General features: G+C 41.6%; 2 protein-coding genes across 5 annotated transcripts; both read right to left on the reverse strand.

The window, feature by feature from the left end:
* Window positions 1-15,128: 15,128 nt before the first annotated feature.
* On the reverse strand, window positions 15,129-80,145 carry LOC105499308 (centromere protein I). Of its 4 annotated transcripts, none has more exons than XM_011771831.3 (23): window positions 80,075-80,145; window positions 79,784-79,879; window positions 78,270-78,524; window positions 77,050-77,285; window positions 75,932-76,069; window positions 68,730-68,848; window positions 68,323-68,430; window positions 56,570-56,618; window positions 56,235-56,281; window positions 50,204-50,293; window positions 49,780-49,908; window positions 49,385-49,552; window positions 48,228-48,348; window positions 46,993-47,084; window positions 44,403-44,520; window positions 44,252-44,316; window positions 35,462-35,556; window positions 29,648-29,783; window positions 28,567-28,691; window positions 26,774-26,822; window positions 26,424-26,642; window positions 17,194-17,235; window positions 15,129-15,958 (listed from the first exon to the last, which is right to left on the reverse strand). In XM_011771831.3, exons 4-23 carry the CDS (start codon window positions 77,270-77,272, stop codon window positions 15,824-15,826), a joined length of 2,268 nt encoding a protein of 755 aa, XP_011770133.2. In that variant the 5' UTR covers window positions 77,273-77,285; window positions 78,270-78,524; window positions 79,784-79,879; window positions 80,075-80,145; the 3' UTR covers window positions 15,129-15,823. The 4 variants fall into 4 exon arrangements, with proteins under 4 accessions (XP_011770133.2, XP_011770134.2, XP_011770132.2 ...); XM_011771832.3 differs by having other exon boundaries at window positions 17,194-17,230; window positions 78,205-78,524; XM_011771830.3 differs by having other exon boundaries at window positions 78,205-78,524.
* A 1,888-nt stretch (window positions 80,146-82,033) lies between these two features.
* On the reverse strand, window positions 82,034-98,140 carry LOC105499306 (transmembrane protein 35A). Its single transcript, XM_011771829.2, has 2 exons — window positions 97,889-98,140; window positions 82,034-83,780 (listed from the first exon to the last, which is right to left on the reverse strand). The coding sequence occupies exons 1-2, from the start codon at window positions 98,006-98,008 to the stop codon at window positions 83,397-83,399; spliced, it is 504 nt and encodes a 167-aa protein (XP_011770131.1). The 5' UTR covers window positions 98,009-98,140; the 3' UTR covers window positions 82,034-83,396.
* Between the last annotated feature and the right edge of the window lie 26,774 nt (window positions 98,141-124,914).

Below are 124,914 nucleotides of genomic sequence, written 5' to 3' on the forward strand. Positions count from 1 at the left end.
AAAAAAAAAAAAAAGAAGAAGAAGAAGAAGCAGCATAGATCCTAAGGGAGGGGCTTTGAGATAGCTGACTAGAGGCATCTGGTACTCACCTCCACAAAGAACCAAAGTAGCAAGTAGATAATCATATTTCAAACAGATCATTTAACAGAGAACACTGGAATTAGAGAAGTGACAGGAAACACCTAAAGAGAGGAAGGAGAGGGAAGCGAAGCAGCCTGCTACCTGGGATCAGCTGGGAACCTGGAGAGGCTCCAGGGGAGCCCCTATCCAGGGGAAAGGATATGTGAGTGGCCCCCAGTGTCCACATTTCCATTGCAGACTCCTTCCAGGCCACAGGAAAGCCCCTAGACCCTTTCAGGCCCTGAGAATAAGCTGCCTGAAGAATGCATAATGACATGGCTCCAGAGAGGGGGCTCACACTGGGTCCCACACATACTCCAAGCCCTAAGCAGCTACAGCAAGGCACCATATTGGTTGCTAAGACTCACCAGACTGCATCCTGCCTGGGGGCCCAAGAGCCCCTGCATCTCCATATCTTTGGAGCCCCATTGACATTTCACACCCACAGCCACCATTGCAGCTGACTGTGCCACCAGGGCTAAAGCGCAAGAGAAGGCATTGGCAAGGATCCTGCTGCCCCCAGCAGTGAAGCTGCAGCACACCTTCACATGGCCTGAGGACAAACTCCCTTACCTGCAGTAGCTACCACATCAGATTGCCTCCACCAGGCCCAAAGTGTGAGCACCCACTTGCATATAACTGCTACCAATGGAAAGCAACCCTGTCCTCTATAGTAGCAGGGCTGTTGCACAGTTGCTGCTGTCCCCACTCAAACATTCTGCCTTGAGCTTGAGGAGCGCCCTGCCTCTACCTAACACAGCCAATGCCTAAATGCACCACCTGGGGAACTGAGAACAGGTCCACCCAGCCTGGCTCAACCCTCGCTGTGACCTACCATGCCATCCAAGGGCCTAGAGGCTGCCCAGCAAAGACCACCACTGGTGGCACATGGGCATTCATCTTGAAGGCCTGAGGTTGGGCCCACCCAACCTGCCACTGCAGGTACCCACCTGCAGCTGGTACTCACCCGCACATGCCACTTGCAGGCCTCAGGACTATCTTGCATAACCCATTACAGCCATCAGAAATACCAGTATGGATAGCTTGGGAGCAAAAGGCTTGTACCACCACTGCAACTATCATTGCCCACACCATACCTGCATCCAGGTGCCCAAAAACCTACCCACCTTCCCAGCTTGCCACTGCCACTATTGGCACCCAAGCAAGCCACCTAGGAGCCCAAAAGACAGCCACCCCCCAGATCTAAAATAACACTGGTATCAACATACACCACACTGAGACCCAAGGACAGGTACATTCAGCCCGCCACTGGAATCAAGGGACCAAGGACAGGCCCATGTGGTGTCCCTGTCCCCAGGAAAACTTCACCACAGCCTCCACCAATAATAGCATCCTAAGCCACTGAGGAAATCACAAACATCACCATATACTAAATCAACTCAGCATGGTAACGACTGAAACATAAGACCTGAAATTATAAAACATTGGTCTATGCAAATCACTTATGGCTAAGACCTGGAAAGCACAGAAACAAAAACAGACAAATGGGACTATATAAAAACCTTTTGCACAGCAAAGGAAACAACCAACAGAGTAACATCATTGAACTGAAGAAAATACGTGCAAATGAATCATCCTACAAAGAACTAATATCCCCAATATACAAGGAACTCAAACAACTTAACAAGATAAAACAAACAAACCCATTAAAAAGTGGCCAAAGAACATGAATAGACAGTTCTTAAAAGAATACACACAATTTCCCAATAGGTATATGAATAAAAATGCAGAACATCACTAATCATCAGGGAATGCAAATCAAAACTATAGTAAGATATCATCTCACCCCAGTTAGAATGGCTATTAAAAAGAAAAAATAACATGCTGGCAAGGGTGTGAAGGGAATGCTTATACTCTGTTGGTAGGATTGTAAATTAGTATAGCCACCACGGAGAACAGTATGGGAGGTTCAAAAAACTAAAAATAGAACTACCATATGTTCCAGGAATCCCACTACTCTGTATTTATCCAAAGGAAAATAGATCAGTATATCAAAGGGACACCTGTGAGCTTACTGCAGCACTATTCACAATAGAAAGACGTGGAATAAACCTCAGTGCCTATCCATGGACTAATGGATTAAAAATGCACATACATACACACATATAATGAAATACTATAATCTATAAACGAATAAAATCTTGTCATTTGAAGCAACATGGATGGAACTGGAGGTCATTATGTTAAGTGAAATAAGCCAGGCACACAAAAACAAATATCACATATTCTCACTCATATGTGAGAGCTAATAAAGCTGACCTTATGGAGGTAGAGAATAGAATGATAGATACCAAAGGCTGGAAAGGGTGTGGGTTTGGTGGGGGTTGGGGGAGGATAAAGAGTGATTAGTTAATGAGTACATTCAGTTAGATAGAAGGAGTAAGCTCTAATGCTTGACAGCACAAGAGGGTAACTATAGTTAACAATGTATTGTATATTTCGATAGCTAGAATAGAGGACTTGAAATGTTTCCAACACAGAAATAATAAATACTCAAGGTGTTAGACATCCCAAGTACCCTGACTTGATCATTATACAGTCTATACATGTAATAATGTATCCCATGCACCCCATAAATTTGTACAAATATTACACATCAATTAAAAATAGAAGTATAGATACTAGAAAGGCTCAATTACTGTCTAACCTCTAGGAGCTAAGTTATAGTCCAAGAAGCCTTCAGCTCTTTCCTTCAGCTCAATTCATTTCCAAACACAAGGGGAATAGTATTTGAAGTTAGGACAAGAAACTACAATTTTATTCTAACTCCCCATTCAGCATAACATGCTCATTTTCTTATTTTCTTTCTTCCCATCCATGGAAGTAGTAGGATCATTTTCTTTAGCTTTCCCTGCAACTGTAGAGGCTAAGTTGCAGAGGTAGAATTCTTACTTCCTTATAGTGGGGTAAATATCCAGCTGGGTTAGGTGGTAGATCTATGTAAACTAAAAAGCTGTTGCACAGCAAAGGAAACAATCAACAGTAAAGCAATAACATGGGATTCTAAACATTGCTAAGATTTTTTCACACAGAGTATCTTAAAAATGGGGTAACAAACCTGCACGTTATGCACATGTACCCTAGAACTTAACGTATAATAATAAAAAAATGGGGTTATTGAAATAGCCTAATTGTTACAATCCTCACCTGAAATTAAATAGATGAATAAATTTTTTAAAATATTTCAACTTTTTTTTTTTTTTTTTTTTTTTTGAGACAGAGTTTTGCTCCTGTTGCCCAGGCTGGAGTGCAATGGCTGATCTTGGCTCACCGCAACCTCCACCTCCCGGGTTCAAGTGATTCGCCTGCCTGAGCCTCCCCAGTAGCTGGGATTACAGGCATGTGCCACCACGCCCGGCTAATTTTGTATTTTTAGTAGAGATGGGGTTTCTCCATGTTGGTCAGGCTGGTCTCAAACTCCTTACCTCAGGTGATCCGCCTGCCTTGGCCTCCCAAAGTGCTGGGATTACAGGCGCGAGCCACTGCACCCGGCCTAAAATTTCAACTTTTATTTTACATTCAGGTGGTACATGTGCAAGTTTGTTACCTGGGTATATTGTGTGATGCTGAGGTTTGGGGTATGATTGACCCCATCACCCAGGTACTGAGCATAGTAACCAATAGTTTTTCAACTCTTGCTCCCCTCCCTCCCTCCTCTAGTAGTCCCCAGTCGCCATCTTTATGTCCACGAGTACAGAATGTTTAGCTCCCACTTATAAGGGCGAACACGTGGTATTTGGTTTTCTGTTCCTGCATTAATTTGCTAAGAATAATGGTCTCCAGCTGTATCTATGTTGCTGCAAAGGATATAAAGTTGTCTTTTATGGCTATGTAGTATTCCATGGTATGTATGTGCCATATTTTCTTTATCCAATCCACCACTGATGGTCACCTAGGTTGATTTCATATTTTGCCATTGTGAATAGTGCTGCAATGAACACACGAGTGCATGTGTTTTTTTGGTAGAATAATTTATTTTCTTTTGGATATATACCCAGTCATGGGATTGCTAGGTCAAATGGTATCTCATGGGAGATAGAGATATGAATATAGATATAGATACACCCAGTCATGGGATTGATAGGTCAAATGAATTGCTAGGTCAAATGGTTTTAAGTTCCTTGAGAAATCTCTAAACTAATTTCCACAGTGGGTGAACTAATTTATATTCCCACCAACAGTGTATAAGCATTCCCTTTTCTCTGCAGTCTCAGTAACATCTAGTTTTTTGACTTTTTTATAATAGTCATTCCAACTGGTGTGACATGGTATCTCTTTGTAGTTTTGATCTGCACTTCTCTGATGACTAGTGATGTTGAGCATTTTTTCATATGTTTTCTGGCCACTTGTATGTCTTCATTTGAGAAGCATCTGTTCATATTTTTTTTGCCCATTTTTAATGGGGTTATTTGTTTTTTGCTTAAGTTCCTTATAGATTCTGGATATTAGACGTTTGTCTGATAGAATTTGGCTGTGAATCTATCTGGTCCAGGATTTTTTTTGGTTGGTAGATTTTTTATAACAGATTCAGTTTTGGAACTTGATATTGGTCTGTTCAGGGTTTTAATTTCTTTCTGGATTCAATCTTGGGAGGTTGTGTTTTCAGTAATTTATCCATTTCGTCTAGCTTTTCTTGTTTGTGTGCATAGAGGTGTTCGTAATGGTCCCTGAGGATCTTTTGTATTTCTATGGGATTCGTTGTAATGTCATCTTTGTCATTTCTGATTGTGCTTAGATTAATACATTTATCTACATAAATTACCATTTAAACACATGAGAAAGCTTCCCAATTCTATTTAAAACATCATCACTCTAGTTGCATCCTCATTCAGAACTGTGGAAATTCTGTATGCCTTTAGTCTCAGCTACTTGAGAGGCTGAGGTGGAAGTATCACTTGAGCCCAGGAGATAGAGGCTGCAGTGAGTTGAGATCACACCACTGCACTCCAGCCTGGGTGACAGAGTGAGACCCTGCCTTAAAAAAAAAAAAAAAAAAAAAAAAAAAGAGGCCAGGCGCGGTGGCTCATGCTGTAATCCCAGCACTTTGGGAGGCCTAGGTGGGCAGATCACAAGGTCAGGAGATCAAGACCATCCTGGCCAACATGGTGAAACCCCATCTCTACTAAAAATACAAAAATTAGCTGGGTGTGGTGGAGCATGCCTGTAGTCCCAGCTACTTGGGAGGCTAAGGCAGGAGAATCGCTTGAACCCGGGAGGTGGAGGTTGCAGTGAGCGGAGGTCACACCACTGCCAGGTCTAGCCTGGCAACAAAGCGAGACTCCATCCCCCCAAAAAAAAAAAAAAAATTCCTACAACTACTTAATAGGTGCACAATGATCATATACAATTGTCTTTGCATATTCCTAACTTCCTGGACTGGAAGTGGTCAGGGACAGCAGATAAGCAAATAATGATTTTATGAGTATAATTTTTCTAAATGTATTATTATACAATTAAGATGATCACTATGCAAATGTAAGATCTTTAAGATTACTCATCCATTTCCAAAGGACTTAAAATAGTCCTTATACATTTTTAAACATTGATATAATTTACATCACAATTTATCCATTTAAAATGTACAATTCAGTGGTTTTTATATTTACATAGTTTAAAACTTTTTTTTTTTTTTTGATACGGAGTCTCACTCTGTCGCCCAGGCTCTAGTGCAGTGGTGCGATCTTGGCTCACTGCAAGCTCTGCCTCCCAGGTTCACGCCATTTTCCTGCCTCAGCCTCCCGAGTAGCTGGGACTACAGGCGCCCGCCACCACGCCTGGCTAAGTTTTTGTATTTTTAGTAGAGACAGGGTTTCACCGTGTTAGATAGGATGGTCTCGATCTCCTGACCCTCGTGATCTGCCCGCCTCGGCCTCCCAAAGTGCTGGGATTAAAGGCGTGAGCCACCGCACCCGGCAAAACACTTTCATTACCTCAAAAAGAAACTTCTTATCCGTTAAGAGTCACTCCCCATTACCGGCCAACTATCCCAATCAGCCCTAGGCAACTACTTATGTCTTTATACATTTACATATTGTGGACATTTTCATATAAATAGAACCATAAAATATGTGTTTTGTGATTGGATTATTTCATATAGCATAGTGTCTTTGAGCTTTGTCCATGTCATAATATATGTTTTTTTTTTTCCTGCCAAATAGTATTCTGTTAAATGGGTATAGCATACTTTACTCATTCATCAGTTGGACATTTGCATTATTTCACCTTTTGGCTATTAAAAATAATGCTGCATGAACAATCTGTGTTCGAGCTTTTGTGGGGACATAGTTTCATTTCTCTTGGGGATACACCCAGTGGAACTGCAGGCTCATATGACTACTCTATGTTTGAAATTTTGAGTAACTACCAAACTCTATTCCAAACTGGCTGCAACATTTACATTCCAACCAGCAATGTATGACTATTTCAATTCCTCTGCATCCCCCCAACACTAGTTATTATCTGTCTTATTATGCCTGTGTATCCTACAGGGTATGACGGTGTAGACCATTGTGGTTTTGATTTGAATTTACCTAATGACTCATAATGTTCAGCATTGTTCCATGTTCTTATTATCCATTCGCATATCTTTCTGGGGAGAAATATTCAGATCTTTGGGCCATTTTTTAATTGGGTCATCATTATTTATTAATATATTCAGAATAAAAGTTTTATCAGGTATATGATTTGCAAATATTTCCTCTCATTTTGTTTCCATCTCACTTAATGGTGTCATTTGAAGCACGAATGTTTTTAGCTACGATCAAGTTCATTTTTTTCTGTTATGTATGCCTTTGCTGTCATAGCTATCACTGCCCAACCCCATGTCACCCCATGTCACAAAGATATACTCCTATGTTTTATCTAAAAGTTTTATAAGGCCAGGCATAGTGGCACACACCTGTAATCCCAGCACTTTGAGAAGCTGAGGTGGGAGGACTGTTTGAGCCCAGGAGTTTAAGACCAGTCTGAGCCACAGACTCGGTTTCTACAAAAACTCAAAAATTTAGCCAGGCATGGTGGTGCATGCCTGTGGTCCCAGCTGCTCAGGAGGCTGAAGCAGGATTGAGTGAGCCTGGAAGGTCAAGGCTGCAATGAGCCGTGTTTGCGCCACTGCCCTCCAGCCTGGGTGAGAGTGTCACCCTGTCTCCAAAAATAAAAAATAAAAAAGTTTTCTGGTTTGGGGCTTTATATTTAGGTTTTTAAATCCATTTTAATTTTTACATATGGTGTGACACAGAGGCCCAACTGGATTCTTCTGCATGGAGATACTCAGTTGTCACAGTACCATAATGAAATACTATAATCTTTTCAAGTATTGTATTGTTCCAGTACAATGGGGGACTATTCTTCCCATTGAACTGTGTTGGCTCCTTGTGGAAAATCACATTGGCCCTAAAATGTATGCGTTTATTCCTCAACTCTTAATTTCATCCCATTGACCTATGTCTACCCTTATGCCAGTATCACACTGTCTTGATTAATACACCGTTGTGGTCTTTGAAATCGAGAAATGTGAGTTTTCCAAGTTTTTTCAATATTGTTTTGATTATTGAAATAATATTGAAAAATATATTGTTCTGGGGTCGGTCCCTCAGTTCCATTTGAATTTTTGGTTCACCTTGTCAACTTCTGTAAAATGCCAGATGAGATATCAAGAGACTGCATTGGAGGCCAGGTGCAGTGGCTTACATCTGTAATCCCAGAACTTTGGGAGTCTGAGGCACGCAGACTGCTTGAGCCCAGGAGTTCAAGACCAGCCTGGGCAACACGGCAAAACCCTGTCTTTACAAAAAATACAAAAATAAGCTGGGCATGATGGCACATGCCTGTAGTCCCAGCTACTTGGGAGGCTGAGGTGGGAGGCTTGTTTGTGCCCAGGCTGAGGATACAGTGAGGCATGACTGCACCACTGCACTCCACCCTGGGCAACGGAGCAAGACCCTATCTCCAAAAAAAAAAAAAAAAGACCACATTGGAAATGTAGATCAGTTTGGGGTGTATTGCTATCTTAACAATATTGTCTTCTAATCTATGAACATAGGATATATTTGCATTTATTAGATTGTCTACTTTTTAAAAACAATGTTTTGATATGGTGTATGATATTAACTACCTTTTGGATGTTAAATCAACCTTGCATTCCTGGGATAAATCCCAGTTTGTCATGAAGTATAATCCTTTTTATGTAGTCCTGCATCTCTGAACAACAGTGCCATGTCCTGAGAAATGTGTTAAGTGATTTTATTGTATGAACATCATAGAGTATACTTACACAAGTCTATGGCATAGCCTATTACTCCTTGGCTACAAATCTGAACAGCATGTTACTGTACTGAATAGAATACTGTAGGCAACTGAATGTATTTGTGTATCTAAACACATCTAAACACAGAAAAAGTACAGTAAAAATACAATATAAAAGGTACAAAGCAGTACACCTCTATAGAGCACTTAACATGAATGAAATTTACAAGACTAGAAGTTGCTCTGGGTGAATCAGTGAGTGACTGAATGCCTAGCACATTACTGAACAATACTGTAGACCTTATGAACACTGTACACTTAGGCTAACTGTATAAAAAGCTTTTCTTCAATAAATTAGCCTTAGCTTACTGTAACTTTTTACTTTATATACTTAAAATTTTTAACTTTACTTTTTGTAATAACACTTAGAACACACATTGCACAGCTGTACAAAATATTTTCTTTATATCTTTATTTTATAAGCTTTTTTCTAATTTTTCACTTTTTTTGTTAAAAATTAAGTCACAGAAGCCCACATTAGGCTAGGCCAACACCAGGGCAGGATCATGAATATCACTGTCTTCCACCTCCACATCTCATTCTACTGGAAGGTCTTCAGGGGCACTAACAAGCATGGAGCTGTCATCTCTGATGATAACAATGCTTTCTTGTAGAATACCTCCTGAAGGACCTGCCTGAGGTTGTTTTACAGTTACCTTTTTAAAAGTAAGTATGAGTAGATGCTCCAAAATAATGATAAAAAGTACAGTAAATACATAAACCAGTGACACATTTATTCTCATCAAGTATTATCTACTGTACATAACTGTATATGCTGTTTTTATGTGAGTGGCAACACAGGTTTGTTTACACCAGCATCGCCACAAACATGTAACACGTTGCACTATGACATCACTAGGTGATGGGAACTTTTCAGCTGCACTATAATCTTATGGGACCACCATCATATATGTTGTCAATCATCGATCAAAATGTTATGTGGTGGTACATGACTGTATATTGCCGGATTTGATTTGCTTATATTTCCTTGGGCTTGTTGGATGTGTAGATTGTTTTTCATCAAGTTTGGGGCATTATTAGCCATTATTTGCTTAAATATTTTTTCTGTCCCCTTCTCTCCTCTTCTGGTATTCCCATTATGAGCGTATCTGTGTCCCACATTTCTCTAAGGCTCCATTTATTTTTCTTCACTTTTTTCCAAGTCCAGAATTTCCATTTCTGTGTATAGAAATGGTGTATGTGTGTATTCTATACTTTATTGATATAGTCATTGTCATCATATCTCCCTTTAATTATTTAAACACAGTTTCTTTAATTTCTTTGAAGCTACTTATAATAGCTGCTTTGAAGTCATTGTTCACTAAGTTCAATATCTGGTCCTCATCAAGGTAATTTCTAGTCTTTTTTCCTGTGTATGAATCACATGTTCTTATTTCTTTGCACGTCTCATTTTTATTGCACTGAACACTTTAGGTACTACATTGTTGTAGCTCTGGATAACGATACTCTCTACTTGAGGATTTGTCGCTGTTGTTTGTTCACTTATTTGGTGATGTGGCTAGACTAATCCTGTGAAGTCCATTCCCCCAGTGTATAGCCTCTAATTACCCCATTTAGATTTTTTGTTAATTTGTTTTTATCCTTAAATCTGGCTCCCTAAGGGTCATCCTTAGGTCAGTACAGTTTAGCAGTCAGTCACTGATAGATCAGAAGTTGTGCTTAAGCCCCTTGAGTCAATAAGATTTTTTTGTTATGTTTTGTTTCTGAGACAGTCTTGCTCTGTTGCCCAGGCTGGACTGCAGTGGGCAATCTTGGCTCACTGCAACTTCCACCTCCTGGGTTCAAGCAATTCTCCTGCCTCAGCCTCCCTAGTAGCTGGGATTACAGGCACACACCACCACGCTCAGCTAATTTTTGCATTTTTAGTAGAGACGGGGTTTCGCCATGTTAGCTAGGCTGGTCTCGAACTCCTGCCCTAAGGGATCCACCTGCCTCAGCCTCCCAAAGTGCTGGGATTACAGGCGTGAGCCACCATGCCCGGCCCCAATAAGGTTTCCATTCTTTACTGTTTGCTCTGTAGCTTGGAGACTGCTTTTACACTTCAGGGAGTTTATAATTTTGTCTCACATTTAGTCAGGAACTAATAGCAAAGCAATGCCTTCTTCAGTTGCTTCTGAGAGAATGCAGATTTATGTATGTGTACACTTTTCCATATCACCAAATATGACCATGATTTTAGCAAGGCCTCCTTTGCTCTTTTTCTGATCTCCCTTTTAAACTTCTGGCTTGTCTTCCTCTACAGGTATTGTACCATGCTGTTAGTCTCCACATATTGCTAACTGGTTATCCTATTCTTTTGGGCAATTCTTAGCCGTAAGTTGCTCCACAGGTCAAATAAAGTCAGGCCTCTCAGGAAGGGCCAGGGTCTTGCCAGTTTTTAAGGCTTGCACTGACCCCCTCCCTTGGCAGAGCCTCTGTATTATGGAGCAGTATCTGGAGGAGATGGGAGTTCTACCTTGGACCATGCCCACTGGAATACTTCTTGCATAACAATAGCTCTTCTGCAACATGAATTTGGGTGGGAAAATGAGTGCAGTCTCTAGTTCAGTTGTTATGACTTCCACTATTATTGAGTTCTGTTAATTTTGAATAAGTTGAGTTTCAATTTTGTGAATCTTCTGATCACTCTCCAGATACTTTGAATGATTGCCTTTGCTAATTTTAACCAATGAAACAGGTATTTCCCTGAGAAGAAGTTCCACTGAATTATTCGCAGTGCCACCCAGAGGTCCCTCACATTCCAATTTTCAATTGATTATGCAGAAAGTGGTAATCAAGTTTGGGAATTTAACTTAGTCCATGAAGCTGATTATAAATGCAAAAATGATTCATTTCTAATTTTTAAAAGCTGGAATTAATGGTTAATTTAAAAAAATTATATACTATGTTTAACCTTATTACCCCAGGTAACAGTAAGTTGCATACAAACGGATGCAAGGGCAACATACAACACAAAAAAATCAGTCCTGTTCAATTTCATAGGTGTCATTATATCCAAAGCTGGAGTACTCATAAATGGCCAGGATGTCAGTCTATTAAATACGTGCTCATTCATTCATACTTTTTGCATTTTGTCCAAAAAGGCTCAAGCAATCTGTTTGCCCATGAAGTTAAATTATAATAAATGCAAATTATCTCAGTAAGAATTACAGAGAATAACTTTTCTAGTAAACAATTCTACTATGCTAATAAAAGTTATGTGTGACACCATAGCCTTACTTTTCTTTCCAGATCAACCCCAAGATCAAAAGGAAGGAGGAAGTATAATAAAAAGGAAAAAACTGGGCTGGGTGCGGTGGCTCATGCCTGTAATCCCAGCACTTTGGGAGGCCATGGCGGGCGGATCACAAGGTCATGAGATTGAGACCATCCTGGCCAACATGGTGGAACCCCGTCTCTACTAAAAACACAAAAATTAGCTGGGTGTGGTGGCATGTGCCTGTAATCCCAGCTTTAGGAGGCTGAGGCAGGAGAATCACTTGAACCAGGATCAGAGGTTGCAGTTAGCCGAGATCGCGCCACTGCACTCCAGCCTGGTGACAGAGTAAGACTCCGTTTCAAAAAAAGGAAAAAAAAGGAAAAAAATGTTAGATCTCTAATAGCAACTTTAGTATTCTTTAATATTGAACATTAGGTCAATAATAATGTCACCAATTCTACACAAACACTGGGTAAAGAAAATACTTTTTTACAACTGCAATAATAAACCAAATTTTCCATTTCTTTTATCTTCTTGACATGTTTTGTACCAAAGCAAAATAGCTATTCTTTATTTAACTATTACGGTTTTTGCCATGAAGAATCTTCAAAAAATATTTTTTCAGATAACTATATATTTGGCTTATTTGCACTGCCATATAATCTTAAGTGAGTTAAAAAATTAAAAGAGGGCTGGGAGCGGTGGCTCATGCCTGTAATCCCAGCACTTCAGGAGGCCGAGACGGGCGGATCCCAAGGTCAAGAGATCAAGACCATCCTGGCCAACATGATGAAACCCCATCTCTACCAAAAATACAAAAATTAGCTGGGCATGGTGGCACGTGCCTGTAGTCCCAGCTACTCGGGAGGCTGAGGCAGGAGAATCGCTTGAACCCGGGAGGCAGAGGTTGCAGTAAGCTGAGATAGCACCGCTGCACTCCAGCCTGGTGACAGAGTGAGACTCCATCTCAACAACAACAAAAACAAACAAACAAACAAAAGTTAAAAGAGAAATATGCACAAAAAGAGGTATCCAGGGAATCATTATTGAACAAAAAGACAAACCTAAGGGAAAAATTATTTTTCATAAATTTAAGTTTATAAAAGTTTCTTTAATGATAAAATAATCAAATTCCTTCTCACAATGGAAAGTTCTACATGATTTTAAGGACCAAAATATCATGATTGAAAAGCAATATGGAAAGTTATTTGCAGTACAAGCTATCACATTTACTTAAAAAAGCAGCCAAAGTTGCTTTTTTCCAGGTATACAGGCAACATTCCACACCATTCAATACTACCTTCCTTTTGTGAAACATTTTCTTCTGGTGGCTTCCAGAATACCAGCCTCCTGATTTTTCTTCTAGGTCACTGGTGGGTCCTTCTCAGTCTTTTGCTGGTTCCTCTTCTTCTCTGCTTCTCAATGCTGGCATACCTTAGGTCTCTTGTCTTTTGCCACCTTCTCTTCTCTAGATGTACTAGGTGATCTCATCCAAAGTCATGGTTATTCCCTAATGACTCTCAAATTAATTTTCCAGTCCCAAATAGTACTCTGAAGTCCAGACTTGGATATCCAATTGCCTACACGGCATTTCCAACCTAACACAGCCAAAACAGAATTTGATTCCACATTCCTCTAAACCTGTCCCTTCTCCAGTACACTTCTCAGAATTTCAGAGTTCACCCAATTGACAGGTCAAAAATCTGAGTCATCCTTTACTCCTCTCCTTCTTCCTCCTCATATCCAAGCTATCAGCAGACATTATCTTCTCTATTTACAAAACAGAGTCTGAATCCAACCTCTAACCCCTCCCACCTCAACATTTATCACACTAGTCCAAAACTGTTACCTAGAACACTATAATAACCTAAACAGTCTCTGCTTTTCTCTTTAATCTTCTTCACTCTAACCTTAGCATTGTAGCTCCATATTTCATAAAGGTAAATCAAATTATGTCACTCCTCTTCTCAATCTAATTGCTTCCCATTTACATATCCACGCCAGGCTATAAGGACCTGGCTTTCTTCCTTATGTCACTTCTTACCATTCTTCTCTCTTAATCACTATGCTGTAACCTTACTGGCCTCTTTGTTGTTCCTCAAACATGCCAAGTAAGTTAACATTTTAGGGCCTTTCCACTTGTTTTTTACCTTTGTCCAGAATGCTCTTTCACCAAATATTTATATGGCTCATAAACTTCCTTCATTGGGGCCTCTGCATATGTCATCTCTTCAAACAGGCTTTCCCAAACCATCTTATCTAAAGTTTCAACCCTCTCCACATTCTGTCCCAATGGGATTCATCCCGGGATACAAAGATGATTCAATATACACAAATCAGTAAACATGATATATCATGTTAACAGAATGAAGGGCAAAAGCCATATGATAATCTCAAAAGATACAAAAAAAACATTTGACAAAATTCAACACATTCTATCCCTATTCCCTGCCCTTTCTTTATAGCATTTGATATATGTTATTGTCTGTCTTCTCCATTGGAATGTAAACTACATAAAAACAGGTACTTTGGGCTGGGTGCAATGGCTCACACCTCTAATCCCAACACTTTGGGAGGCCAAGGCCGGTGGATCACTTGAGATCAAGAGTTCGAGACCAGCCTGATCAACATGACGGAACCCTGTCTCTACTAAAAATACAAAACTTAGCTGGGCGTGGTGGCTGGCACCTGTAATCCCAGCTACTCGTGAGGCTGAGGCAGGAGAATCGCTTGAACCGGAAAGTAGAGGTTGCAGTGAGCCAAGATCATGCCACTGCACTCCAGACTGGGCAACAGAATGAGACTCCATCTCAAAAAACAAAAACAAAAAAAGCCCCAAGTACTTTGTATTGGTCACAACTGCGTAACCAGCACACAGAAGAGTACCTGGCACAGAGTAAGGAGCTCAATAAATATTTATTGAATCAATAAATGAGTCAATGGATGAATGGGATTTCTAGTCTGAACACCATCCAATAATATAGTTTAGGGTTTTTTTTTTTTTTTAATGGGGAAAAAAAGGAACCCAAGTATGCATCCTTAAAGACAAAAATTAATTCAGCTTGATTCTTCTCAAATTGAGGTAAATTTTTTTTTTTTTTTTTTGAGACAAGAGTCTCGCACTGTTGCCCAGGCCGGAGTGCAGTGGCACGATCTTGGCTCACTGCAACCTCCGCCTCCCAGGTTCAAGCAATTCTCCTGCCTCAGCCTCCTGAGTAGCTGGGGCTACGGGCACATGCCACCATGCCCGGCCAATTTTTTGTATTTTTAGTAGAGACGGGGTTTTACCATATTGGTCAGCCTCATCTCAAACTCCTGACCTCATGATCCACCCAACTTGGCCTCCCAAAGTGCTGGGATTATAGGCATAAGCCACCACGCCCAGCAGGCAAAATTTTATAGTACATTTTCAGCAAGATATTCTAGCTATTATTTTTTTTAAACTTCAGAATTCCTTCTAAAAGTAAAATTTCAGTTAGTTTATTTAGTCCTTAACACTTAAAAACTGAAGCTACAGACACACACATACACATATACATATACAATACACACAAACAAAATAGACCAGTTCCATGAAATCAGACATATACAGGAACGTCTTGATTACCCAACAAATCCTCTTCCCTTCCTTCCCTCATCAAATTGCTATGATTGAAGGCCCAGGAAGTTACCAACTACTTAGGGCTTTTAGAGTCATACATGTTGCATCCTGTTAACTTGGTGCTAGTGCTGTTGTTCACAGTAAGAGAAATGAAAATATCCCCAGAGGCAGCAAAGTATTTTGCATGTTTATGCCTGTGAATTAACTGTCACCACATATTGCCTGCTGTCTTCCATCAATGCAGCTCATAGTACCCCAAAATGTGAAAAAATCCTACCACAAAACAGATGTGTCTTTTCATGTATAATTTGGTAGAAGGCAGAGCCTGATGATGAAGGGGTCCATTTTTCACTGGTAGGCTAAAAAAAATCTAAATCTTTAAAAATCAGTTAGCCACACCAAGGCTCTCCTAAGCCATGAACAGAAGGCCAGTCTGAGTACTCCTTGAGGATGGCAATCTGTTAGTAAAATGAAAATGGGAACTCAAGGTGAGCCATTTTGCTCTAGCAATGAGGAGGGAGTTTTGTCCAGTATGCTCAGTTTATGTCGACATTCATTTAATATTGATTGTTGTAGTTTATGCCCTCTGCTCTGGGAACGGAAGAATGATGAACACTACTTCTTATAAAAAGTTTCAAGCCTTGTAACCCCTGTGAAAATAAATAGTCCAAATACCAGCTCCATTTCTTTCCCTGCAGGCACAGAAAAAGGAAAATTACTTATCAAATATTTTACTATGCTTTTTCTCTATTTCCTTCTCTTTCCCTAGGAAGAGTTTGCAGCATCCTGCATGCACATATCAAAATTAGTTCCGGGGGAAAATGAGCTCAGTCACTAAGTAACATTTAAACCAGAAAGTACCCAATTCCAAGGGCTAAACATCCATTTTATTATGTTGGCAAAAAAATTTAAGTACTACGCAATGGAAATGTGTCATCATTCTCACACTCTAGGAGATAACATAGGAGCCGATATTATTACATTACTGCCTATATTAAATATGTAAATAGCAGTTTTTGATAATGAGATAATTATATATGGTTTGTTTTTTTATTTTTTGAGATAGGATTTTGCTCTGTTTGTTGCCCAAGCTGGAATGCAGCAGTGATCACAGCTCGCTGTAGCCCCGACTTCCCAGCCTCAAGCAATCCTCCTGCCTCAGCCTCCCGAGTAGCTGGGACCACAGGCATAAGCCACTATGCCTGGCTAATTTTTTAAAATTTTAGTACAGGCATGGTCTTGCTACATTGCCCAGGATGATCTCAAATTCCAGGACTCCGGGTGCGGGGGCTCATGTCCATAATCCCAGCACTTTGGGAGGCCAAGGCGGGTAGATCACCTGAGGTCAGGAGTTCGAGACCAGCTGGCCAACAGGGAGAAACATCTTCTCTACTGAAAAAACAAAAATTAGCCAGGCATGGTGGTACACACCTGTAATCCCAGCTTCTCGGGAGGCTGAGGCAGGAGAATCACTTGAACCCGGGAGGCAGTGGTTGCAGTGAGCTGAGATTACACCACCGCACTCCAGCCTGGGGGACAGAGGAAGACTCCTTCTCAACAACAACAACAACAAAAAAATCCAGGCCTCAAGGGATCCTCCTGCCTCGACCTCCCCAAGTGCTGGGATTGCAGGCATGAGCCACAATGCCCGGCCTATGTACGGTTTTGTTACACCAGTCTCATTACAGTCACACTTTATATATATGCAACTGTAACTATCAAGAGTTATATCCTAGATAAGACTAGAAAGAATAAGTGCCAATAAATTCACATTAAAGTCATTGGAATGAATTTGGAAGGCAAACACTTCATTTTGACTTTGTGGAGGCAGCAGGCTTAAGGTTTGGAAAAAAGGAAAGGCATAAATTCTCTTGATGAAATTAAGCTGTATGAAATCCCTCAACATGATGAAAGTAAATTTATTTACCTGAATAGAGCTCACGTTTACTGTCCTTTCTTCTGGGCTTTCCTTAAAAACAAACAAACAAAAAACAAAACAAAACAAAAAAGAAGTGGGGAGATATGGGGATAGAAATACTTGGTTAGTACAAATCATCAGAAAATTAAGATGGCACTTCACTTGCTCATTTGCAAAGTTCTATTCCTACCATCACTTTTGGATTCCTTTCAAATATCCATCAGCTTTAAGAAATAACATTTTAAAAATTATTGCTAAGTTAAAACTCCTAAACTATGTATAACAGGCCGGGTACTAACCCAAACACCCATCAATCAATGAGTGGGTAAATCAACTGTGGCATATATATGATGAAATACTACTCAGCCATAAAAATGAATGAATTAATGGCATTTGCAGCAATCTAGATGGGATTGGAGACCATTATTCTAAGAGAAGTAACTCAGGAATGGAAAAAAAAACATCGTATGTTCTCACTCATAAGTGGGAGCTAAGCTCAGGATGCAAGGGCATAAGAATGACACAATGGACTCTGGGGACTTGGGGAAAGGGTGGGAAGGGAGTGAGGGATAAAAGACTACAAATTGGGTTCAGTGTATACTGCTCGGGTGATGTGTGCACCAAAATCTCACAAATCACCACTAAATAACTTACTCATGTAACCAAATACCATCTGTCCCCCAAAAACCTATGGAAATAAAACATTGAAAAATAATAAATAAATAAATAAACAAATAAATAATTGTTAATTATTTTTCCCTTTTAGCAATAAATCAATCTTCCTGAGGCTATTCCTTCCCCTTTCAGATGGGAATAATGGTGCCTAAACTTACAACCTTACAGGACTGCTTTGATAATCAAAGAGTCAATGTATATTGTGGTACTTAAAAAAAGAGGATAAGGCAGGAGCGGTGGCTCACACCTGTAATCCCAGCACTTAGGGAGGCCGAGGAGGGAGGACTACCTGAGGTCAAGAGTTCGAGACCAGCCTAACCAACATGGTGAAACCCATCTCTACTAAAAACACAAAAATTGGCTGGGTGTGGTGGCGGGTACCTATAATCCCAGCTACTCAGGAGGCTGAGACAGGAGAATTACTTGAACCCAGGAGGCAGAGGTTGCAGTAAGCCAAGATCGTGCCATTCCACTCCAGCCTGGGTGACAAGAGTGAAACTCTGTCTCAAAAAAAAAAAAAAAAAAGAGGGTAAGTTATTAAACAAAGGCAAGGCAAAACATTAGTACCATCATAATAATTATTATCATTACAATCATTTACGGCTGCACTTGACTCACTTGTCTTTATGAAGTTCAACATTACCTCATAAAAGTCTTACATGACAATCTAGCCTGAGCTATTTTCCAAACTAAACTGGTCACTTATATGCTTTAACATTTTTTATTCAATAGTCAAATCTGTTTGTTTCCAAGAATCTATAAGACTTGTAAAAAGAGTTTTTGGTCGCCCTTCCTGAATTTAGTAAGCCTGTGTGCTATAGAGGGTTACAAAAAAAAAAAGTACCCAGTAATGTGTAAAAGGGAATTGTTATCCATCACCAAACAGGATTTATTCTAAGAACGCAAGGTTGGTTAAACATCTGAACCTCAATTAATATAATATACCATATCAGTAGAATAGAGGACAAAAACCACAAAACCATGTTTATAGATGCAGAAAAATCGTTTCACAACATCTAACACCCATTCATAAAAAAAAAAACAAAAAAAAAAAAAACATTCGGCCAGGCGTGGTGGCTCACGTCTGTAATCCCAGCACTTTGGGAGGCCGAGGTGGGCAGATCACCTGAGGTCAGGAGTTCAAGACCAGCCTGGCCAACATGGTAAAACCCCATCTCTACTAAAAATACAAAAATTAGCCGGGCGTGGTGGCAGGTGCCTATAATCCCAGCTACTTGGGACACTGAGGCAAGAGAATTGCTTGAACCCAGGAGGTGGAGGTTGCAGTGAGCCAAGACTGCACCACTGCACTCCAGCCTGGGCAAGAAGAACGAGATTCCACCAAAAAACACCATTCAACAAACTAGAAATAGAAGGGCAGTTCCCCAACCTGACAAATGACAAAGTGAAATGTTTCTCCCTACGATTAAGTGGCCATTCTTGCCATTTTATTCGACATAGTACCTGAGGTTCTAGGCAGTACAATTAGGCAAGACAAAGAAAAGGCATTCAAATTTAAAAGGAAAAAACAAAACTATCTCTATTTGCAGAAGACATAATCTTGTATGTGGAAAATCCTAAGGAATATACCAAAAAGCTGTAAAAACTAATAAATGAGTTCAACAACATTATGAGATATAAGATCAATATATGGATGCAGATCAATTGCATTTCTATATAATAGCAATAAGCAATCCAAAACTGAAATCAAGAAAAATATTCCATTTATGATAACATCAAAAAACACAATACTTAGGAATAAATTTAACCAAAGAAGTATAAAATTTATAATCTGAAAACTGCAAAATATTGTTGAAAAAAACTGAAGACCTACATAAATGGAACAACATATGATGTTCATGCATTGGAAGAATATTATTAGGATGGCAATACTACCCAAATTTCTACAGATTACAAGCTATTATCTATCAGAATAGCAGCTGGATTCTTTTTTTTTTTTTTTTTTTTTTGAGACAGAGTTTTGCTCTTTCACCCAGGCTGGAGTGAAGTGGCGCAATCTCAGCTCACTGCAACCTCCGCTCCCCGGGTTCAAGCGATTCTCCCACCTCAGCCTCTCGAGTAGCTGGCAGCTGGGATTACAGGCATGTGCCACTACGCCTGGCTAATTTTTGTACTTTTAGTAGAGAAATGGCCAACATTTCACCATGTTGGCCAGTCTGGTCCCAAACTCTTGACCTCAGGTGGTCCACCCATCTCAGTCTCCCAAAGTGCTAGGATTACAGGTGTGAGCCACTGTGCCTGGCCTGGATTCTTTATAGAAATTAATAAGCTGGTTCTAAAATTCATATGGAATTTCAAGGAACCAAGAATAGCCAAAACAATCTTGAAAAAGAAGAACAAGTTGGGGAACTCATATTTCCTGATTTCAAATCTTACTACAAAGCTATACTAATCAAGACAGCATTTACTGGCATAAGGATAGACATATAGATCCATAAAATAGAATTAAGAGTCCATACATCTATGGTCCATTGATTTTAGACAAGGGTGCCAAGACATTTTAATGGGAAAGAGTAGCCTTTTCAACAAATGGTGTGGGTACATTTGTGTACTCACACACACAAAAATGAAGTTGTATACTTAAATCACAACATATACAAGAGATAAAACCGATTTTAAAAACCCAAATATAAGAGTTAAAACTATAAAATTCTCAGACAAAACAGAGGAGTAAATCTTTATAACCTTGGGTTAGGCAGTGATTTCCTAAGCTCTGACAACAAAAGCATAAGCAATAGGAAAAAAAAGTGAAATTTCATTTCATCAAAATTAAAAACTTTTGTAAATCAAAAGACATTAACAAAAAAGTAAAGACAACCCACAAAATTGGAGACAACTTTTGCAAATTACATATTTGATAAAGGATTTGTATCTAGAATGTAAAAGAACTATTATAACTTGATAATAAAATCACAAATAAACTCATTAAAAAATGAGCAAAGGGCCAGGTGTGGTGGCTCACACCTGTAATCCCAGCACTCTGGGAGGCCAACCCGGATGGACCATTTGAGCCCAGGAGTTCCAGACCAGCCTGGGCAATATGGTGAAACCCTGTCTACAAAAAATGAGTCAGGAGTGGTGGTGTGCACTTGTAGTCCCAGCTACTCAGGAGGCTGAAGTGGGAGGATCAATTGAGCTCTGGAGTTCAAGGCTGCAGTAAGTTGTGATTGTGCCACTACCCTCCATCCTGAGCTACCGAACGACCATCTCAAAAAAAAAAAAAAAAAAAGTAAGAAACTAAAAAACTTAAAAAAAAAAAAACTTAAACATTTCTATTCTGAATAGAATTTCTCCAAAGAAAATATATAAATGATCAATAAGCACATGAAAAGATGTTAAACATCAATAGCTACCATGGAAATGCAAATCAATACCACAATGAAATACCACTTCACACATCCAGGATGGCTAGAACCAAAAAAAAAAAAAAAAAAAAAAAAAGATAAAAAGTGTTAGGAAAGAGGTGGAGAAAATGGAACTCTCACATACTGCTGATGGGAATGTGAAATGGTGCTGCCACTTTGGAAAACAGTCTGGAAGTTCTTGCAGTGGTTAAACATAGAGTTACCATATGATCTAGTATTCCCACTCTTAAGTATATATACCCAAGGTATATACACCCAAGAGAAATGAAAACATATGTCCACACAAAACCTTTTACAAGAATACTTATTCACAATCACCAAAAAGTGAAAACAACAAAAATGTCCATCAATTGATAAATGAATACAATGTGTCATATCTATCAAAGGAATATTATTTATCAGTAAAAACAAAGTACTGATACATGCCATAAGACAGCTGAATGCTGAAAACATTATGCTAAGTGAAAGAAGCCAGGCAGGGCACTGTGGCTCATGCCTGTAATCCCAGCACTATGGGAGGCTGAGCAGATTACCTGAGGTCAGGAGTTAAGAGACCAGCCTGGCCAACATGGTGAAACCCTGTCTCTACTAAAAATACAAAAAATTAGTTGGGCATGGTGGCAAGTGCCTCAGGAGTCTAAGGCAGGAGAATCGCTTGAACCGAGGAGGCAGAGGTTGCAGTGAGCCGGAATGGTACAACTGCACTCCAGCCCAGGCGACAGAGCAAGACTCTGTCTCAAAAAAGAAAAAGAAAGAAGCCAGTCACAGAAGACCACATATTGTATGATTTCATTGATTTGAAACTTCTAGAGGCCAGGCCGGGTGGGTCACGCCTGTAATCCCAGCACTTTGGGAGGCCGAGGTGGGCGGATCACAAGGTCAGGAGTTCGAGACCAGCCTGACCAACATGGTGAAACCCCGTCTCTACTAAAAATACAAAAAAATTAGCCAGGCATGGTGGCACACGCCTGTCATCCCAGCTATTGGGGGGCTGAGGCAGGAGAATAGCTTGAACCCGGGAGGCAGAGGTTGCAGTGAGCCGAGATTGCGTCATTGCACTCCAGCCTGGGCAGCAGAGCGAGACTCCATCTCAAAAAAAAAAGGAACTTCTAGAACAGGCAAATACATAGATATATAAAGTAGATTAGTGTTTGCTTAAGACTGGGAGGTGGGAGGCCATGGGGAATGATAGCTAAGGGGTGTGATGTTTCTTTTGGGAATAATGAAAATGTTCTAAAATTGATGATAGTGATGGATGCACAGTTCTATGACTAAACTAAAAGCCATTGAACTGTGTATTTGTTTTTTGTTGTTCTTGTGTTTTGTTTTTTGTTTTTTTTGAGATGGAGTCTTGCTCTGTCACCTGGGCTGGAGTGCAGTGATGCCATCTCGGCTCACTGCAACCTCTGCCTCCTGGGTTCAAGTGATTCTCCTGTCTCAGCTTCCTGAGTAGCTGGGACTACAGGCACGTGCCACAACGCCTGGCTAATTTTTTGTACTTTTAGTAGAGATGGGGTTTTGCCATGTTGGCCAGGCTGGTCTCAAACTACTGACCTCAAGTGATCTGCCTGCCTTGGCCTCCCAAACTGCTACAATTACAGGCATGAGCCACCCCGTGCCTGGCCTCATCATGCTATTCTACCTTTGTTATGTTTGACACTTTTCCATAACAAAAGGTAGGTTTTTTTTTTTTAAGTAACAAGGTGCTAATGCTACGGTAAGGAGTTACAAGGCCAAAATATAGAGGATGATAACCCAAAGAAGTCAGTCTAATACTCAAAATCACTTTTGGCCTGAGGGAATTTGCCAATCCAGAGGAATTTGCTACCAAAGTGAACTGTACTTCCACGGCCTCAAAGAACTAAGGTAATTAAATTCAGAGCACAGGGTTTTCCAAAATTGGGAACTCTTTTTTTTTTTTTTTTTTTGAGACAGAGTCTGGCTCTGCCGCCCAGGCTGGAGTGCAGTGGCCGGATCTCAGCTCACTGCAAGCTCCGCCTCCCGGGTTCACGCCATTCTCCTGCCTCAGCCTCCCGAAAATTGGGAACTCTTATAAATCATGCCCCACTTTAAACTTGGAAACCCAATGGGCTATACTTTCAAGGTAAGACGTAACCAGAAGTAAATTAGTCCTCTTACAAGCTTGCAGTCTGACCTCCTATAGTTCAGGGAATCTCAGACACAGAACTTGGATTAGGGTAGTGCCAGACAAAGAGCACCACTGGGTACCAGTAAGAAGCAAAGGCAAGTCCTCTGTGCAGAAAGATATCATTTCAGTGTTCAAATTATTTCTACAAAATAATAGTCCAAGTATCCAGCACATGGTCAAAGATAACCGGGCACACAAAGAAACAAAGCAGTATGAGGAAGAAGCACAAAAGAGGTAAAAAAAAAAAAAAAAAAAAAAAAAAAAAAAAAAAAAAAAAGCGGGGAACAGAAACAGACATTCAAAAACTTCAGACGATGGAATTATCAAATACAGATTATAAAACAATGCTTACTAAGTTTAAAGAAAGGAAACACTGGATGGAAAAAACAAAAAGCAATAGAAATGGTTATCTCAAGGCAGAAGATGGTAAAAGATGGAAGAGGAAAGGATAGAAGAGAGATTTTCATAGTATAGAATTATGTACATTTTTACATATTTCAAAATAAAATCTAAAAACAAAAAGTAGCCAGGCACAGTGGTGCACACCTTTAATTCCAGCACTTTGGGAGACTGAGGCAGGCATCTCGCTTGAACTCAGGAGTTTGAGACCAGCCTGGGCAACATGGCGAAACTCCATCCCTACAAATATGAAAAAACTAGCCAGGAGCGTTGGCACACGCCTGTAGTCCCAGCTACTCAGGTGGCAGAGATGGGAGGATCACTTGAGCCCCCGAAGTCAAGGCTGTAGTGAGCCAAGATTGTGACAGTGCACTCCATCCTGGGGGACAGAGAGTGAGAATGACACCTTGTCTTAAAAAGAAAAATAAGGCAATCTGTAAAACACGAAAACAAACAGAAATAACAAATATACCTAACTGCATGTAAAATACAGTATGTGCACCTTACATTTGCAGAAGGATTTAGTCCAGCAGGAAAAAGACCTGCAAACATTTAAAATTTCATCTAGTAGCCTCATGTTAGTAGTAATATGAATATTATTAATTTGACACAGGTTTTTGTATATTGTATGATAAGTTATTATGAAGGCAAGAAAAGAGAAAAAGACAAGAAGAAATATCAGAAAATCACTATACTATAGTCTCTGAAATTCTTCTATGTAGTTAAAAAATATAATTCTTACTCAAATATTCAAATCAATCAATATGGTTTCAGAGGCTTATGTATTATTTTCCTCAGCATCTAGTCCTTGACTACATTTCAAAACCTCATCTCCTACCATGTTATAGTCTAGCCCAGTGGCTCTCAACTCTTGTTGTATATCAGAACTATTTAAAAGGTGGGTCCTGAATGTCACCCTAGAGTTATTAAATCAGAGTCTCAGCATGGGAGCAGCTAAGGATGTACACTTTGAAAAAGCACCACTGGCTGGGCGCGGTGGCTCATGCCTATAATCTCAGCACTTTGGGAGACCGAGGCAGGCAGATCACCTGAAGTCAGGAGTTCAAGACCACCCTGGCTAACATGGTGAAACCCTGTCTCTACTAAAAATATAAAAATTAGCCGGGCATGGTGGCGGGCACTTGTAATCCCAGCTATTCGGAAGGCTGAGGCAGGAGAATCGCTTGATCGTGGGAGGCAGAGGTTGCAGTGAGCCAAGATCGCACCACTGTACTCTAGCCTGGGCGAAAGAGCGAGACTCCATCTCAAAAAAAAAAAAGCAAAAAAAAAAAAAAAAAGCACCACTGACAACTCTGCTGCTCAGTCAGTGTAGAATCACCGCTCTAGCCCTATAATTCTACCTCATGTTCCTCAAACATGACAGGCTCTAACATAGGGGTCATCCAACCACAGTCCAAGACCAAAACTCTAGCTCAACACCTGGCTTTGTAAATAAATTTTTTACTGGAATACAACTATAACCATTTGTTTATGCTTTGTCTACAGTTGCTTTCATGCTACAATAATAAAGTTGAGTACTCTTGACACAGACCATGTGGCCTGTAAAATCTAAAATATTTACAATCTGGCCCTCTACAAGAAAAGTTTGCTGACTTCTGTTCTATATTTGCTCTGCATCTTTGCACTTTTCCTCAAACTCTGTTCCTATCTTGACAAGCTCATGTTCACACTTCAAAATTTCAATCAGCATCATTTCTGCAAATCCTGAACTTAGCACCCCTTTATATTTTTTCATCTCTGTACTTTCTCCTATTATATCACTCATTATTGTTTTTTCTAAGATGTCTGTTTAATGACTGCTTCCCTGACTAGATGTTAAGCTCTCTGACGACAACACTCAGAGGGTCTTACTCACTATAGTGCCTGGTTCATTGTATACGTATATTAAAATTTATTCAATGAATATCTCCCACACCCTGCACACTTTTTTTTCATTTTGTTAGATTTCTCAATGTTTCGGTCTGTTAAGGGAATCCTGAGTCCAACTTCTTTCAGGTTATTTGTAATTCCACCCTGTTGTCTCATCCATGCATTTCAGATACTACCATTTGAGTTCTTCTCCATGTCACACACACATAATGTTGAAAGTGACAGGGCTGAGAATTAAGTCCTAAAAGGACACACACAAACATAAACCCTCCTCCATTGATATCAATCCATTAAATCAGCAGTCTTTGACTAAGATTCTAACTCTAATTGTACTATTATCTAGCCTATATTTTCTATCTTGTCTAGAAGGATTTTATGAGAGCTTCCACATCTATGAAGCCTTTCCTTACATAGCACCACCTCTACCCAGGCAGGACTGGACTAATCACTCCCCCATCCTTCTTACAACTGAACCTTTTCTCATTTTGCCACACTGTATTAGAGTAATTTGTTTACAAGCCTATCTCTGCTACAAGCCCAAGCTCTCTTAGAGGACAGAAACTTACTTAAATTAACTGGAATCTCAGAGCCTAGCACAATGCCCAAAATTTAGTTGTTACTTAAAAAAAAATTACCAAACACGTGTCTTACAATTCAGACACATTAAATTTATGGCATTTCCTATATACGCCATCACAGTATTACAATACAAAATCTAAAAATTCTTTCAATACCCTTACCTGCAGCAAAAAGGAAACAGCATAACTCAAGAAAGAAGGATGATGGATTACATTTAAACTGTTTTTATATTCAGTCACTCCAGTTTTTTCTAGGATTTCAGGGTCAATATATATTCCTTTCCCAAAGGGTTTAGACGTCCACAGGCAACCAACCATTGATGTCAAATAGTGATTAAATTCTTGATAAGTCTTGCTGCTGAAATTGAACTCTGATTTTGTCTAACGGGAAAGAAATAAAAAATTGTCACTATCACCTATTTTCCCTTTCCTTCTTATTCCCATCAGGTCATAAATATCTAGACTTAATTTTTAAACAAAAGTGATTTAACACAGAGCTTTCTTATTCATACCTTTTGTACCAACTCATTTTTCTTTGCAGCAGTCAAATTTTTACGATACCTAACAGAAAAAACAAACAGAATGAAACATTTAACATGACTTTGAATATAATGCCTTTGAAATGGTAAAATTAAAAAAAAAATACATTTTAAATGTAAATATATGCAAATGTGCATATACACAAATATCCAGTGGTCTAGTTAAGGATTTTATCCTTTTGTGGTACATTCTCCTCAAGTGAAAATTAACAGAGGCTCAATAAATTGTATACTTAAGTTGTATACTTGACTAAATAAAAAATAAGCAATGAAAAATGCTTTCAATGTTTCACTATTAAAAATTTAATAGAATTCTCACTCATAAATGGGAGTTGAATGATGAGAACACATGGACACAGGGAGGAGAACATCACACACTGGGGCCTGCCAGGGGGTGGGGGGCAAGGGGAGGAAGAGCATTAAGACAAATACCTAATGCATGCAGGTCTTAAAACCTAGATGATGGGTTCATAGGTGCAGCAAACCACCATGGCACATGTATACCTACGTAACAAACCTGCACGTTCTGCACATGTATCCCAGAATTTAAAGTAAAATAATAAAAAAAAAAATTAATAGAGGCTCAAAAGCAGTCACTGATATAGAATATATTTTCCTAATGTAAAAAAAAAAAAGGTGCAGCGGAAAGGATAAAGGGGAAATTCTTGTCTGAGAACTATTAACAACTAATTAGTTTTTTTTTTTTTTTTTTTTTTGAGATGGAGTCTCGCTCTGTCGCCCAGGCTGGAGTGCGGTGGCCTGATCTCAGCTCACTGCAAGCTCCGCCTCCCGGGTTCACGCCATTCTCCTGCCTCAGCCTCCTGAGTAGCTGGGACTACAGGCGCCCGCCACCACGCCCGGCTAATTTTTTGTACTTTTAGTAGAGACGGGGTTTCACTGCGGTCTCGATCTCCTGACCTTGTGATCCGCCTGCCTCGGCCTCCCAAAGTTTTTAAACATTTTAACCTTGACACATTCCTACAAGTTATGCCAACAAGGTCTACACTAAGCTGAGCATGGTGGCTCATGCCTGTAACCCCAGCACTTTGGGAGGCCAAGGTGGGTGGATCACCTGAGGTCAGGAGTTCGAGACGAGCCTGGCCAACATGGTGAAACCCTGCTCTATGAAAAATACAAAAAATTAGCCAGGCGTGGTGGCAGTCGCCTGTAATCCTAGCTACTCAGGAGGCTGAGGGGGAGAATCGCTTGAACCCGGGAAGCAGAGGTTGCAGTGAGCCAAGATTATGTCACTGCACTCGAGTGATAAGAGCGAAACTCCGTCTCAAAAAAAAAAGTCTACACTTATGGACTGAAGAAACTAATTTCAGTCCACAAGTGAAAGAATTAGAGGAGACCAGAAATAATACTTACAGTTTCACATAATTGGCAATAGCTCCCCTTATCTCCCAGAAAATGTTATTTTTACCAGAGAAGCTACAAACACTCAAAGCAATTATCACCAAATGACTAATTTTTCCTGAAGACACAGCAACTAGAATGAACAACGCTGAGTGCAACAGTACCATTGCACAACAAGTCCTTAACTATGAATTTTTTTTTTATTCCGTAGCCACAGCAGTGGAGGAGTTAAAAACAACACGGCTACCATGGCCTCATATCGGAAGGTCATGTCCAAAAGCAAGCCACATTTCCGATTTCCAGAGGCCCTGGCAGAAGACGAGTAGGAATATTTATTGTATTATAGCTGAAAGAGGAAGAGAGAATTATAATACATTGTTTTGTAAAATGGTAAAAAGGCTTTGTACCTGTGCATAATAAAACACAGCTGGTTCAGGATGCTGGTATCCAGGCTGAGGAGTGCAGAATAGAAGATCCCAGGAGGAAACAACACCACTAACGGAAGGTTATAATTTATATATATGTCACACACCTTGGAGGAAGAATGATAACATCAGTATATAGAGTATTCCCCAGAACTCCTCAACTAAGTTCACCCAAAGAATCATCAGTATAAGATAAGCAATAATATAACATTAGCTTTGGACATGCCTAACTCCTAAATAAACAAGTAACTACAAGCTTGCTTAAAATATACTTCACCAAACATCAACCACGCTATAGAGGATTATTTCCAGAAGGCCATTACTCAAATCTTTCATTCTTTGGCGGGGAAAGGTCTTAAAGTTAGGGGACAGGGTAGATTAAGGAAGTATTTCTTTCTCCTTAAGTCCCATAATACTTACTTATCATATGAGTTAGCTGTCAACCTAGAAAACAAAGGAGCATGCTTCTAAGCAAATGCATAACACAAGACAACTAGGTATTAGTAAAGAGAGGAAGCTGGGAAAAGTGAGACTATAATGGATACTTCATGGATAATATTAAATTGGTGCAAAAGTAATTGTGGTTATTGCTATTGTTTTCAATGGCAAAAACTGCAATTACTTTTGCACCAACCTATAGTTCTGTCCAGGTCATATACTATAAAACAATAAAAGGGTACTAGGTAGCAAGAGAAGTAAGGCAGTTGAAAGGTAGAAATTGAGATCTGAAGAAACAACAAGATATTTTTGGTTTCTGCCAGGGTTGGGAACGGGATGAACAAAAAATAATGCTAACAATAGACTTCTCTCTAGGGCCAGTATTAACACAGGTCAATGTAGTGGTACCTGGCCCTAAATAAAGGCATTTGTTTTTCCACTTTGTTTATGAAAGTGAGTTATTCTGGGGAGAAAATAATCATGAACTTCAAAATGTGAGGTTATTTTAATGATGCTAATAAGATCATAGCCCACCTTAATGGTTGTATATAAAATTTAAACAATAAGCCAGTAAAGTGGACAGCCTTCACAAAAATCCAAATGGGGAAAATGTAATGTGTACTACCTTCTCATAGAAATCCAAAATAAAGTGCAGCAAGAAAGTACTGTTGCTCTCCAAGCGCATTGCAGTAGTGGATAACCACCCTACATAGTGGATCAGTTTAGACACAGAGTTCATGGATCCACCCAAAGTTGTCTCTCTGCAATAAGAAACCATAACATTCAGATACAGAGTAAGAATAGTGTTCACAATTTCCAAGCTAAAGCTAAATAATATAAAGCAAAAAGTTGGTGAAGATTTTAAAAACTATCAGTGCTCCAATGTATAATTCACTTTTTAAAAAAATCACAGTGATTACTCACAAAACTACACTTAGCCCTCCAGGGAACCATTAAGATGAATTCATAGAACATTCTAAGCAATCAGACTCTACTAGTAAATACCAGAGAAATAAAGTATTAAGCTCCAAGCAGATATGAAAATTCTCAAGTGAGATATATAAAAACCATTAGAAAAATAGGTATTCCATTAAAAGTTAAGTGGGGAAAAAAAGTTCACATAAAAGTGACATGAAAAATTCAGGGCCGGGCACAGTGGCTCACGCCTATAATTCCAGCACTTAGGGAGGCGAAGGTGGGGGGCTCTCTTGAATACAGGGGTTTGAGACCATCCTGGGCAACATAACAAAAACCCCGTCTTTACAAAAAATACAAAAATTAAGTGAGGTGGTGGCGCATGCCTCTAGTTCCAACTACTCAAGAGGCTGAGGTGGGAGGATCACTTGAGCCTGGGAAGCAAAGGTTGCAGTAAGCGAGATTGCACCACCGCACTCTAGCCTGAGCAACAGAGCAAGGCTCTGTTTAAAAAAAAAAAAAAAAAAATTCAAGCCAGGTGCAGTGGCTCACACCTGTAATCCCAGCACTTTGGGAAGCCAAGGCAGTTGGATCACTTGAGGTCAGGAGTTCGAGACCAGCCTAGCCAACATGGTGAAACCCTGTCTCTACTAAAAATACAAAAATTAGCCAGGTGTAATGGTGGGTGCCTATAATCCCAGTTACTCGGGAAGTTGGGCCAGGAGAATCGCTTCGGGAGGTGGAGGTTGCAGTAAGCCAAGATCATGCCACTGCACTCCAGCCTGAGCAACGGAGCAAGACTCTGTCTCAAAAAAAAAATTCAGGATAAAATGTGAAAATGAACAAAATGATACAATAAACTAGAAAAAATGAGAACTAATTTATCCCAACCAAATCAAAAGTGATTTAAAGGAATAAACATTAAAATGACTTTAGGAATCATTTCCTATACTGTCAGTAACACTGCAACACAGATCGAAGGAAAACTACAGTACACAAATAAAAACTCAGTTTTGCCTTAATTCCTGAGCTAAAATGCTATTAAACATATTTTCACTTGAATTTGGCTGGGGTCAGTGGCCCACGCCTGTAATCCCAGCACTTTGGGAGGCCGAGGCAGGCGGATCACCTGAGGTCGAGAGTTTAAGACCAGCCTGGCCAACATGGTGAAACGCCACCTCTACTAAAAATACAAAAATTAGCCAGGTATGGTGGTGCACACCTATAATCCCAGTTACTAGGGAGGCTGAGGCAGGAGAATCCCTTGAACCCAGGAGGTGGAGGTTGCAGTGAGCCAAGATCATGCCATTGCACTCCAGCCTGGCCTGGGCGACAGAGTGAGACTCCATCTCAAAAAAAAAAAAATACATTTTATATATATATATATTTTTTCACTTGAATTCAATTCAACCCTAAAAGGGAATTAGCAAAATTTCTGGCATCTTTTATTCTTCTAGTAAAAAAGCAGATCTGGCTATTTTATATTATCCCCGGATCAATGAATGGAGTCTCTTACAGTACATATGGGTATTACTTCAATCCATCCATCTACTCACCACTGTCCTTCAATCTTTGACAATGTTAAATGGATTAGGAAAAGACTTACAAATTTGAATTCATAGCTTTGCCCTCCTATCTAGGTAGTTAACAATGGTTATGCATAAGGAAAAGAACATGTATAATCTTAGAGTTTCAGAGATGATGATAACTCTACTACTGCCCACCACGATAATTCAGTGCCGAGGCAATCAAGGAAGGATCAGGAGACCATTCAAATAGGTGAGCAACTACACATAGCCAGCTGGCTATTTGCAAAACTATATCCTTCTTTTTTTTTTTTTTTTTGAGATGGAGTCTCACTCTGTCGCCCAGGCTGGAGTGCAGTGGCGCAATCTCAGCTCACTGCAACCTCCTTCTCCCAGGTTCAAGCAATTCTTGTGCCTCAGGCTGAGTAGCTGGGATTACAGGCATGCACCACCACACCCAGCTAACTTTTGTATTTTTACTAGAGACAAGGTTTCACCACATTGGCCAGGCTGGTCTGGAACTCCTGACCTCAAGTGATCCGCTGGCCTCAGTCTTTCAAAGTGCTAGGATTACAGGCATAACTGTATCTTAACTATGATTTTTGGTAGCACTTGGCAACTGTGTCTGAAATAATTTGAAACAATGACAATTGCTCAGCACAGCCTCTTTTGAAGTGTTTCTCCACAAGACACTATTGGCATTTTGGATGAAACAATTCACTGTTCAGGACTGCCTCCTACTTCCCACCCACTGGAGCACATTGAGCATCCCCATCTTCCACATACTAAATGATGGTTGCAACCTCTTCCCAGTCACTGTGACAACCAGAAATGGCCCCCTTTGAGAACCACTGTTGAGAAGTTTTCTACCCTTCTCTTTTTATGATATATAACTACAATTTACTCCCTTTTTGACAGTGATATGGCATATGGTTACATGACAAAAATAGGGCATTATACCTATATTTACTAAATAAAAATAATTATTGAAAACTTGAGCTATACTATATAATGCCAAATATTGATATGGCAAGCAAAATTATCCACATGTATCTCCATTTATATAAGAATTTTAGAAAACAGAATTCCTTTTTAAATTGTCTACCTTAACTTATGACACTAATAAAAGAGGAATCCTAAGATTTTTGAAAAGATAATACAGAAATTGTAAGGCAGCTATTTCAGGGGTACCAGAGACTTACATTGCAAGTCGGCCAAAGATTATAGATGCAAACATACTATTTTGTCAAATCTCTTGCCCATCTGGGGGAATAGAGAATGAATAAATATGGGTCCAGGCTCAGCAGCCCACAGAGGGGAATGCAGGTTAGGCAGAACCACAAGTAAAAGAGAGGAATTTCGGACTGGATGTGGTAGCTCACGCCTGTGATCCCAATACTTTGGGAGGCCAAGGCAGGAGGATAGCTTGAGCCTAGAAGTTCAAGACCAACCTGGACAACACAGTGAGACCTTGTCTCTACAAAAAAAAAAAAATTAGCCAGACGTGGTGGTGCATGCTTGTGGTCAGAGCTCAGGGGCTGAGGTGGGAGGATCGCTTGAGCCTGGGAGGTCGAGGCTGCAGTGAGCTAAGACTGCGTCACTGTACTCCTGGGAGACAGAGCAAAACCCTGTGTCAAAAAAAATAGTGGGGAGGGGGGAAGGTGGAGGCAATTTCAAACATACTATTCTTAATGTAATTTAGATAGAAGAGATTAAAAGTTTAAGTGGAATTTCTTTATAATAGTGGTTCTTGGCCAGGCACAGTGGCTCACACCTGTAATCCCAGCACTTTGGAAAGCTGAGGCAGGTAGATCACGAGGTCAAGAGATCGAGACCATCCTGGTCAGCATGGTGGAACCCCATCTCTGCTAAAAATGCAAAAATTAGCTAGGCGTGGTAGAGAGCACCTGTACTCCCAGCTACTCGGGAGGCCGGGGCAGAAGAGCTCGAACCCGGGAAGCGGAGGTTGCAGTGAGCCAAGATTGCGCCACTGCACTTCAGCCTGGAAACAGAGACCCCGCCACAAACATAAGATAAGATAAGATAAGATAAGATAAGATAAGATAAGATAGTGGTTCTCAAACTTCAGCTTGCACCAGAATTATGGTAGTGTTAAAACAGATTACTGGGCCCCAACTCCAGGATTTAATTCAGTAGATCTAGGGCAAGACCTGAGATTTGCATCTCTAACAAGTTTCCAGGTTATGCTGATGATCCAAGGACCATATTTTGAGAAGCACAGCTTTACAAGATGTTTACTACCCACTAATGCTCCATTTCCTTCTAAAAGTGATCAGGTGTATATGGAAACAATGTAATAATGAATATGAAGAATTAAAAACAATTTTCCAGGTCTTAAGAAGCTTCTATTCTCTATTCTCCTACCAAAATAGGAAACTACTATGGGGATAAGAACATACAGAAAAATTAGTCTGGGCTCATCTTTTAGCCAAGCTAACCACCAGCTATTTATAACTGAAGCTAAGGGGAATTTGAACATTGGTTAGATATTTAAAGATACTAAGAACTACTGGCCAGGCACAGTGACTCACGCCTGTAATCCCAGCACTTTGGGAGGCCAAGGTGGGTGGATCACTTGAGGTCACGAGTTCAAGACCAGCCTGGCCAACATGGTGAAACCCCATCTCTACTAAAAACACAAAAATTAGCCAGGCATGGTGGCATGGCATGCGCCTGCAGTCCCAGCTACTCGGGAGGCTAAAACAGGAGAATTGTTTGAACCCAGGAGGCGGAAGTTGCAGTGAACTATCATCACCCCACTGCACTCCAGCCTGGGCAACAGTGAGACTCTATCTTAAAGGGGGAAAAAAAAAGAACTGCTAATTTTTTAGGTGTCATACTAGTACCATTTTTTACAGTTGAAATGGGAGCTGAGTTTTGCTTAAAAATAATCGAAGAGAAAGGTGAAAGGTATTATAGATGAAAAAAGGTTAACCAAGAGTTGATAACTGTTGAAGATGGGTAATGGACACAGAAGGGTAACACTGCAGTGTTTTCTCTACTTCTGATTATATTTGCAATTTTCTATAATGTAGTTTGTCAAATGTCAAAAAATAATGTGACTGATAATAGAATTTAGAAGAAGCGGCCGGGCGCAGTGGCTCACACCTGTAATCCCAGCACTTTGGGAGGCCGAGGCAGGCGGATTACCTGAGGTCAGGAGTTCGAGACCAGCCTGGTCAACATGGCAAAACCCCATCTCTACTAAATATACAAAAAAAACGTAGCTGGATATGGTGGCACATGCCTGTAATCCCAGCTACTTGGGAGGCTGAGGCAGAAGAATCGTTTGAAGCTGGGAGGTGGAGGTTGAGGTGAGCCGATATTGCGCCTCTGCACTCCAGCCTGGGTGACAGAGCAAGACTCTATCTCAAAAAAAAAAAAAAAAAAAGAATATAAGAGAAGGCAAAGATTTTAAGTAGAAAGAGTCAAAACAACCTGATTATGCCGTTCCTTGAAATTTAGTCTTTTTTACTTTGAAGGTAAAGCACACATTTAACAAAAACTTAGGGCTCTTATTTTAAATGCCAAAGTTAAGATAAATTAACACACATAACCAAAATACAGCACAGAAACATAAAAACAAAGTTGTACGCAAAATTACGTTACAGATTTTTCTAGCTGTCATGTAAATTGGCTTTAAATGTAAGAATATATTTTATAAAATGAGTTAAACTGAATGAAAGTCAAAGTTGCAAATTCTAATCTCAGCTCTCTAGTGTTTTCTTGTATTAACTCTTGAAAGAAGTCACTTAGCAGATAAGGGGTTGCTTTCTGATTTATATAATAGGAACTTAGAGAAATAGTCTTCCTTTCAGGATTGTGGGGGAAGAAGAGTGAAAAGTCACAAAAAAAGTCTTCCAGAAAAGTACTACTAAGCATTTACATGAAAAAATTAGGTTTCATGCCACACTATTAAACATATGCAAACATTTGTATACAGATCGTCTCTTGTGGAAGACCGTTAGATAACTCACAGAGGACTGTTTGTAACAGGTTTCATGTGAATGTCCATAGAAAGCCACAACAGCCAATTCTGCAATAGCTCTTTCAGACTCTGAAGAACACTACACTGAGGGGGACAAAACGAAAAAAGATTCATGAAATCATTCAGACATAACAGTGTTCAGAACTAACAGAGGCTTAGAGATGAAAAGGACCATGGAGATGACCACATCCAATTTCGAACCCAACAGCTGCTTCTACAACATGATTAGTCTCCAGAAGACAGACGAATGCCACGTACAAGTTTATTTTGCTATTTTCTCTACAAGAAACATACCTCAACAGGACTGCCTAACTTATCAGCCTAGAACAGACTTTTCTCTAAATTACTTCCATTTATAACAACTATTACATCATCAAATAAAAACAGCATCTATATCATCCCCCCTCAGAGAACTTTTGAAGTTGCTACAGATATGAATTCCTCTCCCTTTTTACCTTGTGGTCTACACTTACAATTTGCCACCTTTTTGACGGTCATAAAAATTTATCATACCTTCTGTGACTTTGAAAAAAAAAGCAATTCTAGTCTTTCTTTTCTCAGGCCTTGCCTCGATTTCCCAAGCCTCAATCACATACAAAAACATACAATGATGACATAAATTTGTCCAGGGCATTTATGATGATAAACCATAATATCTATAAATTTGAAAGCAATCCATACCATCCCAAAATCTAATACAGCAAACCTTTCTTAAAAATTCTTACTAAATAATGGCCTACACTAATCATTTGAGTGTTTCCAGTAACAGAGTGCTCACTGCTACCTCAGAGTACAGTTCAACTAATATTCTTTTTGACAACTCACATTCAGGTTAGAAGTATGTTCTAGTTGAAAGTAACTCTGGAATCATCTAAGACAATAGTCTACTTCAGTGTCAACCAAGGAATTTTATCATTTGAAGATATTCAAAATTACAACGTATATGATCATTTTAAAAATATTTTATTTTTAATTTTTGTGGGTACACGGTAGGTATGTATATACAATGTTATATTTAGAAAACAAAAATCTTGACCGGGCGTGGTGGCTCACGCCTGTAATACCAGCACTTTGGGAGGCTGAGGCGGGCAGATTACCTGAGGTCAGGAGTTCGAGATCAGCCTGGCCAACATGGTGAAACCCCGTCTCTACTAAAAATACAAAAATTAGCTGGGCGTGGTGGCACATGCTTGTAATCCCAGCTACTCAGAATGTTGAGGCAGGAGAATTGCTTGAGCCTGGGAGGCAGAGTTTGCAGTGAGCTGAGACCATGGCACTGCATTACAGCTTGGCCGACACAGCGAGATGCTGTCTCAAAAAGAAAACAAAAATCTTGGCCGTGCACAGTGGCTCACGCCTGTAATCCTAGCACTTTGGGAGGCTGAGGTGGGCAGATCCCTTGAGTCAAGGAGTTCGAAATCAGCCTGGGCAACATGGTGAAACCCTGTCTCTACTAAAAATATAAAAATTAGCCAAGCATGGTGGCACGTGCCTGTAGTCCCAACTACTCAGGAGGCGGAGCCAGGAGGATCACTTGAGCTCAAGGAAGCAGAGGTTGCAGTGAGCCAAGATTGCACCACTGCACACCAGCCTGAGCAACAGAATGAGATCCCATCTCAGGAAAAGAAAAAAAAAATCTTGGCCGGGTGTGGTGGCTCACACCTGTAATCCCAGCACTTCGTGAGGCTGAGGCGGGCAGATCACAAGGTCAGGAGATCAAGACTATCCTGGCTAACATGGAGAAACCCCGTCTCTAATAAAAATACAAAAATTAGGTGGATGTGGTGGTATGTGCCTGTAATCCCAGCTACTCGGGAGGCTGAGGCTACTCACTTGAACCAGGGAGTCAAAGGTTGCAGTGAGCCGAGATCACGCCACTGCACTCCATCCTGGTGACAGAGTGTGACTCCATCTCAAAAAAAAAAAAAAAATCTTTAATTCCCCACCTACCCTACCCCTGTCACCACATTAAAGAAAGGCATGAGGGGCCAGTTGCAGTGGCCACACTTGTAATCCCAGAACTTTGGGAGGCCGAGGCGGGAGGATCACTTGAGGCCAGGAGTTCGAGACCAGCCTGGCCAACATGGCAAAATCCCATCTCTACTAAAAATACAAAAAGTAGCCAGGCATGGTGGCAGGCACCTGTAATCCCAGCTACTCGGGAGGCTGAGGCAGGAGAATTACTTGAACCTGGGAGGCAGAGGTTGCAGTGAGTGGAGATCCTGCCATTGCACTCCAGCCTGGGCAACAAGGGCAAAACTCCATCTTAATAAAAAAAAAAAAAAAAAAAGATATGAGGTTTTTATGTTCATGACGATAAGGGGACACAGGTTTTGTCTTTTTTTTTTGAGACAGGATCTCACTCCATCGCCCAAACTGGAGTACCGTGGCATGATCTCAGCTCACTGCAACCTCTGCCTCCCAGGCTCAAGCAATTCTCTGGCCTCACCCTCTTGAGTAGCTGGGATTACAGGCATGTGCCACCACACCCAGCTAATTTTTGTATTTTTAGTAGAGGCGGGGTTTCACCATGTTGGCCAGGCTGGTCTCGAATTCCTGACCTCAAATGATCCACCCGCCTCAATCTCCCAAAGTACTGGGATTACAGGCATGAGCCACCGCCCTACAGCCGGTTTTCTTTTTAAAAACAAGGTTGAGCCGGGCGCGGTGGCTCATGCTTATAATCCCAGCACTTCGGAAGGCCAAGGCGGGCTGATCATGTCAGGAGATTGAGACATGGGTTTCCTGGCTAACACGGTGAAACCCCGTCTCTACTAAAAATACCAAAAAAATTAGCTGGGCGTGGTGGCACGTGCCTGTACTCCCAGCTACTTGGGAGGCTGAGGCAGAATTGCTACAACCAGGGAGGCGGAGGTTGCAATTAGCCGAGATCGTGCCACTGCACTCCAGCCTGGCAACACAGCAAGACTCCATCTAAAAACACACACACACACATACACACAAACGAACAAACAAACAAGGTTGAGAAACACAGCTCTACCCTACATGTGAACCTTTTCTACATAAATATCCTGAATAGACAGCCATTAAACCTCTGCCTGACCTACTTCACTGTCAAGAAATATATCACCTCTGAAAGTCCTTTATTCCATCATAAGTCTGCTCTAACTGTTACAAGATACTGCCATATATCTACCTCTGTTTCTTGAAGCCACAGAGATCTCCTTTCATGTGACAATCCTTCAAATATTGTAAGGGAACCAGAAAATCTTAGCCTTTTCTCCTCCAGGCAAAATATCCCTAGTTCATTTACTATCTCAAGTTGGAAAGTTTCAAGTCATCGTGCATCCTTTACACTTTATCTTCAGTCACCATATTCTATCAATTTTTTTTTTTTTCAAAATGTCCTACTTGTTCATTTCCTTCCCAATCCCACTGTAACTGTGAAGACCAGGCCTTCACACCTTTGAGGTCACTTTATCCTCCCAGCTAGTCTACCTTATTCTAGTATCATCTCCCAAACCCCAATTCTTTCCCCATGGCTGCTAGACTCTTGTTATTTAAGCACTCCATTCACTGCATCCTCCTCCTTTTCAAGAACTTGCAGTGTACATCCCATTAGCTAAGGAACAGCACCTTATTTTTCATCCAGTAATCTCACTTCTATAAATGTATGCCAAGGGAAGAGTTTAAGAAAAAAACCTATATTATGAAGATGCTCAAGACTGTTATCTATTCTGACAAAAGAAACAAATTAGAAATAATAATAGAGGCCAGGTATGGTGGCTCACACCTGTAATCCCAACACTTTGGGAGGCTGAGATGAAAGGATCATTTGAAGCCAGAAGTTCGAGACCAGCCTGGGCAACATAGTGAGACCGTGTCTCTACAAAAACTTTAAAAATTAGCCAGGTTTGGTGGCACATGCCTGTAGTCTCAGCTACTTGGGAGGCTGAGGTGGGAGAATCCCTTGAGCCCAGGAGTTCAAGGTTACAGTGATACCACTGCCCTCCAGCCTGGGCAACAGAACAAGATCCTGTCTCTAAAAAGAGAGAAATAATAATAAATTACTAAATAAATTATGGTACTAAGGACTACAGTGCCACTATTAACAACATTATGACGACTATGTGGAAACATGAAAATTATTATGCAATGTTAATTATGTATTCCGATTTTTAAATTTATGTCCACTGTTTGCAACTCTATGGAAAATGATAAATCAATAAGGACAGATATTGAAAAATTAACACTCTAAACAAATATAACAACATTAGTGTGGATTTGTGGGGCCTTTCCCATGCAAAATTCTTCGGTGAAAATAAGTTATTTGCTGATAGGCATAACTGACTAGACCCAAACAAAACACACTGAAAATGTGAAAATATTTTAATAGGTTTTAAAAATACTATTCATTTATTAGACTAAGCTGGGTAATCAAGTTATACAATAACAAGGCAATAACTAGTTACTACAGGCCTCAGAAACTACTGTTTAGCTAATTCTACCATATTTCACATTCCTGTTACTCTTAGTCACCTCCCAATATGTAAGCCCCTTTAGTCACTTATTCTTCCTTGTCTCTATGCTTCTTGTCCTCTTTCATTGATCCCATCCTTTCCAAATCTCTCAACTGCAGTATCCAGAACCTCTGTTCTGTGGTAACCTAAACATACTCCTTCATATTCTACAAAGTATGCTTTTTCTGTCTTCTTACCTTAATCATATCCTAGCTCTCCTTCACCACCAAACCAGGACACTGTTTCCTCTGAATACATTTCCATATCTATCCCACTTTAACAACTAGAAGTAAGCAGTGCCCTATACTAAGCTTCCCAGTGCTAATGTGGAACAGAATATAAGCCCCCTCTTTGAGAAGGTAAATATAAAATCAGAAATAAATCCTACTTTAAGAAGGAAATTAGAAAAAGATAATATACAGGCTGGGCACGGTGGCTCACGCCTATAATCCCAGCACTCTGGGAGGCCAAGGCAGGTGGATCACTTGAGGTCAGGAGTTCGTGACCAGCCTGGCCAACATGGTGAAACCCCGTCTCTACTAAAAAATACAAAACAGGCCGGGCGTAGTGGCTCAAGCCTGTAATCCCAGCACCTTGGGAGGCCGAGATGGGCGGATCACGAGGTCAGGAGATCGAGACCATCCTGGCTAACACGGTGAAACTCCGTCTCTACTAAAAAATACAAAAAACTAGCCGGGCGAGGTGGCGGGCACCTGTAGTCCCAGCTACTCTGGAGGCTGAGGGAGGAGAATGGCGTAAATCCAGGAGGCGGAGCTTGCAATGAGCTGACATCCGGCCACTGCACTCCAGCCTGGGTGACAGAGCGAGACTCCGTCTTAAAAAAAAAAAAAAAATACAAAACATTAGCTGGGTGTGGTGGAGGGCACCTACAATCCCAGCTACTGGGGAGGCTGAGGCAAGAGAATCACTTGAACCCACTAGGCGGAGGTTGCAGTAAGCCAAGATCACGCCACTGCACTCCAGCCTGGGCAACAGAGTGAGACTCTATCTAAGAAATGGATCCATTTGATTTTTGTATATTATGGTTTTTTTTTTTCCATTGCCTTAAGATTGTTTACAAATAATTTGTGAGCTACAGAAAGAATCTTATTAGTCAAACTACTACTAAAAGCTGAATTTGTTAGGCTAAATATTTGATTGCATTTTGCTACAGTCAGTTTTTCTCATGAGTCTGCTATCCCTTGCTTTTCTGAACACAATACAAAAGGTTATCTTCAACCCTATTTCCAAACCATTATTCCTCCTTCCTTGTGTAAAAAACCCTTTCTCCTTTGTTCATATTATCCAGCTACACTACTCTCTATTTTTTTATCTTCTCATATCTCTGCTGTCTATCACTTGGAATCTTATCCAGATTCATTGAGGACCTTAGAACTCTGCATTGTGTCCTGCCATCAATACCTCAGTTACACCAGTGACCATGCAAATGATCCCCCTAACATTTCAGCTTCACAGTTCCTTGACTTTGAATCAAATAACCTTCACCTTCACTCCACCTTAGTTACCCACTCCCACAGCCACACACTAGATTCTGTCATAACCTGAACTGAACCACACCAAAATCTATTATTTTTTTCTTTGTTATAACTTCCTATTTCAGCTTTCTCACACACTCAACTCCAACTATAGCTACTCTTGTTTCTCAACATCAGAGATATTCAGCCCCTTAATTCCTTTTTTTTTTTTTTTGAGACGGAGTCTTGTTCTGTTGTCCAGACTGGAGTGCAGTGGTGCACTCTCAGCTCACTGCAACCTCCACCTCCCGGGTTCAAGCGATTCTCCTGCCTCAGCCTCCTGAGTAGTTGGGATTACAGACACGCACCACCACGCCCGGCTAATTTTTATATTTTTAGTAGAGATGGGTTTCACCACGTTGGCCAGGTTGGTCTCAAACTCCTGACCTCAAGTGATCCGCCCACCTCAGCCTCCCAAAGTGCTGGGATTACAGGCGCAAGCCACCGCACCCAGCCAATTCCTTAATTTTTAACCTCTTTTTTCAGGTTTATCAGCCTTCTCCTGGCCTTACTTTCTTATCTAGACCAGACCACACAGCTGATCACAACTCTCTTGTACTCCATTCAACCAGCAAAACCCAAACTGATTCAATCTCATAATTTGCTTTCTCTTCTCCAATATCTAAGTGGAAGAAAACACACAACTGCAAAGATTGGCGCCATTCCAAATTTATGATCACCAACTTCTGCTGGGCTCTTAATGACGCTCAATAATCCTTTTACTTGTCTTTAACCAGCTCTTTTTTCTTCCTGGCTGTCCTAAGCAGCTAACGCCCTCCTGGAGTGTCCTACTTAATTCTATTCTGTAAATTATGCTTCTTATTTTGAGAAATTTAACATTCTTAGCCACAAAGTACTTTAATTGTCTTGCCCTTTCTTCTAACTTTACAAATATATCTATATATACACCTATCCATGCATCCTCGCTCCCGTCTTAGAGGATAAATGGTGCCTCCCAATTCCTAACCACCCATTCAAGTAAATCTCACTACCTAGTTTTAACCCAATACCTTCATATTTCTTCTGGAACCTTGTACCATCAATTATCCCCAATCTTTTCTCCATTTTCAACCTCTCCCTCTTCTCCACTGGCTCCTTCGACTCCATCTATAAACACACTCACGTTTCTCTCATTTTAGAGGCAAAACAAACAAACGAACAAACAAACAACTTCCCCTGGTTCATAGTCCCCCTATTGCTCTCTCTACAACTTTTTTTTTGGTCAAACATTTTGAAATATATTCTATACTCATTGTCTTGACTTGACTTTTCACTCACTCCTCGACCCACACAATCTGACTTCTACCTCCTCTGAATACATTTCCATATCCCACCTTAACAACTAGAAGTTGTTCCATTGGAACTACTCACTAAGGAAGCCAAAACCTCTGTATTGTCAATTCTAAAAGAAACTTTTTTTGTCCGTATCCTTCTGAACCTTCCTGGGATACTTAGCAACATCATTCCTTCATTCTTTTTTGATATCCTATATTCCCTTTGTTTCCTTGGAACTATTATTCTCCTGGTTATTTTTATACCTCTGGCAATTTCTTAAGATTCCTTCAGACTGTCCTCCTTCTTGGCCTGAGAATTAAATACTGTGCATTCCCCTGAGTTCTGCTTTTAGCCTGCTGTCTGTTCCCTCCCTTCCTTCCTTCCTCTCCCCACTCCTCTCACTCTCAAATATATGTGTATGAATGTGTATATGCATATTAGGTTGAACCACAGCAAACTGCCAATCATTAACCACCTCTGACGTACAAGAAGTGGCAATTTCCTAAGGTCCAGCCTAATGTTTAAACAGTTCTTTAGCGTGGAAGAATAAGAGAAGAAACAAAGAATAACCCAATTAGAAGATTGAGAGAGAATTGCAAAAAAAAAAAAAAAAATTTCAAACTGAAGTCTCTGAAAATTTATTAGCTGGGAGAATTGGTGTGGATATCATGTGAATGATGATATTGGTCAGGATGTAAAAGTTACAATTAACATAAATAGACCTCAAATCCAACTTAATGTGATATGTAATTAAGCAAGTGCCATTCATTTATGACAAACACTAACCAGGACAACATGTTTCCTGTCAATGTGGCCAACAGTAAGTGATTTAAGGTAAAAAAAAAAAAAAAAAAAAAATTTTATAAAAGAAACATTACTTAATTGCCCCTCTTTTAGAATAGGAATAACTGTTCTATAAGAAAGTGGCTCTCAAACTCATTCAGGTAGAACTTCTGGAAGCCATACTGGTCTTCTTGGAGACCACCCCAAAATAGTAACATATTATATATAAGGTTGGAACAATTTTATTAGCAGAAAACGATGATTACTATAAATATAAAATATGAATGTCAAGGGGAGTTTTGTTTGCTTTGGTCACTACTATATTCCCAGTGTCAAGAAGGGTATATAGTAGGTGCTCAAAAAATATTTGTGAAATGAATAAATGTATCTACAAAAATATAAACTACAACAATCAAACTAAGTATTTCTCAGTTCATTTGTTTTTATTAATATGCGTCTGCCACTTGTTCGTTCACTATGTCATTTGCTACAAGTGGAAACAGGTCAGGAAAACTGTATGCAACACAGCCTTAAAAAAGGAACATTCTATGCATTAACTTTGAGTTGAGTGATGCAGCACCTCAAAGCCCAGGTCCAAGAAAATCCTATTATAAAACCATTGCTGTAATGTCAGTTTGGAATTGTGTACCACTAGCAATAGAATAATACATCCTATTGAATCTAAGCAAGGCAAGTTTTTGTTACCTTGAAATAAATGGTTGATGTAAAGAAGAGCTGTGCTAGATGGTCAAAAAGAAGTGGTTTCACCTCTAGGAATAAAAAAAAAAAGATTATTCAAAATCCTTTCAATCTTATTACATTGAATTAAATGAATCCAAATTTTCATAATACATACCAGAGAAGCTACTAAAAGGAATCCAGCTCACAAGCTGAAGGAACTGTGACCGACAACAAAGGCCATCCCAGAGAGGAAGGCTCTTATACAGGAATGCTTCACAGGAATAAAACCCCTCCTGTAACACAAGTGAATAGTAAATCCTTATATGGAACTCTTCAGTCATAAAATTACGCTCTAAACAACCAGTTTATTTTGTGCTATAGTTGCTTCACTCTTAGACTAATTTTTTTGTCATGAATATAATAAAAGCCTTAGGTTAGGTGCCAGACTTCCTCAGAAAAAGGATGAGATGATTAGTATTTGCATACATTACCATCTTTATCAATATAGTTATCAAATACCATAAAAGTTCATCAATTGGAAAGAAGGTTAAAAGTTATAGAATTTTTTTTAAAAAATAAAATATACTATCTTGGGATACATGCAGTAATTTGAACAGTCAATAAAATGTATACAATATTATGTAATAGGGCTAGAATTTCATTAGAGGCCATAGACCAAATCCTAACTCTGGGCAGCTCCATCTTTAGAGGCTCAAATGTCTAGGATGCTTATATTTCCACCAGAGTGAGGATCTGGGACTTCCCTTTTTCCCTTTGTCACCTAAGCTTTTCACAGTGACATGCACCAGGACTCTATCCTCAGACCTTCTTTTCATGACATGAATTCTCTGTACAATCTCATCCATATCATAGCTAAAGCCACTTTTAACATGAGGGTTCCTAAATCTGTATCTCTAGCCCAAATCTCATTCCTGAGCTCTAGACTCATCATTTTACTGCGTACTGGATATGACCGCTTTGATGTCCCATTAGGACTCTCTTAAGTGAAACATCTTTCCTTCCAAGCCTGCTCCTCCTATATTTCTTTTCTCAGTGAATGCCATCCATCTTCCCAAGTAGGAAACGTAAACATCAACCTAATGTTCCTCACTACCATCATCTGCACCCAGCTTCCAATTAAATGGTTTCACACCAAATCCCTAAAACTTGGGTTGGGTGTGATGGCTCACACCTATAATCTCAGCACTTTGGGACGCCAAGGCAGAAGAAACGCTTAAGCCCAGGAGTTTGAGACCAGCCTGGGCAACGTGGTAAATCCCCGTTTTTATAAAAAAAAAAAAAAAAAAAAAAAAAAAAATACAACAAACAAACAAAATATAGCCAGGAGTGGTGGTGCACACCTGTAGTCCTAACTACTAACTAGACTGAGCGGGGAGGATCAATTGAGCCCAGGAGGTCAAGGCTGCAGTAAGCCATGATTGTGCCAGTACACTCCAGCCTGGGCAACAGAACAAGACCCTGTCTCAAAAAAAAACAAAAAAACAAAGAATTATTCCACAAACATTTATCAATCAAGCTGAACATCTATACATGAAGAAAAGTTAGACATGGTTTCTGCCTGCTGGGAGCTCATAATGAGTGGAAAAAATGGATGCTAAAAGTGTCACGATAGAGGCAAGCACAGGGAGCCATGGGAGCACATAGAACGAGGAGCTAACCCACACTGGGCAATAAGTGAAGGTTTCTTGATGGTGCTGATACCTAAGCTGCAGCTTAAAATACAACTCAGGGTTACCCAGACCAAATAGTCCATTGGCTGGAACATATTTGGTGCTCAAAAAATGTTTGTTGATTATAAGGATATAAGTAGTGACCCTATGAAATTTACATTACTGGCTAATTCAATTAACTGAATACATTTAATTACATCTTCAGTTTGTTCTCTTAAATTACAGGCTTTCCCCTTTTATTTGCATAATACAACATATTCTTTCTTTAAATCTTTTTTTTTTTTTTTTTTTTTTTTTTTGAGACGGAGTCTCACTCTGTCACCCAGGCTGGAGTACAGTGGCCGGATCTCAGCTCACTGCAAGCTCTGTCTCCCAGGTTTATGCCATTCTCCTGCCTCAGCCTCCCGAGTAGCTGGGACTACAGGCGCCCGCCACCTCGCCCGGCTAGTTTTTTTGTATTTTGTAGTAGAGACGGGGTTTCACCGTGTTAGCCAGGATGGTCTCGATCTCCTGACCTCGTGATCCGCCCGTCTCGGCCTCCCAAAGTGCTGGGATTACAGGCTTGAGCCACCGCGCCCGGCCTCTTTCTTTAAATCTAACAGTGCAAAGATAAAAGTCCAACTCAGCTTTATCTATAATGAGCTTCAAACTGAACAAATATTATTTACAAAAGATGTCAGATACTAAAAAAAAAGGTTTTTTGTTGTTGTTTTTGAGACAGGATCTCACTCTGTGATCCAGGCTGCAGTGCAGTGGCACAATTATGGCTCACTGCAGCCTTGACCTCCTGAGCTCAAGTGATCCTCCTACCTAATCCTCCTGAGTAGCTGGGACTACAGAAGCATGCCACCATGCCTGGCTAATTTTTGTATTCTTTGTAGAGATGGGGTTTTGCTGTGTTGCCCAAGCTGGTCTTGAACTCTTGGGCTCAAGTGATCCACCTGCCTTGGCCTCCAAAGTGCTGAGATTACAGGTGTGAGCCACTGCAGCCAGGCAAGAAAAAGTTTTCAATGGATATCTAAATAAATTTTAGTAAAGAGTGGTGGAGAGCGGAAGAAGCAAGTGAAATCTTACTTGTAAGAAGCACTCTGCCCTGATGATAGTATCCAGGAAGTTGGTAAATTCTTTTCCATGTTCATAATTATTCACCTTATACCAAATACATTCTAGAGCAGAAACAGTAAATATAAGCATCTAGTTGTACCACAATAAAAAAGTGCACAAAACATAATTATCACTAAAGTGACAAGTGACAAAGTAAAAAAGCCATAAGTCTCATACATCCTAGCTAACTCATGATGCAGACTGGAACAGATACATGGAGATGATAGTGAGATATTCCTCAACAACTTAGTAATATAGGGAAAAGTTTATAGTGTAAATATAGGGAAAAGGTTATAGAAATGGAGAGAATTCACATATAATGAATATGATAAGCTTTATACCACATAGCAATCAATCGAAGAAAGTATAAACATCTGAATTAAAAGTTTTAGAATACCCTAAACTTCAATTAGAGTAGGCTGGGTATAATGTAAGAGTGACAGAAATTTAGTAGGTGGAAATCTAATAACCTATATCATATTCTTCAGAGCAGAAGAAGGAGAATTGGACTGGAACCAACTAAAAGCAACTTTAACCACCAGAAGAATCAGGAGTTGCTTATCCAGTATCCAGTAAAGAAACACTCAAATTTGGTCAAAAGAAATACTATCTCTAGAGAAATATACCTGCCCCTCCCCACCGCCCCCCACCATTGGAGGAATGAAATGCTCAGGCTTTACTATGGCCTGGATGAAAGACTTCTCACTGCCCTTTCCTTTAATTCTATAATTAAGAAATCTTCTAATGACAAATTTGACTCCCATATATGCTGACAGCAGAGAGGGGATATTCTGGTTGGCAGATATGAGCATTTTGTTTACCAGAAATAATTAATTTTATAATAAGCTGACATTCTGGCTTATACATTTGTCTCTTTTGAGTTTCGTTACCATTAACGGGATGACTCTGGGGCCCTAACAGCAAGTTTCTGAATATACAAAAATGAAGAATCCTTGGATTGTGATAGTCCTCAAAGTGGAGCCACCCAGTGAGTTTTGGTGGCCATCCAGCAGTGTTTCCTTAACAAAATCCCTCCACCTTCTTACTGCCTTAAAATTACAACAACAGAAACATTCATGCTCTAAATATAAGATTACCACAGACATAATTACAGCATATGAAGACTCCTGTTGTCTAGAATTTGGCACCCTTATAAAAGAAACCCATTTGTTAACTGTCTTGGTCCATCCTCACTCAATTCTTACCTTCTTGTAATGTTTGACTCAACCAGTAATAAAATCTCAGCAAGACTGGCTCATCTCTGACACAGTTAATATAGTGAAGCAGCAGAGAGTTGTTTAGCACTGAGCCCATCTGAGAAGGCAGCTGCAATGACAGAACAACCAATCAACAGTTAAGTATCTGAAAAGTGGATAAGGGAATCGTCATATAGAAAATATATAACAAAAATAGGCTGGGCATGGTGGCTCATGTCTATAATCCCAAAATTTTGGGAGGCTGAGGCAGGAGGGTCACTTGAGCCCAGGAGTTTGAGGTCAGATTGAGCAACATATTTTTTAAATAATTTTTTTGTTTGTTTGTTCTGAGATGGAGTCTCACTCTGTCACCCAGGCTGGAGAGCAGTTGCGCCATCTCAGCTCACTGCAACCTCTGCCTCCCAGGTTCAAGCGATTCTCGTGCCTCAGCCTCCTGAGTAGCTGGAACCACAGGCATGCACCACCAAGCCAGGCTAATTTTTTTTTTTTTTTTTGAGATGGACTTTCGCTCTTGTTGCCCAGGCTGGAGTGTAATGGCGTGATCTCGGCTCACTGCAACCTCCGCCTCCCGGGTTCAAGTGATTCTCCTGCTCAGCCTCCGAAATGGCTGGGATTACAGGCATGCGCCACCACGCCCAGCTAAATTTGTATTTTTAGTACAGGTGGGGTTTCTCCAGGTTGGTCAGACTGGTCTCGAACTCCTGACCTCAGGTGATCTGCCTGCCTCAGTCTCCCAAAGTGCTGGGATTACAGGTATGAGCCACCGCACCCAGCCCAATTTTTGTATTTTTAATAGAGATGGGGTTTCACCATTTTGGCCAGGCTAGTCTCGAACTCCTGACCTCAAGTGATCTGCCCACCTCGGCCTCCCAAAGTGCTAGGATTACTGGCGTGAGCCACCATGCCCAGCCTGATATAAATTGTTTTAGAAATTAGCCAGGCATGGTGATGCACATCTATAGTCCTAGCTACTTGGAAGGTTGAGGTGGGAGGATCACATAAGCCCAGGAGTTCAAGGTAACAGTGAGCCAAGATCACGCCACTGCCTGGGTGACAGAGTAAGACCCTATCTCAAAAAAAAAAAAAAAAAAAGGCTATGAAATTCAAATAGAAAATGCAAAGAAGCACATGGTCCAGTCACATACCTCTAAGCAATGGATATTCTGTAAAAGTTGGGGGAAGCTTTTAAGTTGTTCTAGTGGAAATGATCCACTTCTATTCAGACAATCAGAAAGACTCATCTCTTTTTTTCCACATTCTTTAGTGTAGCTACTGGAATTGAGTACTGGTATAATTGAGAGAGAATTCCACTTCTGAAGAAAGATAATAAAACAATCTATCAATGGACTAAACAGACTACAAACCATAAATATAAAAGCAGTTGTTAAGGTGTTTCAATTAAAGGAATCTGAATATGGCTTACACAGAATCCTGGGTAACATGTACTTAAATATCTATAATCTCCTCTTAGATCTGAATGGTTATTACTTGGATTTAATAAAAGAAAGTAATGCAAGTTGTTTCAGCTTTAGATACTTACTCTTTTTAGAGGACGAACATTAGCTGGACCCAACATCAACTTCAGAGGTTCTGGAGAAGGTCCCTGGTTTCTTTGCTTCACGGCAAGCAGAGCCATCTTCCACAGATTCTCTGAATTCTTAAAATATATCTATAAATTTGGATATAAAGTACAAGAGAGTAGGTACCCATAAATTGGAGCAACATAAAGTCTAAAACTCCTCATTATTGAAAACATATTATGAAATCCTTTACACTCATACAAATGCACTTATTTTTTTTTCTGATTAGTAATCTATTAAATACACCAAATGGGATCAACACAAAGTGCCAACCCCTAAAAAAAACTTTCCCCAAACAGTATTTTAGTTGAAATCGGTAAGTTAACTTTACCAAAAATAACATATTTCAATCTCAATATGATTTCTCTCTCCTTAATCCCTTACCTTCTTCCTTACAGGCAAAGATACAGAAATCAGAGCAGGAGCAAAGAACTTATACAGCGACAACAAAGCCTGGAGATGAGGCTGCATTCCCTGAAATAAAATAAGTTTTCCATTTTCAATTCTGTGACTATTAAGAAACTGAGGAAACAAATGCCAATAAGAAGGAAAAAAGTATATTCAGACCATAATTTCACTATGAGATATAGCTATAGGAAGATGCTATCAAAAATCAAGGAATGAGTAACCAGACATTTAAGTCAACCACCATAAAACAACTCTCTCCAAACTGTGATCTTCTCTCTTACGACCTTTTCCAACTTTACTTCTTCCTTGTATTTTCTCTCTTCTCTTCCTAGACCTTAGGCTGACCAGTCATGCTTACTAGCATAGCATAGCTTATTCTCACTGGTAGCATACTCAGGACTCAAAGTTTACTCATCTTTGATTTAGACCTCAAGGAGATAGGACCAAAAGATAAGCTAATACCTGATTATTATAATTATTGGAAAATTATCTAGGAAACTACAATTGGTATGCCATAATCAAGCAGCTTTGATATAACTGAAACAAGTTTTAACAAAAGCACTAATTTCACAATGAAAGAAGTGATTACTGCTAGATACCTGTTTTATACATCTAACTATCCAGAGAAAGCATACCACTAAAATGAATTCTAAGGAAGTAACCAAATTGTTTTATTATGCTAAAATGTTATTGAATCGAGTACTGTACAAAGTAAGGCAGCAAACGAGGCTTAGAAATACAATATTTCCATTTTATAACAGCTTCTTGAAATTAAATGTATTAAAAAACCAAAATGACCCAGTTTATCTATGTTGAAAATATCTCCTAACCTCTGTACACCCATTAGTAATGAGTATCAGAGTGTTTGTTTTGAGCTAGAATGCTTTTTAGAGAATACTTAGTTGTGCTGAGGCCTTTAGAACTTATAGTCTAGTTAATTAAAACTATCTTTTTTGTTAAAAAGTTAATACTAAAAGAGGGAAGGGGGAGATTCCCAGTTAAAAACGGCATATTGAACATATGATTAACTCTGGGCTCTCCCAAAGCCCCATTTAAAAGACAGTGAAAGAATGAAAAAGGTGGCTGGGTGCAGTAGCTCATGCCTGTAATCCCAGCACTTTGGAAGGCCGAAGTGGGTGTATCACTTAAGGTCAGAAGTTTGAGACCAGTCTGGCCAACATGGTGAAACCCCATCTCTACTAAAAATACAAAAATTAGGCCGGGTGTGATGGTGCACACCTGTAGTGCTAGCTAGTCGGGAAGCTAGTCGGAGAATGGCTTGAACCTGGGAGGCAGAGGTAGCAGGGAGCTGAGATCGCGTCACTGCACTCCAGCCTAGTGACGGAGTGAGACTCCATCTCCAAAAAAATAAATAAATAAAATAAGAATGAAAAAGGATAAAGCAAACTACAAGTTCAAAGAGAACAAGAGAGGAGACAACAGCATATAAGAAATCTAAATAAGATTTTGGAATCTAGAATGAAGATGGCCAAATAGAAACCAAGTTAGCAGAATAGATAAAATGAAATCTAAGGTGTAAACAGAAAAAGCCTCAAAAAAATCAGATTCTTGCTTGACAACTCCCAGAAAGGATCATGAGTTGAGGGACCAGATATCTCTAAAAAGTGGGGATGCAAGAGGGTCAGAAAACAGGAGTATTGCATGAAAGGCTATATAAGAAGCAGTTAGAATCCCAAATTCCTTCACTATACTGGCAAAACATTAGGGCTTTACTCTCTGAAAATGAAGCTGGACTTGGATACCAGGCACAGCCAAGGGAGGATACCAAGACCATTTCTCACTGCTTTCTAGTGCTCAGGTCTCAGAGTACCAGTAGCCAGGTTTATACCCTGTGATGATGTATTACCCCATTCTAACACTGCTATAAAGAACTGCCCGAGACTGGGTCATTTATAAAGGAAAGAGATTTAACTGACTCACAGTTCCGCATGGCTAGGGTGGCCTCAGGAAACTTACAATCATGGCGGAAGGAGAAGCAAACACATCCTTCTTCACATGATGGCAGGAAGGAAAAGAATTAGAGCTGGGCAAAGGGGGAAGCCCCTCATAAAACCATCAGATCTTGTGAGAACTCACTATCACAAGAATAGCATGGGGGAAACCGCCCTCATGATTCAATTACCTCCCATCGGGTCCCTCCCATGACATGTGGGGACTATGGGAATTATAATTCAAGATGAGATTTGGGTGGAGACACAGCCAAACCATATCAGATGGTTAATTTTAAGTTTTGATTTGGCTGGTCCACAGGCTGCCTAGATATTTGGAGAAGCATTATTTTGGGTGTTTCCGTGAGGGTTTTTTGGATATGATTAACATTTAAATCAGTAGACTTTGAGTAAAGCAAATTGACTGCCCTCTGCAATGTGGATAGGTGTCATCCAATCAGTTGATGGCCTGAATAGAAGAGGTCCTAAAAGAAGAAGAAAATGTTCAACAGACTGCCTTCAGACTTTATCTGCAACAGCAGTTCTTCCTGGTTCTATAGTAGACTGCCACTTAACTCAAACTGGAACATCAGCTCTCCTAGGTCTCCAGCCTGCTGGCCCATCCTGTAGATTTTGGACTTACCAGCCACCATAATCAAATGAGCCAATTCCCTATAATATTATAAATACACACACACACACACACACACACACACACACACATATACACTTGATTTTCTACGTACAACTATGCAACCCCATAAGACAGGAAACAGGAGAATTCTGCTTTGAGAATATTAACATAGTCATCTGGGAGGATCCTCAACAAAACATCAAGATCCTACAATGAACAAGTCCTGCTCATACACACAAGTTTCCAATCATCATGTTACTGTTTTACTTTTAAATATGAACAATTAAGCTTTACCAAGCATTGGTGAGCAGTGGTTCACACCTGTAATCCCAGCACTTTGGGAGGCCAAGGCGGGAGAATTGCTTGAGCCCAAGAGTTTGAGACCAGCATGGGTGACACAGAAAGACCCTGTCTCTACAAAAAATTTAAAAATCAGTCAGGTCTGGTGGTGCATGCCTGTAGTCCCAGGTACTCTAGAGGCTGAGGAGGGAGGATCACTTGAGCCCAGGAATTCGCGGTGTCAGTGAGCCATGATCATGCCACTGCACTTCAGCCTGGGTGCAAAGTGAGACCCCCGTCTCTAAAAAAAAATTAAAATAAAATTTAAATGTAAAAAGTACCATGAAAGACCAAACAATCTAAAAACAGAAACTATGAGGAAACAGAGACAAAGCTTGAAACAGAAAAAAATCACAGCCCAAAGTGTATACACACAGGCTCATGCCTGGTAGAGGGAGAACCAACCCTGAGGATGAGACCTAATTCCCCCTTCTTGTTCTAAAGATTGCTCTGGACAGGGCCTAGTGTATATAGGAAAATGCCCCACTTCCTACCATTCATGCCTGCCACCAGAAAGACAACTTTTGTGGTTTTGTTTCCTTCATAGATGGGAGTTATGGAGCATGGATGGGGATAGACGTTATGGAGCATGGATGGGGATAGCATAGGATGGGGATATGCCTTGGCAGGTATCAGAAATTCACACATCCGATGTATTTCCTCACATATGTTGACTATGCCTGTTACTATCATGCATGTTAGGTTACATATGAACATTGTTATGCCTTCTTGGTTTGATATTGTTGGACTTACCCAAATTCATCAAAATTCAGCTAACCAAAACAATGTTATGTATGCATCTTTATAAATGGGTACTTATTGATAATGGAATAACTTAGTGATGTACTGTATAGAGTGGTAGTAATGAAACCACACATTTAGTGTCTCCGTTATAAATTTTTAGACAATCATCTCATAAATCATTTTTTAACTTGAACATACACTGTGTTTCAGCTCATACAAATCAGCAAGATCGTTTTTTTTGGAGATAGAGTCTCGCCCCGTTGCCCAGGCTGGCATGATCTCAGCTCACTGCAACCTCCACCTCCCGGGTTCAAACAATTCTCCTGCCTCAGCCTCCCAAGTAGCTGGGATTACAGGTGCCCACCATCACGCCCAGCTATTTTTTGTATTTTTAGTGGAGACGGGGTTTCACCATGTTGGCCAAGATGATCTCGAACTCTTGACCTTGTGATCTGCCTGCCTAGCCTCCCAAAGTGCTGAGATTACAGGTGTGAGCCACCGCACCCGGGTACTAAGATCTTTTATTATGGTAAGAATTGTCTTATTCCATTGAAACGTTTTGCTGTAACATAGGAAAAGGTATATCTTTTTCATAATTTCTATTAATGTAAAATAAAATTCAAAATGGACAAAAATATTACCAATAATATCATCAGAGAACTGAGAAAAAATAATTGTACCCATGGAACTAAAACAGAAGGCTATAAAAAAAGAATAATCATTGAACTGCACTAAGAGGAGACCTCACATTGCAGAAGCACAAATGTGTTCTGTGTTTGTGTCTTTCATTCAATAAATGCCTATAGGTAGGCCATGAAGGCTCCAGTTAGGCATGGCCACTATTACTTCCTATTGTTTCATATCCAAAGCTTCACAGACTTCTGTGACCTGGCAGGTAAAGTGGAAATAACAATGCAAGAGAGCTATAAGGACCAGAGATAACAGTCAGAGAATATACTGAAGTTTAAGCTTCCAGAAGATAATGTCTTAAAATGCTTTCCTAGGCCAGACTCAGCAGCTCACACCTGTAATCCCAGCACTTTGGGAGGCCAAGGCAGATGGATAACCTGAGATCAGGAGTTTGAGACCAGCCTGGCCAACATGATGAGACCACCGTCTCTACTAAAAATACACAAATTAGCCTGGCATGGTGGTGTGCGCCTGTAGTCCCAGCTACTCAGGAGGCTGAGGCAGGAGAACTGCTTGAACCCAGGAGGCAGAGGTTGCAGTGAGCTGAGATCGCACCACTGCACTCCAGCCTGGGCAACAGAGCAAGACTCCATCTCAAAAAAAAAAAAAAAAAAAAAAAAAAAAAAAAAAAAGCTTTCCTAGATCACATCCATACAAAATATAAATTCATTTATGACCACTCCCTAACACTTACTGTTACAGCCATACCAACCCAGCTCCCTAAACAATGTTTGCTGTTTGACATCTCCATGTCTTTGCTCATGCTGTTCCCTCTGGGAGGAATGCCCTTCTCTCCCTTCTTTGCCTACTTAAATCCTATTCATCCCTTAAAAATTATCTCAAGCAGGGCGGGTGCAGTGGTTCATGCCTGTAATCCCTGCACTTTGGGAGGCTGAGACAGGTGGGTCACCTGAGGTCAAGAGTTCGAGACCAGCCTGGCCAACATGATGAAACCCTGTCTCTACTAAAAATACAAAAAATTAGCTGGGCATGGTGGTGGGCACCTGTAATCCCAGCTACTCAGGAGGCTTAGGCAGGAGAATTGCTTGAACCCAGGAGGTGGAGGTTGTAGTGAGCTTACGCCCGACTGCAGTCCAGCCTGGGCAACAAGAGTGAAACTCCATCTATAAAATAAAAATAAAATAAAATAATTCTCTCAAGCATCACCACTCCTCCTTGACCCCAAGTCTGATTCCGATTTTTCATTTTGTTGACTGAGCTCCCCAGAAAATAAGTTCCTTAAAGATACTGAGTTATAGGCCAGGTGCGGTGGCTTACGCCTGTAATCCCAGCACCTTGGGAGGCTGAGGCGGATGGATCACCGAGGCCAGGAGTTCCAGACCAGCCTGGCCAACATGCGGAAACCCTGTCTCTACCAAAAAATACAAAAGTTAGCCGGGTGTGGTGACGTGTGCCTATAATCCCAGCTACTCGGGAGGGTGAGGCAGGAGAATCGCTTGAACCTGGGAGGCGGAGGTTGCAATGAGCCGAGATCGTGCCACTGCACTCTAGTCTGGGCAACAGAGTGAGACCCTGTCTTAAAAAAAAAAAAAAAAAAAAAGATCCAGTTATTTGATTTTGTATTCCCAATGCCTGGCTCAGTACCTGGTACATAGTACATTGGCAGGTCTTAGGTCTTTTCAGTACTCACCATTTTGGCCTGAAGATCAAGCAGTTTTCTCACACGAAATGGTTTGACTAGAAAACAAAAAGGAAAGAGGTACCATGCATTTGGATTCAGAATAAAAAGAAATCGGTTATATTTAACCACCATGCAGTTCATACAGTTTCTTCTTATAACATATCAAGAAAATAAATACCCTGTTCAGTTACGCCATTGAGCAGATGCTCTTAAAGTACTAAAAAGCAATTTCCGCAAAATGACTTCTGTCATATAACTAATGCTAATAGTTATTTTAACTTTATAAAGGCCAATACAAATGCTAATTCCACAATGTGCAATACAACTGTAATGAAAATACTCACCATTCTCTTTTTTGGTAAGTAAATATAACAAATGGCAAACATAAGGGCACTGTTAAAACATAAAAAAAAAAATTAAGAGAAATGATAATATGTCTTGAACAGAGGGGCAACACATTTTCCTCAAATGTCAATCTTACACTGATTAAGTAAAAAACCTTCAGGACTTCACTGAACAATAGTTTTACAAAGAGTCTCTTTTTCCTACTATATAGTGATAAAAAAACAATAGTTTTAATCAGCATCTCATTAGGTCATTTTTTAGGTATTTTTGGAATGTAAAGATATTGCAGACAATTTGAAAAACAGAATTACCTATCATCCTTCTACCATCTATCCTATCCATCTATTTGTATAAATTCATACAAATATTGAAAGGAATGCATGAATTTTTGTTATTCCTTTCAATATTTTTATGTATGTATGTATTGTTAGTTGGTGGAGACAAGGTCTCACTATGTTGCCCAGGCTGGTCTCTAACTCCTGGTCTCAAGTGATCCTCCTGATTCAGCCTCCTAAAGTACTAGGATTATAGGCATGAGCCACTGTACCTGGCCCATACTTATTAAGACATAAACTTGAAACTTTTATCCTGATTTCCTATTTCAAACCATTTTCCCATGTTGTTTATTCTTCAAAATTATCATTTTCAATGATGCTTCATATTCCAGTCAGTATATATACAAGAATTTAGTTAACAGCTTAGTCTTCAGTTTGGCAAATAGCATGCACTCAATTTGCTAATTAAATTATTGAATGACTGATTCCCTTCTACCATTTCATTTTCAGTGTCCATCTGTTGAGGTCTTACTCTAGATCAGGGGTCAGGAAACCATGGTCTACCTGTTTTTGTAAATAAAGTTTTACTGGGACACAGCCACATTCATTAATTTATTATTGTCCACAGTTGCTTGCACACCACACCAGCAGACTTGAATAGTTGCAACAGAGACAATATGGCCTTCATGCTCAGAATATGTATTATCTATCCCTTTAAGAAAAGGTTTGCCAACACCTTCTCTAAATAACAGGAAAGTGAAAAAATAAAGTATTTAATAGTACTAGAGAAAGCAACAAGAGCAAAGACTTTCTTTAAACAAAAATTTGTATTTTTGTAGTCATGACTCTAAACTTTAAAGTCTAAACTACAGCATATTCCATATTGCCTCTTCTGTACTTAGAAATGGTTTGAGAAAGAATCTAAACATATTTTTAATAAGCATGAATTTAGATATGGATTTTTTTTTTTTTTTTTTTTTTTTGAGACGGAGTTTCACTCTTGTTGCCCAGGTTGGAGCACAATGGCATGATCTCGGCTCACTGCAACCTCCGCCTCCCGGGTTCAAGCGATTCTCCTACCTCAGCCTCCCGAGTAGCTGGGATTACAGGCATGCACCACCACGCCCGGCTAAGTTGATATTTTTAGTTGAGACAGGGTTTCTCCACGTTGTTCAGGATGGTTTCGAACTCCCGACCTCAGGTGATCTGCCCGCCTTGGCCTCCCAAAGTGCTGGGATTACAGGTGTGAGCTACCATGCCTGGCTGGACTCTTTTTTTAAAAGAAAGAATACATGTTATGACCATGTCTGCCATATGCTACCCAGAGAATAGCAATTTTCAGTATAAAAAATGTGTTACCTCATACGCTTAAGGATATGAACTATTAGCAACACTATCATGTTGAATATGAAATGAGTGTTACACAATCACTTGCCCTAGACTCCAGCATTATAGGAAATCTGACATTCTCTTTTAATCACATGTAGAAAGGAAAAACTCATATATATTAATTATTTTAAAATTGCCTGTCAAATATTTAGGTTGGTGCAAAAGTAATTGCAGTTTTTGCTATTTCAATGGCAAGTACTTTAATAAGTACTTGGGTTATAAAAGGCTTAGTCCCTGCCTGGAAGAACTCAGTCCATTGAGCTATTAGAGGAAAGGAGAAAGCATATCTTCTTATTTCCTATTCTTTACAAAGTATGTTTAAATACAGAATTCATTTGTATTGCAATTTGGTCAGTTTATGAACAGAAACAATATGAGGTTAAGAGAGATGTCAAAGGTTAAGAGAGAGACAATGATGTACCACTTGTCATTCAACCACACCTGTGCACCACAAGACATGCAGCAGGGATAAGCATCCTGCATCCTTACTTTCTATCGACACTTCCAAGGTTACCACTCTTTCACCCTTGTATAGAAAAAGACCTCCTCTGAGACTTACTTCACCCAACTTTACTACCTCTACCTTACCTATACCTTGTCAGCTCACTACTAACCTAGTACCTTCCCCAAAATTCCATGAGGATTTGGGCATCTCACTCAGTTTTCAGCTCTAACTCTAATTCCAATATCATGCCAGACGACTTTAATGTCCCTATCAACAAATCACCGTAGTCTTAGAGTTTACTGACCTCAATTCCAATGACCTGATAACCATCTATAGAAATACTGTGTATTAGATTCGCCGAATGACCCTGACTGCTTTCCTGCCAACTTAGCAATGTTTTTGACATCATATCCAGCGGTTGAAGCATGTTTTAGAGCTGACATGAAAGCAAGAATCTGCAGTTCCCAAAAACAAAGTGAAAGTAGAAACACTAAATATTAAACAAGGTTTCTCACCAATATTTCTTGCCAAACCTTAAAAACTTTGAACTTACGACTTTAATAGCTACAACGGGAGGCAGGGGTAGGGTGGGCAGAGGATAAAGCTTAGGACCCACCCAATGTGTAGATTATGCAGAGGATCTATTATAATAAAAAACTGGAACCCCCAAGAGCTACACACTAAGTGTATGGTTGTGAAATTAAAACCCCACTGTGTTGAACAGGACAGCAAGTAAACTTGCTTGTCTTGACCTTGGGAATGGGTGAAAGGAAAATAAAACCTTTCCCAAGAATTTGTAACCACAAGCCAGCTCAAAAAATGTCTGCAGTTTGGCCAGGCATGGTGGCTCATGCCTGTAATCCCAACACTTTGGGAGACCAAGGCAGGCAGATTACCTGAGGTCAAGAGTTCGAGACCAGCCTGACCAACATGGATAAACCCCGTCTCTACTAAAAATACAAAATTAGCCGGGCATGGGGGTGCATGCCTGTAATCCTAGCTACTCAGGAGGCTGAGGCAGGAGAATCGCTTAAACCCAGGAGGCAGAGGTTGCAGTGAGCCAAGATCGCGCCATCGCACTCCAGCCTGGGCAACAAGAGCAAAACTCTGTCTCAAAAAAAAAAAAAAAAAATTATATATCTATATCTATATCTATATATATCTGCAGTTTGAATTTATACAAATGGGATGGCCTGGAAAACCTAAAGAGAATAACTTAAAGTGGCTCTAGCTTAGTTGTAACTCCCAGGTAAATCATATATCTTGTATCCAGGGACTTGTATCTAGAATACAGAAAGAACTCTTACAACCCTATAGGATAATGAACAACCCAATTTAAAAGTGGGCAAAGGATCCTAACAGACATTTCTCCAGGGAGGGTATACAAATGGTCAATAAGCACATGAAAAGATGCTCAATATCATTAGTTATCAGGGAAATGCAAATCAAAACCACAATGAAAGACTACTTTACACCTACTAGCATAGCTATAATCAAGTCAGATAAAATAGCCAGTATTGGTGAGGATGCGATGAAATTTGAACCCTGTTATAGATTGCTGGAGGGAATGAAAAATGGTACAGCCACTGTGGAAAAGAGTTTGGCGATTCCTCAAAAAGCTAAACATAGAATTGCCATATCATACAGTAATTTTTTTCCTAGGTATACACTCAAAGGAACTGAAAAAGCAGGAACCTGAACAGATATTTATATACCAATATTCAACACAGCATCATTCACAATAGCCAAAAGGTGGGAACAACTCAAATGTCCAACAACAGATGAATGGATAAACAAAATGAGATATAGTCATCCCTTGTTATCAGCAGGGGATTGGTTCCAGGACTTCCCCTCTCCGCCACCGTATCAAACTCTACAGATTCTCAAGTTTGTTATATAAAATTGTGTAGTACTTGCATATAACCTATGCACATCCTCCTGTATACTTTAATCAGGGGGTGCCCAGTCTTTTGTTTTCCGGGCCACACTGAAAGAAGAACTGTCTTGAGCCACACATAAAATACACTAATGATAGCTGATGAGCTTAAAAAAAATCCCCCGGGCTGGGCGCGGTGGCTCACGCCTGTAATCCCAGCACTTTGGGAGGCCGAGACGGGCGGATCACGAGGTCAGGAGATCGAGACCATCCTGGCTAACACGGTGAAACCCCGTCTCTACTAAAAAATACAAAAAACTAGCCGGGCGAGGTGGCGGGCGCCTATAGTCCCAGCTACTCGGGAGGCTGAGGCAGGAGAATGGCGTGAACCCGGGAGGCGGAGCTTGCAGTGAGCTGAGATCCAGCCACCGCACTCCAGCCTGGGTGACAGAGCGAGACTCCGTCTCAAAAAAAAAAAAAAAAAAAAAAAAAAAAAAAAAAATCCCCCAAAAACTCTCATAATGTTTTAAGAAAGCTTACGAATTTCCGTTGGGCCTCATTCAGAGCAATCCTGGGTTGTGGGTTGGACAAGCTTGCTTTAAATCATCTCTGGATTAGTTATAATACTTAATATAATGTAAATGCTATGTAAATAGTTATTACACTGCATTTTTTATTTGTATTTTTTATTGTTATCTATATCTTTTAATATTTTCAATCAGTAATTGGATGAATCCATGGATGCAGAACCCTCAGACACAGAGGGCTGACTGCATATATATGAAGTAGAATATTATTCATCCATAAAAAGGAATGAAGTTCTGATACATGGTACAAATGAATGAACCTTAAAGACATTATGATAAATGAAAGCAGCCAGACACAAAAGGATAAATACTGTATGATTCCACTTATATGAGGTGCCTAGAATAGGCAAATTCATAGAGACAGATAGTAGATTAGAGGCTACTAGGAACAGGGGAAAGAGGGAATAGGGAGTTACTGTGTAATGGTTAGAAAATTTCAGTTTAGGGTAATGAAAAAGTTTTGGAAATAGATAGTGGTGATGCTTGCACGACACTGTGAATGTAATACATGTCACTGATATATACACCAAAAAAGTTTTAAAATGGTGAGGGTCAGGCACAGTGCCTCATATCTATAATCCCAGCACTTTGGGAGGCCGAGGCAGGAGGATTGCTTAAGGCCAGAAGTTCAAGGCCAGCCTGGGCAACATAGTGAGACTCTGTCTCTAGAAAAACTTTAAAAATTAGTTGGGCATGGTAGTGCATGCCTGTGGTCCCAGCTACTTTGAATGATGAAGTGGATGACTCATTGTATGGTATGCGAAATAAATCTCAATAAAGCTGTGTTTGTCTTTGTGTTTTTTTTTTTTTTTGAGACAGAGTCTCGCTCGTCACCCAGGCTGATCAATCGAGGTTGCAGAGAGCCATGATAGTGCCACTGCACTCCAGCCTGCACAAGAGTGAGACCCCATCCCAAATTTAAAAAAAAAAAAAAAAAATAGAAATAATGAAAAAAAATAAATGGCCGGGCTCGGTGGCTCAAGCCTGTAATACTAACACCTTGGGAGGCCAAGGAAGGCAGATCACCTGAGGTCAGGGATTTGAGACCAGCCTGGCCGACATGGTGAAACCCCGTCTCTACTAAAAATACAAAAATTAGCCAGGCATGGTGGCGCATGCCTATAATCCCAGCTACTCGGGAGGATGAGGCAGGAGAATCACTTGAACCTGGGAGGCAGAGGTTGCAGTAAGCTGAGATCGCACCATTGCACTCCAGCCTGGGCAACAAGAGTGAAACTCTGTCTCAAAAAATAAATTAAAAAAAAAAAAATTTAAGTACTAATACACCAGGCACGGTGGCTCATGCCTGTAACCCCAGCACTTTGGGAGGCCAAGGCAGGCAAATCACCTGAGGTCGGGAGTTCAAGACCAGTCTGACCAACATGGAGAAACCTCATCTCTACTAAAAATACCAAAAATTAGCCAGGCGTGGCGGCACATGTCTGTAATCCCAGCTACTCAGGCGGCTGAGGCAGGAGAATAGCTTGAACCCGGGAGACGGAGGTTGCACTGAGCCAAGATGGCGCCACTGCACTCCAGCCTGGGCAACAAGAGTGAAACTCCATCTCGGGAGGGGGAAAAAAAAAAGTACTAATACATGCTATAACACAGATGAAACTTGAAAACATTTTGCTAAGAGGCAAGTCATAAAAGACCACATTATTACATTAGTTCATTTATATAAAATGTCCAAAATAGGCAAACTTATAAAGACAGAAAATTAGATTAGGGGTTGCTTAGAGCTAGGGGGTTAATAGAGAGATGGGAGTGATAGCAAAGGGTATGGGGTTTCTTTTTTTTCTTTTTTGAAATGATGAAAATGTTCTAAAATTGACTATGCTGAAATGGTTGTACATACCTGTGACTATACTTAAAATCAGTAAATTGAATACTTTAAATGGGTGAATTGTGGAGTATGTGAATTAAATCTCAATAAAGCTGTGTTTGTCTTTTTTTTTTTTTTTTGAGACAGAGTCTCGCTCGTCACCCAGGCTGGAGGGTGCAGTGGTGCAATCTCGGCTCACTGCAATCTCCGCCTCTCCGGTTCACACGATTCTCCTGCCTCAGCCTCCCAAGTAGCTGGGATTAGAGGTGCCTGCCACCATGCCTGGCTAATTTTTGTATTTTTAGTAGAGACGGCGTTTCGCCATGTTGGCCAGGCTGTTCTCAAACTCCTGACCTCAGGTGATCCGCCCCCCTCAGCCTCCCAAAGTACTGGGATTACAGGTGTTAGCCACCACGCCTGGCCTAAAGCTGCTTTTTAAAAGTAGCTAGAGAGAAAAGAAAAAAAAGGATTACAATTAGACTGATTCAATAACATGATGGAAGCAAGGAGCCAGTGGAATAATATTGTCAGTATCCTGAAAAAATTTAACTGTCATTCTAGAATTCTACATACACCAATACCAGTTTTCAAGAACAAGGGCAAAGTAGAGACATTTTCAGACAAAGAGTTTGCCATCAAAAGATTTTCAATGAAAGAATAAAAAATACACTTTTAGCCAAAGGAAAATAATCTCATCTTGACGGTGTGAGATGCAAAAACAAATGATGAGCAAAGATACTGGGAGATATGTGGGCAAATCTAAACAATTATCAACTGTAAAAATAATATTGGTCAGGCGCAGTGGCTCACGCCTGTAATCCCAACACTTTGGGAGGCTGAGGCAGGTGGATCACCTGAGTTTGAGACCAGCCTGACCAACATGGAGAAACCCTGTCTCTACTAAAAATACAAAAAATCGCACCATTGCACTCCAGCCTGGGCAACAAGCGTGAAACTCTGTCTCAAAAGGAAAAAAAAACACCTACTCTGTGTGTGTGTGTGTGTGTGTGTGTGTGTGTGTGTGTGTGTGTGTAAAGGGATGGAGAAAAACAAGGTAAAACTAAAACCAGACAACAACAGCACATAAGCCAGGAGCAGTGTGATGAGAGCTAAAGCATTCTTCTGCACCATATGACACGAAGAGAAAAAAAAGAACAAGAAAAAGAGAGTTAAAGCATCCTGAGGTTTTTGTATCCTGTAAGATAAAGGTACAGATGCCAGTTACCTTTAGACTTAAAGTATGCATGTTAAGTAGGTACAAAAACACTTAGGTGACTTCCAAACAAGAATAGGAAAAAAACTAGGGTCAAAAAAAAAAAAAAAAGCTCATTTAGAATATCTCAAAATAAGATATCTGAATTTATTTCTACTATAATCACTACACCGAGGTAAATAAACTAATTATCAGCCGGGCACGGCAACAGAGTGAGACTCCGTCTCAAAAAAAAAAAAAAATTAGAAGACCCCTTGGCTGGTGTGGTAGCTCACACCTGTAATCCCAGCACTTTGAGAGCCCGAGGCCGGTGGATCACCTGAGGTCAGGAGTTAAAGACCAGCCTGGCCAACATGGTGAAACCCCATCTTTACTAAAAATACAAACAAATTAGCCAGGCGTGCTGACAGGTGCCTGTAATCCCAGCTACTTGGGAGGCTGAGGCAGGAGAATCTCTTGAACCCAGAAGGTGGAGGTTGCTGTGAGCTGAGATCACGCCATTGTACTCTAGCCTGGGCCAAAAGAGCAAAATTCTGTTTCAAAAAAAAAAAAAAAATTAGAGGACGCCAAAATTGCTTTTTGTTTTTCTGGGTAATGTCTGTCAACACTCACCAGGTTAGAAATAATACTGAGGATATTTTTTTTTGAGACAGGTTCTTGCTCTGTCACCCATGCTGGAATACAATGGCACCATCACAGCTCACTGCTGCCTCCAACTCCCAGGCTCAAACGATCAAATGATTTCTGCCCCCCGCCCCAGCCTCCCAAGTAGTTGGGACTACAAGTGCACGCCACCACACCCAGCTTTTTTTTTTTTTCCCCAGTAAAGATGAGGTCTCACTAGGCTGGAATGCAATGGCATGATCTCAACTCACTGCAACCTCTGCCTCCTGGACTCAAGCGATCCTCCTGCCTCAGCCTCCTAAGTAGCTGGGACGATAGGCACATACCACCACACCTAGCTAATTTTTGTATATTTTGTAGAGATGGGGTTTCACCATGTTGTCCAAGTTGGTCTCGAACTCCTGAGCTCAAGTGATCTGCCTGCCTCGGCCTCCTCAAAGTGCTGGAATTACAGGCATGAGCCATCACGCCCAGCCCATTTCTACAAATCTTTTTAATGGCTCTGGCTTAAGAGAATACAGTTGGAATCTGTGCTTCTATATTAATTCTATTATGTTTTGATTGAATTGCATGAAGAAAATCCAGCCTCACACAGATATATAGTTGGAAAAGGTAGGAACAGTTTAAAAGGCTTTTCAGAAAATTATGGATATTAGTCTTTGCTACTACACCAAAACTTGACAAGTGGTAGTTTCTTAAGGGGTAGCTGTAATGTGGAATCTGAAACACTCTCAATAAAAGCTCTGTACTCTGTTCCATTAAAATTCGTTGATGTATCTTGTATTTTAAAGGGTTCTTTTACCCATTTATGAATTTAGAACATCATACTTGTTCATCAGGAAAATATTGGCTCACTGAGTTATACTGAGCTTCCAAATGCTGACACATTTCATTATATGGTAACTAAAAATCACAACATTAATACCATCACCAATTATTACAAAAGTCTTTCAGGTATCTGAAAGCTGTCAGGTTCATAGTGGCAGATACAAATTTTCTAAACTTTAATTTTTCACTTGAATGCTCAAATGTTATCACTGGCAACAGATACGGCCAGTTGTTTTCTTTGAATAACAGGCTTGTTTTGTTCATTTTCAAGAAAACATCTTCCAAGTACCCAAGTCTGTATAACTATGGTTCGTATGTCAGTCATTCTTTTTTTTTTTGAGACAGAGTCTCACTCTGTCGCCAGGCTGGAGTGCAGTGGCGTGATCTCGTCTCACTGCAACCTCTGCCTCCTGGGTTCAAGCAATTCTCCTGCCTCAGCCTCCCAAGTAGCTGGGACTACAGGTGTGCGCCAACATGCCCAGCTAATTTTCCTATTTTTAGTAGAGACGGGGTTTCACCATGTTGGCCAGGATGGTCTCAATCTCTTGACCTTGTGATCCGCCTGCCTTGGCCTTTCAAAGTGCTGGGATTACAGGTGTGAACCACTGCGCCCGGTCATCAGTCATTCTTTCAAATAAAAATGGAGCTAGTTTGGCTCACAACTCAATCACACAAATGCTTTTCCTCAGAATAACCATTGTACTTTAGTATGCAGGACTTTGTTTGTACTTGCCATTTCATTACACAGAATATTAAAGACGTAGAGATTTAATAAAACTATTGAGTTAATTTTTATGCTTCACTTGACATTCTTTTTTTTTTTTTTTTTTTTTTTGAGACGGAGTCTCGCTCTGTCGCCCAGGCTGGAGTGCAGTGGCCGGATCTCAGCTCACTGCAAGCTCCACCTCCCGGGTTCATGCCATTCTCCTGCCTCAGCCTCCCGAGTAGCTGGGACTACAGGCGCCCGCCACCTTGCCCGGCTAGTTTTTTGTATTTTTTAGTAGAGACGGAGTTTCACCGTGTTAGCCAGGATGGTCTCGATCTCCTGACCTCGTGATCCGCCCGTCTCGGCCTCCCAAAGTGCTGGGATTACAGGCTTGAGCCACCGCGCCCGGCCTACACTTGACATTCTTAAGTGAAATTAGCATTTTTGTTTTTTTACCACAATGAAGAACATAATAAAGAACATGCTAGTACAGTTTGGTGCCACTGCCTTGATTCATGTTAAATGGCCAGTAGTTTTACCCAGAATTGCTTTAGCACCATCAGTGCTAAGGTCAACAAAGTGAAAATGGCAAATAATACCTTGGTTTTATTATGAAAATAATTTTGACCTCTTGGACTTCCCGAAAGGGTCTTAGGAAGCCCCAGGGGGTCCACAGACCATATTTGAGAATTTCTTGTCTACGACATCATGTTATACCTAGATTATCATGTCAGCTTCCTAACTAGTATTCCTGCCTTCGGCCTCTCTCTTAATTCACATTGTTGGGCACTACTAGATACAGCTTCCTACAGAGCTGCTTTCAACATATTCCAGCCAAAAATATTCAGTGATTTACCCACTGAATAAAGTTCAAATTCCTTAGCATCACATTGGAAGACCTCTACAATCTGTCTTCACCCAACTTTTTCAGCCTTACCACCTAACACCATCGCCAATTAAGTCAGGCTGGTCTATTTAAGGTCACCTAAAACACAATTTACACACCTCACGACTTTGCTTGAAATATTCCCATCATATCAAATATCATTTTCTGTCACCAAATCCCAAATCCTATTCAACCTGTGAGGCCCAGCTCAACACCCACATACTTTATGGTGCTCTTAACTAATCATTTTGAGTTACAGTGCTTTCTTCCTTCCTGGAAATATTATAGCAATTATTATCTTCAAACTCTCATATGCTGTTTTTGATAATTTATGTTATTTCCTTAATTCCCCAACTAGATTTCAAGTTCCTGGAGTATAGAAACCCTATGCTAAACTTTGAATCTTCTACAGTGCCTAGAACAATGCAATGAACACACTGGAAACATCATTTTAAAAAATAAAATCAATAAATGAATTCCCTTCCCAAAGGCAAGAGAAATACAGTTAGACGAGTGATTCACACGGTCTGTGAACTACTGATGGTCCTTGAAAGTGTTCCAGGTGGACAGTAGATTGATTTCTTAAAGTTATTAATGTTTTTAAGGGAAATAATTATGCTATTTAATAAAAATCACTCCATTGGCACTCATGAAAAGTAATCCTCTCCTTCTCATTAATTTTGATGAGGCTTTTGCAGTGTTAATCAAGAAAATGTAGAGTAAATGACTCAAAGGACCCTGTTGAAGTGGTTTAAAAGGGAAAAGATGGCAATAAGTGCTCTAGATCAGCAAACAAGACTCCAATGTGAAATCAACTTTATCTGTAACATTTTTATTTCCTTAAAATAAGATATAAAGTAAATATGATAAAAACTTTCTATTTGTTAATCTGAGAGACAGGAGCAAAATAGAATGTTATTATTTGCCCTTTTCTGTATATTTGATATGTCTATGTTATCTTGGTACATTTCTGTATGTTTGATATATTTTTAAAATAAGGAAAAACACATTGTATAGCATGCTGAAGGATATATGGTGCATCAATATACACTCATGTACTATTTGATTGATGCCTAATGCTGTCCAATTTTTACTTACCAGTGCATCATCTTGCAATGAAGCAAAAAAGAAGCCGTAGAGCAAGTTAATTTGCTCCTTACGATCAATGAAGTCAAACATTGCAACCAGCCAACGATAAAAAAGTACCTATTGAAGAGACAAAATACTTATCTTTAAAGAAATACAACTGGTACAGAAGAGTTTAATTCCACCCCCCGTCCCCCGTCGCCAGGGCTATTTTAGAGGCTTCAGGCACAAAGGAGAATAATAGATTTTATTTCTCAGTAAAAATTTCTGTTTGAACATAGCCCTTGCATCAAGATATATTGTTCCAAAACTACAGGCTTTGCACAAAAGGCCAATGTCATTACTTGATAAGTGGCTCTTCCTTGTCAGTCCTTAAGTGGTTCTGAAGGACTTACAATCAAAGAGTTTAAAAAGATTACCTTGGTGCTACCAGAACACTTGTCAACACAAAGCCAGGAGACTGCCTTAACCACAGAATCTTGTGATATTACTGTTGCTGGGATCATGCACTTCAATATCCGTGTGTTTACAGCATTTCCTGGAAAGGAGACAAGCTAAATTAAACTACATTTTGATGTCTCAATTGTTCTTTTACTATTACTCACTCTCGGATCTAAAAATCTCACATTAGGCTGGGCATGATGGCTCATGCCTGTAATCCCAGCACTTTGGGAGGTCATGGTGGGTGGATCACCTGAGGTTGGGAGTTTGAGACCAGCCTGACCAATATGGAGAAACCCCATCTCTACTAAAAATACAAAAATTAGCCAGGCGTGATGGAGCATGCCTGTAAGCCCAGCTACTCGGGAGGCTAAGGCAGGAGAATCGCTTGAACCCAGGAGGCGGAGGTTATGGTGAGCTGAGATCATGCCATTGCACTCCAGCCTGGGCAACAAGACCAAAACTCCATCTCAAAAAAAAAAAAAAAACCTCACATTATATTGAAGGCAATAAAAACCAACAGTGTGTAAAATTCAGTATCTCTTATCATTATTAATAAATTGTTCAAAACAAAAATGTACCTTTAACTACTGATGTAAACTATAAGGCAATGGTGAGGCACAGTGGCTCATGCCTATAATCCTAACACTTTGGGAGGCCGAGGCAGGCGGATCACTTGAGCCCAGGAGGTCAAGACTAGCCTGGGCAACATGCCAAAACCCCATATCTACTAAAAATACAAAAATTAGTCAGGGGTGGTGGGGTAAGCCTTTAGTCCCGGCAACTTGGGAGGCTGATGTGGGGGAAACACCCGAGCCCAGGGAGGTCGAGGCTGCAGTGAGCTGTGATCATGTCACTGCACTCCAGCCTGGATGACAAAGTGAGACCCTCTCTAAAAAAAAAATAAAAATAAAAATAAAAAACTATAAGGCAAATTATTTGGCTCAAATATTTCTATTTAAAAAATATAAATGAGTACAGGGTTTCTTCTTGGGGTGATGAAAATGTTCAAGAATTAGATAGTGGTGATGATTACACAACTCTGACTATGCTTTAAAGAAATGCTGAATTTGGAGCTGAACGCGGTGACACATGCCTATAATCTAAGCACTTTGGGAGGCTGAGGTGGATGGATTGCTTGAGCCCAGGAGTTTGAGACCAGCCTGGACAACATAGCAGGACCCCGTCTCTATGTAAAAAAAAAATTAGCTGGGCATGGTGGCGCCTCCTGGGTGGCTGAGGCCGGAGGACTGCTTGAGCCTAGGAGTTTGAGATTAGCCTAGGCAATATAGTGAGACCCCAATCTCTACAAAAAATACAAAAATTAGCCAGATGTGGTAGCACATGCCTATAGTCCCAGCTACTTGGTAGGCTGAGGTGGGAGGATCACTTGAACCTAGAAGGTGGAGGTTGCAGTGAGGTGAGATCACACCACTAGACTCCAGCCTGGGTGACAGAGTGAGACTCTGTCTCCAAAAACAAAAATGCTGAATTTTTAAAACAGTGAATTTTGCCAGGAGCGGTAGCTCATGCCTGTAATTCCAGCACTTTGGGAGGCCGAGGCAGGCAGATCACCTGAGATCAGGAGTTCAAGACCAGCCTGGCCAAGGTGATGAAACTCCATCTCTAATTTAAAAAATACAAAATTAGGCCAGGCGTGGTGACTCACGCCTGTAATCCAGGCTGGGCGACAAGAGTGAAACTCCATCTCAAAAAAAAAAAAAAAAAAAAAATTAGCCGAGTGTCATGGTAGGCGCCTGTAATCCCAGCCACTCAGGAGGCTGAGGCAGGAGAATCACTTGAACATGGGAGGTGGAGGTTGCAGTGAGCCGAGATCACGCCATCGCACTGCACACTGGGCTACCAGAGTGAAACTCCATCTCAAAAATAAAAAAGTAAAAAATAAAAAAATAATGAATGTTACGAGGGCACGGTGGCTCACAACTGTAATCCCAGCACTTTGGAAGGCCAAAGCAGGCAGATCATCTGAGGTCAGGAATTCAAGACCAGCCTGGGCAACATGGTGAAACCCCCATCTCTACTAAAAATACAAAAATTAGCTGGGCGTGGTGGTGGGCGCCTGTAATCCCAGCTACTTAGGAGGCTGAGGCAGGAGCATCGCTTGAAACCGGGAGGCAGAGGTTGCAGTGAGCCGAGATCACACCATTGCACTCCAGCCTGGGCAATAAGAGTGAAACTCCGTCTCAAAAAAAAAAAGAAAACAAAAGGAAAAAACAATGAATTTTATGGTATGTGAGTTATATCTCCAAAAAAGCTTTCAATCACAGGAAAATTTCAAAGATTTTTTTTTTAATGGCCTCATAGACTGATTTATTTAAAGCTACTGATGGACACTTTGCATGAGGTGTTACATTTAAGAATGTATTTGTTCATGAGAGAATGTGAGCCAGAAATAAAAACATACATATAAAATTAAAATGTATATATTTGTATCATCCGCTCACCCCAAAAAAGCAGGAAGAGTAGCAGAATAGAACAGATATTCTTTTTTTTTTTGAGACAGGGTCTGACTCTGTCACCCAGGCTGGAGTGCAGTGGCGCAATCATAGCTCACAACAACCTCAAATTCCTGGGCTCAAGCAATCCTCCCACCTCAGCCTCCAGGGTAGCTGAGACTACAGGCATGTGTCACCATACCTGCTTACGTTTTTTATTTCTAGCAAAGACAAGGTCTCACTATGTTGCCCAGGCTGGTCTCGCACTCCTGGACTCAAGGGATCTGCCCACTTTGGCCTCCCAAAGTGCTGGGATTACAGGCATGAGCCACCATGACTGGCCTAGAACAAGATATTCTTGGAATTGACTAGCAGTAATACCATTCTACACTAGTCCAATCTTTCCACTTGATCTCAGGCCTCTATGGTGTTCTCCCATCTGGTAATAGAAATGATGTCACAGAGATCACCTGAGGGCAAGAGTTCGAGACCAGCCTGGCCAACGTGCTGAAACCCCATCTCTACTAAAAATACAAAACTTAGCCAGGCATGGTGGCGGGCGCCTGTAATCCCAGCTACTCAGGAGGGTGAGGCAGGAGAATCGCTTGAACCTGGGAGGCGGAGTTTGCAGTGAACCAAGATCGTCTCAAAAAAAAAAAAAAAAAAAGTCACAGAGGCTGGCTTTGAATACATCCTATCTCAACTTCTGTTAATTAAGGCTTCAAGAATTAGAATATATCTCATCACTTTGTACACTATCATTCTGTGGAGAAGAAAGGAAGCAGTGATGATAGGTAATGAATCACAAAAATAAAAATCTCTGCTTTCCACTCTTGTGGTTTCTTTTCTTGTTTTCTTTCTCACTCCCATCCACTAACTCTTCGAAATTTAAAATAGTCTCACCACTAACACATTACACGTGCACCAAATTCAAAGGGAGAATTCAATACTGATTCTATTTTTACTTCCAAGTGACTTAATTTTTAAAGAATCTAAAGTCCCTTTGTACCTAATTATAATGACATTTCTAGCATACCTGCCTCTGAATATGCATTGAAACTTACCAAAAGAGCTGCATGTAAAGATCTAGTAGGGATGGGGGACATCACAGAAATAACTATAATAAAAGGGAGAAAAGGAATTAAGGAGGCCACATTTGACCTCAGCAAATTCCAGCTTAGCAGAAAAAAAAAAAAATGAAAAGTAACAATAGAAAGCCAGAGATTATTTTTTAAATTGCTATATAAGTTTCCCAAGTCTGAGGCATGCATTTTGAGACACCTCAAGTCCTGGCAGACATCAAGATAACCTAATCATTAATTTCTGAGATAAAGAAAGGAGGCTGGGTGCAGTGGCACGCACCTGTAGTCCCATCTACTTGGGAGTCTGAGATGGGAGGACTGCTTGAATCTAGAAGGTCGAGGCTGCAGTGAACCGTGATCATATCACTGCACTGCAGTCTGGACAACAGAGTGAGACTCTGTCACGAAAAAAAAATTTCTAAAACAGAAAACATCTGTATACTCCACATGTTGTTTTTTTGTTTTGTTTTGAGATGGAGTCTCGCTCTGTCACCCAGGCTGGAGTGCAGTGGCATGATCTCCGCTCACTGCAAGCTCTGCCTCCTGGGTTCACGTCATTCTCCTGCCTCAGCCTCTCAAGTAGCTGGGACTACAGGCGCCCACCACCACGCCCGGCTAATTTTTTGTATTTTTAGTAGAGATGGGGTTTCACCATGTTAGCCAGGGTGGTCTTGATCTCCTGACCTCGTGATCCACCTACCTCAGCCTCCCAAAGTGTTGGGGTTACAGGCGTGAGCCATTGCGCCCAGCCCCTACTCCATATATGTTTTAAAGTGAGATGGGAGTGGGTGAATTGATCTTGACAGACATTGTTCAGTTAAACACGGATTCCTGGAAAGATATTAGAACCAAACAATCTAAAACCATCTACAAGAAAAAAAACAATTTTATTAGGTCTCATTTAACTTTCTAGGGAAACACAGAGAACTAATCAGATAAAAATGGAGAAATAAAATACCTGACAGTCATATGTTGAATTCGGTTAGTAATGTGTTGTTACTTTAAAATAAATACACATACCCCTGCAAATATGCTGCTAGGATATAAACAAAGGAATCTAACATGCGACAGCCAAGAAACACTTAGTATATAAAGCATTTGGTTTTGAGAGCTGTCTTAATCTTTCTTTTTTTTCCCCAGAGACAGAGTCTTGCTCTGTGGCCCACACTGGAGTACAGTGGCACCATCATAGCTCATTGCAGCCTCAAACTCCTGGGCTCAAGTGATTCTCTTGCCTCAGACTCCCAAGTAGCTGGGACTACACGCACATGCTACTGCACCTAGCTAATTTTTTTTTTTTTTTTTAACATTTTGTAGACAAGGTTTCGCTTTGTTGCCCAGGCTGGTCTCAAATCTGGCTTCAAGCAATCATCCTGCCTTGGCCCTCCAAAGTGCTGAGATTACAGGCATGAGCCACTATACCCAGCCTTAACTTTTTTTAAGTAGAAAAAAAAGCAGCAATGTGGTACAGTATAAGCACTAGAATGGGAGTTTGGTCATCTTATTTCCCCAGTTCTACCTCTGACATTAAGCAAGTCTCTTTAACTACTCTGAGCCTCTTTTTCCTCACCTTTAAATGAGAGTGTTTAGAGTCTAAAATACCTTCCAAGTCTGAATTTAAATGAGAAAAAGTTAAAAGGTTCAAGTAAATAAAATATTGACCAGGTATTATTTCTAAGAATCTTTTCCAACCATCCCAACCATCACCAATGAATTTAGAACAGGAAAAGATGCACTTGCACAAAAGAAAAAGCATCTTAGCTGGGCACGGTGGCTCATGCCTGTAATCCCAGCACTTTGGGAGGCTGAGGCAGGCGGATCATCTGAGGTCAGAAGTTTGAGACCAGCCTGGCCAACATGACGAAACCCCGTCTCTACTAAAAATACAAAAATCAGCCGGGTGTGGTGGCACATGTCCATAATCCCAGCTACTCAGGAAGCTGAGGCAGGAGAATTGCTTGAACCCGGGAAGCAGAGGTTGCAGTGAGCCGAGATCACGCCATTGCACTCCAGCCTGGGTGAAAGAGCGAAACTCCATCTCAAAAAATAAATAAATAAAATAAAGAAAATGAAGGTAATGAAGTAGACTAAGTGATCTTTTAAGATGCCTTCCAGCAACATTGTTGAAATTACTACGTATGCTTAAGATAAATACTAAAAAACGGTTCTCATGTATTTGGTGACAAAAGTATGTATTTTGCATTTTATTTGTAATGATATATGGTAACTGGTCATTTTCAGCATATGCACACAGAAACTTTTGGCCTAAACACACAAAAAAGCCCATTGTATAATCTTAACAGATTGGTCTTATGAAGAGAACAGTAAACATAAAAAACTGCAACTAATTCCAATGAACAATCTAATTCAAAGTCTAAAAGGAAGGTCGGGCACAATGGGTCACGCCTGTAATCCCAATGCTTTGGAAGGCCAAGGAGGGCGGATCACCTGAGGTCGGGAGTTCGAGACCAGCTTGACCAACATGGAGAAACCTCATCTCTACTAAAAATACAAAATTAGTCGGGCATGGTGACACGTGCCTGTAATCCCAGCTACTCGGGAGGCTGAGGCAGGAGAATTGCTTGAACCCAGGAGGTGGAGGTTGCAATGAGCCAAGATCGCACCATTGCACTCCAGCCTGGGCAACAAGTGCAAAACTCAATCTCAAAAAAATAAATAAACAAAGTCTAAAAGGAAAAACTAATAGCAAAGTGATGACAAAAACATCCAAGACCGGGCACAGTGGCTCACGCCTGTAATCCCAGCACTTTGGGAGGCCAAGGCAGGTGGATCACGAGGTCAGGAGTTCAAGACCAGTCTGCCCAAGATGGTGAAACTCCGTCTCTACTAAAAATACAAAAACATTAGCCAGGCGTGGTGGAAGGCACCTGTAATCCCAGCACTTTGGGAGGCCAATGTAATCCCAGCTACTCGGGAGGCTGAGGCAGAGAGGTGGAACCCGGGAGGTGGAGGTTGTAGTGAGCTGAGATTGCACCACTACACTCTAGCCCGGGCGATGGAGTGAGACCCAGTCTCCCAAAAAAAACAAAAAACAAAAAATGCCCTTGGCCAGGCACGGTGGCTCACACCTGTAATCCCAGCACTTTGGGAGGCCAATGCAGGAGGCTCATGAGGTCAGGAGATGGAGACCATCTTGGCTAACACAGCAAAATAAAATCCAAAAATACAAAAAATTAGCCAGGTTACGTGGCACGTGCCTATAGTCCCAGGAACTCGGGAGGCTGAGGCAGGAGAATTGCTTGAACTCAGGAGACAGAGGTAGCAGCGAGCTGAGATCGTGCCACTGCACTCCAGCCTGGGTGACAGAGCGAGACTCCATCTCAAAACAAAAAACAAAACAACATCCCCCTCGAGCCAGGTGCGGTGGCTCAAGCCTGTAATCCCAGCAATTTGGGAGGCCAAGGTGGGAGGATCACTTGAGTCTAGGAGTTCCAGACCAGCCTGGGCAATATAGTCAGACACTGTCTCTATTATAAAAAATGTGTGTGTATACCTATCTATATATATGTGTGTGTGTGTGTGTGTGTATATATATATGTGTATATATACATATTTTTAAAACAAAAAAATATAGGTGCTAGGTGCGTTAAAAGAACAAAAAAAAGCATCTCCTCAACATACCAAATTTGCCACTGAGTGCAATATTTAATAGAACGTCAATTTCTTCTGAAGCTAACCCATTCTTCCAAGCCACATTTTCCACAGTTTTCAAGTGTTTTTCCAAAGTTTTATCTTTATTCTGTGAAGTTTTAACGGGACCTGAAAAAAGAAACAATATTAAATAGTGAGACCTTTAAAATTATTTCAGTCTTCAGCCTCAATAATAACAATTTGAAACTCTTTAAAGGAATAGCTTAATGACCAGGCGTGGTGACCCACATCTGTAATTCCAGCATTTTGGGAGGCCAAAGCAAGAGGATCACTTGAGGCCAGGAGTTTGACACCAGCCTGGGCAACATGACAAGACTCTATCTCTACAAAAGAATTAAAAACTAGCTGGGCATGCTGGCACGCGCCTGTGGTCCCAGCTCCTCAGGAGGCTGAGATGGGAGGCTCACTTGTGCCCGAAAGGTCAAACGTACAATGACCATGCCACTGCACTCCAGCCTGGGCAACAGAGCAAAACCCTGTCTCCAAAAATAAATAAAGGAGTTTATGTAAGACGTGTCTTCACAAAAACCGTTCAGAGATGTTTTTAACTAAAGAATATTTAACAGTGATAGCACCTTCAGTGAGGAAAGCTGGATTATGCCCTGACATTTCTATTCTAAACTAACTAAAAGCATTGAACTTAGACTACAACCTGTTTCAATACTAGGACAGTGGTTCCCAAACTTTGCCATACATTGGAACCACCCAAAGCCTTTAAAAAAATCCCTATGCCAGGTTGCATTCCATACCAATAAAATCAGAAAGTCTAAGAGTGGATGCCTGACGTCAGTTTGTTTGTTAAAGATTCTCAGAGCCAAAGGGGTAGAAAGGGAGGAAAAGAAAGAAAAGAAAAAAAGATTCTCAAGTGATCCCAATATGCAGCAGTTTGGGAACCACTCTACTAGTAAGTTTTGTTGTTGTGTCCCTAGTGCCCAGCATACTGATATGTAGTAACTGCTCAATGTCTATTAAATAAACAAAAGCATGAATGAGCAAAATTATGCTTTCCTTTAAAAACTCTTCAGAAAAAAAGACTAGACTATTTTTACAGAAATAGGACTTTCATAAGGAAAACAATCCACCTTTACCTTTCTCAAAATATTCCACTGCCATTTGCAAAGCATCTTCAGCTTGATCATCAGCATGCTCATAATCTCCCACTGGATTGTTTTGTCCATGTTTTGAGATGTTCTTTGAGTTGCTTGGACCCTGTTTTACTTTCCAGGCTGAAAGCGTGGTCTGAAAACTATTACTACCTTGTGAAATCCTGTTTTGTGCCTTGACGTTCTTAACTCTCTTTTGAGGTGACATTACTGCATATGTTCTACACAGAAAACAAGTGTTATCATTAATCAGCCAAACAGTCCTTTTTTATCCACAGAGAGAGGGTGTGTTTCCAGTATTTAGTATACAATAGCTAGCATACAACAGGCATGCAATAAATAAGTTGACAACAATTCAGGAAACAAAATCTAGAGGTTGACTTTCTCAGAAAGTCCTTGCCCTAAATAGAAATAGAAACAACCTGCCAAGGAACATTCATCAGCTGAACTAGCTTTCTAGTGGAAAAAAACAGTAAGAGTACAGGCAACATATGCAAGTTCTCTCTTAGAATGGCTATGTCATATAAATGGGTCCAAAACTAATCCATCTTGGCCGGGCGTGGTGGCTCACACCTGTAATCCCAGCACTCTGGGAGGCTGAGGCGGGCCTGACTTGAGGTCAGGCATACAGGAGTTTGAGATCAGCCTGGCCAATATGAGGAAACCCTGTCCCTGCTAAAAATACAAAAACTAGTTGGGCATAGTGGCACACACCTGTAATCCCAGCTACTCAGGAGGCTGAGGCAGGAGAATCGCTTGAACCCAGGAGGTGAAGGTTGCAGTGAGCAGAGACTGCACTGCTGCACTCCAGCCTGAGTGACAGAGCGAGACCCTGTCTCAAAACAAACAAAAAAACTAATCCATCTCAATAACTCAATCTTACTTTCTCCACTCCTATTTTCCCCACTTCTCCTTGATTTTGCTTTTAAACTTTATGCTCCTAAATTTTTCAGTGCTAAGTCAAAGCTGCATAGTTCAAAAGCCAAACTGGTGGCCAAACTACACACTTTCAGGAGACAAATATTCCCATTCATTCACCTAATAAATAATTACTCAATGTCATCTATCTGCCAAGCACAAGTCTAGTTACCAGGGATAAAATAATAAAACAATCAAGGTCCCTGCTCTCATGACACTTACACTGAAAGGCGAGGTGAGAGTCAATAAATAAGTATACAACTAAGACCGGGCATGGTAGTTCACACCTGTAATACCAGCACTTCGGGAGGCCGAGGCCGGAAGATTCCTTCAGCCTAGGAGTTCAAGACCAGTCTGGGCAACACAGTGAGACGTCTCTACTAAAGATTTAAAAAATTAGCTAGGCATAGTGGCACGCGCCTGTAGTCCTATCTACTCAGGAGGCTGAGGCAGGAGAATCGCTTGAGCCCGGGAGGTCGAGGCTGCAAAGAGCCGTGATTGCGCCACTGCACTCCAGCCTGGTTGACAGAGCAAGACTTTATCTGAAAAAAATAAAAAGTAAAAGGAAGAAAAGTAAGCAATAATGAATATAATACACAGTGATGTGACAGAAATGAAGCGGGGATGGGAAGCTACATTGTAACTTTGTAATAAGTGTTCAGAGAAAACCTCTCTGAGGTGACCTTTGAACTGAGATTTGAATGCCAAGAAGGAACCAGCCATGAGAAGATCTGGTGGAACAGTATTTCATGGAAAAGAGGAAGACATGCTAAGACCTTTAAGACTTTAAAGCAAAAAGAGCTTTATGTGTCAAAGAAACAGCAGCTTGACAGGGCAAGGTGGGTCACACCTATAATCCCAGCACTTTGGGAAGCTGAGGGCAACATAGTGAGACATTGTTTCTTTTTTTTGAGACAGTCTCACTCTGTCACCCAGGCAGGAATGCAGTGGAATGATCTCTATCTTGGCTCACCACAACCTCCACCTCCTGGGTTCAAGCAATTCTCCTGTCTCAGCCTCCCGAGTAGCTGGAATTACAGGCGCACACCACCACACCTGACTAATTGTTGTATTTTAGTAGAGACTGGGTTTCACCATGTTAGCCAGGCTGGCCTCGAACTCTTGACCTCAAGTGATCCACACCCACCTCGGCCTCCCAAAGTGCTGGGATTACAGGCGTGAGCCACCACGCCTGGCCCAACTCTGTCAAAAGAAAGAAGAAAAAAAGGAAAGAAAGGAAAGGAATGGAATGGAAAGGAAGAAAGGAAGGGAGGGAGAGACAGAGACAGAAAGAAAGAAGGAAAGAAAGAAAGAAAAGAAAGAGTAGTAACATTAGTCTAGAGGGAGTGGAATGAAAGAGGTAAAAGGTAATGAGCGATGAAATCAGAACGTAGCCAGTGACTAAGATCATATTGGGATTTGCAGGCCAGAGTAAGGAGTTTGGATTTTAAGTGTCATGGGAAAACATTGGGGAAGGGGGAAAGGTTAGAGAGTGGAGCAATACCACCTGATTTGTGTTTGAAGATCATGTTAGTTGCAGTGCAGAGACGAAAACGTTAGAGGTCAAGGAGAGAAAAGAAACCAAATAAAAAGCTGTTGCAGAAGTCCAGAAGAAGGATGACTGTAGGCCTAGGGTGTAGAGGTGGAAAATGATTGGATTCGTGCAATGTTTTGGAGTTAGATAGAGCAGGCTGTGATAAAAGAATTGGATGTAGGGAAAAGGGAAGAGGAACCAAGAATGACTTCTAAGTTTCTGGCTGCAAATAGGAAAAACGAAAGGAATGGTCGGAATGACACTTACTCAATCCCACCTCCCTGGAACAGATGAGGCCAGATCAGGAGAGGAATATGTCCAAACCAGTGGGAAGGTACAGGTTCCGAGTTATTTCCTAGGTTCCTAGGAAAGAAGGGCAAGGGAACAGCTTCTGACCCCACCCAGTTGAACCATCCCAGGGCTTCCCAAGGATCCCTGGAGGGAAACTGGCTACGGAAAACCCGACCGCAGTCACACCTTGCAGGATAGTCCCACCCTCAAAAGTTAAAAAATTCTCTTCGCTCCCATTTCGCGCGGTGCTTAACAGTACCTCCTCACCTGACACTCTACCTGTACCCGCACAGGCCTCTGACGACCGAATGCCGCCTCCGGAATTCAAAGAAGCTGACTCCACCCCACGCATGCGCTTCCGCGCAAACCCAGTCGGCGGCTGGGCGGAGTAACGCACTTAGCTGAAGCCTGATTGGCTAGAGGTGGCGGGTGGCTCGGTGGCGGGAGGTGGCGCGCGCGATGACGCTGACGTAGACCCAATTACGGAGAGCGGCTTGCCCCACCCACCTGAGCCTGTGGGGAGCGCAGCGAGTGGGCCGTTGCTGCTGGTGTCAGCTGATTGGCTGGCGTTCCCACTGAGCTAAGAATATTCATGTTCGTAATTTTGCGTATAGCGGGACAATTCGTGTCTGGGTTCTTGAATTTAACATGATCAATTATAGTGATTATTTTGCCTAGGCTGACCCAAGATGTCGGGACTTTGTAGGAAATGTGAAACCGTAAATATCACAATAAAGGTGGCTTCTCCCTGGCCGAGACTTAAGTTAAAGGGCCTGTCGCTTTCCCCATGTGAACCTAGGGCGTGGGAGGAAAGAAAGGCTGGATCTGCCCTCTTTTTACCGAGAATGGGTATGGATATCCTCCAAAGTTTTCTAGAAACCGGCTGTCAACATGTAACTATTCCTAACAATGAGGAGTTAATTGACCTTAAAGAAACTGGCTTTAAAACAGCAACAAGGGTTTAGTCTAAGCTCTCAGCTTAGTCCCTAATTTAATCTCTTAACTAGAGTAGGAATAAAAGAGAAAAGACAAATTTAATGACTCTCACTGAGTTGTTGAGACCAAAACATACCTATAAACTTTAGGCAAACTTGGCGGGGGGGATTGCAATCTTAGAGATGAATAATCAAAGTTTATGTATTTGGGAAAGGATACAGCAAAAATAACTTTACCACATCATATATGGTTTTCAGAATAGTTTCACCAACTCTTACTTAATCATGCATGACAACTGAGGCTCTTCAATTTTTTCGGATAGATGCTGTTCTTTAATAAAATTGAAAATTTCTTGAATAATTTTTCATGTTTTTAATCATGTTTCATAGGCTCAAAGAAATGCAAATTGGAAGGAAATTTAAGGTTTCAACAACCTTCTTTTTGTAGATGGTGAAGCTGGAGCCCTGAGTGGTGAACTATCTTGCCTAATGTGAAAAGTCCGTGGCAGTGCAACTTGTACCACTTTGTGGAGATATATGTGTACATGTGTGTGTATCTATATAGATATGTGTATATATATGTATATATGTGTGTGTATAGAGATATGTGTATATGTGTGTGTGTATATATATATAGTGAAAGATAGTGATTCACCTTTGATACACCTTCGATTTTCTCTGAAATCATTTTTCGAACTTCTCTTGGCATCACCTAATTAAGCAAAACTCCCAAACCTGGAAATTGTATTGAGATCCTAATTACGTGGCTTTCTGTCTTGTGTGCTAACATCACAAAAGTGTGGGGAAACGTAAATAAAATTGGAAAGTTGGGCCAGGCGAGGTGGCTCACACCTGTAACCCCAGCACTGTGGAAGACCGGGCCAAGCAGACTGCTTGAGCCCAGGGGTCCGAGGTCAGACTGGGCACCATGGCAAAATCCCGTCTCTACAAAAAAAAATTAGCCAGGCATGGTGGCGTATGCCTGTAGCCCCAGCTATTCGGGAGGCTGAGGTGGAAGGATCACTTGAACCTGGTAAATTGAGGCTGCAGTGAACTGTGATCACACCACTGCACTACAGCCTGGGCAACAGAGCAAGACCATGTCTCAAAAAAAATAAGAAAAAGAAAAAAAAGAAATTAGAAACTTGGCAACCTCATTAGCATATTAAGTGATTAAACTCCCTCTTCTCTTTCCTCTCCTCCTTCATCCAGACTCAGAAAAAGAGAGGCTAAATCCTTTGATATGATCCTTACTTTCCAGATTTTCAGTATTTGTCCAGACAGTTTCCTCCAAATTTCAAAAAGTTTTATTTTGAAAGAATGGGAGAAATAAAACAGAGAGGTATCAATTACCAAGAACAATTACACTGAAGAAAACACAATAATAAGTACTCTTCCCACACACACAACCCCCACCCATTTCCCCATCCCTGGCACAATATTAAAACCACCAAAGCACATCTAACAAGGAAAAACAACAGTACGTAATGAAAAAAGCAAATGTCCATACTGCTCAGTCCAACTAACCCTTATGAAATGTCCTTCCCTCAGCTAAACTCCACCCACTGGAATGATAAAGAAGTGTAGAGACAACCCCTAGGGGGGACTTGGAACTCTGCTTATACTAGCAAAGCTCAGTGAAGAATCAGTAAGAGTAGTGAATCTGTTTGGTAATGAAACACTGGATATAGCTTCCTTTTCAAATTTTGGATGATTGCAGAGAACAGGTAGAGTTTGAGACTCACAGACTTCTAATAGGACTGATCCCTGTTCCCTCAACACTAACAGTGGAGCAGCTGCCAAATCGTGGTTGGCTGCTGAGAATAGTGGAAGTGAGGCAACTTTGGGCTTAAGACAATCTGAAAAAGATGTCTGGAAACAAGTTTACTGCTTCAGTTTCAAACTGTGAGTAAAGGGGTTTAATAGGTGGGGCTCGGACAAAGGCAAGGTGAAACTTCCTATATTATCACTTGAAGAATTAAATTATCAATTTGACTGCATGCATCCCTTGTTTTAATTAAACTCAATATGGACTATTTAAAATTTAAACAACTGTTGGAATAGAGCCTAATTAATTTCATATATAACTCAGTGTCTGAAATTGAATTTTTTTTTTTTTTCCTAAAGTAGTAAGTTTAAGTTTTCAGCATCTATGGAGAGATTCCCGGCCATGGGACTACATGACTTGTTTTATATCAGAATTCTCTTTATAGGAAATTTGTTTTATTCTGCCTTTGCTGGAATCAATCTATAAAGGGAAGGATGCCTGTGCAGGATTAGTTCAAGATCAGAGATTTCTCTGCTCGTGTGTGTATGCATGGGCGCGCACACACACACAGTAGTTAAATACATTTTCCCACACACAATGCTTGTTGGAGTCCATCTCACAATTACACTTCAATAGTAGCCATATACATGTACATGCAGCAAGATGTGAGAGTTGCCCCAGAGTGATTAAAGGTGGTGCACAAATGTCAATGTGGGGAAGTCATTTTAGCATATAGATGTACACAAGCCAATAGGGTCATTAACTTGCAGATTACATTTTTCCCTTTCCCCAAGATAAATAAATCAAATGAAAAACACACACTGACATCTTCTTGGTGTCATGGACACAACTGCCTGGAAGGTCCACTCTTTGTACTTCCACTTTCCTATGACACCTTCACTTTGCCCTGAGGGGCCTTCTCATATAAGGAGGGTTGCTCCTCAGCATTCCCTGGCAAAGGCTTCTTCTCAGAAGACCGGTCTTCAGGCTTGCGGGCAATCAGCAGGCGGCAGGTGAGCAGGATTCCAAACACCAGAGCATGGGCGTAGCGTTTGAGAGGATCACCGACCAGCTGGTGGAAGAAGAGCACAGCCAACACCAGCAAGAGTAGGAAGAAGTTGGCTACATCTTTGGGACGCCCGGGCACAAGGGTCATGACGATGCCACAGGCCACCTCAAGGGCACCAATGCTTTTTCGGAGGAGAATGGAATTGATCCCCATTTTCTTCAGCAGAGGGAGGGCTCGAACATAGCTCTTGTAAGCACGTTTCTAGAGTGGAAAATATTGTAAGGAAATTACTGCATTAACCATGATTTTAACATTAGAATGAAGAAAACACAAGCAGAGTCCTCCTTCCCTACCTCCATTCCCCTTTCACACTAGCCACTGGTGTCCCATTATATATAATTTTTCATATCTTAATTATATGTAATTAAACTTAGAGACCAGGCACAGTGAGTCACACCTGTAATCCCAGCACTTTGGGAGGCCGAGGCGGGCAGATCACCTGAGGCCGGGAATTGGAGACAGCCTGGCCAACATGGTGAAACCCCATCTCTACTAAAAATACAAAAATTAGCTAGGAGTGGTGGTGGACACCTGTAATCCCAGCTACTTGGGAGTCTGAGACACAAAAATGGTTTGAACTCAGGAGGTGGAGATTGCAGTGAGCCGAGATTGCACCACTGCACTCCAGCCTGGGTGACAGAGTGAGACTCCATCTAAAAAAAAAAGAAAGAAAGAAAGAAAGAAAAACACCAAGCAATCTGCTGGAATCCCTATGATTTAAACCTTAGTAGCATCTTTGCTATGGTCTGAATGTTTGTGTCCCCAACAAAAATCATATGTTGAAATCATAACCCCCAAGATGATGGTATTAGTAGGTGGGGCTTTGGGAAATGATTATGTCCATGAGGATGGAGTGTTCCTAAATGAGATTAATTCCTTTATAAAAGAGGCCTCAGAGAGCTGACTTGCCCCTTCTGCCATGTGAGGACACAGTTAGAAGGCACCATCTATGAAGAGAAAGTGGGTCCTCAATAGACGCCAAACTGCTGCTGCCTTGATCTTGGACTTCTCAGCCTACAGAACTGTGAGAAATAAATTTCTGTTGTTTATAAGCTACCCAGTTTATGCTATTTTATTATACCAGTCTGAATGGACTAAGACAAGCACCAAAGGTAATAGGGCGGATAATTTGATTTTATAGTTTAAAAACATTTATGATTATAAATCATAAATAGCATTAAGAATTTTTTTTAGCCAGGCACAGTGGCTCACGCCTGTAATCCCAACATTTTGGGAGGCCAAGGCAGGCGGATCACCTCAGGTCAGGAGGTCTGGAACAGCCTGGCCAACATGGTGAAACCTCATCTCTACTAAAAATACAAAAATTAGCCGGGTGTGATGGGGCATGCTGTAATCCCAGCTACTCGGGAGGCTGAGGCAGGAGAATCACTTGAACCCATGAGGCAAAGGTTGCAGTGAGCCAAGATCATGCCACTGTGCTCCAGCCTGGGTGACAGAGCAAGACTCTATCTCTAAATAAATAAATTAATTAATTAATTTAATTAATTAAAAGAATTTTTTAAAAATTCACTAGGCCCATAAAAATTGGTACATGTTAGCCACATCCATATTTTCTAGTGCCTGCTTTGTCAACACCCAGGTGCATATGAATACTAAGCAAAATGAAACAAGGCAAGGCACAGTATGGTAAAGCTTCACTAATTTGAACTTCCCTAAATTGGAATCTGTGATATTTCAGAAAAGAGAGAATCTGGAGTTTATATTTGTAGAATCTATAAAAATGAAAGTGTTTGCTGAGAAAATAGAAAAATAAAAATGTATGCAAATGTCAGCCCTTTATATATCTTTAAAGTATAGTAAGACAAAATCAGTCTCATTTCATTGAGATAAATCCCCAAACCTTTATAAGAAGCTACTTTGGCTGGCTTCATTCCTTAATTTTTATTTTATTTTATTTTTCATTCTTTTGAGACGGAGTCTCACTCTGTCGCCCAGGCTGGAGTGCAGTGGTGGAATCTTGGCTCACTGCAACCTCTGCCTCCCGGGTTCAAGCGATTCTCCTGCCGCAGCCTCCCGCATAGCTGGGTTTACAGGCATGCACCACCACGCCTGGCTGATTTTTTTTTTCTTGTATTTTTAGTAGAGATGGGGTTTCGCCATATTGGCCAGGCTGGGCTCGAACTCCTGACTCAGGTGATCCGCCCACCTCGGCCTCCCAAAGTGCTGGAATTACAGGTGTGAGCCATTGTGCCTGGCCTCATTCCTTAATTTTGATTCAAGAACTATTTATTGCACACCCGTTATGGGTTTTGTATCAATGATGCAGAGATAAATAAGACAGGGTAATGAAGCTTTCAGACTAGTAGGGGGAAACAGATATGTAAACAACATAAAGCAGCACAGTTAGTGGTACATAAATAGAGATCTATATAAGATCACAAAGTAACAGAATTATATTGACCTTCGAGTTATAGATCATTCATATTTTTCACTCTCCATTTTAACGTGTTCCCCATTTTGGAGTAAATTGATGAGATTTTATCAAGTGTCTTATTGGGTTGGTCCACTGCTTTGTTTGCATTTAGTATCCATTCATCCATTCAATGTTTATTTTCTTTCTTTCTTTCTTTGTTTTTTTCTTTCTTTTTTTTTTTTTTTTTTTGCTTTCCAGGAGGTGCTCTCATCTGAGTTCAATATTTATTAAGTGCCTCCTTGTGCTAGGCACTGTACTGGGTTCTCTGGATATAAGTGTCAATTATTCAAAGGTCCTGTTTTCCTAAAGTTTGAGGTTTATAAGGGGAAGAGCAGATATGTAAATACACAAGTGCAATAAAGTGTTATAAGTGCTGGATACAATTATGTAGCAGGAACAGTATAGGCACACCAGAGGGAGTGGTCAAATCTCCCTACATAGTGACAGAAAATTTGGAGTGGAATCTTAAAGTAGAGCAGGTGAGGCTGGGCGTGGTGGCTCATGCCTGTAATCTCAGCACTTTGGGAGGCCGAGGCGGGCAGATCACCTGAGGCCAGGAGTTCAAGACCAGCCTGGCCAATATGGCGAAACCCTGTTAATACTAAAAAAAAAAAAAAATACAAAAATTAGCTGGGCATGGTGGCACATACCTGTAATCCCAGCTACCTGGGAGGCTGAGGCACGAGAATCACTTGAGCCCAGGAGGCAGAGGTTTCAGTGAGTCAAAATGACGCAAGCCTGGGCAACAGAGCAAGACTCTGTCTCTAAAAAAAAAAAAAAAAAAAAAAAACAAGAAAGAAAGAAAAGAAATGGAAAGAGAGAGTCCATAAAGCAGATAGAAGAAAGTATGGTCAGAAAAGCAGGAGGAAAACCAGGAGAGATCAGGTCATGAACACCAAGATAAGTTTTAAGAAGAGAATAGTAAAAAGTGCCAAATGCTAGACAAGTGTAAGAATGAGGCAGAAAGCCAACTTGACCTCTCAGAAGCATCTGGCACTTAAACTAGTGTTCACACACTCTAGATTTAGAACAAATATTAACAAGCAAATGCACCTTTACGTAATGGATTAATTATGAGTGGCCCCAGATAATTGCCTATGAGGACTCTTAAAAGACTAATGGTTTAGAAAAAAGCATGGTTTGGATGCAAACAGACTTGGCGTCAAATCCCAGCTCTGCCACTTTCTAGTCTTTTTTTTTTTTTTTTAATATGGACTGTCACTCTGTCACTGAGGCTGGAGTGCAGTGGTGGGATCAGAGCTCACTGCAGCCTCTACCTCTGGTGCTCAAAAGCAATTCTCCCACCTTGCCTCAGCCTCCTGAGTTGCTGGGACTACAGGGTATGCACCATCATGCCCGGCTAATTCTTTTGCTTTGTTTTGTTTGTTGTTGTTGCTGTTTTTAGAGACAGCGCCTGGCTATGTAGCCTGCCTTAACTTTCCAAAGTGCTCCTGCCGCTTTCTAGTTGGGTGTCTCTGAGCAAATTATTTGAAAGGTCCTGAACAAGCCTGGACTAGGGTAAAGTCAGCAAGGCTACTTACTTTGGGTGGAAAATTTAAGGGGGCACCAAAAACACTCACTAATCAAGGTAAACAATATCCATGATGAACACAATATGAAACTTTTAAATAAAAATAGGCTCTGACGTTACACTTGCACGACCCTGCTTCACTCACTTCTCCCTAAACCTGCCTTGTCAGAGACTGTCCTTATTTAAAATTCTACCTCACCCTAGTCCCTACCCTGTTCCTGAGCCTATATGGAAATACAAAGTGTTAGTCATTCTTCCTCTGTCTTCCCATCTTAGATTAAATCAAAGATTTTTCATAGAGAAATTAGGAGAGAGGTTGACCAGTAGGCAGAGTAAAACCTTGGGCTGAAAGGAGCCAGACCCATGTGGGGCAGAGCTGAGCTGAGGTTTAGGGTACCTGGTGGTGGTGAGAAGCCCACCCCTTTCCTCTCATTAACCTAAATACATGCCACCTGCCTTATCCTTTGCCCTTTGCACTCTGGTGATGGTAGCAGGGGGACGTTACGGGGAAAAAATGTAGACCCCAGAGGCTTCCATAATACTTTTTTCTTTTTTTTTGAGGCAGAGTCCCACTCTGTCACCCAGACTGGAGTACAGTGGCTCAGCTCACTGCAAACTCTGCTTCCCAAGCTCAAGCGATTCTCCTGTCTCAGTCTCCTGAGTAGCTGTGATTACAGGCCTGCACCCCCACGTCCAGCTAATTTTTGTATTTTTAGTAGAGACGGGTTTTCACCATGTTGGCCAGGCTCTTCTCGAACTCCTGACTTCAGGTGTTAGGATTACAGGCGTCAGCCACCATGCCCGGCCTCTTAACACTTCTGAGGGTCTCGCTGTCACCCAGGTGGGAGTACAGTGGCACCATCAGGGCTCACTGCAGCCTCGACCTCCCAGACTCAAGTGATCCTCCCGCCTCAGCCTCCTGAATAGCTGGGCCTACAGGCTTGTGCCACCATGCCTGGCTAATCTCTTTTAAATTTTTTTATAGAGACTGGGCCTCACTATGTTGTCTAGGCCTGTCTCAAACTCCAGCGCTCAAGTGATCCTCCTGCCTCAGCCTCCCAAAGTGTTGGGATTACAGGCATGAGCCACCACGCTTGGCCAGTAAGGGTCATTTCTAATTAGCAACACAAAGGTTCTCAAGAGGCAATTCCTAAATCCTAAGTGTAAACTTCTGATGTGATAAACACAAAAGACAGGATGAGTTTTTTGTTTGTTTGTTTGTTTGTTTTTTGAGACGAGTCTCGCTCTGTCACCCAGGCTGGAGTGCAGTGGCATGATCTCAGCTCACTGCAACCTCTGCCTCCTGGGTTCAAGCGATTCTTCTGCCTCAGCCTCCCAAGTAGCTGCGACTACAGGCGCACACCACCACGCCCGGCTAATTTTTGTATTTTTATTATTTATTTATTTATTTATTTATTTATTTATTTATTTTGAGATGGAGTCTCACTCTGTCACCCAGGCTGGAGTGCAGTGGCACGATCTCGGCTCACCACAACCTCCACCTCCTAGGTTCAAGCGATTCTTCTACCTCAGGCTCCTAAGTAGCTGGGATTAGAGGTGCCTGCCACCATGCCTGGCTAATTTTTGTATTTTTAGTAGAGATGGGGTTTCACTATGTTGGCCAGGCTGGTCTTGAACTCCTGACCTCGTGATGTGCCCAGCCCAGGATGAGTTTCTTATAGTCAGTTAGGAGCCAAGACTTCCGGATGCTGGCTGAGTGGGTTCTGGAAACACTTCTTTTTTGACTAGGGCTTAACCACCCATCATTCAGGTATAAATTCTTATCTATACTATAGTGCAATCTGTAGCCTGGGGCCAAACTCCATGTTTTAAATCAAGTTCCTATAACTTCAGTAATCTTTTTTCTCTCCATTTAGTAGAACTGCATATTACTTTTTTAGTTTAGCTAACCTCTTAAACTGCAGCTGTGGATATTTTTATGTAACTGTTGCTTCTTTCTTTCCTCCGTTTCTCAAGAGGAAACTGCATGTGGATAAGCCATTTTATCAAATCTTTCATTGAAAGCTGAGTAGGTACAGATAGGATTTATTTTCTAGGACTCCAAAGAGGGAATGTTTAGTTTATTGGAGATGGGACTAAGCTTGGATGGGTCTTGACATTATAGGAAGCCATCAATCTTTCTCCTGTGGAATAGGATAGTGACATAAAAAGAATCCTATTGGCCGGGCACAGTGGTTCACGCCTGTAATCCCAGCACTTTGGGAGGCTGAGGCGGGCAGATCACCTGAGGTTGGGAGTTCGAAACCAGCCTGACAAACATAGAGGAACCCCATCTCTACTAAAAGTACAACATAAGCTGGGCGTAGTGGCGCATGCCTGTAATCCCAGCTACTCAGGAGGCTGAGGCAGGAGAATTGCTTGAACCCGAGAGGCAGAGGTTGCAGTGAGCCGAGGCCATGCCATTGCACTCTAGCCTGTGCAACAAGAGCAAAACTCCTTCTCAAAAAAGAAAAAAAAAAAAGAATCCTATTATTGCGAGCCCCCTCATTATGCTTGGTCCAGGCCACCTCAAGTTAAACAATAGAAGGGTCACATGTCTTGAGTCTATAGTAACTAGGTCTCTAAAGACTTTAATTGTATGGATAGTAATAATAAAGAGAGTTGACAGATTCACTTTCTTAAAAGGCTCTTGCAATTCAGTTTGTTAGGTCTGTATTCTTTCCATTGCAATAACCCAGGCTCTGAAACCATAGTTTCCATATAGGGGGAGGAAAAACAGGAAAAAGATGGGTTTAGTTAAATGTTTCAAGCCCCTGCAATCAAAGGCAATCATCTAGCAATATCCTTGGACTGGGATTCTTAAGCTGAATTCCAATTTTAGTTTTGCCACTAAATTGCTTGGAGAAAATTACTAAGTATTTTATTACCTTAGTTTCCCCTCAGATTCAGTAAATCAAATGAGCATTTTGGAGATTTAGGTAAATAATCAAAGTGTCATAGCATCAGCTGAGGACAACACACACACACATTTGATCATTAACGAGCCACACAATTAGGCCGGGTGCAGTGGCTCACACCTATAACTCCAGTACTTTGGGAGGCCAAAACGGGTGGATCACCTGAGGTCAGGAGTTTGAGACCAGCCTGGCCAACATGGCAAAACCCCATCTCTACTAAAAATACAAAAATTAGCCAAGCGTGGTGTCACACGTCTGTAGTCCCAACTACTTGGGAGGCTGAGGCAGGAGAATCATTTGAACCTGGGAGGTAGAGGTTACCGTGAGCCGAGACCACGCCACTTCACTCCAGCCTGGGTGATAGAGCCAGACACTGTCAAAAAAAACAAAAAACAAAAAAACCCCACACACAATTAGAAATCCATATGTTTGCAAGCCACAGTAATTTAATAACAAAATCATTGATGAATCAAGCAGGTCCATTCTTGTGGTATGAGGACATTCTGATTCAGACATGAGTCAAAAGCATATGGAACCTTTTATTTTTTGTTATTTTGTTATTTTATTTATTTTTATTTTTGAGACAGAGTCTCACTCTCGCCAGGCTGGAGTGCAGTTGTGCGATCTTGGCTCACTGCAACCTCTGCCTCCCGGGTTCAAGGATTCTCCAGCCTCAGCCTCCTGAGTAGCTGAGATTACAGGCGTGTGCCACCATGCGCAGCTAATTTTTTTTTTTTTTTTTTTTTTTGTATTTTTACTAGAGACAGGGTTTCACCATGTTGGCCAGGATGGTCTCGATCTCTTGACCTCGTGATCCACCCGCCTCAGCCTCCCAAAGTGCTGGGATTACAGGCGTGAGCCAACGTGTCTGGTCTGTAGAGCCTTTTAATTTTTTAAATTTATTATTTTTTTCTTTTTTTTTGAGATGAATTCTTATTCTGTCACCCACGCTAGAGTGCAGCTGTGTGATCTCAGCTCACTGCAGCCTCCACCTCCCGGGTTCAAGCAATTCTCCTGCCTCAGCCTCCCAAACAGCTGGGACTACAGGCGCCTGCTGACGTGCCCAGCTAATTTTTGTATTTTCAGTAGAGATGGAGTTTCACCATGTTGGCCAGGCTGGTCTAGAACTCCTGGCCTCAGGCGATCCACCCAACTCAGCTTCCCAAAGTGCTGGGATTACAGGCGTGAGCGACCATGCCCAGCCAGAGCCTTTCTTTAGTCATACCTTTTTTTTTTCCTTTTTGTCATTTATTCTTCACCACACAGCAAGATCCATGATCTCATATTAATGACATTAAATTTGAATAGCTCAAAACTGTCAAATAATATTAATCTTTGATTACAATTAATAACCAGCCCAAGCCAGCTAACAGGACAAAATACAAAATGAGAACACTGAGCAAGTAGTGTCCAGTTCAGTTCACTCATGCCAATTAGGTAAAAGGAAAAGATAAATTGGCTAATATACTGTAGAATTCCATTTATATAAAGTTCAAAATCAGGTACAATTGACTTACGTTGTTAGAAGTCAGGATAGTAATTACCGTTGAGGGGGGTAGTAACTGTAAGGGGCCATGAGGAAGGTTTCTGGGGTGCTGGTCATGTGGTTTTTTTGTGGCTTTTTTTTTTTTTTTTTTGAGATAGAGTCTCACTCTGTCACCCAGGCTATAGTGCAGTAGCACAATCTTGGCTCACTGCAACCTCTGCCTCCTGGGTTTAAGCAATTATCCTGCTTCAGCCTCCCAAGTAGCTGGGATTACAGGTGCCCACCACTAAGCCCAGCTAATTTTTGTATTTTTAGTAGAGACGGGGTTTTGCCGTGTTGCCCAGGCTGGTCTCGAACTCCTGACCTCAGGTGATCCACCTACCTCGGCCTCCCAAAGTGCTGAGATTACAGACATGAGCCACAGCACATGGCAATGTGCTTTTTCTTAAAATGAATGCTTGGTTACACGGGAATGTTCTGAAAAGTCCTTGAGCTGCATACTTATGCTATGTGCATGTTTCAGTATATATGTTATACTTCAATAAGATTTACAAGGAAAAAAAAACTATATGAAAGCAGAAGAAAGCACTGATAAAAATATATTTTGGCAAAAAATCTCAGCCTGGTTGCTATCTTAAACCATAAAGCCTACATAAGTGCTGCAAAATGTACTGACTCATGTGTGATTTTTCTGAATCTCTGTAAGAAATAAAGCCCGTGTGAATCACAGATCATTGTTTAAATGTAATAAAAAGCCATTACTTATTTAATTGCCAAATTGCCACATGAATGATAAACATCTTTTTTTTTTTTTTTTTAGATGGAGTTTCACTCTTGTTGCCCAGGCTGGAGTGAAATGGTGCGATCTCGGCTCACCACACCCTCTGCCTCCCAGGTTCAAGCGATTCTCTTGCCTCAGCCACCAGAGTAGCTGGGATTACAGGCATGCACCACCACGCCCAGCTAATTTTGTATTTTTAGTAGAGATGGGGCTTCTCCATGTTAGTCAGGCTGGTCTTGAACTCCCGACCTATTCTACTTTCCATTGTCATATAATGCCTACCTAAAGAGGAAGCTGGCAAGCTTGATTCTACCAGTCAAAGTGGACGCTTCCCAGATTGCATCTTAAGGCAGAAGACTGACTCCTGCTGTCAGTCAAAGATCTCTCTGAAACAAACTCTGCTTTTGTCCATACTGAGAGGCTACAAGCTCCCCAACATAAACTCTAACACATAGTTTAGCTTGTGATGGCAGACTGTGTGAACTAAGCAAAGCTGCTTCGCATCTCAGGATCTGTTTCCTCTCTGAAAATAAACGTACTGTACCACCTCAGAGAGTGGTCTAAGCATCAGTAAATTACTATCTTATTACCTAGTTGGAAAACAATAGCAGTGATTGGGAGCTTAAAAGATTACCTATGGACATTAAATAAACTGCCCAAACATATTGGGAGTGTTTCCTCAGGATTACATAAACAGAAGGGCATTTAACTACACATAAACAAATAAATCAAATCAACAAACCTTTACTATGAGGGGATGCAAAGAACCAGGGACTTGCCCAGTCATCCTCAGGACCAAAATCTCTTGGCTTTATTGTCACCAGGATTTTGGTGTTTTCTTACCTTTTCATATGTGGTCCCCTGTGCTTACAGGATGAAGCCACTACTACAAAAAGCTGAACACCAGATTTAAAGCAAGCCAACTATTTATATGTTCCCAGTCACTGCACAGGAAACTGCGTCCCAGCACTTTTAAGGGCTGTCTCCCATTTTCAAGTGAACTAATAAAGGCATTTAGTCAAGGGAATGGCCAGTCATGTTGAATTCACGTGGGATTTAGAGTACTCTATAATGATACTTGCTAAATCTGGAGGAGGTATGGGACAACACATGCCAAATGGGCTATTCAGAGATGCATCTGGAAGTTCTGCATGAGATCCACTGTACATTACACAGCGGCAAGTGTGGATTTTTCAATATTAACTGATTGCATAAAGGTCTGTCCACAAGGGCACATGAAAATAGCATCTTGTTCTTCTAAATGCTTGATTTCAGGCTGGGGGTGGTGGCTCATGCTTGTAATCCCAGCACTTTGAGAGGCCAAGATGGGTGGATCACCTGAGGTCAGGAGTTCACGACCAGACTGACCAACACAGTGAAACCCCATCTCTACTAAAAATACAAAAATTAGTCAGGCGTGGTGGCACACACCTATAATCCCATCTACTCCGGAGGCTGAGGCAGGAGAATCGCTTGAATCCAGGAGGCAGAGGTTGCAGTGAGCCGAGATCACACCATTGCACTGCAGCCTGGGCAACAAGAGCGAAACTCCGTCTCATAAATAAATAAATAAATAAATAAATAAATAAATAAATAAATACTTGCTTGATTTCGGTCCCTTAAACTGGCTATTTAAATCAGTTAGGAAACCACTGCATAAAATAGAATCTCTTTTAATCGCCTCACCCAAAGCATTTCTCAAACACACACTATAGCAAACACTGTACCAGACACTTTTATACATAATCTCAGTTAATATTTACAGCCTTCTGAGGTAGGCATTCCTTTTTTTTTTTTTCCTTAGGATGGTTTGTTTCTTAAGTGGTAGGCATTCTTATCCCCATTTTATGAACAAAGAAACTGAGACGCCAAGAGTAGCAGGACCTGAACCCAAGCCTGTGTGACTATAAAGCCTGCACTCTTTCCGCTAACCCTTGCTGGCTTCTCCAGCACAAACAGGAGAAAATTTCACAGTTATTTGTTTGTTTTTTAGCAATGATTCTCCCTGGAGAAGATAACACCTAAGAATTACACAAACGATTTTAAAGCAAAACAAACAAACAAAAAAATAGTTGGCAGAAAAGCAAAAAAAAAAAAAAAAAAAAAAAGAAAAATAAAAGAAAAAGAAAAAAAAAGAAATAAAAAGAAATCAAATCAAATCAAAAATCTAAATTTTAAAAATTGATTTTGAAGTAAAACAAAATTGAAAATATGGATTGGGCAGTTAAACTGGTACAATAACAGGAGGAAGACTGTGCCGGGTATTCTCAAGAATCGGTTGTCAGTTCTGGCATCCATAAAAACCCAATAGTTTTAACCATTAATGATCCTTCTATTGGGAGTATTGAGTCATGGACTTGGTTTCTCATCTCTGCTCCAACAACAGCTTACCTTCCTTGCCTTGGATATGTCATTAAACTTGTTCTGCTTCAGTTTATCCATCAGTAAAGTAAAAATAACGAATACACTAAATCTACCTCACAGAGATGTTCTAAAGAACAAATAATCTTAAAACAACAACAGCAGCAACAACGCTTTGAGATCTTATAAGAAATGCCACTGCAGTCAATACATGACTAACCTCCTCGATGCAGAGGAATCACTCCTTAATGGAAAACAAAACATCCCGGATAATCATCCCAACTGATCTAGGGTTGGGGTTCTGAGAGACTCTCCTTCTGAGAGACAGGGGCTTCTTAGAGAGTCCCTCTAAGAGGCAAGAAATGGCTCCTGAACTGCATAATCAAGAGCCAACCAGAGAAATCTGAAGGGTGGTAACAAGCCAAGGCAATGCTACAATGACTCATTCATTCACCCATCCACTCCACAAATACATATTGAGCACCTTCTCTGTACTAGAACTGAATTTCCCTCCCTTTCTTATGGGAACGAGAATAAAGCTGGGCCAAGCCTAGGCACTATGCAGTAAGCTTTATGCCAGAGAGCAATCTCCAGTCTATGGCACGATGCTCAATGCAGGAGAGGACCCCAGCAAAGGGCAGTCTGAAAATCCTCTTCAAACTATTGTGACGTCTACTTCTCAGTTAGATACAATCTTTCCATTCCCTCTAGATGCCCCTAGCACAGAAGCGCAGAAGTGTGCATACACACCCACACACAATGGTTCTATATTGCTGTGTTACGCTATATCTATTTAAATATGTTCCTATGTATGATATGAAATCTTCATATTTGTTTCTTCTGCCTTTCATTAGGCTGCGCTAGACAGCTCCATTTCTAGGAAGAAACATACTGTAAACCCATTTGTGGCTGGTCCTCCTTGTGAGCTCCTGCCAAGCTGGTAGGAAGCTTCCCGGTGACTCCATCTTAGTTGGATTGCCTGCAGAGCCTAACACTGTACTTAAGGTGCAGCTTGGGGGGCCTCTGAAGCAGCTGACTAGGGTCTGGAGGGCAGGGAGCATACTGAAAAAAGGTAGTGTGTCCCTAAGGCTAGGGAAAGCTTACAAATACCTATGATGCATACGCACAAATATATAAATATATGTACATATGAAAAGTAAAGCAAGAGCATGTTCATTTACTCATAATCTAACACCAAACTACTACCACCAAGACAGAAATATAGTGGCATTTCTCCTCCACCCTATCCCTCTGTCCCAACCTCTTCAAGTCATTTGGTGGCTTCTGCTACCCCACCCCATCCCTCTTCTCCCAGTGCAGGCTGCCTCGGGTACTCATTTTGACCTGATTTCAATTCCATCTGGTCAAACATGCTGGGAGGAGGGGAGGGGAGAAGGAGAAGCATGTAAGGATTTGCCACTGGGGCTAGACCTAAACCCTTGAGTCCTAGCCACCCTCCCCCACCCTAGGGTGATCCTGCGGTGAGGAAGAAATGGAAAGCTCCAGCTTAAACCCTGAGACAGAAGCCAGAGCTGCCTGCAAACATTTTCTGAGCATCTATTAATATAATTTGCCAGTCTCCATCCATTTGCAGCTCACGTTAAGGGGCCCTGGAAAGCTCTGCAGTGGGTTCAGGAGAGCTATGAATTCCTCGCAATGTGTGAGACTGTTCCTCCCTGCCTCAGCCCTAACAGGGCTTGCCTCTTTTCTCTTTCCCCTTCTGTTCCTCCCCTAAGCTCCTTTCTCTCTTGACCTTGAGAGCCCAGTAATGTGCTCCCTCCCATTACGGGCAGTCTGGCAAAGGCGACAAGAAGCAGGGTCCGTTTAGCTGGGGTGGGGAAAAGAAGAGGCAAAGTGACAGGGGAAGAGGGGAGAGATCCGAAAGTGCTGGAAACATTCCCTGCCATCTCCTAGTACTCCACAGCATAAGAGCAAGTCCTCATCACGCCCAACTGGGGAAAGCAGCCCAGCCCCCAGGTTGCAGAGGAGATGTTTTGGCCAGTCACCTTCCGTGATTCCAACTCTGCAGAGGGGAAAACCTACAGAGGGCCAGGCTCTGGTCATCCACAGAAGGCAAGGTGGGGATTACGGACTGTTTTGCAGGAGAGAAAAAGCAGATTTTGCAGATTTTGTAGATTACCTCACACACAAAACAAAATAAAACAAAATATCTAGCTCTCCCTTGAGAGAAGGGGAAGAAACAAGAGCTTAGTGACCTTTATTTGGGCCAAGAATGCTTTGTCTCAAGGATCCAGATACATACCCAGGTGGCTGGAGGAATACTATCAGCTGTCTGCCTGGGATGAGGAATACCAGCCAGTCCCTAAAAATTGCTTGTTTTAGTAGCCCATTTTTCCCAGCTCTTTCCCTCTTTTCTCTTTGTTCTGCTCTAAAATAAATAAACTCTCTGCTTGCTAAACTCTTAGCTCACAGGGAGGGAATCAGACTTGTAGACTGGTTGCCCGGACTTTGGGTGTGTGCTGGAAGGAGGGAAGGGCTCCTGCCAATGACAGGTGCTATGCAGGTCTCAGCCTTCTGGTTTACTTGGGATGGGGGGTATTTGCTGGGCAACCCCTCCCCCAACTGGCATTCAGTGGCTCCAGTACAGCATAGCCCACAAAAGAAATCGCTCTTGCCCAGCTGCTCCTTCCTTCCGAGCTGCAAAGTTGTTGAGAAGGGAGGGTCCAGGTGGGGATAGGGGCTAAGGGAGTGGTACCAGAAACTGAGAAGGAAAAAAGGGGAGAGGTCCTCGCAATCCCATGGGAGTGCGCTCCTCATCACCCGTATGCTTCACTTACCATCTCACTGTAGGCATCCTTGCTGAGCCTGGGGGTCAACTTGATAGTCCCCATGAAAACAAAGAAGAGTCCCAGGGCCACTGAGAGGGCCACAATAGTTACGGTTCTGGGGGATGCCATGTGGTCGCCAAGGCAGGTCCCAACTAATCCTTCTGATTTGCGCACCCGCTCTGTCCAAGGCGCAGGCAGTTAGCACAGGGAGAGCTGGGGGGACGCTGCGGAGGCAGCAGGCAGCTAGAATGACAAAGGGAGAGGAGGGAGCTCGAGAGAAAAATTGAGAGATCGAGATTCAACCACTCTCACTACAACAATCTCTGGGTCCTAATGCCCTACGTGTGCTCACAGGCCAAAAGGACAGTCTCGAAGTTAAATGAAGCCCTAAACGAAAAACGGAAACTTCAAATCTTAAATGGGGAGAAGGGAGGTTATGTATGAATTCAGTCACCGGGTGACCCCAGGAATGAGGAATTAGGGAAGACAGGCTTTGCTGCCACCTTCCCACTGGGCTCACTTTTCATCTCCCCCTCCCACTTATCATCCTTCAGTTATTCACTCCCTTTTTCCATCTCTTCCTTTCTGTCCCCCTTTCCTTTCCCTAAATCAAAATGTTGGTCCTCAGAGAGTTGTTTCTGAAGTTGGTAACACTCAAGTTTAAAACTGCAAAGCTGTCAGTCTTCAATGCTGCCAAAGAAGGCTTTCTCTTGCTCAGAAACCTTTAATGACTCTCATAGCCAGTGGTTAACTCCAGTTTTAAATTTAGAATTCAAGGCCCTCCACATTTTAACCCCTGTCTCTCTTTGGAGATTTAGTTTTCAATGGCTCCCACTGCCACATGCCACCACTCACCTATCTACTCATGGCCTCATACAACCTAAGCCTTCCCACCTCCTCTACCTTTAACTCCCTATCTTTTGACCCCGCCCCCCGCCATCACTCTTCCATTAGCATTAAACCTTTTCTTCAAAGTCACCCCCTCCATAAAGCCTTTCCTGATTCATTCTCAGTTAGATATGATTTCTCCCTCCTCCAATTTTCTATAACAATATCCAATAATTGTTAACTGTTTACTAGATGCTAGACGCTGCCCTCTACTTGTTTTAACTAATTTAATCTTTACAGCAACACTATGGACTAAGTATGAGTCCCCATGTTATTAATGGGCACATTGAGGGGCTGGGAAGGTAAGTAACTTGCCCAAGAGTATACAGCTAGTAAGTGGAGAGCCAGGCTTCAAACCTAGGCAGTCATTTCTAGAGCCCAGGCTTTTAACAATTGCTCTGCTGCCTCTCCTGTAATATTTTTCACTATTAGTGTGGCACTTAAAGTTGTTTAGCACTGTAAGTGTGCACGCACACACACGCACATACAGAGTTTTGTTTTGTTTAGAAACAAGGTCTCACTCAAGTGATCCTCCATCTCAGCCTCCAGAGTAGCTGGGATCACAAGCACATGCCACCACGCCCAGCTAATTTTTTTATTTTTTGGGAAGTCGGAGCCTTGTGATGTTGTCCAGGCTGATCTCTAACTCCTGGATTCAAGGGATCCTTCCGCCTCGGCCACCCAAAGTGTTGAGATTACAGGCATGAGCCACGGAGCTCAGCCCGACACATTTTTTTTTTTTAAGGCAGTCTTGCTCTGTGGCCCAGGCTGGAGTGCAGTGGCACGATCTCGGCTCACTGCAAGCTCCGCCTCCCGGGTTCAGGCCATTCTCCTGCCTCAGCCTCCCGAGTAGCTGGGACTACAGGCGCCCGCCACCTCCCCGGCTAATTTTGTATTTTTAGTAGAGACAGGTTTTCACCGTGTTAGCCAGGATGATCTCGATCTCCTGACCTCGTGATCCGCCCGCCTTGGCTTCCCAAAGTGCTGGGATTACAGACGTGAGCCACCGCGCCTGGCTTTTTTTTTTTTTTTTTTTTTTTTTTTTTGAGACGCAGAGGGTCTCCCTCTGCAGCTTCAAGTGGTCTTCACACCTCAGCCTCTCAAGTAGCTGGGACTACAGTCATGTGTCACCACGCCCAACTAATTTATTTTTTGTTTTCTGTGGATGTGGGGTTACCTTATGTCGACCAGGCTGGTCTTGAACTCCAGGGGTCCAGTGATCCTCCTGCCTTGGCCTGCCAAAGCGTTGAGATTATAGGCATGAGCCACTATGCTCAGCCCTACAGAATCATTTTTAATGATTGTATAAAACTTTAGCATCACTTGAATGTACTATAGTTCGCATTCATTTAGCATCCTATTGCTAGATATTGATGTTGTTTCCATGGTTTTTACTTTTACAAATAAAAATGTGATGCATGGCCTGGCGTGGTGGCTCATACCTGTAATCTCAGCACTTTGGGAGGCTGAGGCAGGCGGATCACCTGAAGTCAGGAGTTCAAGACCAGCCTGACCAACATGGTGAAACTGTAACCTTCCAAGGGGTTCACCTTGCCCGCTGCCTAGACAGATCCCATTCACCAAGACAGGGGAATTGCAACAGAGAAAGAGTAATTCATGCAGAGCCCACTATGCGGGAGACCAGAGTTTTTTTACTTAAATCAGTCTCCCTGAGCATTCGGGGAGCAGAGTTTTTTGCTTGTTTTGTTTGTGTTTTTTTGAGACAAAGTCTTGCTCTGTCACCCAGGCTGGAGTGCAGTGGTGCAATCTAGGCTCGCTGCAACCTCCACCTCCTGGGTTCAAGTGATTCTCCTGCCTCAGCCTCCCCAGTAGCTAGAATTACAGGCATGTGCCACCACACCTAGCTAATTTTTGTATTTATAGTAGAGACAGGGTTTCACCATATTGGCCAGGCTGGTCTCGAACTCCTGACCTCAGGTGATTTGCCTGCCTTGGCCTCCCAAAGTACTGGGATTACAGGTGTGAGCCACCACGCCTGGCCAGGGAGCAGAGTTTTTAAGGATAACTTGGTAGGTCAGGGAAAGCCAGTGAGCCAGGAGTGCTGATTGGTCAAGGATGAAATCATAGAGAGTCAACGCTGTTTTCTTGTGCTGGGTCAGTTCCTGGGTGGGGGCCACAAGGTCACATGAGCCAGTTTATTGATCTGGGTGGTCCCAGATGATTTATCAAGTGCAGGGTCTGCAAAATATCTCAAACACTGATCTTTGGAGCAGTTTAGAGAGGCTCAGAATCTTGTAGCCTCCAGCTGCATGACTCCTAAGCCATAATTTCTAATCTTGTGGCTAATGTTAGTCTGTCAAAGGCAATCTAGTCCCCAGGCGGGAAGGAGGTCTGCTTTGGTAAAGGGCTGCTACCATATTTTTTTAAACTATAAACTATAAACTAGGTTTCTCCTGAAGTTAGTTCAGCCTATGCCCAGGAATGAAGAAGAGCAGCTTGGAGGTTAGAAGCAAGATGGAGTCAGCTAAGTTAGATCTCTTTCACTGTCTCAGTCATAATTTTACAAAGGCGGTTTCAATCCCTCCCTTTGGGTTTTATAATACCTTAAACTTAAGGTATACGCTATAAAGATGGGAAAAGTCCATCAATCGCTCTGGCTTCTTCCTGCTGACAGGGGATGTAGTGGGAACAGGAGTGAACCCCAAGCTGAGAAGAGTGGAACTGCTTTGCAATTAACTGTCTGAGCATATTCATGCAGGCCTGGTTGAGCTTCCAAGGTTTGTATGGCAAAAACGTTAGTACTCTCATCTATAGTTTTACTACAGTGTTTAAGTGATGAGTCCTAGGATGAGGAGTACAATTCCCAATTTTAAAAGCAAAGATTTGAAAGCATTAGTTTGGGGACTTCTAACCCACAAAGAATTTAGAATTTAGTCTAAACTGCAGAAAAATCCTCAAGAACAGCTAACAACTGTGTACTATAGTTTTTCTTTTGAAGCATAATTTTTCTCTCTCCAGTTCCCATTTTTATTAAAAACAAATTATGATAGAACTGATTTGTTTACAAAATAAGCTTTAGTCTTACTGTCCATGGCCTGATTATTTGCATAAAGTGCAGCAAGAGTATTTTTCACTTAGGCTTTTTAAATTGGCTTTGCTACAACTCTGTTCCATGAAGAATCTCAGATAAGACGTTTTAAAAGCTGAGCCCAACCATGGGTTTGTATCCTCAAATACCTATGAGTTGGGCAAATTCCTTTCCTTTTGAGGTCCCAAGATAACTTGGGGTTCCTGGGCCTGTTAGAAAGTGACATTCTTTACTTACCACAGGACAGGAACCTTGCACAGGGACTCTGTGTGGACAAGGTATGAGGCCAGATGCCTCAATGGGCTTTAATTTGCTCTATAAGTCAACTTTGATTATTTAAAGGAAGCATGCCATTCCAGTCAAAGCCTTGGTAAAATAACCAATTTCTCCAATTGTGTTCTGTTACAAAAGAAAACAAATTCTTATTGAATTTATGCAATTAACTGTACTGCCAGAAATTGAGAATACTCACAGTTTCCAAATTCTGGAGAAATCAGGTAGAGAGGAATAAATATGCTCCAAATTTTGTTCACAGCACTATATTTTACTCACTTTAACAGTTGCAAATGGCTCTAAAGAAATAAGTTCTCTTGACTCTGAAAACAAAGGGTCTAGCAACGTTTAATAACATTAGCTCTCCATGAGAGTCCTAGAAGATTGGATTTCCTCTATTGCAATAGCTCAGTTTTTAAAGTTACCTGAGACCTGCACTCAGAGTCCTATATCTGATTATAAACTGCCTTTTGAAAAGGACCAAAGGAAGACAAAATGTCTGTGGATGACAAAATTCTATAACCACTATTAAAGCTACAATTGACTAGGAATTTTGGTTACTTCTGTGGCATACAACAATTTTATGTAACAATTATAATTATTGATAATGTACACTAAATTATATCAACATTATAGAAGTTTCCCATAATTTTGGAACACATACCAATAACATATTTATACAAATACAGTCCAAAGAAAACCAAACACCATTCACTCTTCTATTTGAAAGTATTTTTCAATTCTAATTTTACAATCTCCCAGAGTAATTAATCAGAAACTCACATTTAGGAGCACCTCTTAAATTTTATAGCTGATTATAAAATCATCTTTTAAAGAGGACCAAAGTGAGACAACAGTTGTCTGTGGATGACAAAAACATTTTAGGGCAGCCACAGTTAAAGGCACAATTGACAAAGAAATTTACCTCTGTGGCACACAGTCATTTAACATAATAATTATAATTATTACTGATAACATATACTAAGTCATTTTAGAATTATAGCAGTTTTTGGCCGGGTGCGGTGGCTCATGCCTATAATTCCAACACTTTGGGAGGCTGAGGTGGGCAGATCACAAGGTCAGGAGATTGAGACCATCCTGGCCAACATGGTGAAACCCTGTCTCTACTGAAAATACAAAAATTAGCTGGGCATGGCGGCATGTGCCTGTAATCCCAGCTACTTGGGAGGCTGAGGCAGGAGACTCGCTTGAACCCAAGAGGCAGAGGTTGCAGTGAGCCTAGATTGCGCCACTGCACTCCAGCCTGGTGACAGAGCTAGACTCTGTCTCAAAAAAAAAAAAAAAGAAAGAAAAAGAAAGAAGAAAGAAAGAAAAGAAAAGAAAGAAAGAAAGAAAGAAAGAAAGAAAGAAAGAAAGAAAGAAAGAAAGAAAGAGAGAAAGAAAGAAAGAAAGAGAGAGAGAAAGAAAGAAAGAAAGAATTGGCCGGGCTTAGTGGCTCAAGCCTGTAATCCCAGCACTTTGGGAGGCCGAGATGGGTGGATCACGAGTTCAGGAGATCGAGACCATCCTGGCTAGCACGGTGAAACCCCATCTCTACTAAAAAAATATACAAAAAACTAGCCGGGCGTGGTGGCGGGCACCTGTAGTCCCAGCTACTCCAGAGGCTGAGGCAGGAGAATGGCGTAAACCCGGGAGGCGGAGCTTGCAGTGAGCTGAGATCCGGCCACTGCACTCCAGCCTGGGTGACAGAGCAAGACTCCGTCTCTAAAAAAAAAAAAAAAAAAAAAAAAAAAAAAAAAAAAAAAAAGAAAGAGAAAGAATTATAACAGTTTTACATAATTTTGGAACATATACCAATGACACATTTACACAAATACAGACCAAAGAAAGCCAAACACCATTTCATATTTGACAATACTTCCTGTATGGTTTTTGTACCAAATAAGCCAAATGTCATTTTTGGACTTTAGAGGACCTAATATCTAAAATATTAGGTTAGAAAGAGACATAATTTATAATTTGATTTTGGAAAGTTTGTCAAAGATTCAAAGCACTGGATATCACAAAATAGAATCCCAGGTCACTATAAGTCATTCATTTGACCAAAATGGTAACTCCAAAATATTTTTTAAAAAAGAAAACCTTGGCCAGGTGCGGTGGCTCACACCTGTAATCCCAGTACTTTGGGTAGCCGAGGCAGGTGGATTACCTGAGGTCAGGAGTTTGAGACCAGCCTGGCTAACATGGCAAAACCCTGTCTCTACTAAAAATACAAAAAATTAGGCAAGCGTGGTGGTGCACGCCTGTGATCCCAGCTACTCAGGAGGATGAGGCAGGAGAATCGCTTGAACTAAGGAGGTGGAGGTTGCAGTGAGCTGAGATCGCACAACCACACTCCAGCCTGGGTGACAGAGGGAGACTCCATCTCAAAAAAAAAAAAAAGAAAAGAAAAGAAGACCTTTGCTCTGATGGAGGAGACTTAACTTTCCAAACAAGACCCAATAAAGATAGCATGAGGCTCACGAAATTAGTCTCTTCTCTCTCTTCCCTTTTTTCCCTGTAGTTTACTCAAAGTAAGAAATAAAACACTTTCATCATCTTTTAACATTACATAAAAATCGTCTTCAAAGGAGAAAACCAAATTTAATGTTTGCATTAGTGCATCTCTAATGTTAAGGCTAGTTTTTTAAATAACATTTTATATCTCTATCCAGTTTTAATTAGTTTGACCATAAGGTAAGGTTTTCATAAACTATTTAGAATACTCTACAATTTTCCATCAGATAGATCCATTTTCTAAGAAAATCCTGCTCTAAGAAAATTAGAAAATTGATGGGCCTGGATTCTGGCCCCACAACAGTATCATTTCCATGCTTTAACCTATGGAAAAAAGCTAAATAATTTCTTTTAAATCTTAGCCATCTTGTTTATATCCACAGAATTTTTTTATAAGCCTGACCCTTTTCACTTTGCTTAAACTTTCAGTTGTGTTCTGTTACTCTTTTAGGTTAAAACAATCCTTAAGACCGGGCGCGGTGGCTCACGCCTGTAATCCCAGCACTTTGGGAGGCTGAGGTGGGTGGATCACGAGGTCAAGAGACCTAGACCATCCTGGCCAACATGGTGAAACCCCATCTCTACTAAAAATACAAAACATTAGCTGGGCATGGCGGCACATGCCTGTAGTCCCAGCTACTCCGGAGGCTGAGGCAGAGGCAGAGGCAGAGGCAGAGGCAGAAGAATTGCTTGAACCCGGGAGGCGAAGGTTGCAGTGAGCCGAGATCGTGTCACTGCACTCCAGCCTGGAGACAGAGGGAGACTCTGTCTCAAAAAAAAAAAAAAAAAAAAAAAAAAAGACAATCTTTAAAACCCTCTGAACTAGACAAAATTACATTCCCTTTAACAAAAGCCATATTCCCAATGCCTTTCTTTACATGAATGTAAAACTGTTTCTCCAGTGTTTTCAATTACATGTTACAATGTTAACTCTTAGCAACTTTTATTTTTAGTGAAAAACCTGATAAGTAAGTAATTTTAATTAGATGCTGGGGTGGAGCCTAGGACACACGGAAATGAAGATAAGGTCTGACTCTTTTTAGCACAGCTAGCTGGCATAGCTCTCCATATGTCTCCAGGCCTTATCTATAATCCAATGCTCCAAAGTAGGTAAATCGAACAATTTTCAAAAGTTAAAGAAAGTTTGACCTTAAGGCATTTAGCACATCTGATATCTGACCTTAATTTAGAAAAATGTCTACATTTTCAAGACATTTGATTTTACCAATAATCTTTAAAACTGTTTTTATTTCCAAAAGATTACTAAAGTCATGTGAACAAAAAAGCATTAAAGTTCCTATTTTTCTGACAAAATATTTAAGTGCTTATTTTTCTGAGTCAATTAATCAGAAGGTTTTTGTTTGTTTGTTTTGTTGTTGTTCTTGGTTTTTTGTTTGTTTGTTTGTTTGAGACGAAGTTTCACTCATCACCCAGGCTGGAGTGCAGTGGCACGATCTTGGCTCACTGCAACCTCCACCTCCCTGGTTCAAGCGATTCTCCTGCCTCAGCCTCCTGAGTAGCTGGGATTACAAGCATGCGCCACCATGCCTGGCTAATTTTTATATTTTTCGTAGAGATGGGTTTCACCACGTTGGCCAGGCTGGTCTCAAACTCCTGACCTCAGGTGATTCCCCCCACCTCGGCCTCCCAAAGTGCAGGGATTACAGGCATGAGCCACAACACCCGGCAATCAGAGTTCTTTTATATGTAAAACATCACACACACACACACACACACACACACATACAATGCATATAAATACAGACAGAAGATTCGGCACTTGTAAGAGCCACTGCACCCAGTCTCTCTGCATTTTTTAAAGAGTTATTCCTGGCTGGGTCTGGTGGCTCACGCCTGTAATTCCAACACTTTAGGAGGCCAAGGCAGGAGGACCACTTGAGCCCAGGAGTTCCAGACCAGCCTGGCAACATAGTGAGACCCCGTCTCTACAATGAAATTTTAAAAAATTAGCTGGGTGTGTGGGCATGTGCTCATAGTCCCAGCTACTTGGGAGGTGGAAGCGGGAGGATCCTTTGAGCCCAAGAGTTCAAACGAATCATTCTTAGGAGTGTTATGCTATTTTTGTCATCATTAATGCATTTTTATTCCATTATATCTTCTAGCTGGTTGTTGCTGGCTTACAGGAAAACTATTGATTGTTATTTGGCCACTTTTCTGAACTCTCTTCTTTAATTTATGAGTGTTTCAATTGATTCCCTTGGGTGTTCTCTTGATAAACAAATGAACTGGAAATAATGGTAATTTCTGTATCCCTTCCAATAGTTATTCCTAATTTCTTTTTCAAATCTTATGGTATTAACTACAAGCCAGCTTTTAACATTTACTTGGCCTGGGCCAAGAGTACGATTGGTGGCCTACTTACCACACATCAAGGAACCATGAATTGGAACACAAAGAGAAGCAAGAAAACCTATGCTTGTTACTATTGGGAAACAATCATTGTTATGGAAGAATCTATTGCTATTGAGACAGAAACGATTTGACTAGTTAATTTGTCTTTTCTCTAACCAAGCACATCAGCTACTAAGATTTTCCTTGTACTTCTACTACAAGGCTACAGTAACCAAAACAACATGGTACTGGTACCAAAACAGAGATATAGACCAATGGAACAGAATAGAGCCCTCAGAAATAATACTGCACATCTACAACCATCTGGTCTTTGACAAACCTGACAAAAACAAGAAATGGGGAAAGGATTCCCTATTTAATAAATGGTGCTGGGAAAACTGGCTAGCCATATGTAGAAAGCTGAAACTGGATCCCTTCCTTACACCTTATACAAAAATTAATTCAAGATGGATTAAAGACTTAAATGTTAGACCTAAAACCATAAAAACCCTAGAAGAAAACCTAGGTAATACCATTCAGGACATAGGCATGGGCAAGGACTTAATGTCTAAAACACAAAAAGCAATGGCAACAAAAGCCAAAATAGACAAATGGAATCTAATTAAACTAAAGAGCTTCTGCACAGCAAAAGAAACTACCATCAGAGTGAACAGGCAGCCTACAGAATGGGAGAAAATTTTTATGATCTACTCATCTGACAAAGGGCTAATATCCAGAATCTACAAAGAACTTAAACAAATTTACAAGAAAAAATCAAACAACCCCATCAAAAAATGGGCAAAGGATATGAACAGACATTTCTCAAAAGAAGACATTTATGCAGCCAACAGACACATGAAAAAATGCTCATCATCAGTGGTCATCAGAGAAATGCAAATCAAAACCACAATGAGATACCATCTCACACCAGTTAGATTGGCAATCATTAAAAAGTCAGGAAACAACAGGTGCTGGAGAGGATGTGGAGAAATAGGAACACTTTTACACTGTTGGTGGGACTGTAAACTAGTTCAACCATTGTGGAAGACAGTGTGGTGATTCCTCAAGGATCTAGAACTAGAAATACCATTTGACCCAGCCATTCCATTACTGGGTATATACCCAAAGGATTATAAATCATGCTGCTATAAAGACACATGCACACGTATGTTTATTGCGGCACTATTCACAACAGCAAAGACTTGGAACCAACCCAAATGTCCATCAATGATAGATTGGATAAAGAAAATGTGGCATTGGCCGGGCGCGGTGGCTCACGCCTGTAATCCCAGCACTTTGGGAGGCCGAGGCGGGCGGATCACAAGGTCAGGAGATCGAGACCACGGTGAAACCCCATCTCTACTAAAAATACTAAAAATTAGCCGGGCACGGTTGCGGGCGCCTGTAGTCCCAGCTACTCAGGAGGCTGAGCCAGGAGAATGGCGGGAACCCGGGAGGCGGAGCTTGCAGTGAGCTGAGATCGCGCCACTGCACTCCAGCCAGGGGGACAGAGCGAGACTCTGTCTCAAAAAAAAAAAAAAAAATGTGGCACATAAACACCATGGAATACTATGCAGCCATAAAAAAGGATGAATTCGTGTCCCTTGTAGGGACATGGATGCAGCTGGAAACCATCATTCTCAGCAAACTATTGCAAGGACAAAAAACCAAACACCACATGTTCTCACTCATAGGTGGGAATTGAACAGTGAGATCACTTGGACACAGGAAGGAGAACATCACACACCAGGGCCTGTCGTGGGTAGGGGGAGGGGGGAGGGATAGCATTAGGAGATATACCTAATGTAAATGACGAGTTAATGGGTGCAGCACACCAACATGGCACATGTATACATATGTAACAAACCTGCATGCTGTGCACATGTACCCCAGAACTTAAAGTATAATAATAATAAAAAAAGATCTTCCTTGTACTTCTAAGCAGTGTCTGATATCAGCAGCAGCATAACTCACAAAACTTCATGGCTTATGGATGGATTTGCCTTTTGTTTCAAGTATATAGATTGAGAGATAGGAAGTATTCCCCTTGAGTTTGGATGATGTTAATCATGAGAGTGGAGGTTTAGGATTATGTGGTGAGCTGTACCAACACTAAGTACTAGATCCCAAGTGACACAAGTGCCTGTGTCTTTTTAAATACATTTGAGTATTTACAATATGAGATATCCTTTAAAGCATGAGCCCCAGGGCAGAAGCCCCTTTTGTCCAGGTGTAAGGATGATACTGGTTATTCAAAACACTATTAAGCACTTGTAAATGGCAGCAGCCTAGCTTCGTCCTTGACTCCAGTGAGAATGCTTTTAGTTAGAAGGAAGCTATAATTTACAGAGGGTTTGGCCAGGTGCGGTGGCTCACGCCTTTAATCCCAGCACTTTGGGAGGCCGAGGCAGGCGGATCACCTGAGGTCAGGAGTTTGAGACCACACTTTCCAACATGGTAAAACTCCATCTCTACTAAAACTACAAAAAAAAAAATTAACTGGGCATGGTGGTAGGCATCTGTAATCATAACTACATGGGAGGCTGAGGCAGAAGAATCGCTCGAACCCGGGAGGCGGAGGTTGCAGTGAGCCGAGATCACGCCACCATACTCCAGCCTAGGCAACAGAGTGAGGCTCTGTCTCAAAAAAAAAAAAAAAAAAAAAAAAAAAAGCATTATTGAGAGTTTATCATGTATCAAGTGCTAAGTGTTTTGCCTACATAATCTCATTCATTCAATACAGCAACCCCCAAAAGTAGGAACTATTATTATTAGGTTTTGATTTATTATGTAACTTGCTCAAAGTCACATGCCTATGTATTCCTGAGCTGGGATTTTTATTTTTTTAAATAAAAATAGAGACAGGGTCTCACCATGTTGCCCAGGCTTGTCTTGAACTCCTGGGCTCGGAGGATCCTCCCACCTGGGTCTCCCAAAGTGCTGGGATTACAGGTGTGAGCCACCTCACACACACATAAACTGAGATTTTAAACCCAGGTTGGTCTGAAACCAAAAGCCCATTTTATTAACTACCACATTTTTCCTAACTTACTTTTTCTCATTTATCGTAATGTTGGTTATTGGTTTGAGATGGATATGCTTTATCTTTACTTGGCACTAGAGGCAAAATAGAATACCAGATTTTTTTTTTTTTTTTATCACTTCTCGGCCTTTTGGTTAAGATCAAGTGTAGAATACTGGATTTTTTTTTTGAGATGGAGTCTTGCTCTGTTGCCCAGGCTGGAATGCAGTGGCACAATCTCGGCCCACTGCAACCTCCACCTCCCTGGTTCAACCAATTCTCCTGCCTCAGCCTCCCAAATAGCTGGGATTACAGACACCCACCACCATTCCTGGCTAATTTTTGTATTTTTAGTAGAGATGGGGTTTCACCATGTTGGCCAGGCTGGTCTTGAACTCCTGACCTCAGGTGATCCACCCACCTTGGCCTCCCAAAGTGCTGAGATTACAGGCATGAGCCACCATGCCCTGCCGGAACTGGATTTTTTACTTTATCTTGGAACTGAAGTGAGATCCAATACTTGGTTCCCACAAAGGGGCGGCCTTCTTTGTTGCCTGTTAAGGCCTAAGAAATTCTGCTGTGTTCTATCTCATTCCTTACATCTTAATGCGTAGATTCTTGTAGTTTTTTGCTTGAACTGTAAAGGTCTCTGGGTGGTGAGTGCACCAGGGGTCACCAATTCACATGCCTACAAGGGGTGAGGAATAAATGCATAAATCTGGTGAGACATTGGGCAATAGATATTAAGTTTTTTGGATTGTGACTCCTGAATACTCTGGAAATTCTGGGTTGACCACTAATTAGGCCACCGGTTATAGTGCAGACCATCCTGTACTCTTCAGTGGTTCTCAGAATGTGGTCTGAGAACCCCAAGTGGTCTATTATTTCCTCAAGGTAATTAATAGGCTGGTCTCTAAGAATATTAGTGTTACTTTGTTTCTGTTTTGCTTTTACTTGGTGTTTTATCCAAAGAAGCATCATTCCCCCCAACCTTTTTTTTTTTTTTTTGAGACGGAGTTTTGCTCTAGTTGCCCAGGCTGGAGTGCAATGGCACAATCTCAGCTCACCGCAACCTCAGCCTCCCAGGTTCAAGCGATTCTCCTGCCTCAGCCTTCCCGAGTAGCTGGGATTACAGGCTGGGATTAACCACCATGCCCGGCTAATTTTGTATTTTTAGTAGAGATGGAGTTTCTCCATGTTTGTCAGGCTGGTCTCAAACTCCCGACCTCAGGTGATCTGCCCGCCTTGGCCTCCCAAAGTGCTGCGATTACAGGTGTGAGCCATCGTGCCCAGTCTTCCCCTTTTGTTATGAAATAGGTTTCCTATGACATGTACCAGGTAGATGGTCTGCATAGCCTTTTACCTTCTCACAGGTGGTCCCTATTGAAAGACCATGTGATCCATAGCAGAATAACATACCCACATCTCCCATAGGGTCACTTCATGACTTGCTCTGCAGGATGAAAGGGGATGCCTTAATTTTTTTTTTTTTTTCCTTTTTGAGGTGGAGTCTCTCTCTGTTGCCCAGGCTGGAGTGCAGTGGCGCCATCTCGGCTCACTGCAACCTCTGCCTCCCGTGTTCAAGCAATTCTCCTGCCTCAGCCTCCCAAGTAGCTGGGTTTACAGGTGCATGCCACCATGCCTGTTTAGTTTTTGTATTTTTAGTAGAGGCAGGGTTTCACCATGTTGGCCAGGGTAGTTTTGAACTCCTGATCTCAGGTGATCCACCTGCCTCGGCCTCCCAAAGTGTTGGGATTACAGGTGTGAGCCACTGTGCCTGGCCGGGATGCCTTAATTTTATCACTAGCTATCATCTAGGGAGTAATCACTCTGTGCTAGGCATTGTACAATTACAGTCCATTACATACGCCAGTACATTCAATCCTTCATGATAGCCCATGAAACAAAGCCCAGTGGGTTCTATTAGTATGCCAATTTGTATAGATGGGAAAATTGGGGCTCAGGATGGTTTGACCATTTGCCCAAGGTCATCTTCTCATAAGTAGCAGAGCTAGAAATGAAATCTGCACAACAGCAGAGCCTATTTTTTTAAAATTACACTTTAAATTCTAGGGTACGTGTGCACAATGTGGAGGTTTGTTACATAGGTATACATGTGCCATGGTGGTTTGCTGCACCCATTAACTCGTCATTTACATTAGGTATTTCTCCTAATGCTATCCCTCCCCCTGCCCCCCACCCCACGACAGGCCCCGGTGTGTGATGTTCCCTGCCCTTTGTCCAAGTGATCTCATTGTTCAATTCCCACCTATGAGTCAGAACATGCGGTGTTTGGTTTTCTGTCCTTGTGATAATTTGCTGAAAATGATGGTTTCCAGCTGCATCCATGTCCCTGCAAAGGACATGAACTCATCCTTTTTTATGGAGCAGAGCCTATTTTCTTGACCACTATAGGTTCTTAACCTTTACTGGCATTAGCATCACCTGGAAATTTGTTTTTAATGCATATATCTGAGGCCTGCCCACAAAGATTTGTGTTTAATTGGTCTAAGGTAGGGTCCCTGGTACAGGTATTTTGAAAAAGCTTCCCGGCCGGGCGTGGTGGCTCTATAATCCCTGTACTTTGGGAGGCTGAGGCGGGTGGATCACCTGAGGTCAGGAGTTTGAGACCAACCTGGTCAACATGATGAAACCCCATGTCTTCTAAAAATACAAAAAATAGCCCAGCGTGGTGGCAGGTTCCTATAATCCCAGCTACATGGGAGGCCTGAGGTAGGAGAATCACTTGAACCCGGAAGGCAGAGGTTGCAGTGAGCTGAGATTGTGCCACTGCACTCTATACTGGGCAACAAGAATGAAACTCCGTCTCCAAAAAAAAAAAAAAAAAGGCTTCCCAATGACCTGATGTGCAGTCACCCTAATGAACACTGATCTTTGCTTCATTGCCTAAAAAGTCAGTGACCTTAGCTGTACCTCAGGGAAATACAAGGCATAAGGTGGAAAAATTGAAATAAAAAGAGAAACAAGGTTATGGTAGTGTGAGTATTATCATCAACATGTGCCTCTCTCTGTCTACTGTAGGCAATATATGTTCTTTATAAGGTAGGTGTGAACAGCAGCTCTCAGGAGAGCTTGCACGGTAATGGCTCTTTCCTCAGCTTCACAAGATAGTGCTAATCGAGACCCTCCACAGGATCAGGCTGAATGTGTCAGATATATCAAAAACCTCAACTGACAGGTAGCTATACTTGGCAAATACTGCTCTTCGATTTTAACTCTTTGAGTTTCTTCCAAAAGAGAACTAAGATTACATTGTACATGCATCAGCTTTTGGTAGCAGTCAAGACTAAGAAACTGAGCCAAACCCGGGATATGCCCAGCTTTTTGCAGAAATACTGTGTTCTGTGAGCACAGCCTTTGTACTGTGTTCTCCTCCAGAGTGGAATCTCTCGCCTATTGTCTGGTCTTCCTGGAGAGATAGAGACAGACCTGAACATCCCCCAGGATCCCTGAACATGGAGCCCTAAGAAAAGCGCAAGCTCCCTATTGCGCACAAGTTCCTTCTTAGCTTCATTACAGTGGTAGGCTCTTCTGTCCATGATGGGAGGCACTGGAGTACAAAGCAGAGGTCCTCTGAGTGTACTCTCCAGTGCAGCAATATCAGCATCACTTGGGAATTTTTTAGAAATGCATATTCTCAGGTCTACTGAATCAGGAAACTCTGGAGATGGGACCCAGCAATCTGTGTTTTAACTATCCCTCCAGAGAATTCTGATGCACGCTAATGCTTGAGAATCACTGGTTAAAAGTTGAAAGATAAAAAGTGGAGACATGGGGCTGGGCATGGTGGCTCACGCCTGTAATCCCAGCACTTTGGGAGGCCGAAGCGGGCGGATCACAAGATTAAGTGTTCGAGACCAGCTTGGCTAACATGGTGAAACCCCATCTCTACCAAGAATACAAAAATTAGCCAGGCCTGGTGGTGTGTGCCTGTAATCCCAGCTACTCGGGAGGCTGAGGCAGGAGAATCACTTGAACCTGGGAGGCGGAGGTTGCAGTGAGCTGAGATTGTACCACTGCACTCCAGCCTGGGCGACAGAGCAATACTCTGTCTTGAAGAAGAAGAAAAAAAAAAGTGGAGATATGGACATCAGATAGCTGAATTCAAGTTTTGGTTCCACCACTTACTGTGTGGCCTTGAACAAGTTAGTTATCCCTCTCTAAGTCTCAGCTACCTCCTCTGTAAAATACAGGTAAAACTTTTCTCATGTGTAAAATAAGGACCCACATGAGATAATGCACGTTTTGCACTTAGCATGGTGTGAAGCACAGAGTAAGGATTCAATACATATTGAATATTCGTTATTATTACAAGTGTAGTTCTGGATAATCATTTTCATTTCCAACATAATTGTTTTTCTTTGGCAAATGTCCTAATTATAAGTTCAGAAACCAGCCAGACGCAGTGGCTCACGCCTTTAATCTAGCACTTTAGGAGGTCGAGAGGGGTGGGTCACTTGAGGTCAGGGGTTCAAGACCAACCGGGCCAACATGGCAAAACCCTGGCTCTTCTAAAAACAGAAAAATTAGCTGGGCATGCTAGCACATGCCTGTAATCTCAGCTACTCGGGAGGCTGAGGCAGGAGAATCGCTTGAACTCAGGAGTTGGAGGTTGCAGTGAGCTGAGATCACACCATTGCACTCCAGCCTGGCAACACAATGAGACTCTGTATCAAAGAAAAAAAAAAGTTCAGAAACCAAATAACACATCTTAATAATGCAATGGGGATGGGGCAGAAAGTATTTCATCTACCAGTTTCCTTCTTTCTTTCTTTCCTTTTTTTTTTTTCTTTCAGATGGAGTTTCGCTCTTGTTGCCTAGGCTGGAGTGCAATGGCACGGTCTCGGCTCACCGCAACCGCCACCTCCTGGGTTCAAGCAATTCTCCTGCCTCAGCCTCCTGAATAGCTGGGATTACAGGCATGTGCCACCACGCCCAGGTAATTTTGTATTTTTAGTAGAGACGGGATTTCTCCATGTTGGTCAGGCTGATCTAGAACTCCCGACCTCAGGTGAACTATCCACCTCGGCCTCCCAAAGTGTTGGGATTACAAGCGTGAGCCATTGAGCCCGGCCTCATCTACCAGTTTCTTTACAGAATCATGGAACATAAAAGTGAGGATAATAGCAAAGATATAGAGTAAACCTAAATACCCATCAACAATAGACTGGATCAAGAAAATGTGGTACATATACACCATGATATTCTATGCAGCCATAAAAAAGAACAAGATCATGTCCTAAGCGAATTAATGCAGGAAACCAAATACCACATGTTCTTACTTACAAGTGGGAGCTAAACATTGAGTACACATGGACACAAAGAGGGGAACAATAAACACCAGGGTCTGGTGGTAGAGGGTGGAGGGTGGGAGGAGGATTGAAAAACTACCTAGTGGGGCTGGGCGCGATGGCTCATGCCTGTAATCCCAGCACTCTGGGAGGCTGAGGCAGGCAGATCACTTGAGGTCAGGAGTTCGAGACCAGCCTGGCCAACATAGTAAAACCCCATCTCCACCAAAAATAGAAAAATTATCCGGGCATGGTAGCATGTGCCTGTAGTCCCAGCTACTCAGGAGGCTGAGGCAGGAGAATCTCTTGAACTTGGGAGGCAGAGGCTGTAGTGAGCCGAGATTGTGTGATTGCACTCCAGTTTGGGCAACAGAGGGCGATCCTATTTAAAAAAAAGAAAAAAGAGGGCCGGGCGCAGTGGCTCAAGCCTGTAATCCCAGCACTTTGGGAGGCCGAGACGGGCGGATCACGAGGTCAGGAGATCGAGACCATCCTGGCTAACACGGTGAAACCCCGTCTCTACTAAAAAATACAAAAAACTAGCCAGGCGAGGTGGCGAGCGTCTGTAGTCCCAGCTACTCAGGAGGCTGAGGCAGGAGAATGGCGTAAACCCAGGAGGCGGAGCTTGCAGTGAACTGAGATCCGGCCACTGCATTCCAGCCTGGGCAACAGAGAGAGACTCCGTCTCAAAAAAAAAAAGAAAAGAAAAAAGGAAAACTACCTATCAGGGACTATGCTTACTACCTGGGGGATGAAATAATCTGTACCCCAAACCCCTGAGACATGCAATTTATCTATATAACAAACCTGCACATGTACCCCTGAACCTAAAATAAATGTTAAAAAAAATGTAAAAAGGCCAGGTGAAGTGGTTCATGCCTGTAATCCCAGTACTTTGGGAGGCCGAGTTGGGAGAACCACTCGAGCCCTGGAGTTTGAGACCAGTCTGGGCAACATGGCAAATTTGGTGTCTCTACTAAAATTTTTTTTTTTTTTTTTTTTTTTTTTTGAGACGGAGTCTCGCTCTGTCGCCCAGGCTGGAGTGCAGTGGCCGGATCTCAGCTCACTGCAAGCTCCGCCTCCCGGGTTTATGCCATTCTCCTGCCTCAGCCTCCCGAGTAGCTCGGACTACAGGCGCCCGCCACCTCGCCCGGCTAATTTTTTTTGCGTTTTTTAGTAGAGACGGGGTTTCACCGTGTTAGCCAGGATGGTCTCGATCTCCTGACCTCGTGATCCACCCATCTCGGCCTCCCAAAGTGCTGGGATTACAGGCTTGAGCCACCGCGCCCGGCCCTCTACTAAAATTTTTTTAAAAATTAGCTGGGGCCGGGTGCAGTGGCTCACGCCTGTAATCCCAGCACTTTGTGGGGCCGAGGTGGGTGGATCACCTGAGATCAGGAGTTCAAGACCAGCTTGGCCAACATGGTGAAACCCCACCTCTACTAAAAATACAAAAATTAGCCAGGCATGGTGGTGCATGCCTATAAACCCAGCTACTCGGGAGGCTGAGCCAGGGAGAATTGCTTGATCCTTGGAGATGGAGGTTGCAGTGAGCCGAGATCATGCCACTGTACTCCAGCCTAGGTGACAGAGAGAGACTCTGTCTCAAAAAAAAAAAAAAAATTAGCTGGGTGTGGTGGTATGTGCCTGTGGTCTCAGCTACTTGGGAGGCTGAGGTGAGAGGACCACTTGAGTTCATGAGGTCGAGGCTACAATGAACTGTGATCACACCACTGCACTCCAGCCTGGGTGACAGAAGGAGATCCTGTTTCAAAAAAAAGAAAGTAAGTATACTTCTCTACTCCCACTTCTTCGCTTGACTTGTCTAAGGAGGGAGAAAACAAGGAAGAAAAGTAGAAAGTAGTGTCTTTATTAAGAGTTTACTGATGATGATTTGGAGAGGATGGAAATTATAGCCTCTGGGTAGTTGTAGAATTTGTGCCTGTGGTGTTGAGTCCCAGGCATGAAACCCAGGTTCATGTACTGATGACATTCCAGTGTGTGCAGGACCCAGGATAGTTTCCTACATCTAGCTTTGAGGAATAAGCCACCAGTACTGGAATGTTATTAATATTGAATTGCAAATTTCAACACTATAAAAATCAAAGGGTTGGGACTGTAAAAAGTGAGAAAATGAACATCAGCACCAGCCATTTAAATGTAAGGTAGTAAATATCTGTGTTACCCTAGAAACCAGAAGTATAAAGGTAGCTAGGTAGTTTGGTGACAGTTTCCAGGGTAATTCCTGCCACATACAACATAAGAGCTTTCCTGTTATGTTAACTTTTTCTCTGCATGCCCACTGGACCTTCACTCAATTCCACTATTTCCTCCCTCTCCCAAAAGACTCCCTCTCTGATTTCCCTGTTTTTGTTAGTGGCAGTGCCATTCTCCTAAATACTGTTGTCAGAAACCCTAGATGTTTATCAGTGAACTGAAGGGACCCCAAAGTAATGTGTATCTCCAAACTTAAGAGACACAGTTTAGAGAAAAATCAGACACATAATTTGGGAAATGATAAACTCTTCAACTGAAAAAATTAAAAAAGAAAAAAAAGGCTCACAGTAGATGAAACTAGCCAGTTGTGACTCTTCCCAGAAGCGACTTCTGGTAAATACAATTTGTAGATATATGCAAATAAGATTAAGATGCTTCCCACTATCTCACCTGGGAGCTACCAACCTAGAGTGTAATTCATGTAAGACAGCTGTTACCTTGGAAACTGTGACATGTAATGAGAACAGGAGGCAGGTAATATTGTAATGACAGAAGATTCTGATAACTAATTACAGATGGTGAAATAAAGAACATTGGAGAGTAAGTGTTTATGCACTACTATTCAAGTGACAGGAACACTGGTCTGGTACACATGTTATAAATAACCCAGTCAAAGACCTCCCTTAAAACCATTCGGCCGGCCAGGCACCGTGGCTCACGCCTATAATCCCAGCACTTTGGGAGGCGGAGACGGGTGGATTACATGAGGTCAGGAGTTAGAGGCCAGCTTGGCCAACATGGCAAAACCCCATCTCTACTAAAAATACAAAAATTAGCCAGGCATGGTGGCACAAGCCTGTAATCCCAGCTACTTGGGAGGCTGAGGCAGAAGACTCGCTTGAACCCAGGAGGTGGAGGTTGCAGTGAGACTAGATTGCACCATTGCACTATAGCCTAGGCAACAAGAGTGAAACAAACAAACAAAAAAAAAACCCTTCAGCTCCATTTGTTCAAGTTACAAGTGACCATCTGATTACTAGTTTGGTTTCTCAGGTATATTAATAGCTGGTAGGTATGACCCTAAATAATAGAGAAGACAATTCCTGTCACTGGAAACTATATTTGTCACTGGCGTTTATTTGACTTGTAAGCCAATATCTTATTTTTATTATCATCATCATCATTATTATTATTATTATTTTGAGACAGAGTTTCACTCTTGTTGCCCAGGCTGGAGTGCAATGGCGCTATCTTGGCTCACCACAACCTCTGCCTCCTAGGTTCAACTGATTCTCCTGTCTCAGCCTCCCGAGTAGCTGGGATTACAGGCATGCGCCACCAAGCCCAGCTAACTTTGTGTTTTTGGTAGAGACAGGGTTTCACCATGTTGGTCAGGCTGGTCTTGAACTCCCAACTTCAGGTGATCCACCTGCCTTGGCCTCCCAAAGTGCTGGGATTATAGGCGTGAGACACTGTGCCTGGGCCTTTTTTTTTTTTTTTTTTATTCAGATGGAGTCACTCAGTCACCCAGGCTGGAGTGCAGTGGTGTGATCTCGGCTCATTGTAACCTCTACTTCCGGGGTTCAAGCAATTCTCCCACCTCAGTCTCCCGAGTAGCTGGGATTACAGGTGTGTGCCGTCACCCCCGGCTAATTTTTAAAAAAATGTTTAGTAGAGAAGAGATTTCGCCATGTTGGCCAAGCTGGTGTGGAACTACTGACCTTGAGTGATCCACCCTCCTCAGCCTCCCAAAGTGTAAGGATTACAGGCGTGAGCCACTGCACCTGGCCCATATCTCTATTTTCGTAGAACAGATTCCTAGAGGGAGAATTTCGGGGGCAAATGCTATGGAATTTTTTAAGACTCGTGATTCTATTTGCTTTCTAGGAAGCATCAATTTACAATCCCACTGGCAGTGTATGAAGGTTTCTGCCTCACTGCTCATGGTCTACTTTGAGAAATATGTGTTCCTTTTTTTTTTTTTGGTGACAGAGTCTCGCTGTCTGTCACCCAGGCTAGAGTGCACTAGCACTGTCACGGCTCACTGTAGCCTTGACCTCCTGGGCTCAAGCAATCCTCCCACCTCAGTCTCCTGCTAGCTGGGACCACATGCGTACACCACCATGCCTGGCTAATTTTTTAACTTTTTGTAGAGTTGTGGTCTCTTGATATTGCCTAAGCTGGTCTCAAACTCCTGGGCTCAAGTGATCCTCTTGCCTCGGCCTCCCAAAGTGCTGGGATTACAGGCGTGAGCCATTGTGCCTGGCACAGTTCTTTGTAAATCTTTATTAACTTCACAGGTAAAATAGTATTATCTAGTTTGTATACTTTGCATGTTCTGTGATTACTAGTGAGTTAGAACAAAACACCCTACTGAGCAATCAGATTTCTTTTCCTGGAAATTCTCTCTCCATGCCTTTGTCAAAGTCTTTATTGAGGACATCGTGTTCTTCTTGTAAGTTTATGTAAGCTTTTTATCAAGAAAGATAATGACTCTTTGCTATACTTGTATATATTGTTCTGCTTCTTTTTTATGATTTCATTTTGTTAATTATATTTTTGTCATGTCAAGTTCTTAAGGTTAAGTAGTAAAATCTACCTACTTAGTGTTTTTTTTTTCTGCTGCTTTTAAGTTTATGATGTCCTCTCCCATCCACAGTTCAGATGCATAATCATCTGCGTCTTATTCTAGGGCTTTTAGGGTTTGATTTGATGGTTGCCCAGGCTGGAGCGCAGTGGTGCCATCTCGGCTCACTGCAACCTCTGCCTCCTAGGTTTAAGCGATTCTCGTGCCTCAACCTCCTGAGTAGCTGGGATTACAGGCACGTGCCACCACTCCTGGCTGGTCTTGAACTCCTGACCTCAGATGATCTGCCTGCCTTGGCCTCCCAGAGTACTGGGATTACAGGCGTGAGCCATTGCACCTGGCCTATGGTTTGATTTTTTGATCTCCAACTAATTCATCTGAAATTTCAGTTGGTGTGTGGTAGTCGGAGCTCAGATTTTAATGGACATCACCTGGTATGCTTGTTACAAACCTAGATATTCCTGAGCCCTATAACTGCCCCATGGGTTCTTCCTGCCCACTGCACAAACAAAATAGACCATGGCATTGCAGTAGAGAAAGAGTTTAATTGACACAAGGCCGGCCAAACCATCTCCTCAAAGTATCAAAGTATCAAAGGTTAGGGGTTTTTCGAAGGTAGTTTGGGGGAAGGGACAGGGGTGGCTAAGCAATGGGTGCTGATTGCTTGGGTTGAAAATGAAATCATAGGGATTGGAAGCTCGCCTCTTGCACTGAGTCACTTCTGGGTGGGACCACAGGAGTGGTTGGTGGGTACAGGTGGAGCCATGGGTGTCAGACACCCAAAAGACCTGGAGACATCTCAAAAGGCCAATCTTAGGTTCTACAATAGTCATGTTACCTGCAGGAGTAATTGGAATAGTTGCATATTTTGTGACCTCTGGAATAGTGGCTGGCAATCATTTAACTATGCCTACATCTTAGTAGAATGCAGGCCCCCCTCATCCTCCTAACCTGGTTGGTGCCCTTTCATTAGTTTTACAAGGGTGGTTTAGTTTTTGGGAAAGGCTGTTATTTAAACTATAAACTAACTTTCTCCCAAAGTTAGCGTGGCCCATGCCCATGAACGGCCAAGGACAGCTTGGAAGTTAAAGGCAAGATGGAGTCAACAATGTCAGATTTCTCTTAATGTCATCATTTTGCAAAGGCAGTTTCAGTGACCTGGAAGCTGAGGGAGACTGCTGCATACATTCAGATGGGAGGTCATAAGATTCTGTGCTAAGGCAAGCTATACTGCATACTGCAAATGTTTCTCAAAATATGGTCAGGGGCACATCTGCAACATAATCCGCTTGGATGATTGTAACACATATGGATTCTGAGCCCCACTCCACACTTACTGAATTGTCCCACCCCACACCTACTGTGGTTCCGACCCAGGAGCAGACTCAGTCCAAGAGGACCATTTTCCATACCCCTATGATTGCATCCCAAACCAAAGGGGAAGAGGAGGTGATGAAAGGTATAGAGTTGTCTATACATATAACTATAACTGCCTACCAAACTATCTTTGAAAAATTCTAGCCTCCAAATTTTCAGGGAGATTGATGTGAGTAATAACTCCATCTCCCACATGTTGTGGCTGAGCTCTCATCAATTAAACTTTTTTTTTTTTATTCGAAATGGAGTTTTGTTCTGTCACCCAGACTGGAGTACAGTGGCGTGATCTTGGCTCACTGCAACCTCCGCTTGCTGGATTCAAGTGATTCTCCTGCCTCAGCCTCCCAAGCAGCTGGGATTACAGGCACCTGCCACTATACCCACTTAATTTTTGTATTTTTAGTAGAGATGGGGTTTCCCCATGTTAGCCAGTTTAGTCTTGAACTCCTGACCTCAGGTGGTCCACCTGCCTCGGCCTCCCAAAGTGCTGGGATTACAGGCGTGAGCCACCTCGCCCAGCCTCAGGAAGTTTTTGATCAAGGGGAACTTTAGAATGGCGGTGCTTGTCCAAGAGGGTGATGCTCCTACTCGGTCAATTTTAATACATGTTATTTCTGAGAGCGAATGCTGTAACCTCTCAGCTATCTTTTCCTTGCACCAAAATGAGAATGTTTGACAAATTCCTAGGGATTTCACTTTGCTGTGATTTGGTTGGCTAATAACAAAATTAAGTAAAAGGTTATCTTGGTTCCAGCTCTTATTTGAGTTAACAATATTCCTTATCATCTATGACATATCCACTTACTGACTTTCTGGTTGAAGGGTCTAACCTTTCCTATAATATGGGGTATTTATTTTCCCCTTACAAATGTAATGATTTCACTTTTATAGAAGAACATGCTTTGCCAAATTAAATAAATATAAAGGAGTTAATGGCTAAATAATTACATTTTAGCTTCTGTAATCTCTTTTCTCTCTCTACCCATCAGGGTTTTGCCTCCTTGAATGACAGGCCTGCTTTAAATGAATTTGCCTGGATGCTCAAAATAGGTGGGGGTGAGGGAGGAAATGTCTTCTCTCTTTCAGCAGACAAGATGGAATTCAGTTTAATTAATCAAATATTAATATTTATTGAGCTCGTATTGGACACCTGACTCTGTGCTAGGCACAACACAGAAGGCCAAAATGAGAAGTGATAAAGGAGCAGAAGGGCTTGGGAAGGCAAAGAAAGGGGAAGAGGAGGTGATAAAAGGTGTAGAGCTGTCTATCCATATAAGAGGGGATAATAGATGAGAAAGGGAAAATAGAGCCAAAGATAAATTCTCTGGCCTGGTCTCACTTTGTAGCCCTGTATGGGCCTAGAAAGCTGAAGCAGTGGTTTGAGCTCAAATTTTGTTTATGAGCCATGAGAGCAGTTAGGATAGTAGCAATTTGAGTCAAACATTTACATCCTCAAGGGTTTAGGATGGAAGTGAAATCTCTTTTTAAAAAACAAGAAATATATACGTGCGCGGGCGTGTATGTGTGTTGTGGGGGCCACAGCCATTGGCCCCCTGAAGGTTCACTAAAATATCACTGATACGAGGTTGATTCATAGGAGAAAAGGCATACAAATTCATTTAACATGTACACATGGGAGCCTTCATCATGGAGACCCAACTTCCCAATAATTAACAGAAGCTTATATATCATCTTGAAATTACAGAAAGAGGCTGGGCGGTTGCTCATGCCTGTAATCCCAACACTTTGGGAGGCCCAGGCGGGCAGATCACGAAGTCAAGAGATCGAGACCATCCTGGCCAACATGGTGAAACCCCGCCTCTACTAAAAATACAAAAATTAGCTGGGTGTGGTGGTGCATGCCTGTAGTACAGCTAGTAGGGAGGCTGAGGCAGAAGAATTGCTTGAACCCAGGAGGCAGAGGTTGCAGTGAGCTGAGATTGCGCCACTGCACTCCAGCCTGGGTGACAGAGCTAGACTCCGTCTCAAAAAAATAAAAAACAAAAAATAAAAAAGTAAGAAATTACAGAAAGAATGTGGATGGACTCAGAGTATATACAAAAACAGGTTTTAGTAGCAAGATAGGTTATGGAAGAAAGGAAGAGACTTGGTTTGTGAAGGTGGCCTTGTTATGTAGAGGAAGCCTCCTTCAGAAAGAATAGGTGGTAAATGCTTCTTTCCAAACTTTTAAAGATGTCAGACTCAATCTCTCCTGGATCCAGGTAAGGCATAGAAATGGGAAGCTTGGCTGCATTCAAGGAGGTTCTCTACAGACGCAAATTTCCCCCATCTCAGTCCTCTGGTCCTGAGGCAGCCATTTCAAAAATATGGCAAATACATTTATTTTGGGGTAAAATATTTTGATTTCCTTCAGAATGTATGAACACACAGTGTATCAACTTGTTTTGAATGATAATAGCTAACTTTTTTGTGTACTTACTGTATTCTAAGCACTTTGTGCGTATTAACTAATTTAATCGTTGTCACAACCCTATGAAATAGGTACAATTATTTGGACATTTTTTTCAGATGATGAAACTGAGGCACTGAGCAGTTAAATAACTTGCTCAAGTGGACACAGCTTATAAGTGGCAGAGCTGCTGGGGACAGTGGCTTATGCCTGTAATCCTAGCGCTTTGGGAGGCTGAGGCAGGCGGATCACCTGAGGTCAGGAGATCGAGACCAGCCTGACCAACATGGTGAAACCCCGTTTCTACTAAAAATACAAAAATTAGCTGGGCTTGGTGGTACACTCCTGTAATCCCAGCTATTCGGGAGGCTGAGGCAGGAGAATCGCTTGAACCCGGGAGATGGAGGTTGCGGTGAGCCGAGATCGCACCATTGCACTCTAGCCTTGGCAACAAGAGCAAAGCTCCGTCTCAAAAAAACAGAAAAATAAAAAATAAGTGGCAGATCTGGGCTTTTAATTCTATTCTGACTGACTCAATGTTTGCTACTATTTGAAGTATTGGGCCTTGTTTAATTTACTACTGTACTCACTAAGGCTAACGCATTGCCTTACACATAATAGGCATGTTATGCTTTGAATAAATATTAATAAATGAAATGTTGACTACAAAGTGTTTTCCACTTAAGCACAATTATTATTAAGCATAAAGTATCATTAAATGTACGTTCACTTTTTTTTTTTTTTTGAAACGGAGTTTCGCTCTTTTTGCCCATGCTGGAGTGCAGTGGTGTGATCGCTCACTGCAACCTCCACCTCCTGGGTTCAAGTGACTCTCCTGTCTCAGCCTCCCAAGTAGCTGGGATTACAGGTGTGCGCCACCATGCCCAGCTAATTTTTGTATTTTTAGTAGAGACGGGGTTTCACCATGTTAGTCAGGCTGGTCTCGAACTCCTGACCTCAGCTGATCCTTCCTCCTCAGCCTCCCAAAGTGCTGGGATTACAGGTGTGAGCCACTATGCCCAACCTGGTAC

The sequence above is a fragment of the Macaca nemestrina genome, chromosome X, assembly GCF_043159975.1.
Source record: "Macaca nemestrina isolate mMacNem1 chromosome X, mMacNem.hap1, whole genome shotgun sequence".
NCBI classification, from domain to species: domain Eukaryota; kingdom Metazoa; phylum Chordata; class Mammalia; order Primates; family Cercopithecidae; genus Macaca; species Macaca nemestrina.

Coding starts and splice junctions, on each gene's coding strand:
- LOC105499308 (XM_011771831.3), bottom strand. CDS start 77,272: ATGTCACCTCAAAAGAGAGTTAAGAACGTCAAGGCACAAAACAGGATT. Junction 76,070..77,049: donor AGTGGAATATTTTGAGAAAG/GTAAAGGTGGAT, acceptor TTCTTTTTTCAG/GTCCCGTTAAAACTTCACAG. Junction 50,294..56,234: donor TTGATCTTCAGGCCAAAATG/GTGAGTACTGAA, acceptor ATTTTATTTCAG/GGAATGCAGCCTCATCTCCA.
- LOC105499306 (XM_011771829.2), bottom strand. CDS start 98,008: ATGGCATCCCCCAGAACCGTAACTATTGTGGCCCTCTCAGTGGCCCTG. Junction 83,781..97,888: donor AGGATGCCTACAGTGAGATG/GTAAGTGAAGCA, acceptor TTTCCACTCTAG/AAACGTGCTTACAAGAGCTA.